Source organism: Neovison vison, chromosome 2 (genome assembly GCF_020171115.1).
Source record: "Neovison vison isolate M4711 chromosome 2, ASM_NN_V1, whole genome shotgun sequence".
NCBI classification, from domain to species: Eukaryota; Metazoa; Chordata; class Mammalia; order Carnivora; family Mustelidae; genus Neogale; species Neogale vison.
This window is the reverse complement of record NC_058092.1, coordinates 18,786,259-18,929,559: the sequence shown is the minus strand read 5'-3', so window position 1 is coordinate 18,929,559 and position 143,301 is coordinate 18,786,259. Positions and strand designations below refer to the sequence as shown.

The 143,301-nt window shown below is 47.9% G+C and overlaps 2 protein-coding genes across 3 annotated transcripts; both read right to left on the bottom strand.

Moving 5' to 3' along the window:
• Positions 1 to 14,344: 14,344 nt before the first annotated feature.
• On the bottom strand, positions 14,345 to 39,452 carry LDLRAP1 (low density lipoprotein receptor adaptor protein 1). 2 transcript variants are annotated; one of them, XM_044237474.1, is made up of 9 exons: positions 39,284 to 39,452; positions 29,106 to 29,248; positions 28,156 to 28,268; positions 26,117 to 26,231; positions 20,676 to 20,748; positions 20,262 to 20,348; positions 19,573 to 19,703; positions 17,962 to 17,996; positions 14,345 to 16,442 (listed from the first exon to the last, which is right to left on the bottom strand). In XM_044237474.1, exons 1-9 carry the CDS (start codon positions 39,369 to 39,371, stop codon positions 16,298 to 16,300), a joined length of 930 nt encoding a protein of 309 aa, XP_044093409.1. In that variant the 5' UTR covers positions 39,372 to 39,452; the 3' UTR covers positions 14,345 to 16,297. The 2 variants fall into 2 exon arrangements, with proteins under 2 accessions (XP_044093409.1, XP_044093410.1); XM_044237475.1 differs by having other exon boundaries at positions 17,962 to 17,993.
• Positions 39,453 to 75,548: 36,096 nt separating this feature from the next.
• On the bottom strand, positions 75,549 to 137,176 carry MACO1 (macoilin 1). The gene is made up of 11 exons (XM_044237473.1): positions 136,968 to 137,176; positions 121,081 to 121,222; positions 119,584 to 119,710; positions 113,978 to 114,101; positions 112,435 to 112,613; positions 110,481 to 110,982; positions 87,328 to 87,486; positions 85,841 to 86,023; positions 83,330 to 83,450; positions 80,167 to 80,341; positions 75,549 to 76,034 (listed from the first exon to the last, which is right to left on the bottom strand). The coding sequence occupies exons 1-11, from the start codon at positions 137,045 to 137,047 to the stop codon at positions 75,832 to 75,834; spliced, it is 1,995 nt and encodes a 664-aa protein (XP_044093408.1). The 5' UTR covers positions 137,048 to 137,176; the 3' UTR covers positions 75,549 to 75,831.
• Between the last annotated feature and the right edge of the window lie 6,125 nt (positions 137,177 to 143,301).

Sequence of the window (143,301 nt, the reverse complement as noted above, 5' to 3'; positions counted from 1 at the left end):
AGCATCTGGGGAGAGGTCATCCACATCAGGATATCCTGGGGAGGACAGATATCCATATCAGGGGACTCTGGAGGCTGGGGAGTCCACAGGACCCCCAAAAAGCACACCCACATGCCCAGCAGAGAGCCAGCATTCAAACCCCTGTCCTGCTGAGGGCACCGGCAGTGGGCAGGCTCAATCCCCAGGGAGGAACCCAGCCACGGTAGACAAGGAGATGTCATCTCGTGAGCCCTGATTCCCTCAGCCTCTACATCTGTATCTTAACAGAGAGGGGGGATGAAGGACCTGCTTCCTTCCACACGGACACACGTCAGAACCACAGCACTGAGTGCAAATAGCCAGACGTACAAGGCACATAATGGATGATTCCGTATACGTGAAATGTCCAGAACAGGCAGACCACAGGTGGAATGTAGACTGGCAGCAGGCTGGGGGGGTGGGGTGCTGTAGTGGAGGGCTTCCAGTGGAGACAGGATTTCTTTTGGGCAGGATGAAAATGTTTGAAAGGGGGATTGTGATGCTGTATGCACAACTCTTGCGACTATACTCAAACCCATTCAGGTGTGCACTTTAAACAACTGAATTGTTATGTGAATTACATCTCAATACTGCTCTTATTTAAAAATGGAGGTGGATTTCTTTGGGGGCGATGATGAAGTTCTGGAGATGGACAGGGGTGACAGCTGCATAACACCGAGTGTGCTTAGTGCCTCAGGCCAGTACTAAAATTACAGATTTTATGTTAGGTGCATTTTACCACAATTTTAAACAAATAACCATTTAAATTTAAATTTGAAAAAAATGGCAAGGGGAGGGAAATATCCCAGAACAAGACTATGTATTCTTGAATACTCCCAAGATACTAGGAACCAGAAAAGAACCCACGCTCTGTGCGCGCACACACAAACACACAGGCACTCCTAGTCCCACAAGTCTGTCATCCGGAGACAAAGGAAAGGAAAGCTTTGACTTGCCCCTGGGATGAGGATCTCGAACAGATGGCCGTGTAATAACAGTGTGACCACAACACCCTGGGATCTGCCACTGAACAGTTGGGGCCCGTAACTGGAGAAAAATGAAACTGTTTCCTGTTAATGCCCCTATAGTCAGGGAGCTCATCAAACTGGCTACAGATGCTCAATGTCAGCCCCCCATGGCGCATAAACTCGTTGAAGGCTGGGACCACTGGGTCTGGCTTGTGCCCGGGGCCCAGCACAAAGCCGGACACATCACAGGTCCTCAATGTCTGGGGAAAGAATCAAGAGCCTCTCCCATTAGACAGAGAAGAAACTGAGGCCCAGGGAGGCCATGGCTCTGCTGAGGGCCACACAACCAGGGAAAAGGGGGCAGCCAGGACCAGAACTCAGACTTCCATCTCCTACAGCCCAGGCCCATGATGGGCAGAGCTGAACTCCACTGACGGCAGAGCCTCCAGCTGTGCACATCTGTTGGCCTTGGTGGAATGAGGCAATCACCCAGGAGGCTGGCCAAGAACTCAAACCTACAGGACAGAACAATAGAAGGCACTTCCAATGGGTGGGGTGGTCAGCGCAGCCCCAAGCCTGGGGCCCCATAGGGCTGCCTCCTCCTGACTGACCCTGGGAGCTGCATTCCTGAGGCCATACCTCATGCTGTCACCCTAATTCCTCCTGGCTGAGAGGCAGGAGCCCTGGGATACTGTCCTGGTCAGCTACTCTCTGGGGGATAAACTCAGCAGGTCCCCGCCCCTCTCTCTCAGTTTCCCCTGGGAGATGATTAGGTTCCATCCAGTTCTGTTAGTTACAGTCTGGCTTTGCTGACACTGACCTCTTAGAACACTCAGCCCTGCCTAGTCTCACAATCCCTGAGAGCTGAAAGAGAAGTCACACAACTCGAAGGATTCCCCAGTCTCAGAAGGGAGAATATCTCAGAGTCAGAAACTCCTAGTCTGATGGGGGAGACCTGGGCCACCAACAGGAGGCCCCTGTGTCAATGCTTGGGCTCTAGCTGGCTTCTATTTTTTTTTTTTTTTTTTGAGGTTGATGGATGGCTAGATTGATTTAGAGTGCAATAGGGGGAGGGGGCAAAGAGAGAGGGAGAGAGAGAATCTCAAGCAGACTCCATGTTGAGCGCAGAGCCCAGTGTGGGGTTCGTTCTTATGACACTGAGATCAGGACCTGAGCTGAAATCAAGAGTCAGAGGCTTAACCAAGTGAGCACCCCAGGCACCCCTCCTCTTCCCACTGATAGGGTTAGGGGCTCAGAAACCAGCATCTCTCTCAGTTTCCACAGCAGTGGGTACCAGCTTCCTGACAGACTCATCCTGAGCTGTGGCCTGGCAGAAAGCACATGCTCCTAATGTACTGTCTGCTTTGGGAGAGAAGTTTTCTGACTCAGCTGTGTCTGTCACAGTCCCTGGGATGGTGTCGCCTTGGTCCGAGACCTGTCCCTGACAAGCCAACAGCAGGAGCATCTAGAATTATGAAGTGCTCAGACTGGATAGGCTCCTTTGGTCTGTGCAAGACCCAGTGACCACAGCTGGCCTAAATCCAGGACAATCCCTCCAGGAGCCTCGCTCGAAAATGTCTGGCATCCATGGTGCACAGCCAGGTCCTCACAGGAAACCCCTCCCCCCAAAAATCTGGGTTTCTTATTGATGAAGAAACTCAGAGCTTGCTTCCCCAGCCACAAAATGAGGTTGATAAAAAGTAACAGCCTTCAAAAGGCAATTGTGAAAGATTCCATGGAGGAAAGGCAGGCAAAAATATCAGCATGGTGCCTAGCCAAGGGTAACATTGGCAGTTTTTAGGTACCCCCCCACCCCTGCAACCCCGCTCAGCATTCAACCCCCTTTCCTGTTTGTGGGACTAGCTAATGGCCTGAACCTTACAGGGAGGCGGCCGTCCTCCCAGGACAGAGCCTGAGCCTTCCCAGGTCAGCCTGGAGCAGGCACGGGACTGGGCTCCGTTAGGCTCCTGCCAGCACTGAATTCAGGGTGCAGAGGACAGTGCAGCCATGCCCAGGACGTGACGTCCAGCGACGGTGGCCTGGGCAGCAGCCTCAGAACCACACATCTCCACGCATCTTGGCCAGCCTCCTTCTACAGCTGCCCTTTCCCTGAGCTGGGCTGGTGTCCTTCCAACAAATTCCTGTCCTGCTTCAATTAGTGAGCGTCAGTCTCCATTGTTTTCCACCGGGGGACTTGACTGGTTTGGAAATTGGTCTGAGGGGTGGGTTTCAGACAACACACCCGCAGGGAAATGGGGGAAATAGTGATCAGGGCTTGCTGGGTCTGAAGGTAGCAAAACTCCAGTTAGTATCCAGGGTTGGGAATCTAGCAGGCTGTGGTATGTAGTGGTGAAACAGCTAATTAAATTAAATTAATGAATTACATTATGGACTGTGGCCATCTGGAAAGAAGTGCCATTGAAGGCAAAGCTTGGAGGGCCTGAATTGCTCCTGCCGTTGAACACATGAATGGCACGAAGATTTTAAAGATCGGGCGGCTGCTTCCATGACACTGGACAATTGAAAGAATAACAGCTTTAATCCCAACGTTCTTGGCTCAAGGCATGGACTGGAGCCTAGGAACTTTTTTACAGCCAGGCTAGAAATGCTCTTATCTTTTACTGCAGCAGGATGAAGTTTTGAGGAAAACCAGACGCAAACGTGATCTCTGCATGGCCAGACTGCAACGGTGGCCGAGCGCTCACGCAGATGGGTCAAGGCTGCTCCTGGGACCGCTTCTCTCCCCGCTCCACGTCCTGCTGCGTGTGGGGTGCATTTGGCCGTGAGTGACTAAACACCCCGGGAAAGGGGAGGCCCGGGGCAGGTGGGCTCCTGGGCATGGCCCAGCTCCCCCTGGCTCCCACCACTGTCAGGGTCGCCCTCTGCTCTTCTCTCCAATCCACCCTCCTCGGGGCTGGATTCATCTGGCCAGGGCTGGAGCGGGTTTATGCAGGCTTGCCGAGCGGATGGCATGCACTCCTTGTCTGTGTTCAGTGACGTCCTGTCACAGCTTGAAAGTGGCCACAGAGTGGATATTTACACCATGGAAATCTGCAAATGCTGCCAGTCAGCACCTTCTTTCTTTAAGGGGGCGAGGTGGTATACCAGCCCACAACTGGCCTCCTGCTAGGTCTGGTGCCCTGAGGTGTGGCAAGGGGGCCACTGGCTTCTTTGTGTTTACACCAAAAAGGGCGAGGAAGGGAGGATCTCTCTCCCCTGACTCGGGAACCAGGTCGATTTTTCAGTCTCATTGAGCACCAGCACCAGGCGGGATGCCATGAACCAACCGACGGATTCTCACCAGATCCTTCTCCGGAGCCCTAGTGTGGGGTCGGCTGCCCTGAAGAGCACGGGCTGTGCTGAGGGCAGATCTTTGAACAAAATGGGTCCTTCGGGGAAGGAGGAAAGATGGAACAGAGAAGACGAGTGGCAGAATGAGGGCCCCCACACCCTCTCAGGGTGCCCAGCTGCGCCCGTGGCTTCCCTGACCACGACCAGAGCTAGTCCCCCGCCCCGCCAGGCTTGGGTAACTGGTCACGACTGGACATCTGCGCTCAGGCGATAAGAACGGCAGTTCTAACAGCTCGAGCACAGAGTGTTGGCCACATCCCAGCGCATCTAACCACAGAAGAGCCGGTATGAGGTGGTGCTGTTGTTGCCCCCATCCACGGATGAGGAAAAGGAGGCTCAGAGAGGGGCATGACTTGCCAGAGGCTACAGTGGTGGTGCTGGGATGGGGAACCAGCTAGCTGGCTCCAGGTCCTGGTGCCAAAACTCCACTCCACCCTGCTCTGCTCCCTCCTCTGCCCCCAACAGGAACCTCAAACTTACTACTTTCTCTCCAAACCTGCTTCAAGCCCTTTCCCCTCCTCATCAACTCCAAGTCAGTGGTCAGGTGTCACTAAAGCATCTCCATTCTAGAAATCTTTTCTAATCCCATACCAGGCTAACGCCCTCTCCTTGGCTGGCCCAACGAGCTCTGCCTCCCCCATCAGAGCCCCGAGCCCCGGGTGCTCTGACTATCTGGCTTTGTGTCTGTTTCCCTGGAAATGGGTGTTATTGCCCCCAACATGCCCAGGGTCCTGAGTGCAGACCTGGAATGCAGGGGCCACCTGCTGAGAGCCCAGACCTGGGCTTCCATACCCTCCCCTCCCCCGCTGCCAGGTCCTGTCCTGTGGGCCCAGCATGAGCCGACCCCTGCCTTACTTTGCAGGCAAATGTCCCAGCAGCCCCTCCACCACTCCACCTCCCCAGCTGGGTCTACTTCACACGCTCAGCACGGATTTCCCCACCTCCGCTCCTCAGCCTCCTTCCTGCTTTACTCTTTTATTAAGATTCTAATTAAATAATTCTAATGAAATGTAATGAGCTGAATCGACAAACTTACTGCAATAAAACAGCATTTGAGACATTCTCTCTCCTGCTCTTTTCTCGGCAATGGAAGCGAGATGGCATGGGGCCTTTCCTGCCAAGGGTTAGGTGGCGATCGGCAGCTGGCACTGAGTGCCCTGCTCATAGGACATCACTGTGGGCCGGAACCACAAGCCTGCCACCCCCAGTCCAGCTGAGGCCTCCCCTGATGGAGTGCCACGCTTAGCACAGAGGTCTGTCTATTCTAAGAGATCAAGCACTGGCCTGGACCTCACCATCCGGCCCTCTTCAGGCCCGTGCCTCCGGCCAGCCTCAAAGCCTCTGCCTGACGGCCCTGCTTTGCCTTCTCCATACCAGGAGGGGCTGCTGAAGGCTCCAGACCTATAACCTGGGGTTTGCTAAGTGCACGGGCATCTGTTGCTGCCCTTCACAGAGGAAGAAAGGCCTGGGCCTGTGTCTGGCTCCATCTCCAGTATGGCCTCAGACACGTTCCATCTCTCCTCTGGGCCCCAGCCCAGTTTCTGCCAAATATCAGGCTTATATGGTCATGAGGGAGCTATTGTGACAGAGAAAGTGCACCGGGGTGTTGAGCTGGCCCTTCCTGCCTCTATGGCCTGGGGCAAGTCGCTTCACCTCCCTGAGCCCGTTTCCTCATCTACAAAATGGGACCAATATCACCTGCTCTGCACAGCCATCATGGAGACATTAAAACAAAAATAAGTGTGACGCTGACATGGTCAGTTGGTTAAGTGTCTGGCTTCTGTTCAGGTCATGATCCTGGAGTCCTGGGACCGAGCCCCATGTCGAGCTCCCTGCTCAGCGAGGAGCCTGCTTCTCCCCCTGCTTGTGCTCAGTCTCTGTCAAATATGAATAAAATCTTTAAAAGAATAAATAAATAGGGGTGCCTGGGTGGCTCAGTGGTTAAAGCCTCTGCCTTCGGCTCGGATCATGATCCCGGGGTCTTGGGATTGAGCTCCGTATTGGGCTCTCTGCTCGGTGGGGAGCCTGCTTCCTCCTCTCTCTGTCTGCGTCTCTGCCTACTTGTGATCTCTGTCTGTCAAATAAATAAATAAATAAAATATTTATAAACAAATAAATAAACAAAAAATAAGGCACAGACTAAGTACTTGATAAATTATGACCACAAATTATCCCAATCCATGTCCCTTTCCCCATGGCAATCCTGGGGACCGAGAGCTGAGGTGGGGGATTTAGAGCTTTCAGAACCTTCCAGACCTGACGCCCCTGCCTTCCCACTCTGGGTTAGACCAAAGCATCAGCCAGTGTAGGGACACAGTGCCCTGGTGGCCTCAGGCTGGACTCTAGAGCCTCACTCATAGGCCCTGCCCAGGCAGCAGGCCCCAGTCACAGCCCTGAGGAGCTTCCTCCCATGCCTGATCTCACCACCTCCCGGCAGGGAAGGCAGAGATCCATTCGTGGTCCCATTTCACAGACAAAGAAACAGGCTCAGAAAGGGGGTGGGGACTTGCTCAAGTCCCAGGCCAGGAAGCCGGAGTCGGGCTCTAATACCTGTAAGCCACGAACTGCCGTCTGGCCCTCCAAGTGCCACACGGCCCAGGCCGTGAGACCCAACAGCCTCGGAGGCAGGCAGGGGTATGGAGGGAGGGGACAGTCCACAGAGCAAAGCCAAAGAGCGGGACCCTGGTTCCTGGGCTGCCCCAGGCTCACCCAGCCTCGGGCTCTGGGGCCGGGCACAGCAATACTGACTTTGGAGTCAGGGAGACCTTGGTTCAAGTCCCGACATTGCACTCACTTGGGTCGGTCATAGGGCCACGGACAGCACCTCTGGGAACCTGGGTCTCTTCACAGGGTGAGTGAGGGCTGGGGGAGGTGTAACCCCGGAAAAAATGGAGGGCATTGTGGGTATCCTGTCACAGCCTGCGTGTTAGCTTCCTGGGGCAGTTGTGGCAACATGGCGTGAGTTCTGCCATCTACAGTTCCGGAGACCAGAAGACTGCGCTCCCTCTGTCCCCTGAAGAGAGGCATTGTGCCTGGCCTCTGTCAGCCCCTGACTGCCCTCGAAGTCCCCACAGTATGGCAGCGTCGCCCGGGTCTCCACATAACACTCCCTGCGTCTCCTCAGCCCTTCCTCGGCACATGTCTGTCCTGTCCAAATTCCCCCTTTTATAAGAACATATGTCACATTCGATTAGCCCACCCAAGTGACCTTGTTTAAACCTGATTACTTCTGTGAAGACCCTATTTCCAAATAAGGCCACATTCTGGGGGCTGGAACTTCCACGTAGCTTTTCAGGAGGACACAAGTCAATTCATAAGAGGATGCAAAGCTCTTCTGTGCTCATCGAATCCTGACAGGAGGGCAGCTCCCCACTCAGGGAAGGGACATGACTGGTACAAGGTCACACAGCGAAGGAGTCTCAGAGCCAGGGTTTGAACTTTGGTTCCCCTGAGTCTGGTGCTTCTCCACCACCCTCTTTATTTAAAGTGAGGAAAGAGAGTCCAAGAGCTGTCCTTCGGGATCAGAAGCCTGATCCTGAATAGCCATTTGGCATCAATAACACTATGAACCAAACACCAACCAGGAGTCAGCCACCTGCTTTCTGTTCACTGTCTCAGGCTCCTGCCTTTGCAGCTGGACTACCTGGCCCAACCCAGGCTCTGTCCATTCCCAGCTGAGTGACGGGGCGAGTAACTTCACCTCCCCGGGTCTCAGTTTCCCCTTCTGTAATAGGAGTACAGTAGCTATTTCAGAGGGTTAGTGTATGGGCCAAATGAGGTGCTCCAGGTAAAGCTGTAGCACAGCACCTGGTGCACGGTGAGTGCTCCCCTCAGCTCCACAGCAATACCAGGAGGCGGTCCCCACTCCGCATGTGAGGAAACTGCAGTCATCCGACCAAGGTTAGGAAGGAGGAAGTGGCAGAAATGGGATTTGAACCCAGGTCCCTCTGATTCCTAGCTGTGTCCTTTCCACAGTACTAAAGACCTGGCTTTTCCAGAAGGTCCTCAGGTTCAGGAATCTGGCTGTTACTTAAGACTGTCAGGGCCCAAACATCAGACAGTCTTCCTAACTGGGTGGAGGGAGCCCTGATCCAACCTGGTTATGAGGGAGGGAGGGGGAGTTCTCCCTACTTCAGCTGTCAGAGGCCCCAGGGGGCAGACCCTCCACCCAAGTCCCCAGGAAGCGCACATCAACTCCACTGGGTCTCAGGGGCCATCAGTTTTGATTCACTATAAAAACTCAGAGCTGAGCTCTGTGGAAGGTCAAGCAAGCAGGGGCTCCAGTGACTAAGCCAAAATCCATGACATTCCCCCATGCTGCCCCCTACAGACGACCAGGGACCCACACATATGTACAAAGGAATACACATGCCTGCTCCCTCCGCCTCCACCCCCTGGAACTCAGATGTTTCCAGGCTCACATTCTGAGATGCACACAGACCCACTGAGCCAACATGCACGCGTTCTACACACCCAAGGCGATGACACGATGTGCCTGGAGATGCTTGTGGCTCCACAGCCTTGTGGCTGGCAGGGACCAAGAGATGCCAGCCCCGCACATTAGGTAAGGATACAAACTCTGGACCCAGCCCCACAGAAACCCACAAGCTCCCTGATGCACAGATTTGGGTCCCTGATCAAGTGCATGGTGTTGTCCTTCGTTGGAAAAGAGAGGGAGGAAAAGTTCCCTTTTCAAGCTTCCGCTGCTCCTTTCCTAGCCACTTGCCTGCTTCCTCTGAGGCCTGCGACCTTGGAATCCCAAAGTCTCTGCATCCATACTTGTGTGCCACCTCTCTGCAATCTTGTCTCTCTCTGCACAGAACCTTCTGATGAGCATCTTACTTGGAAGCCAGCCCAAGGCCCCTGCCACAGCCCAGAAGTCCCAAGTGCCTGACCTGCTCTCAGACCTCATTTCCCAGTTCTCCTCTCCAGTCATACTGATTTGCTCCTGTTGTTTTTCCATTTCTGTCTGCCTCAGGGACTTTGCACTTGCTCCAGTGCTCTTTCCTTCAATAGCCATGTGCTGGCCTCCCTACTTCCTGTGGGGTCTCTGCTCGAGAGTCCCTGCCCACCCTGGGTAAAGCAGAACTACCCACCAGGTAGTTTACCATCTTCCCTTGCTTTTTCTCCTCCATGGGACTGAGCACCCTAGAGGACTGATTCATACTTACAGAGGGTCCAGTTCCCAGAATCACCCACAGCAGAACATCAACTTCACACGGATGGGACTTGTGTCATTTTGTTTCCTGCCATGTTCCAACTACCTGGAATGCCGCCTGGCCTGTGGTGGGTGATCAGTCAATGGGTGTTAAAGGAATGACTCTCTAGATCCCCAAAAGCAGCCAGGGGTAGGCTCATCTCCAGACAGCCCAGGGGTACGTTCCTGGTTCTGTCACCCAGCAGGGCCCTGTCCTCAGCCTTGGCTCTCACAGGGCTGTCCTGAGGATTAAGATATTGTGTGAGGCAGGTGGAGGGTGAGGCAGGGAAGTTTGCTCTGGACCACTGCCCTCCCCCAACCCAAGTGCAGAGGGGGAGAGGTGCCAGGTTTCTGGTGGCTGCTCAGCACTACTTCCCTTCCCTTCTAGTTGCCCTCTTGTACCTCAAGGCTAGATGCCTCTAAACCACTTTCCCACTTCCCTTTTGGGCAGACTCCAAGCAGTCTGCCCGTGAGACCAGATCCCGTGAGAGCCGGAAGCGAAAGGGCCCCAGGATCCCGAGCAGCAAATTCCCTCAGCCTCAGCCTTCCCTGATTCCCTCAGCCTTTGCAGGAGCCTCCTTTTCTCCCCTAGCCCTGCCAGTGATTTTGTGAGCAGAATCTCTTTATTAAGAGATTTCTTTCCTACTTAAAACTGCTGGGGTAGAATGTTTTCCTGACTGAATCCCAAATGGACAAGAAAGGCTCTCAAGTTTTCCCAGAGGGCACATTTCGGTGGTGGGGACAAGCCAATGTGTGCCCTTGAATGGCATCAGAGTAGAAGCTGGTGGGACATTTGCCCCGGGAAAAGGCCAGTGGGCCTCTCCCCTAAGTGGGGACTGGTCCCCAGCCCTGCCTGGCTCGCCCCCAGAGTGGCCTGTGCAGCAACTAGGACAGAGGGACAGCCCCAGCAGATGGTGTTTTCGGCATCTTATAAACAAGAAGTCTTCGTTAACTCATTCTCTCCTCACAACACCCCAACCTGACCCGAAAGGAACCCCAGACCCAGACTATGAAATCATTGACACAGCTAAGAAGTGGCAAAGCTGAGATTCCCGCCCTGGCTGGTGCCCAAGGCGGTGCTCATCACCACTCTCGGTTCTCTCTTAACAGGCTTGTGCCGGCATCTCAGGGCTCGAGAAGGGGGCTGAAGAGACAGATGATGAGTTGACACTCGTTCCATGCCTTGGAATTCACCAGGCCTTTTCTCCAGCCCTTCTTATAATCCTTTCCACTGCCCCACAAAGCCTCAGACCTTGAGCTTGTGGTCCTTTCCAGCAAGTGTGGGGAAGGGACTTCTTTTCTCCCTCTGGGGTGGAGGACTGGGCATGGGCCCCATGGAAAAATCTATGGCTAAAATCGCAGCTCTGCGTAACTGCCCACACAGGCTGGGGGAGTCCTGTCCCTCTATGGGCCTCAGCATCCCAAGTGTAAACAAAGTAGGTAGCCCGGAGGACCATTAGGGGCCCTTTTGGCACTAAATTCTAGAATCCTGCTCTAAAGACATTTTAAAAACCAAGATCTTTAGTCAGAGTGAAGGAGTTTTCCCAAACCAGGTGGGGCTGTGTGAGAGCTAGAACACCAGGCCCAGTGTAACTGGGGGAGCTTGCCATGGGATGGGTTTGCCTCTAGAACAGACAGATACTCTGCAAAGTGGGCCATCATGCCACAGAGGCTGGTCTTGACCCCTCTCTCAGCAGGGTCTCACAGGAAGCCAGACCAGCTGTCTCCCTTTTGGTGAGCTGACTGTGGTCCTTGACGGCCACTGGGTGCCAGGTGCCATGCTGGGCACTGGGGCCACAGGTGTCTCAAACCCATGCCCTGGCTGTCCAGAGCTCGGGGTAACCAAGGCAGTCTCCAACTTTGTACTCTCCTTCAAGGCCTAGCAGGAACACTTCCCTCTTCTAGAAGCCCTTGTTGGCTTCCTAAGCTGACTTCCAATGTCCCCATGGTGCAAGGCGAACCTACCTCATGCCCAGCTCTCCAGGGCCCCGTGACCCACAACCCCTGGACTGCAAAGAGATCAGGTCAGGCCCTGGAAGCCCCATCCCACTCGAGGGCTCAGTAGGTGCAGTCAGAATTGTTGCTTGGCAACCAAGACTTGTGACACAGCTCACATCTGTCCTGGCTGCAAGCATAGGCACCAACCTGATCCAGCACCTGTGTGCTGGGAGCTCTGCTCAGAAGCTCCTAATATGAAAGCAACGTATTGTCCAAATGTTCCAAGTGACCCACAGCCACACCGGGGCAGGAAACACACAGGCTTTGAATCCCAGACCTACCTCTTACCATCTGTGGGAGGCTGGGAGGTCACATAAGCTCTGTGAGCCTCAGTTTCACTGTCTCTAAAACAAGCTTATGATGCCTACTAGCCCAGTCACTGCGCAGCAGCTTCGACTGGCGAATGTGTGGAGGTCCTGCCAGGGTTCCAGAGAGGGGTTCCCCTTCCTGGCGCCTCCGAGGCTGCCATTCCCCACCAGCCACACGCTGAGTCTACCTGCAGAGGAAATCTTCCCCCTCTGAGGGACCACAAAGCTCACTCTGGCCACCCCCTTCCTGCTGGCCCCAGGCTGGGCAATGCCTACTGGGGGCAATATGTGGCAATATGTGGGGTGTGATGAGGCATGACTTGCCAAGTCCTAAGCCACCATGTCTGAGCAGCAGCCCCAGAGCGCCTGCCTCTATCTAGTTAGAGGCAGGAGGGATGTTTGGGCCAGTCTGGGAGATGGATCCCGCTTTAAGTGCCTAGCCTGGCCCAGGCCCCGCTACTCTGCCCATGGAGACACCCACTGGCCAGTGGCTCCCATGTGCCCTGTGGGCGAGGCTGCCCATTTCTGGGCATGGGCAACTCGGCTTTACCCTTCACTCCACAGGGTGGGTAGGGTCACGGAACTAAACAAGCACTGGAGTCAGACAGACTGGGGTCCAAATCCCAGGTCTGCTCCTTACTGGCTGGGACACTTTGGTCAATTGACATGTCTGTCCTCCCTGACCCTCCATTGTCCCATCTTGAAAATGGGACTAGGACCACCCACCTCATAGTGCAGTTGTCAGAATTAGTACCACCGGTGTTAGGAGTGAGGGACCTAACAGGGCTTGGCATATATGAAGCGCTGGAGAAAGGTTCACACCGTAACAGAAAAGCAGGCCACCTGTCGTGATCTGTACAAACGGGGAGGCAGGAGGAGGAAAGCCAGAACTGAGAGCACGCAATCGACCCTGATTCCCTAACTGGGCTTACTGAGAAGTCGTTGGAGAGATTTAACTGGGATGCTGTCTCCTCCTGGGAGACAAGACCTCGACATCCACCCAGTGAAGCCGAAGGTCACATCAAATCTGAAAGGCGACTTTGTTCTTCCTAGCTTCATTTGTTATGCATGAAAGAGTAGACGGCGGGTGCTTGGGAGTCATAATTTGAGACATCCGGAGACTAAAGACATTGGCCAAATTTATACCGAAAGATGAACTTGTTGGGTGTCTTTTCAGATTATGGGAGGAGAAGAAAGGAGAGCATTTCTTAGTCATCTATGATCCACTCAGAATTCAGTGAGTCTGCCTGACATCAGAGGGCTCAGCCTTTGGGTTCTGGACATTTTAAAAATCGCTGTTTAAAAGGGACAAAGAGATACATGTTGGAAACCCCCACTGGAGCCTGCAGAGGGAGTCTTTCTGTGGCCGGCACCGTGGGGCTCACAAGACGCCATGGGCAGCAGGACTCCAGGTGTGGCTCCAGGGAGGTCAGGACGTGGTGGGGTCAACAGTCCACAGATCCGAGTCTCGCCTGTGGCTCTGCAAAGTGCTAGGTGCAAGACAGCCTTCCTCCCTAGCCTTGGTGCCGCAGCAGTAAAAGGAGCTAAAAGCAATGGGCTCAGGAGTTCAAGTTTAGCACAGCCCCAGGCACATGGTAAGAGCTCCGTTAACAGCAGCTGTCTTTATTGTCAAATTTTATTTTGATTTCCTTAGGGTCTGAATGCCTTTTGCTCTGAGATAAACTTTGAGCTATCTCAGTAGCCACCTGTGACAAAATGGCTACTACCTCTGTGAGTCTCACAAAAACCAGGGAAGTGGGAGGGTTTAAACTTGCAGTAGCCTTTTCCTAAATGGGGAAACCGAGGCTTAAGGAAAGAAGTGACCAGGGGCACCTGGGTGGCTCAGTAGGTTAAGCCTCTGCCTTCGGCTCAGATCATGATCTCAGGGTCTTGGGACTGAGCCCTGTGTCTGGCTCTTGCTTATCAGGGAGCTTGCTTACCCCTCTCTGTCTGCCTGCTTGTGATTTCTCTGCGTCAAATAAATAAAACCTTTAAAAAAAAAAAAGAAGTGATCGATCCAGTGTCAGAGCTTCAGTGAGGCCTTGGGTCTCCCACATCACTAAAACTCTTTCCACCATCCCCCACCCCCGTCTCCAGTCACAGCAAAGCCGCCATCTGGAGTCCACTGGGACCCTGTAATGAATGCATGTTGGGGACCCACGTTAAGAATGTGACAGAAACAATGGACATGCTCCCCAAGAAAAACACACATGTGGGTCTACACATAATCACACGCACATTCCATGGGTTCACAGACCCCTGGCCAGGAGGCCCTACCCTAGGTCCCGCTGCTCCAGATCGCTGGTGTGGCCCCAAGCCCTCCAAAATGAGCTAACCGCATGGCCACACCTGCTGGATGAGATGGCTTCCACCTGCTGGGCTTCCACCAGTGGACCACAGACCATTCCCCCCACCACACCTCGGCCTGTGGTCACTGCCACCGCAACCACTGAAGGCAGGAGCTTCATGCTCACCCGGCCATGGGCCACTCCCTCCAAGTGCTCTTTGTGGTTCAAAAAGAGAACCTTTATTACTCCATCTTTTCATCATGGGAACGTCTTTTACAGCAACACAAAGCAAAGCACAAGACTCATCTGCAGACACACGGGGGCACACGGACAGTTTGTCAGCCAGGGACCCACAGGAAGGCCAAATCCCATTCTTGGTCTCTCTCTCTCTCTCTCTCACACACACACACACACACACACACACACACGCACAGCCTCTCAAGGCCAAGTCCTGTTCTCTGTCTCTTTCTCACTCACACACACACAGCACGGCTGGGGCTTCTGGACCCTGGTGCCAGGGACAGCTGGCGTCGGGCCCACCCACTGCTGCCTCAGAACAAACCCACGGGCCCGCACCAAGGTCTGGGGGGGCGGCAAGGTACAGGAGCAGGGCAAGGAAAGGAACAGATTCCAAAGTCTGATAAAGACTCTATGAATCCCCCCCACCCCCGCCAACTCCTCGGCCAGGCACTTCTGGCCGAGTTTAACACTCCAAGTGCTTGGAGAAGCAGATTCTGAGAAATGGTGTGTTTTTTCCCCCGGCTGGCGCAACCTGCAAGCGTCAGTGACTTGAGCTCAGTAAAGCCAAGCCCAGGAGGCACCTCCATGTGGAGATGCAGCTCTGCTGGGAGCCCTGGGGGGGTAAAGTGGGAGGAGAACAGGAGACGGAGGATAGCCAGCCAGCGCCATGCCCCGACCCAGGGGCGAGAGCCAGGAAAGAAGAGCGTGATGCTTCAGAGTGTGGTTTGGTTTCACCCTCCCAATTAGCATCGACACTTCATTTCCACGGAAATCGGCAGCCAGACAGCTAGCAGGGCAGGAGGCTCAAGCCAGTTGTGTGTGGAAAGGCACCAGATGGTTTGTTATGAAACACGTTTTGGTCAGAAAATAGCTGGGGTTTTTGGTTCCTGGGAGGACAACAAAGCCAGAAAGAAGGGAGGTGCGAGCCGGGAAAGGCGAGAGTGAGAGGCAACTTTGGCATCAGATCTACTTCTACTCTGCACTCTACCCCTTCCACAGTCGGGGCCTGTCTCCTCCTCTGTAAAATGGCGACAAAGCCGTCCTGACCAAGTCTCAGTGCTCGGTGCCACACGTTGTCCCCGGAGGCGTGGGGAGTCGGAGCTGAGACCCCCATGCGGACGCAACAGGAAGAGTGGGCACGTGCCCGTCCAACTCGGGGAGAAGAGCACGGCGGGGGACCCCGACGGAGGGCAGTCACAGATGATCCCCACTGTTGCAGTCTCTCTTGGGACCCGTGGGCAGCCAATTACAATGGTTCTGAGCAACGACGGGGCCTACCCGCCGGGACTTCGGGCCTTCTTGCGGCGGGGCAGACAGGAAGCTCCCTGTAGTACAGCACGGTGGAGGAGCCCCTGAGGGCTACACCTGCTGTGTATGCTTTAAAGTGCCAGCTGCGCACCGTCTTTGGTCGGGGGCAGCCCCTCCACTGGGGAGCCTGAGGCGGGGGCGCAGGCCTGCTGGGCCCCAGCCGAAGGCACACTTGAGGACAGGGCTCTCCTGAGGCTGTGGGGCCCTCTTGTGCTCCGTAAGGAGTGGGGGCGCCGCCAGGGAAATCTGGGTCCTTAGAAAGGGAGAAGGGACAACAAAAAATGCTTTGGTCACCGTCCTGACACCCACAGCAGAGAGAGCTGGCTCGAGAGAGGGCAGAAAGCTGGTTAAAATACTGCGCTCGTGCCGGACGCAAAACCGGCTTCTGAGTTGAACCAGGAGTCACTGAATAAATATTCAAGGCATCCTTCAGTTCTTACAGAAAGAGCAGAGCCAAAAAAAAAAAAATGTCCTCCTTCCCCACTGCTTGACTGGAGGCAGCTGTGACTCGCAGGCTGACAGCGCTGCCACCCAGCAGAAGAGGGCCAGGAGTCCCGGCGCCCGCCCCACGCCGCCACAAGTGGCTTTGGTCTGTCACGTGTCCCACCAGCACCAGGGCCCTCAGAAGCTGAAGAGGTCATCCTGCTCTGCACCGCGGCCATCGGGCTTGTCCCAGTCGACAGGTGAGTGGCACTCGGCGTAACGGATGTCCTGCGCTGTCAACCCAGTGTCCAGGACCTGAGGGTTCGTCCGAGAGTGCGCCAGCCTGGAAGGCAGAGCTGTGTGAGCCCAGGGCCCCGAAAGGGGGCTGGCAGGAGCCTGAGCAGTAGTGCCGGGGCAGAAGTGAGAGCACACCAGTGGGAGAAGGCCAGGACACAGGGGCCGGAAGGAAGTCCTAGACATCAGGGCAGGTGGCGCCTCTGACCAGAGTCTACCCTTGAGGACCAAACAGCTGAGAAAACTCTGGGGCAGGCAGGGGCATTCCCGCCACAGAGCCACCCTGACCCTGACTCCACCGGGGACAGGTGGGAAGGGCAGCGCCGGCGCGGACAGCGAGGGACACATGCGGGGTGGAGGCACGGCAACCGGGCGCGGACTAGCGGCGAGAACTCTGTTACGGGAAGGAAGACAGCCCAAGCGTCCAAAGAACAGAGGAGATGTAAGTTAAGGACCTGTACAGCCCAGGTCCTTAGAGGAATGGGAGGCAGTCAATAAATGAGGTGTTTCCAGGGAGTTTTTAACAGGCTGGGGGAATGCTCCTGATTGGTCAGGGTTAAGTGAAAATCAGGATCCCCAAAGCAAATACCATTGTGAGTGATCAACGCAGAAAGAAAAATGTATATGTATAGGATTAGCATGAATTAAACCCAAGTCTGGGCTGTGGGATTACAGGATGGTGTTATTTCCTGTTTAATGCTTTGCTGATTGTTCAAAGTTGTTAGTAAAGGGCATAGGTTCTTAAGTAATCTGGAAAAAGCAAATGGAAGATTTTCTTAAAATGAGGGCCTTGTAGTCAGCTAGAGAAGCAGGAAGATGGTAAAAAGAATCTCTTTGTCTCCATGAAAGAGCCACCCATGCCGACCCCCGATCTGCCCGGGCCAGGCCCAGGGGTTTCTAAGCAGGTTCTGGCAGGGAAGGAGTTGGGGAGGAAGGAGCGGGCTGCAGGCGGCTGCTCAGGGTTCCCAGAAAATCAGGGACGCCTGACTGACCACGCCCAGTGTTCAGAACCCGGAGCTGCCCAGGGCTCTCCTCAGCCCAGCCTTCTCCGTGCCATGTCCCCAAGCTAAGGTAGCCATGGCTACAGGGCTGGCCCCTGTGAAGATGGGGAAAGGCCATCAACCTCGTGCAAGACCAAAATATCTCCCTATAGTGCCTAACATTCCTCCTCTATGTATCGTTCCATGGACTTCATTAAGCATTACCTCCTCCCTGCCCCCTTCCACAACTGCAAAGTCTCTGGAGGGAACAAAGCCTACAAAAAGCCAGGTTTGGAAGATTACACTAGCTGTAGAAAGATGGAATCAACCTGAGCTGCAGAGTATTTAGCTCATCTCAGACTGTGGTAGAGAAGCCACTAGGAATAGTTTTTGATTCAACAGCAAGAGCCTTTTAGCAAACCTGGCCAACCCGACAGTGAGTTCCCCATCCCTGGAGGTATTCGAGTTGAGATTTTACACCCTGGCAAAGGTCAGAGTTCATATTCTCAGATATGGCAAATGACCCCAGAGACCAGCCCACAAGTACCAGGCCCTCTTCCCCAGCACAAGGAGCCCAGCTAATGTTACCTCGAAAATGCTTCATCCAGGCCATCATCCAGCTCCTTGGGGAAAACAAAGAAGGAGATATGAATCCTCAGTGGGGGAGCCCGTGCTCACAGCCAGACCTTAGCCCAGCACTGGGTAAGCTATGGGGACTCGGGACACAAGCGCAGGAGTCTGGTGGGTGCCTGGGGAACAGGCACACACATTTCAACACACAGGCCCAAAAGTGGGGTATAGAACAGGACAAAGAGCACCTGGGGGGTGGGTAGAATTCCCAGCTCTGCCACAACACAAGGGACCCCTTGGCAAGTCCCTGCTCCTCTCTGGGACTCAGCTTTTCCTTCCATAAAATGAGGGGTTGGACAGAATAACGTAGATGACTTTCAAATTCCAAGAGCAAAGAGGGTAGGGAAGAAGGTTTTCTTGCTTTTCTCCACTTCCAGGCTCCTGAGGGAATAACTCACAGCAGGAACCCCACAGCTCTGGTGGGTAAACAATGGGCAGGGCTCCTTGCAGCCTCCCTGAGAGGATGGGTAGGTGCTAAGAGTGGTTCCCAGGCAGCAGAGAACGGGCCTGATACCTACTTGAAGGGGCTGCAAGGAACGGGATTTGTGTCTCTCAAGTCCATCACCATTCCAGATATTTTACAGTTAAAGAAAATGACAAAGTAACATGTGATTCTGCAAGTGATCCGAGAGCAAAAAGGGGACGTGTGGTGGACATGTGACGACTACAGCCTGTGCCTGACCTCATGGCGTCGGATTGATCATGACTTCCATCACTGTAATGTGCTCATGTGAGATGCTGGTATGTGGAGAATTTGGATGAGAGGTGAACGGGAATGCTATGTACTGTTTTTATAACTTTTTTGTTAAGTCTGAAATCATTTTCAAGTGCAAAAAATTTCTGTATTTTTAATTAAAAAAAAAACAAACAGGGGTGCCTGGGTTAAGCCTCTGCCTTCAGGTCAGGTCATGATCTCAGGGTCCTGGGATTGAACCCCGCATCGGGTTCTCTGCTCAGCAGGGAGCCTGCTTTCCCCCCTTCTCTGCCTGCCTCTCTGCCTACTTGTGATGGCTCTCTGTGTCAAATAAATAAATAAAATCTTAAAAAAAAAAAAAAAAACAGTTTTCTCTGGGAAATTCTGCAGGCCGAGGTCATCATCTTTACTGAGGGGATGAAAAACCTGAGACACAGAGAGGTCAGGGGGGCTTGTCTCGAGTCACAGAGCGAGTCAGGGCCCAATTGCTAACCACCGGGCTTCAGGCTCCTCCTTCAGATGGCGAAGCGGGGAGGGGTGTCGGAAGCAAACCGTGCCCACGCCAAGAACAAGGGAGCCTTTGGCTGGTTCTGTGGTGGGCCGAGCCACAGGCGCTCAGACCAAGAGGTTGGGCATTGTGAGAAGACAGCTGTGCTAGGAGCCAAGCCTGCTGGGGATGCAGCCCTGAGTTCAAAGGGGACATTGTTCACCCCCCACCCTGGGCCTGGGCGCTGCTGGGCTGAGTCTGGTCCTCCCATAGGCCTGAAGTCATGGGTGCCAGGGCCTGGGCCCTAGAGAAGCCTCAGGCCTCAACCAGGGATCAGGCAGAGGCTCACTGGATCCCTGTGGAGTCCCCAGGCCACATGACCACTCACCCAGACAACACTGCTATTGTTCAAGCCTTGAGGCCTCGGTGCCTCGTCCATGTTAGTGGTATTAGCGCTGACTGTGGACAGCGGGGCCTTGGCCGTCTCTTCCAAGTCCAGCAGGTTCCCAGTGGCAACCACTACGAGGGGTCGGGTCAGGTGTGTCAGTGGGAGGAGTCTCCTATTTCCAGGCTTCATCTCCCAGCCCCGTCCTAGAGCCTCCCAGGCCATCCTGGTCCTGACCCCATCCTCAGGCATTGCCCTCCCAAGCCTATCAACAAGACTACCCAGAGCCCCACCCCAGCACTTCCCCAAATGGCTGGACAGCTGCCCACAGGGCCCAAATTTCACCCCAACTAATGTTTTAAGCTAAAATTTTCACATTCACAACAGGTGTTGAGTTTTTTAAGAGATCACATAAATAAGATGTTAAATGTACTGAGAGAGGGGTATACACATACTTACATATTTGCATAGACATATTTGGAAGAACATGCATCAGAAAGAGTAACCGTTCCCTTTTATCTGCATTTTCTAATTTATCTATGTTGAGCATGTATTATTTATTTAACAACAAAACAAAAATAAAAAACCAAGGGTTTGCCCCAGCCCTGGAGGGAGTGAGTAGGGCCCTCTGGATGAAGGGCAGCCCCCGATCATGCAGCTGATTCCGGCCCCATCCCCTGCCCAAGACTCACAGCTCTTCAAAGACGGGGTGCTGTCTCGGAGGCCCCCGCCTAGGACGTCCCCGCCCTCTTGGCTGGCTTTCTCCCTCTTCTCCTTCTCTGCGGGACAAAGGCACAGAGGGTTGCAGGCCCCACCCCCAGCAATCACTGGACAGGGGCTCACATCAGGTGTCCCGCAGGGAGAATAGAAACTGTAGATCTGACCCTCATAAGCACCCTGGGGGAGGGAGACAGCTGTTCCTTTCCTTCACAGGGGGACAATGGGACTCAGGGAGGTGAAGGAACCTGTCCAAAGTCACACACCAAGTAGGTGAGGAAGAGGAGAGTTGGGCCTGGGCCTTTAGTACCCACTCCCCACTCCTCTCTCTCTGCCAGCCCTCCCCTGTTCCACTCCCACCCCCTACAGTGTCCCTGAACAAGACTCACCTTCCTTGGACACCTGCCAAAACTCAAAGGCGACTTTGAAGGCCTGGGCGACTGTGAGGGTGACAGCCTGGGCCTGAAAAACAGGAAGCGGGGTGGGGAGGGGTGCCTTGTCAGGCAGGTAACAGCAAGTCTGAAATGCAGGCCTGAGGCTCTGCTCCATCAAGGCCCTGAACTCCCAGATGGGTGAAGGCAGAGTCCCAGCCCCTCCCAGGTCACCAAAATAGCCCTGCGGTGTCACAAAGCCACACCCTCTCCGAGCAGACTGGGCCACATCCTCACCACTGGTAGGTAGCACAGCCAAGGTTCCCACCTGTATTCCAGCCCCAATGTTTGCAATGGCTGAGCACCTCTACTTTTCCCCCTTTCCTTTGGGCTTCTCTACATTCAAATAACTAGGGGCTTACTTCTTCCAAGAAGCCCCCCTAATTACCCGAGAACTTCACACTTAACCCTTGGAATTAAAGAACAGAAAAGCCAGAACTGGAAAGTGCCTAGCCACTGCCTGAATGACCAATTTCTAGAGGCAAGGGTTAAACTCCGGGCAGCCCTGCGCCGGGTGGGAAGGGAGTGCAACTGGATCCACAATTCAGTGCGTGCCCATGGCAGAGGACCAAAACCATTCAGCGCCATAACGCACCTGGAAGAGGGAGCCACACCTTGGCTCTTCACCTCTGAGGAACTCCCATGCACCCCGCCAATTCTCTCAGGTCACCGGGACTGGGGCCCCACAGGCCCACCAACATCTCTCTGGCATCATGTCTATCAAAGTGGCACCCGCTCACATGCCTGTGTCTCCCTATCTGGGTGCTTCCTTAAAGCAAGAACCCAGTCTAAACACCTTGATCCCCAGAGCAGGCCAAGCCCTCCAGAGCTGCAACACTGCATTAGCCCAAGGGGCAGGCCTCCTGAGGCCTCACTCAGCCAGGACCTACCCCCAGCCCACATTCATGGCAGCCTCTTCCTCTCTCTGCTTCCAGTTCAGGGTTAATCACAGCTCAGCTGCAGGGAGTGGGAGTCCCAGAGCTCAGCTGTAGCCGGAAGCGACATCCAGCTTCCTTCTGACAGCTCGAGCCTAGAGAAGAAAGCACCAGATTCCTTCAAGTGCACAAGTTCAGGCCTACTCAGCCTTGCTCGGACCCATTCCCTTTCCCTCCACCACACAACCTGATTTAATTGAGAAATGAATCTGCGGCTACTGCCTTTAAAACTCTTTTTTCTAAAATTTAAAATCCTTAAACAAGCTGACTGATCCATGCCAATTAAACTTCACGAAGTATAAAATCTCATTTGAATGTCTCCGTCATTTACATTTTTGATGGAAGTACGGGCGCTTTATGGCAAAACTTAAATATGGTAATTAAGTATGAAACTCTTCACAGCTGTTTACAATTTAAGCTGTCACGTCTGAATCAAGTTTAATAGACCCAGTTACCATTGAGAATGCCCATGAACTAAAAATATGGGCTGATTACCAGCCGGAGTCAGCTCACTACATACCCAAGACGCGGCTGGTCACCTAGTGTGGCAGGGAGATGGAAACACCATTATTTTTGCTTCCGGGATATCTGGGGCCATGAACCTGATACTGGTTTTGCATCAATCCATTCATTCATTTGCATACATTCCTGCCCTTTCGCCCTGAAATCCCAAGCTACAAGAAAACCAAACATAACCCAAGATGCACGTGTGTGCAGGTGGCTGCAAGTCCAGGCCGGGCTGGGGCTTGGGCGGGCCCTGATCTCTGGGGCAGCTGCCGGAATCTGGGCAGCATTACAAGAAAGGACTGCTCGAGCCTGCCCAGGGGGAGGTCTTCCGTCCCTGATCCCGCAGGCTAAATGCTTCTCTCTTCTAGGAGTGCCTTTGGCCTGTGAGTCCCTCAGCACCTGAACCGGGTTCTACTTCATCCAGTTTTTCTTGTCTCTGGCTTGTTCCTGTAACCAGACTGTGAATTCCTTCAAGGGACCAGGTCTAGCTCAGGACACCCAGGATCCCAGACCCCAACCTAGTACTCAGACCAAGTACGGCCATGGGTCCCTTAAGGCCCTGCTGGCCCAGAAGGATTACCTGAGGAATGCCAACGGCCACGTACAGCAGAACAGCTCTGCCCCAGCCTGCCCGGGATAGAATCTGTTGGGGGGGGGGGGTGCGGAGCCACTTTGTTTACTGTCAGTCCACCTGCACTACAACCCTGGGCCACATCAAAGCCACAACCCCACCTTCACTTCCGAATCCCGAGGCTGCAGGGCTGGCGGAGGCCTCACAGTTGGGCAGACAGAAGCATTTCTTTCTGGGGGAACTCATCTTGGCCATGCCAAAAAGGAATCACCAGGGGAGGGAGGCCGGGTGGCTGTGCTGCCCGAGCTGAGTTGAACAGGGGGGTGAACCAGAAAGGAACCCCTTCCCGCCACCCTGGGTGGTCACAGACTTCTAGCCCAGAGAAAGTGTAGGGATACATGGAGACTGTGGGCCCCCAGCCAAAAGCAACAGGCGCTATGTCGGCATGCAAATTCAAGTTTCCCCCACAGGCTGACTCTACCCACTCACCCCAGCTCCAGTCACATCTGAGTCCTCCACCACCAATCATACCATTTAATTCTGCACCTGCATCTTTGCACATGCCGATTCCTGTGCACTCCCTCTCTTACCCCCCCACCCCCTTTCTCTTGGCCAGCAAACTCTTAACTCATTACTCAGCCTTCAAAGCTCAAAATCAAAATGTGTCCTTCTCTGGGAAATCCTACTGACCTCTGGTGAGACTTAATGACCTCCACCCTAGAACTGAGCCCCCTGGGTTCCAGTTACCAAGTCCTGGCCCTTCTGCCCCACCACCTTGTTGGTATCTCCACAGCCGATTCCCTGGGTCCCCAGGTCCTAACACAGTGCTCAACCCAGGACAGGCAGCAGTGGACAACTGGGGAGGCACCTGACCACTGGGGGGCTACAGAACCTGAGACCCCCATTTCAGCCTCTGCCTCCTTCTCAGAAAGGTCCACTAAGCCCTGAGAAGCTCAGGATTTCCAACATGGCCAGGTTACTAGCAACCTGGGCTTAGCGGTGGCCTGGGGAAGGCGTGAGACCACCACCCTCATGTCGGGTGGCCTGTTTACGTGCCCTGCCCTGGGCTGTCTGAAGGCAGAAAGCCGGCTAAGGAAGGGCGGATAAGCTATAATTGAGCCAGTCAGCTCCTGACACAGAGCAAAGTGTGTGAGGAAAAGTGACGAGCCTGGGCCCAGGTGTCCAGCAGGAGCCACCCCCTCTGCCAGGCCAGGGTTCGGCTGTCAGCGCCAAGCTGCAGGCAGGTTGTTTTCCTCAATAACTGACCTCTTGGCCTGGGGCAAGCTGATTTTGTTCAAGCCTGTCCAAAGTCCTCTGGCCCCAGACCAGGCCTCCCTTCAGCCACTGGGCTGGCATCCGCTTTCTTTTACCCCCAGCACCCCTTCCCAGAGGAAGCCTCTGGAGCTTGGCGCCCCTCCTGCCCAGGGTCCACACTCTGCAGCAGTGGCTATGGGCCAGCTGCCCTTGCCCAGTGCCTGCTCTGGTCGGTGGGGAGGAAGAGACAAACAATGGGGACATAATGAGCCTGTATTTTTAAGTCTCTGTGGCCTCCTAAGAGACAAAGCCAGGAGACACTGTCTGTGAGAACAAAGCTGTCATGGGAGAAGCTACTGCAGTTCGGGGACCTGGGGCATCACGAGGCCTTGGGTGAGTGGCTGGCGACACTGAGTCTGCAGGAAAGAAACAAGGTACACAGAAGAAAGGGGCCTTTCAGAATAATCCTAGAGGTCACTGAGGTGACCTCCTCATTCTGCTGATGGGCAAGCAGCCCAGAGAAGGGCAGGGTCTTATCCACAGTCACACAGCACAGCAGCCAGAATTACACCCCTAATCTGTCTCATCCTGCAGTGTTCCCTCCAAAAGCCCTTGGTAGGCTGAATCATGGCTCCCAAAGATGTCCACATCCTAATCCCTAGAACCTGTGAGGGTTAGCTGGCATGGCAAAAGGGACTTCAAAGGTGTGATTAAGTTAAGGATTTTGAGGTGGGGGTTATCCTGGATTACCTACGGCGCCCAATCACAAGGAGCCTTCTAAGAGCCAGGCAGGAGGTTCAGAGATAGTGACAATGGATTGACAAGGGAAGCAAAGTGACAACGGAAGCAGGAGGAAGACTGGGAGGTGCTGAACTGCTGGCCCTCGGGTTGAAGAAGGGGCCAGGAACCAAGGAACGGTGGTCTCTAGAAAGTTTAAAAAGGGCAAGAAAATGTATTCTCCCCTAGAGCCTCTGAAAGGATTCCCAACTCTGCTGACCCACTTCAGACTGCTGACGTCCAGAACCAAAAGAGAATAAATTTGGGTTGTTTTAAACCACTACTAAGTCTGCGGTAATTTCTTATAGCAGCTATAGAAAACTAACACCATATCTCGAGCAGGCCCTGATGGGTAGCAGGAAGCCTGGGGGGTCACGTAAAGACTGTGATGTCCTTGACGTGTCTGTGATGAGAGGGGTAGGGGAGATGATCTTGTCTCCTTGGTTCCAAGGACCACAGGATCTGGGGAGGGCTCTGGGCTCCGTACAAGGTTAACAGAGGCCAACACTAAACCAATAAACGTCAGAGTCTCCTCACAGAGCAGATGCTCACACCTCCAGGCCTCCGACCAAACAAAGCCTCAACACCAAAGGTGAACTCACTCTGCCTGCTTGTCGCAAAGTTCAAGACAAAGCCCAGAGACCACAGGGGTCTCCACTCGTCTCAGCTGGAAGTGGCCAGAGGTAGCCTGGAAATGGGGCAAGGAGCTCAGGGCTCCTTGCAGTCATGCAGCGGGAGAAGCAGCATGGGCTGAACCCTTGCTCTGCCCAGCTGGCTGTGTCATCTTCAGCAAGACAGCTGACCTCTGTGAATCTGCTTCCTTGTTAAAAATAAAAATAGCGAAGCTAGTAGCAGCTGTCACCCCACAGAGCTATGAGGACTAAACAGAAGATCCCTCAAAGCCCACCACTGACAGAGGCGCATGGTAGGTGCCAAAAAATGGCCATTTCCCTCCCCACTCTGGCTATAGAGAGCCAGGTCCCCTAGCCTTTCCCATGAGCCCTCAGATCATCAGTCTCCAAGGACTAATTCCTAAAAGGCCCTGAACCCCCAGACCGTACTGACAGGAAAGCCCCCCCTTCAAATCCAATCAATCATGTTAAAGAGGAAGGGACTAGGGCACTTACTGGGGACATGGCCTTGTCACCACCCACAGGCCAGGATGGCCACTGAGGGCAGCTCACAGTGAGGCTGCCTACTAACCGCAGCCTTACTCAGTGCTCTTAGCATCCATGTGAGGGTCCCAGGAATTTCATTCCTCCTATTAAGTGATATCACCTCTGGCTCTTGCCTCCCCCCTAGGGCAGGGCTGCCAAGGCCAGAGCCTGCTTGGGCCCCAGCCTCTCCCCACTGACCACTTTCCGCTTGGTGCAGAGGAAGGCATGGCACTCAAGATTCTCGTTGTGCTGGCTCTGTGCAATGTAGGCAAACACTTTGTCGTGCATCTTGTCTGCTGTGCAATAGGAGATCCTGAAAGGCAAGCGGGAAGTGTCACCAAACCCAGCGCAAGGGCCTGCCCACATATGGGTTGCCCCACAGGGCATCTCCCCTGATTCCCCAAGAGCTGACTATGCTACTCCACCAGGGGGAGACTAGAGAGACAGCTTTGGCCTCTGGACCTGGCATTCTGGGCCATCAATGGGGGGCAAACAGGCTAGGCAGGAAGGAGTGGAGGGGACTTCCCCCCTCTACTGAGCCATACTCCAGAATGGTAATAGCTACGCCTTTCCTGCATCCCAGGCCAACGTTCTAGATATGACTTCACTTAATGCTCAGAGCTGCCCTGAGAAGGGTTCTATTATTATCCCCACTTTTCAGATGAGAAACTGAAGCTAAGTCTTGGATCTCCTGAGGATTCCAGAGGTTGTAATCACTGCCATGCTTCCCTTAAGGCTCTGTGCTGTCCAGATGGCCCTGACCAGACAGGGGAAGCAGGACACTGCCCCAGCCGCCCATGCCCCTCACCAGGCCTTCCCTCCCAGCCCTCCAGTCATGCCCCTGCCCAGAGGTCATAGGAGTTCCAGGCCCTCTCTCTCAGGATGACTGAGACTGCTGGCAAATTCTCCTAGAGCTGTGGTCAGAGGTCAAGGAGCTGGGAGTTGGGTGAGGGAGTGTGAGGATGACCAGACCCGGAGCCCCAGCGGGTCCAGGAGGAATACACAGCAGCTCCCTCCTCCTGGAACACTTGGCCCAACCCCTCTTGTCTGCTCCCTCCCTGCCAGCTGCTCGGCCTGGGAATGTCAATCAGCAGAGGAACTGGCAGCCCCAGATGGGACTGGAGCTCAGCAGACTCCTTCCCCTAGTGCGGCCCCAGCTTCCTTCACAGCCACTGACACAGCCATCGGCACCACTTAGAACCCACAAGCCAACAGCTACCTCTTCTCCATCCCAGCAGATCCAGCCTCCTGCCACCTTCCTGGGGAGGCCTTGTAAGGTCAGACAAGCCCCTCCTTCTCTGCTCTCTTGGGAAATACTTATACTCTCTCTCCTATTGCTTTCCCTACACGCCCTCCTTGGTGACAGGGGCTGGGTCAAAAGGCTCCCCTAGTTAAAGGAGACAGGAAGAATCAGGAAGGTGAGAGGAGGACACCAGCCAGAAACTAAAACCAACCTCCCTCTTTCCCCAACCCAGTACTGGCCTGTGCTCCAGCGGGGTGAGCCACATGCTTGGAGACAAAGCAAGAGGGCGGAGGAATGCCCAGCAGTTGAGTGCCTGCTGGGCAGAACTCCAGCCTCTATGCCCTGGTCCCAGCCCAGCTACTACCTCACTGTGGGGCCTCAGGCAACTCCCTGGGCCTCAGCTTCTCCATCTGTAAAATGGACTGTCCCTTCCAGCACTAAAATCCTACAACCAACCAGCCAAGAGAGGGAACAGGGAGAGCTTGAGGTTTCAAGGGCTGTGCTCTGCCTCCTTGAGAACAGTGTCACCCCCATCCCCCCATACCATCTACACTCTGGCCTCAGACTCTTGCCTTGAGGCCTCCCTGAATGCCTGGCCAGATGTCCAGAGCTGCTGCATTCACAGTGGAAGGAAAAGGCAGTGACTCCACACCTCTCGGCTCCAAGCCTGCCTCAGCAGCATGCCTGGGGAGGGGCGGTGGGGAGAGGGTCCCAGTCCTCACTAGGCCTCAGCTGCCTACTGCAACTAGGAGTAATGACAGCAGCAACTGCCCTTTAACTGAGCACCCACTATGACCAGGTGCTGTGCACTCAGCACTTCTAACAGCGCCGTGAGGCAGTGTCTGTTTCCATCCCCCACCCCCAAACACACACATAGGAGGAAACTGAGGCTCCAAGCTCACCCAGACAGAAAGTGGTGGAACCTAGGTTCAGAAAGGGCACCCCCCTCAATTAACCCAAGCAGCAGAGTGAATGTGGGGGATGCTGAGCATACCTGTAAATGGACACGTTCTCGATGAGCTGGTTGGTGATGTTGTCGGTCAGGATAATCCCCCGTGGCGACACCTTGAGGGTCACTTTCTGCAGCTTCTTCCCGCTGGCCTTGGCCTTGGGGTAGATGTGGGTGAGAGAACCTGCCTGCCCCACTTGGGACCTACTCTCATGGGCTACACCTAGTTGGTCTAAGCCCTAGACTCGAGGCCCCCGTGAGGCCTCAGCGTAGAGACATCAGACACGCTGGGGAAGACAGCAGTCAGCACTCTCCTGTGATAAACACAGGACAACCCCGGCTCATGAAGCACCTGCTGTCTGCCAGGCACTGGACCTCGAGTCGTCCTCAGAGGCAACAGAGCTTCTTCTGAGGAGGAAACAGCTCAGAGGTTAAGGGAGCTGCCCCAGAACACACTGCTAAGAGGGCCCACAGACTCTGAGCACGGAGTGGGCTATCACAACCCAGCAGGATCACTCCTGGGGACTCTCCACTCCACCCACTAGACCTAAGAGTGTCTGAGCTGAAGGGTCCAAGGCCACCAAGGAGGTGCATTTAGAGGGCCATCCTTACTCAGGACGGGGAGCTGGGGAGGGGATAGATCTGTCTCTGGTGCATTTTCCCATCTCTCAGGTCAGAGGGCAAGTGCTTGCGTGACCGCAACCTCCCCACTACTCCTTGGCACTAAGTCACCAACCCTGAGGTAAGGGACCTGAGTTGGGGGAGGGGGAGCCTGGGAGAGGCCAAGGCCAAAACAGCTGGAGAGGAGGACATGGACCCTGACCCTACAAGCCCAGTGGCTCTCCTCTACCAGAGTCCCTAAGCCAGATGCAAGGGGAGTCAAGGATGGGAACAACTGAGATGCATCCCATCAGGGTAGTAAGCAGGGGATGAGCAGTACCCCAAGAAGCAGCCGGCCCTTGGCTCATGGCTCCCCCACCCTGACTGGGGCTCACCGTGGCCACAATCCTCTTGACAGCTGCAGCTGACAGCTCCTCGCCCTTGGGCTGCTCCACCAGTGTCATGCCCAGGTACTTGAGGCTGAAGAGCATTCCCTCTAGCAGTGTCTCCCGAGTGTCTGTCCAGTTCTCCGGCAGCTCTGTGCAGAAGGACAGTCCCTTAGACCCTGTCCTCCCTGCACCCATTTCCTAGGAAGACCTAGCAAAGGATATTGGGGTTGTCCATCTACCATTATTTTTACTTATAATAAAGGACTAACATTTTCCAGTACCTACCAAGCACCTTGGTAAGAAGCCTTCCATAAAATATTCTCAAACCTATGACAGCCTATGAGACAGACACTTTCATCGCTTACCCACTTACAAAGACACTGAAGCCCGGGAGGTGAAATCACACAACCACGTCCACAGAGCCAGCAAGTATAAGAGCCAAGATCTGAGCCCATATTTTCAAGTTCAAAACCCAAACTCTATACTTCAATACTTGCTGAGAGCAAACCATGCTATTTTCTTACTGAATTTTCTACATGATCCTGGGAGGTGGATGCTATCCTCACTTTACAGATTAGAAAACTGAGGCTCAGAGAAGCAAAGTCATCAAAAGGCCACCTACAGTGAATAAAGAGTTGGGAGTCAGAACTCAAACCTGGGTGGTTCCCAGAGCCCTAGCCTACTCTTACTGGCCTCCATCTCCACAGCCATGAAGAGGAAGAGGCAGGGGTGGAGGACCAGGAGAGAGGTGGGGGCAGGGGCAGGAAAGGGAGAGGTGAGTGCTCAAATGACATCTTATGAAGGCTGCTGGAATACAGCAGACCTGGGTTCAAGTCCCAGCTCTGCTTCCCACCACCTCCATGTGTTGGGAAAGTCCCCTCTCCCCTCTAAGCCTAGTAATGCTGAGGCCAGGGTACAGAGCAGGGCACACAGAAGGGTCCTCTGAAAACTCTGCCCGAGACTGAGGTCAGGAAGGTTGGGAGATGGGAGCTATGAAAACTTAACAGAGAGAGAGCTGGAAAGCCCCCACCTCACCCCACCCATGTGAGAGAGGGCCCCAAGCAAGCAGAGAGGCAGGAGGGCAAGTGTGGTCTTCATCAGTGGTTTGAACAATCCCCAGGGTTTCTCCCCAGATCACTCAGCTGGAAGCAATGAAGCCAGCAGTGAAGGATGGTCTCTGGGGATCCTTCCAAGCAGATCACCAAGACAAATGAAAACCCCACACTCCTGCATGTCAGGGCCCTTTGCCTGTCCATTATCACCCCTTCTCTGACAATGCAGTGTAGGAGGTATGATGATTGTAGCCACTTTAAAGCGGAGGAAACAGCTCTTCAGCTTCACCCACGATCTTGGATAGGGCAGGATCCACAGAGGAATCAGTTTCCAGAGGCCACCATTGGAGGCAGGCAGGGCCAGCTTCCCTGGACCACTTTCTGGGAGAGGAGCTGGGAGAATCCTGTACTCTCCTTGCTTATCCAGGAGCCCTCAGTGTCTCTAATGGAAGAGCCACAGAAAGAAAGCTTCGAACTGGGCATCAATGGTGCCAGGGCAGCTGAGGCCGGGTAGGGCTGCAGGCCCCGCCTACAAGGCACAGGCTGGCTCAGGGGTTCCTGCGCTACTGGACCTAGGTGGCAGTACTGGGCCCTCTACCCTGTCTGGCCCATGCTGCCCCTCCCAGCAACTGTCCTGAAGTTCTCCTCCTCCAGGGGTTCTACCTTCTTTTCCACCAGCCATAAGAAGCCTTGCATACCCACACCTCTTTGGTTTTGACTTGAGCAAGCCATTGTCTCTCTCTCTGACTGCTTCCTCATCTGAAAAAGAATGCATGGGTATTGGGGGGGAAGGGCTCCTTACAAGAACTTACAGGTGTACCCGGTCCCCCTGTTTGAGGTCCAGGTGAGCAGGGACTTGTTGGCTGGTCATCCAGAGCCTGGCATGCAGCTGGCACTCAGTATTTGCTGAGTGAAGAAATGACCTGGACAACTCCAAGGCTTCTTTCAGGTCTGTAATGTCTCAAAACCATCTTCAGCTGCGAGCCCCAGCCCACTGCCTTCCAGCCCTTGCACTTGGGCCACCACCCCAACAGGAGGCCCAGTCCCCCCTGAGAAGACCCCCAAGGAATCCTATCCTCTGCTGTATCAATCACAAGCCTGTTCCATTTGATCCTCCAAAAAGAATCAGAAAATCCCAGAGGTGACCCAGTCCTGGGTTGGGTGATGGAAGCCCCAGGGCAACTCAGACCTGAGCCTCAGCCTCAGAGAAACCAAGACCACCCCCACCAAGACCACCATCACATCATCAGTTCAAGACTGAGCTATCAAGTAACAAAGACAAGAGTAATAACAAAGCAGCTCTGACCACTACTTCTAACATTCACAGCTACCTTCCAGCCAGGCATTCTTTCATTCCCCTTTCAAAGGAGGGAAGGGAGGCTCAAAGGACATGTGATTTGTCACATTAGTCATCTACCTAACTCTAAAGCCCAAGTTCCTGATCAGTAGCCCATCCTATTGATGAGGGAAGAGAAGGCTGGCTAAGGACAAAGCAAAAGGCTGACACCTTGCAACCTCCTCCCCCGCCCCCCACTCCTGGGTGGAACGGGTGTGACATTCTTTAAAAAATCTCCAACCCATCTTAATGTTAATACCTTGCTAGAGGGCAAAACAACCTTGGCAATGGCAAGGCCTCTGGTATCTGGTATCTTATAGGTCCTCTTTAGCATATGAAAGTTCTACTGAAACCTCCCTTTTCCTTACCTCCACCCCAAGTCCATGGTACAAAACCTGCCGGCCCTCTTCACATCCCCCGGGAAGCCGCAGCTGTTCCTGCCCACAGGTCCTGTTCCCATGCTTTAATAAACCACCATTTTAAACCAAAATGTCTCAAGAATTCTTTCTTGGTCATTGGTTCCGGACCTCACCCCACTGAACCTCACCTATATTCTAGAACTTCATCACTATCTTCTCATGAGGCAAATCACCTTGATTTTATCAAAAGGTCAGGAAGAAGTGTCTAGAGCCAGAGATATTTCCTCCCACAATTCCTAATTCCTGAGGATCCCCCCTAAGTAGGTATTCAGACTACTGCTTTCAACCCAAGATGCATCTAAGCAAGGATGGCCAACTACATGCTGCCCCATCACTAGCTTCCTTGGCAGACACTGCTAATCAATTGCAGCTCTATTCTCTGATTACAGGCTTTGGACTGTTTCTCAATATAAGGCTCCAGGCAGGAAACACCAATCAGGGGTTGGTGTTGGGGGGCCAATCACGGATGGCCTCGTTCATCTCACTATCCATCCCTGTCTACAGCAAACATCCTTCCTCCCCACCATTTTCATGTCCCCACTATCCCATTTCCTTCAGCTCAGCCTTTCCTGGCTCCTCTCCAAAGCCACTTCCGCCCCTTCCATTCCAAAGGGCCAAAGCTTGCCAAGGTCACAGATGACCTTTTTGCTGTCAAAACATTCCCCAGTCCTCCCCGACCTCTGAAATGCTTGGCATATTCTGCATTCTTCCTTCCCAGGCCTGACCCTTCTATTCCATGGCCTCCTTCATGAGGGCCCTGGTAGACCAGTTGCCACTCATCAGCCATGGAGACCCTCTGCCCAAATTCTTCATGTAATAGATGATGAAACTGAGGCCCAGAGAGCAATGGGACTTGTGCAAGACCACACAGCAAGTCAGAGCTTTACCCTGCCCCGCCTCCCCAGCTCCCAATCCACTACAGGCCAAGTCCCACAATGACTTGTGGGGAGTCACAGGTGTCCCAGTGCCCACTCCCACAATATCCCTGCATCCACACACTCATTCCCATGCACATGTACACACAACGGACACTGCATCCATGCAGAGCTTCTTCCTCGTGATGTTTAACATTTTCTTTCCCACTTCTATGGTTTGGCTCAGGGAGTTGCTTCTACTCAAGGAGTTCCTTCTATCAGAAATGCCCTTCCCTTTATTTGGTTGAAACCCCTTGTGTCCACCCTCATCCAGGAAGCCTTTTTGACGGCAGGATAGCCAGCTGTTAAGAGCAAAGGCCTGAATCCTAGAACCCCAGGTCTGACATTGAGTGATGTTGAGCAAATTAATTACCTTCCCAGAGTCACAGTTTTTTCATCCATAAAATGGGGAAAATAACAGTCCCCGGCTCACAGGGCTACTGTTTTGACCCTTTGATGAGATAATTAAATTAGATAATGAGATAATAAAACATAATGTGCTTAGCACAGGACCCAGCCCATGGTCACACCCGCTGATGGGGCATCTTCCCTCTGTGAGCTGGCCTCCCGTTTCTTTCTTGAGCCTGTGCCTCTCTTGAGCATGGATTTCCCTTTCTTCCTTCCTCCTTCCAGCCACATCACTCACACTCAGCAGCTGTCTACCATGTGTCTTCCTCTTGAAGGACTTCTGGTCATGTGTGTCTCCCCCAGGAACTGAAGAAGGTGCACTCTTGTCCAAAGCTGCAGCTGTGCTTCGTCTTCTTCCCCCTTCCCACTACCTCATCCTCCCAGGCTCAGCAAGATCCTCCTTCCCCTCAAGGAAGGGAATCCTACCTCTGCTCCTATACCGTCCTTCTGGGCATGACTCTTCTCTTCAATGAGGTGGAAGGTCTCTCATGCTCCACACCCTCCCTGAAGAAACCCACCCCTAAGAGCACTCAGTAAGACAAACGCATTCACACCGCCTGCCCACCAGCCTGCCATCTAGGGCCACATGCTCCTAGGGGAGGAGTCCAGGGCTTCAGAAAGAGCTCCCAGAGGTCCTCAGGCAAATACAGGCCTCAGTCCACAGCCCTGTTCCGGTCCTGGTTATTTTCAGCCCTGTGGTGGAATAATGACTGCGCTATTTTAACTTAGCAATTTTACAAATGACCTGCTGTCAGAGTTAGCTGGGGACGGACCATATGCCCAGTTTAACTTGCGGCTGCAAACGTGTGCCCTTTCCTCATTAAGGCCCCTTGCCCAGGACTCAGAGCTGGGCAAGGGGCCCCTGTGCCCCTCTTGGAGAAGGGGAGAACCAGCCTGGCTCGTGTCTGGAAAATCAGAGCAACAGCCAAACCCATGGGCCAGGGGGAACCTCCAAGCGCCCTGGCCTCCAGCCTCTTCCAGTCTGGTGGGGAGATGGCCTCAGAAGCCAAAGGGAAACATCTCAAAAGGCAACTCGAGCTCTACCATGACCCAGAATGTAGCTGCTTTTCTAAGGCCACAGTCTCTTTATCTGACAAACGGGTTCAGTTCCTCAAGAGCATCATCAGAAACAGGTTCAGCATGTAAAAAGTGCCAGGTAAATTTCAGAAGTTGTTAAGATTATCAAAAGAAAATAATTTAAAAATTACTATCGCATAAGCTCTCATTTCCTGGGTACCTAAACTCTGTGAAAGAAAAACGAGGGGTCAAGGTTAAAACCCTGGGGTTTGGAGATGGGCTGTGGGTTTAGTCACTCCACCTCCCTGGTCCTCAGTTTCCTCACTTACAAACTGGGACAACCCCATAGTGTTGCTGTGGGAATGCAGAGAGTTTACACATCAGGTAGGCTCAGAACCATGCCCGGCACACTGAAGTGTGAGCTACTGTCATTACCAAGGGTTGAGGGCTAAGGGCTTGAATGGGCACACAGCCATTTTCTGTATTTTGTGAGGAGAGGCAAGGATATATTAGGATTCTCACTTTATGGATAAAAGAGACTCAGAGGAGTCTGGCCATGACTCATAATTAACAATGCTGCTCTTTACGGGACGCCTGGGTGGCTCAGTTGGTTGGACGACTGCCTTCGGCTCAGGGCGTGATCCTGGAGTCCCGGGATCGAGTCCCGCATCGGGCTCCCAGCTCCATGGGGAGTCTGCTTCGCTCTCTGACCTTCTCCTCGCTCGTGCTCTCTCTCACTGTCTCTCTCTCTCTCAAATAAATAAATAAAATCTTTAAAAAAAAAAAAAAAAGAAAAAAAAAAGAAAAAACAATGCTGCTCTTTGCCTCCCACAGCCCATGCTGTTCACCCACACCGGCAGCCCACCAAGCCCCTTTTCATGTGAGCCAGGGGTCAGGTCCAGGATGACCCAGAGGGGTGGGTGTCCTATCCTGCAGGGCTGCCTGAACAGAGTGCCGCTCCGTGAGCATGGAATGACCTGACTCCTTTAAGGTACCTATGCCTCCCTCAGTCAGCAGACCTGGGAGAAGCAGGGCCCCAGCCTCCAGTTAAACGTCCCCTGCACCTGCTGTTCCCTCTGACTGGAAAGCTGTTCCCAGTTTCCTCCCTCCTATATTCTCACATGTGTTCCAAGTCACCTTCTTGGAAAGGCCTGACTGCCTGCACTGACACTAGCAGTGCCCCCCACCTCGATCCCCTCAAGTGGACATAATTTCCACACACACACCCTTACTAGCCACCTCTCTGCCTGCAGCTCTCTATGGCTACCAGAAGGGCCGATGTCCATGCAGACTGGGGCATTCAGGGCTCCTATCCCTGAATCCACCACTGCCAGGAACTGCCCCTCAAACAGAGTAACTGAAGAGCACATTCTCCACTGCTTCCCAAAGCTCCCCACGGGATGGCGCTCAAGTCACCCACACTGGCGACTGGCTTCATATTGTCCATGTTCTGGACTCTCTTCCCTTCTCACTTCTCCTAAAGATATTTCCTACGGTCTGTTCCCAGATAGATAACTCGCACTCAGATCATTCTCTCAGCATCTGCTTTCTAGAAGAATCCAAAGGGAAATACTACTCTAAGGAAGTGGTCCCCGCCATTTCCTCACAGACCACTTTATCCTTCTTCACAGGGTCACCACTACTCGCCTGCACCCTGGTCATCCTGCTTCCTCCACCAGACCTTGAGCACTGCTGGCAGACAGACAGACTTGTTCACCAGACTCTCCAGCACCTATCAGTACATGGCACATATTCTGTGATCAATAAGTATTATGACTTGGGGGTTTATTTATAATATCTTCTATTGTAAATATTTTAAGTAAGTACAAATAGATCCTCTGTTCCCCACAAACCACCGTACTCTAACTTTCCTGGAACCTGTGCCCTGTATTTCTTTACCAGCTGAGTCCTCGGAGAGCCTGGAAGGAGCCTAACGATCAAAGGGGACCCCTCTTGGAAAGAAGGGTACTGAGGGGCCAGAGTGAGCCTCCTTTCAAGCCGCTGGAAGAAAAGAAAATCCCTGGCTAGGGACTGAGATAAAATATTATGGCTCCTGAAGAGATGGGAAAAAGACCGTGTGTGGGAGAGGGAGGTAGTTCTTCAGACTCAGGACCAGCTGGAAGACAGGGCCATCAGGTTCAGTGCAAAACAGCCTGGGGTTATCTAGCTTGCTATGTGACCTCAGGCAAGCTGCCTCCCTTCTTTGGGTTTCAGTTTCTCCACAAATAAAACAATGATCATGCTAATCCCAGCTGAGGATCTTGAGCGGTTTGGGGAGGAGCAAGTCATGGCTGATAGCAGGTTTCAAGTCTAACTCCACAGGCTTCATTTTGGCCCCCAAAAGTCAACCACGGGGCTCCATTCCAGATCACCGGAATAACTCATCAGGCCAAGCTACCCCAGACATACCCACAGCTTCCCTCTCTACCTTGTGGCCACTACTGTCAGCCCAACCTGGGATGGGGTCTACTCCAGCTCCTCCCATGGCCAGAGTCATGGTGCCTCGTAAGAGGCATGGTGATGAGACCCCTGGGCTGGGGATTTGGAATGTTACCTCTATAAAGCTGTGTGGGCGCCTGAACCTCCAGTCTTTTATCTCTGACAGGGTCTGATAAGAATCCCTGCTCTGGGGCCACCTGGGTGGCTCAGTGGATTAAAGCCTCTGCCTTTGGGTCAGGTCATGATCTCGGGGTCCTGGGGTCCAGCCCTGCATCAGGCTCTCTGCTCAACAGGGAGCCTGCTTCCCCTCTCTCTCTCAGCCTGCCTCTCTACCTACTTGTGATCTGTCTGTCAAATAAAACAAATAAAATCTTTAAAAAAAAAATATGTGCTATGGTGAGTGCTGTGAAATGTGTAAACCTGGTGATTCACAGACCTGTACCCCTGGGGATAAAAATACATTATATGTTTATAAAAAATTTTTAAAAATTAATTTTAAAAATCTATTAAAAAAAAAGAATCCCTGCTCTGTCACCTCACAGGAGCAAATGAAACAACAGAAGCAAAAACTGCGTAAAACATAGAGTGACAAAAGCAGTAGTTACTTTTTATTGATTGCCTTTGCTATTTCAGGCAAAACACTATTTCATTTAATACACACACACAAACACACACACACATACGCGCACACACACAAATCTGAGCTGGGTACGACCATTATTTACAATTTACAGATAAGAAAACTGACAATAATGAAGGACAGTGAAGATTCCACCCAGATCACTCTGGGTCCAGAAGGCTCAGGACAGCATTCTGGGCTTTCTGGGGGTCTGCAGGGGAGAGGGGGGTTCTCCTCTCCTTTTCTCTGCAGGTGTAGATAGGCTTTGAGCCCTCAAAACTTGTTTCATCACAGTAATAGTCACATTGAAGTTCCACATGACAGGAGGGGGGAGAGGGACAGAAGGAAACCACCAATGAGATGCCAGTAGGAAGCATTAATCAATAAGTTTCTCAACACCCCTGTCAGGTTAGAAGTTTTATCCCATTTTTCTGGTGAGGAAACTGAGAGCCGGAAAGGAAAACAACTTGCTCAAGATGAGAGCAGCATGAGAAACTCTTTCCCACCATCTAAGGTGGCCTCCTCTCCCCGTTCCCCAGAATCAGAGGCTTTTAAAGCTTTCTTCCCTTACCTAGCACCCCTCTTCCTCCCCCTTCCCAGGAGAACTGCAGGGTTCCACCACTGGAACAAATCATTATTCTCAGAAGTCCCAGTCAAATCCCTGAAGTATTTAAAGGGGCTATATTTAGGGGCCAATAAGTGTGGGAGATGGTGCATCCCTGGCCTGGCGCTGATCAGCCCTAATGGGTCTCTGACCCCACCCCCACCAGCAGGCCACGGCCCGTGTTCCCAGTGCCAGTCTTGGTTTAGGAGGTGGCCACAGCTGGAACAGTGGAGTGGGGCAAGAGGGAGGGGCAGGGCGGGCTTTCTAGGCCCAGACACGCTGGCACTGGGAACTCGGGCTCCCCTGGCGGAGCCCTGAAAAGAAGGACGGGGGTGGTGGCGTGTGACTGTACTGTCAGTGGTTTCTAGCGGGGGGGGGGGGGGTAGAGGGGGAGGGGAGAAGCTGGAGTCCCAGGTATTTGATAGGAGGGTGGGCGTGTACCGAAGTCCAGGCTCCGGCTCCACAACTACCAGGAAGGCCAGTGTGACCCCAGGCAATCCACTCCCTTTCTCTTGGAGAAAAAAGAGGGACTTACGCCGGGTATCTCAGGCCTCAGGGGAAGGTGCCAGGTGACAGGTTCCCTGAGAGTAATTAGAGCCGGGGAGGGGGGGGCTCTCCCGGCCTCCCAGACGCCCCCGGGAGAGGGGAGAGGTGGCGACAAGTCTGCCATTCGCCTGGGCGCCCTGGGACTTCGGAAGCCCGAGGGGGAAAGTGCGAGAGAAAACAGGTTTCAAAATTAGCCCGAACGCCAGTCAAGAGGAGGGGCCGCAGGGGTCTGGATGACTCGGGGTGTGAAACCTCTTGAGACCCCAGGCTTGAGCCTTGCCCCCAACCTCAAGTAGGTACCCAAGAAGCCTGCTCACCCCTGAGCCTGTTTCTGGGCGTCTGGGAGCCCAAAGACGACCTCCAGGGCTGGCGGAGGGGGTGGCAGGAGCGGGGGGAGCCAAATGGGCTCCCACCGGCCGCGGACCTCGTAGCTAGGGCGCAGGGCTACAGGAATCTCCCCAAACCCGGCGCTCACCCCTCCTCCCCCAGCACTGTCTCCCCTCAGCCGCCCAGCGCCGCGAAGTGGCCAGGTGCCGGGCTTCGCGCACGTCTCTTCCCCTCACCTGTGGCCCCTCCGACTGCCGCCTGCACCTGGGGACCCCGAGCTCCGCACTCTCCCCCAGCTTCTGCCCCTCCTACCCAGCCGCACAGAGCGGGGACAGGAGTGGGAGCGCGACTTGACCCCCGGCGACCCCCAAACCCCCGCAGGACCCGGCAGGGCCGCAGGGCACCGGGCAGACCGCGCCTCTGCCCCCGGCGCCCGCGGGAAGCCGGTCCCTTTGGCCTGGACCCCCGCACGGCCCCGGCCCGGCGGACGCGCACACACTCACTCCGATGCCGGCCGCCGCCCCCCCAGCTCTGCTTGGCGAGGCTGGGGCTCCGGATCAGCGCCCGCCCCGCGGACTTGAGCGCGTCCATGGCCGCTCCGGCCGCCACAGCCAAAACTCCGTCAGGGAAAACTTTCCGCCGGGGCCGCGCGGCGCGCGGGCTCCGCGCTCCTCCCCCCGCGGCGCGAGCTCCGCGCCGACGTCCGACGGGGCGGGGTGATGGCCGGCCAGGCCCCGCCCCCTGTTCCGCCCCCGACCGCCCTGCCTCGCCCCGCCCAGCCCGGGCTCCTGCTCTTGCTCCCCAGGGAGTCCACACAACGGGCACCCCAACGAACGTAGAGGGCCCAAAGCCCGAATGGCCCCTTCTTTTCCCCCCTCTCCCAATCCCCTTGTTCCTAGGATTTCTAGGCAGCCCAGCTATAAGATACTTGGGGACCATTTTACAGATGGTTAGACCTAGGGTCGGAGAGAAGGGTCTTGCCCTAGAGGAGGGTAATGCCGAGGGCAATGGGAGGCTTAGAAGGAGAGGTGGGAGTAGTCGGACTTTGCTGGGAACTGGGCAGGACTATTAAAGTTTTCCTTAGTAAGACCACCTCGGCATTTTATTCACCCAGCAGCACGCAGGCTGCTCTCTGGCACGATCAGGGCTCCAGGGCTGCCCCACCCCCCACTCCATTCCCCATGTGGTGATATGGCCTGGGTATTAGGGTCTAACACTGACTTGCTCTGTTACCTGAGGCAATTCCTTACCCCCCTCTAGGTCTTAATCTTTATCTGTCAAAGGAGATGGGATCCTATTTCTAGTGATCCTTCCAATCTGCCAAGGTCAGGTGCTGCATGACCTGGACCCAGATCCTGCCATGCTTAGTAGGAGGCATTTTGCCGGCAGTCTGGATTCTAGAATTCCTCCAGCACAGATGTGTGAAGTCCAAGATTTAGAGTTCTCTCTAGGATCCTATACTCATCTGTTGGGCTTTGCAGTCAAAAGAGCACATGTCTCCATGCCACAGTCTGGCTTCTTCTAGATGGGGAACTTCGGCAAAGGTGAACTTCAGCTTCTAAGATTGCTGCTAGCTCAGAAGACAGGAGTCCTGTTCCTGTGCTGGGAGAAAGATGGGGCTGAGCTGTCCCCAGCTGGATGGTGAGGCCCCGCTGACATTTAAACTAAGTGCTTTTTCCACCATCTGTCCTTTGCTCCTCCAAAACCCTGCAGCCAGCAATATACCCACTTTATAGATAAGATTTCAAAGTCTGGGAGAGAAGCACTCAAGAAAGGTCTCTACAAGTCAGAGGTTGGGATCAAACTCAAACCCAGGCTTGTAGTCCAGAGTGGAATGCTGGGGATTTGAACCTGTCTCCTTCTTTGGTAGTTGTGAACTTACCTTTCTGAGCCTCACCTGTAAAAGCAGCAACAACACCTATGCCACAGGGCTGTCTGTAAGAATTAAGAACATGAGTTCATGAGTTGGAAAGGCAGAGATCTGTCCTTGAAAGCTCACCTCCAGAAAGCCTTCCCTGACTGCCACCCATCTGTTAGGCTTCTGCCTTTTGAGATCCCACAGACCTGAGCTCTCACCATTGAGAGTGTTGTTGCTGCCTGTTTCTACTCTGATTGCCTCCACCAGACTTTGGGTCCTTCAAGGCCAATAAGTTTTTCTGATTCATTTTCTGAACTCCTAGCAAGGGGTCCAGATGAGCTGGAATACAGGCAATGTTCCTTTCTTTCCTCTCTTCTTCCCTCCTTCCCTCTCTCCCTCTCTTTAGCTTTTTACCATATGAGGCTATCTTCTCCCTAAAAAGTGCTGTGGCAATGGGTACGTAGGTTCTCGGGGCGGAGCCCCCCAGCTCTCTTTCCCTGAGCCTTCTGGGTCCTGGGGCAGTAGAGAGAGCATTCTGGAGCCTGGAGGAAAAGCAATCACCCAGGGCTGGCAGGTGAAGGGCAGCTGGTGGTGTCCGGCTGGCAGGGGGCAACATATGGGCCTAGGGAGCAGGCAGGCCTGGGAACGCTGAGCCTGCACTGAAAGCTGTTTCCAGGCCTATCACATCGTCCCGGAGGTGACTTGCTGGGAGCTGTCAGCCATGCGTCCCCCGCAGAGGGGCAGTCTGCCTGTGCCTCTTCTGCCAATCCAGGAACAGAAGCAGAAACAGAAGGTCAGAGCTGCAAGGGGCCTCCTCTGAGGTCACCATGCCCAAAACCTCCTTTCAAAGGTGAGGAGCCTGAGACCTAGGGAAGGGCAGGGACTTGCCCAAGGTCACACAGGGAGGCAGGACTGGAAGCCAGATCTCTTGCTTCCTGTCTTGGATGCCTATAAAAACAGAGGGAGCAGAGAAATCTTGAAAATACACCAGTATTCAAGGAAGAGTTTTAAGGTGTTTTTTTTTTCTTTATCTTTTTTTCTCATTTGCTCTAACTTTGTAAAAAAAATTTTGCCACGATCAAATAGCCTTTTGTAATCAGAAAGAAAAATAAATAAATAAAAGAGAGGGAGAAGCTATCCTTAGTTATAACTGGCTTTTGTCTTTAGGAAAATGGTGCCAGAATTGTAATCTTACTGTTTTCTCCCCCACGGGGCCCTCATGGAACCCCAGGAAGATAGTGGGTGCGTGCCAGTTGCGAGGGCTCCCGGCTTCTCTCCAGCTATCATTTGGACTTGCAGTGGGGCAAGGATAGAAGCCTAGCCTAGGACCTGGAGCCCTGATTTCCTCAAGCGATCTGTCCTCCCTACTTGCCTGAGCCAGTCCCTTTACCTGGCTTGGACTTAGAGTTTCCATCTGTAATACAGTAGTTCTTACAACAGATTATGTTTTCTTGCCCCCCACCAGCAGAGCACAGTGCTTAAACACGTGGATACTGGAGCCCGAGATCCTGTCTCCCCCATACATTTACTTCATGATCTTAGGTGGGTCACTTAAATCCCATGGACCTCAGTTTCCTCATCTATAAAATGGGGATTATGCATCATGGATCGTTGCAAGAATTAAAAGAGTTAACGTCTGGAACGTGTTTAGGATTATGCTTGGCCTATAATAAGTGCTATATACATAGGTTGCATATTTTAATAAAACGAGAATCACTTTTCTGACTGGATGAGCAGTAAAAGTGGAATGGCTATTATTATCATAATTCTTTACTGGCCCCCAGGGAAGGGAGCTCTTTTGCAATTGGAACCAGCCTGGCCCAGTCTGAGCTCCCCCAGAGTCCTCCCCTCGGCCCCACTGCCCCACTCCTGACTGCTAAGCCCTCTCACAGGGATTCAGAGGAAACTTGGGATACTGATGAGTCAGGAGCCCAGGAATTACTGCTTAGACTTGGCTCTGACCTTTCACCTGACCCATGGGACCTCTCCTGCCTAGTGTTCCACTGATCCAGCCGCTCCAACCAGTTGCTTCTGAACCCTTCCCTCCTCAGAGCCTTCCCATGATCTTTCCTCTTCCAGAAACATCCAGTCAGAATGCCTCCTCAACTCTCCCAGACTACCCACCTTTGCCCCAAAGATCTAGCTGGTTTCCTCCCTGATACCCAGTCACAGCTACCCACACACTTGTCTTCCCTGGCAAACGGCGATAACTCTTTGACCTTTGCGTTCTACAGAGCTGGGCCCTAAAACCAAATCCTCCGTCTCTATAAATGCAATCTCAGCCAACCGGGCTTCAGTTTCCCCATCTGTGAAGTAGGCATAATACCTGCTGTAGAGGACTTTGTAAGGCTTCTGTTGGATAATACGGGGGAAACGCTTGGCCTACTGCCTGCCAGGGGCCAAGTGCTCTGTCAGTGGTAAGTCAGGTGACCATTCATGTTTTACAGTTCCTGGTGAACCTGTTTACCTCCTCCATCAGCTGAACATACCCCAAGCATGTGGGCTGGGAATCATCCTTTACCCCAGGGGTCCCTGGAGCAGCTGACCAGGGCCTGGCACCAAGGAGATGCCCAGTATACATCCAAGGACTCCACTTATATTCTGTCCTCTGGTTCTCAGCATTTGCCCAGCAAGGGGTGGGGTGGGGGGGAACCCTCTGCAGTTGGAGAAGCAGCAGCACCTAAAGGGGATGGGGAATGTGCTCCTGAGGGGCTCCTACCCACCCAGACTGCCCACCTGGGTAGGACCACCAACTATCTCCTGCTTCTGTGAACAGCTCTTTGCTTAGGGAGCTGCTGAGCTAATTGAGAATGACAAAGCACTGGTTAAGTGTCAGGAATTGATGAGTCTCCTGCCTCTTCCTGCCCCTCCTTCTCTTTGCCCATCTTGGCACCGTCTGGCCTGGAGGCCAGGCCTACAGGCAGACGGAGTGGTGAAACTGAGCACAGACTAGTATCAGATCTGAGGGCTGGCTGCTTCCGCCACCCTCTTGCGTGGGACTCTGGGCTCCATTCCGTTGGATCCATTTCCCCATCCTCAGGGCTCTTAACCTTGTGTTAAGAGCTGGGACAAGGCTGCGGGGCCAGGCCAAAGGGCTCTGCCCGAGGGACTGGGCAGGAGCTGCCAGGTGGGTTGAGATAGACAGTCTCAATAAGGCAGACAGCCCTGGGTTTACGTCCTAGCCCCGCCTCTCACCTGCTGTGTGATCCTGGGCAGGCTGCTTACCTTCTCTGAACAACATCACCAAAATGGGATTTGTTTGACAGCACTTAGCTCTTACTGGGAGAACCCTTATTTGTCCTAGATGTGTGTCTGTAACAGAGACTCCCTGGACAAGAGCATCTCTATCAAAAAGAACACAGAAATTAAAGGTGAAAACTTGTAGTGCAATTTGATAGCACGATAGTATGTCTTGAATGTTATAGTTAAAAAAAAAAAGGCTTGTTTTTTTAATTCATTTTATTTTTCAAGTAATTCATTTTCCTTGCATTTCATAAAAGTATTAGTCTGTAACAGATTAGAAATTTTTTTTAAGATTTTATTTATTTATTTGACAGAGAAAGATCACAAGTAGAGGGAGGGGCAGGCAGAGAGAGAGAGAGAGAGAGAGAGAGAGAAGCAGACTCCCTGCTGAGCAGAGAGCCCGATGTGGGACTCGCTCCCAGGACCCTGAGATCATGACCTGAGCTGAAGGCAGCGGCTTAACCCACTGAGCCACCCAGGCGCACCCCGATTAGAAATTTTAAAAAATGGTGCTTCTCCACAGATGGCTTGAGAAGCACTGCTTTAGAGCACCTTGTAAAACAGACGTGGTAGCAATCTTGTCACAACATCTACACAGTTCTAGAGTGTGATTTCCAGGGACCTTCCGCTTCTGTGGCTCCCAAGCCTTCAGGATCAAGACCAAATCTCTTAGCCTGGCTTTTAAAGTCCTCCTTATAAAGTCCCAACCTACTTTCTCATCTGGCCTTCTTCCCCATGACACAACCTTGTAATACAATCCTGTGCTCTCCCCCTGCCTCCCTCCCATGCCTTCTCACTCATTCATGCCTTTTCCTATGCTTCTCCTTCCATTTGGAATGCCCTTCTTCATTTTTCCCTGAGACTGGCAAACTCCTATACATCCTTCAAGGCCCACACCAAATGTCCCCACTCTTGGGAAGCCTTTCTCAGTGCCACCCCTGCACCTGCCCTGGGCTCTGTAGTACAACATGCTACTGAGAGACAGGATATTGTAGCGGTCAAGTCTACATACAAGCTCAAAAGTCAGAACAATGTGGAATGTGGACCTGACATTGCCGGTTGTGTGATCCTAGGCAGGTGCCTTTGTACCGTTGAGTTTCATTTTTCCCATCTATACAGTGGCATCTGCTGTGAGGAGTAGAGATGATGTGTGAAAAGTTCCCAGCACCGTGACCCATGGGAGAGACCCGAGATATGACAACTGTTGTTAACATTATTTCTCTGGTTGATTTCCCAGGTTGTTTTTTCTGTCTCCCAACAGACTGGTTGCTCCTTAAGAGCAGGGACACTTGGTGAGAGTGTCTGATGTATCTAGCTAGATGTTTCCCAGGCTCTGTGAAGGGCTTTTGCACAGAGGGTGTGTTTTGGGTAAGGGAAGACCTGAGTGTTCAAAGCCCATGGTCAAGAAACAATTCTTGAGACGTCTTTGGTGCAAGGAGGTGGTTTTATCAAAGCACAGGGATGGGACCTGTGGGCAGAAAGAGCTGCACCGGGTCCAGAGGAGTGACCCAGTGTATGCTTTCAAGTTGGGAGGGGTTTAGGGATAGCGTAAGCCTCTAAGGAATGTAGAAGCAAGGTTTCTGGGACCTTGAGGGGGCTAGCTGTTGTTGGGGAAAGGTCATTTATTACTGTCTAATAAAACCTGAGTCCTGAGACTCTTCCGATGTGTATCAGTGTGCCATATGCTTGGGGGATGACTGCCAACATTTATCTTGGGGGAGGGGGGCGGCAGGTAGAAATAAAGGAAGTTTCCAAAGGAATTCTTCCATTAAAGTAGACTTACAGGATCCTGGACAAGAGGGGCGGGGGAAGACTAAGATTGCCTTTTGCCCTTAGCAAAGTATTAACTTCAAGGCAGCTGAGTTCCTAGAGGAATGTCACTCTGCCTGTTTCAAGGATTTGTCAGTGGGATATAGGTGATAAGGAAACATAAATTTTCTTTTGCCTTTTTTCCCCACATCACTAGTGCCTGTGGCTCCCTTGTCCAGAGGAGGGCTGATTAACTAGCTCTATGGATTAAAAAAAAAATCCTTGATTTTTTATTTTATTTTATTTTATTTTTTTGCTGGTTTCCATGCAGTAAAAATACCCACCAAGGCCGCCAAGTTACCAAAAGTTTAACAACCCGCTTACAAAGTTCCTGAATATTTTCCTTTTAAGATTTTATTTATTTATTTATTTATTTGACAGAGAGAGAGAGACAAAGATCACAAGCAGGCAGAGAGAGGCAGGCAGAGGCAGAGAGAGAAGCAGGCTCCGCACTGAGCAGAAGGCAGTGGCTTAACCCACTGAGCCACCCAGGTGCCCCAAGTTCCTGAATATTTTAACAGTCTACTCCTGTGAACCACCCAGCTCCAGCACCCCCAGCTCCAGCACCCAGTTCCAGCACCCCTCTGGGTGTGACTACTCTGAGCCAAACGACAGCCGGAAAGGCTGAGACCCATAGCTGAAAGACAGGCTGCTTCCCGTGCCCTCTGCCCCGGCAACCCATTGAGGGCCACTCAGGGAAGGGCCATTAAGGTCGACAGGCTCCATACAGAGGTCCTCACTCATCCCCTCCCCCAAGCCTCCAGCCCCTTTGTTCTCTGTGAAATCTCCCATCCTTCTCCTCCCTCCACAGGAAGAACAGCAGGTGGGCCAGTGGGCCCAGATGATCCATCAATGACTCCTGGGCACCTGGGCAAAGGGGGACGACCTGGGCAGCCAACAGGGGCCTCTTTGCAATAATGCTGTCCCTACAGCTGCTGCAGATAACCCTGGTCACCTTGTCCCTTGGTCACAGTGGGGAGCAAAGAAAACTTGTGCACAACCTCCCCACCCTCCTCCTCTCCTCTGGTCGTGCCCTGCCTCCGGGTCTTTGCCTCTGCACTTCCCTCTGTTTGGAATGCCCTCTCCCTCTGCCCCGCCCCTACTTTCTGCCCAGTTCAATGCCCAGCTGCAACAGTCCTTCAAGAGGTTATTCACCGGCAGAAGTCTCCAGACCCCCTCTGCAGGTGCAGTTGGTGTCCCTTTTCCCTGCTACTTTGCCCAGCTGCCCTGCCCCTCCCCCTGCAGCAGTGGTTCCCCTTGGGATGCTTTTTTAAAATGCAAAGATCTGGCAACACCCTCTAAGGTGCGAATCTGGGCCCTAGGACATTTAAATATAGAGGACTGAGAACCTGACCCTATCTTAACTCACCAGGACGGTGGCTGATTCACCCCAAGGCTTCTAACCCCTCACCAGGACCACTGCTCAGTCTGCCTCCGTGGGATGGAATCCAGTGTCCACTGCTGAGGTCTCCCAGTCTGGAGGGCCCATCCTCCAGGCCCAGGGAAGGGTTACTCTGTACGAAGGGGAGGGGGGCTGAGCACCACATCCCCCGCAGGTGAGCTTTGGACTGAATTGTGTCTCCGCATCCCCCCAACAATTCATATGTTGAAGCTCCCCAGTGTGGTTATATGTGGACGTGGGGCTCTCCGGAGATAATGAGGGTTAAGTGAAGTCACGAGTGTGGGGACCTAATCTGATAGGGTTGGTGACCTCCGTAAGGACAGGAAAGAAAGAGACGAATTGCGGGCGCTGTGGCAAGGCTAGGTGAAGACCATAACAAAAGAGGTGCCTGTCTGTAAGTCAGGAAGAGAGCTCTTACCAGGAACTGAATTGACGGGCACCTTGATCTTGGACTTCTCAGCCTTCCAATCTGTGAAAAAAAAAAAAAAAAAAAAAAAAAACCACCACAGTTTCATTTCAGCCAGCCAGTCTGCAAGCTTCTGTTCTGGCAGCCTGGGCCGAATGAGGCCCATGCTGTGTCCTGTGCTTGGAAGGATTTTCCCCTGATCTCATGGTGGCTCCTTATGTCTCTCAGATTTCAGCTGAAATGACATGTTGAAGGGGCCCTGCTCCCACCTCACCAGAAGCTGGAATCTAGGGTCTCCTGCTTAACTCCCTGAGCCTTGAACCCTAGGTGGCATCCTGGGGCCTGAACTCTATGAGTTGTTTTTAAATATCCAGAATCTGACCACGCATCCTTCCAGGCTGGTCCACGCCACCATCACCCGTCTCCCCGACAACTACAGTGGCCCCCTGTTTGTCTGCCTGCCTCCTATGGTCTCCTCAGGACCCTGCAGGAGCCCCCCTAAGTCTGACTATGTCATATCTCTATTGAAACCTCTTCCTTGGCTCCCGCTTTCTCTCAGACCAAAAGCCGTCATCCCTAAACTGTCCCCCAGGGCCTTGCAGAACTGGCCCCTTCTCCAACCTCTCCATCCACATGTCCTCCTGGCCGCCCCGTGGATGCATCAGGCACGCGCCCAAGCCAGGGCCTCTGTACACGTGGTTCCCTCTCCCCATAACACCCTTCCCTCGGAAATCTGCGTGGTTCGTTCCTTCTCATTCTTCATCTTTGCTCAAACATCATGTTCTCACCAAGGCCTTCTCTGAACATTTGTTGGGAATGACCCCCTTTCCTAAACCCTCCAGGGCTGGCTTCTGGGAGCACCACCAGCCCACAAGCATAGGACCCTGTGCTCAGAAGGGCCCCATGCTTCCCACTTTATGTTCCACCAGCACTGTCTTGAGATTCTTGATAATTTTATCTTCGGATCTGTGTGTTGTAAGTGAAATCTGATGGGACAAGGGAGTGTGCACCAGGAACTTGGCCTCAGCTCACACACAGGCTGCCTGCTCCCCGCCCATTCATACCTCTGGCCCCAGTCAGCCTCCTCTCTCTGGCCCCACCCAATGATTGTGGCTGTCTTGGGTGCCTGGCAGGACCCAGATCACAGGCACCGGACAGGGGCGGGGAAGGTCAAGGGCATGCACCCCACAGGGTCTTGGGCCAGGGCATGGCCATTCCTACCCTTCACTGGCAGCGTCACAGCACATCTGGTAGGTGATTGGCCAGAAGCCACATCTCAATGGGGGTAAGACCCTGATCCAGTTACTGAGCACATTCTAGAATGGAAGTTTAAAGACCCTTGGGTGTTAACCATCTGCCAACCGTTGCAGCAGTAGACCCATGGGAAGAAGTTCAGATCCACGGGCCCCACCTTCATCTGGGGTGATACGCATCAGTCCTGAATCTGGTGGAAGGGATGGTTTGGTAGGGGGAGCTTGGTGGCCGTCAGGCTCTGGAGAGTGGACGTGTCCCTTATAGTGGGGTAGGGTTCCTGGGAACCCAGAGACCTGAGGTCTCTCTGTGCCCAGGAGAGCTCCCTTACTCTGGCTGGGTGGCTAGGCAGATCAGCTCTTCCTCTTTCCAGTCCTATTTGGCCTCTTCTGGTAGGTTTGGGCCACCCTTGGGGACAAGCCATGAAATAGAAATTGTGTAACTTCTGTCATTCCACATACGAGTTGAATGCTCTAATATTTTCATTTCAAAGCTGGCATTGCACAATAGAAAAAGGTAAAACCCATGCTGATAATTTAAATTTAAGGTATTTTTTTAATCTTTTTTTTTTTATTTTAAGATTTTATTTATTTGACAGAGATCACAAGTAGGCAAAGACGCAGACAGAGAGAGGAGGAAGCAGGCTCCCCGCTGAGTAGAGAGCCCGATGCAAGGCTCCATCCCAGGACCCTGAGATCATGACCTGAGCCGAAGGCAGAGGCTTTAACCCACTGAGCCACCCAGGTGCCTCTGAATTTAAGTTTTTTTCTTTACCTTGCATGACATTAAATAGCAAGTAGAAAACAGTGACAAGTCGAGAGACAAGAGAGAGATGGGCGCCTGGGTGCCTGCCTTAGGCTCAGGTCATGATCCCCGGATCCTGGGACTGAACCTTTGCTCCTTGCTTCACACGGAAATTGCTCCCTCTCCCATTCCCCCTGCTTGTGTTCCCTCTCTTGCTCTCTCTCTCTCTCTCAAATAAATAAGTAAAATCTTTAAAAAAAGAGAGAGAGGGGCGCCTGGGTGGCTCAGTGGGTTAAGCCGCTGCCTTCGGCTCAGGTCATGATCTCAGGGTCCTGGGATCGAGTCCCGCATCGGGCTCTCTGCTCAGCAGGGGCCTGCTTCCCTTCCCCTCTCTCTGCCTGCCTCTCTGCCTACTGTGATCTCTCTCTGTCAAATAAATAAATAAAATCTTTAAATAAATAAATAAATAAATAAAGAGAGAGAGAGAGAGAGAAGCGAGACTGCAGAAAGAAGGGAAAAAAATCTCCTGCGTACATGTAACAGCTTGTTTCCTCTGCTTTTAGAACAAGCCCCACGTTCTCAGTTTGCACGGGGCTCCACAGCTTATGGAGTCAGCCTCATCTCGGGCACTCCTGGTCCTGTTGTGTTGTCTTATTTTTACAACACTCGCTGTATCTTGGCACTACAGAACTGACTTTTTTTTTTTAATTTTATTTATTTATTTGACAGACAGAGATTACAAGTAGGCAGAGAGGCAGGCAGAGACAGGGGAAGCAGGCTCCCTGCTGAGCAGAGAGCCCGATGCGGGGCTCGATCCCAGGACCCTGGGATCATGACCTGAGCCGAAGGCAGAGGCTTAAACCCACTGAGCCACCCAGGCGCCCCAGAACGGACTTATTTTTTGTGGTTATCTTTTCTGGTCTGCTTCCCCACCAGCATGTGGGGCCCCTGGAAGGTGGCATTTTTTTCTGTTTGGTTCATGGCTGGATCCCGAGGTTACCGAGGTGACCAGGACACCATAGGAACTGCAGAAATGTTCAGGGAATGTTGAACGAAACGATGCTACCTGGCAAGACTGAGGCCCATCGGGTCCCTCCCCTCCCGAGCTCCTCCCCAAGGCCTGTTTTGTCTATTTTGGCCAAGACAGTTCCTATTAGAACTTTGTGGTTCCAGCATTTCCTTTCCAGAGCTTTCGTGTCTCCTGCCAGCCCCAGCTCTGTCGGTGCGAATGGTGGCAGCTCTGCAGGCTGCGAGGAACCCACCAGGTGCCGGACCAGAGGCTTCTCTCCTTCCTGGAATTCCTTAGGTCATTTCCATCCATTGTCTTTGGCTATAGCTTCTTGAATTAGTCTTTCCACCTTGGGAGGGCTCCCTTGCTGGTTTCCCCATCTGCATCCAGGTCCAAATCCTTTTTGGCTCCAAATCCTTTCTTGGGGTTTCCTTGGCCCTTCCGCCTCTAAGGGCCAGGGTGACCTTGGGCAAACGTCCAGCTTTCCTCTGGGGAGGCCCTTGTGAGATGAAGGGGGGCTGCTCTTGCCTTCCCCCCAGGGAAAGGCGGCGGGGCCAGAGTCCTTCGGAAGAACAATGGTGGAGAAAATGGCAGTTGCTTCTGTTGCCTGTGAGTGTCTGTCGGCACTGAACCCGGATGCCAGGTGACCCCATTCCTTCCCCTTTAGTTACACAAGAAACCATCCTGCTTCACTGCTGCTATGAGCAACCCCGGCGATTCAGTCATTCTGCAAACGTGTGATGGGACAGAGCTCATCGTGTAGGAGTCCCAGACTCTGCTCCCCCTTTCTCCTAAAGAGCATTCGGGTTGTGACTACTCAGCAGGCCTCTCCCCTTTCCCACCTCTCTTATTTATCGTAGGACTCAACTGCTCTTTGCTGAGGCAAAGAAACCCCCAAACAAAGCAGCGTGAAGAGGACAGGAGTGTATGCCCCTAGAGAGACCTGCTCCCTTCCCCGGAGACTTCTGCCCCAGGCTCTGTGGGCCCCACCCCGGGTAGTTACCCTGTGGGCCCCCAGCCATCAGGGAGGAAGAGGAGGGGACACAGAGACCCAAGGCCTAGGGCTGAAAGTGACTTCCACCCCTGCAGTGACATTCTGGTGGCTGGGACGTGGTCCCAGGGCCACTCCTGGGAGGGAGGGAGGCGGGGAATCAGCAGGTCTAGCAGAGCAGCCCTGTTGCCCGGAGGAGGAGGGGCCCAGGACTGGGAGGACAGCCCGCTGATGCTGATCCGCAACACCTCCTTTCTCCCCATAAGGTGACTCTGGCTTTTGGACAATCTGGTTTCCAGGTTTTGTGTCATGGAGTGGAAAAGAGAGGAAAAGGGACAGAAATGCAGTGGGAAGAGGATTTTAAGGGTATTAGAGAGACACAAGTCACAGCTGGAATTATTTTTAAATTACTTTTGCTTAATGGTCTGTGTCTTATTAAGTGCTCTGGCCTCCTGGTGCAGGGACTGGGCCCCCAGGGGTCCCTGGAAATGTGGGTTACACGTGCCCAGTGCACTTGTAATCTCCCAGGCCCTGTGCTGAGACTGAGGCCACAGGACACGCTTTCTGCCCTCCAGGAATCCACAGTCCAATGGGGAAGACAGATGCAGGATTAGAGGCAAGTCCAAGCTGCTGAAAAGACGCTGAGGGAATTAACTCGGGCTTGGCAGGGTGGGGGAGGGGTGGGCAAGAAAGGACTTAAAAGGGACATCATGTGCTAGGTTTACCTCTGCCTGTGGGAAACACTCCATTTTCTAACACATTGTGCTCAAGAGATGGAAAGCAAAGGGAAGAAGATGAAGTCAAGATTGCAGAAACTCAGGTCGTGGCCCGGCTGTTGTGCATCCTAGGGCAAGTCCCTGTCCCTCTCTAATCACCTTTGTTCCATGCCATGTGCTGGGCCACTGTTGCATGGTCTGCACTCTTGGAGGAAGTAGTGAAAGGCTCAGTTGCCGACAGACAAAATACAGGAAGGTGACCCCTTCTCCAGGCTGATGTGGACCCCACGCTCGGACACACAGGATGGAGATGGGTAGATTTCAGCCACACTTCCCCCCTGGCTTCCCACCCTTGTTCAGTGCACAGCCCACACAGCTGTGTGTAGGCAGCAGCTTTGCAAATCAGCTCCCAAGGTGCTGTGTGATCCCAAGGGGGTAACTTCTGTGGGGTTCCCCAGAACCCCAATAATCCCTGGAACACCCTTCTCACCAGCAGGTTTCCTTTTTCCTGGGCTCTGCAACAGGTGCAGAGCTCACATGGGGCAAGCCAGGCACCTAGGGCACATGGTTAAGGAGATAGTCATGGTCGCGGTGACCATTGACAATGGGTGCCTCCTTAAATTTTGCACACAGGGCACCTCACCTGCCTCACCTTAGTCCTAGCCCCATTCTATTGGGTTCCCACAGATCTGGGCAGGTGGTGGTAGCTTTTCAAAGGAAGGTGCTGGAAAACTACCTGAGACCTGCTAAGGGAGGCTTCTCTCAGCAGTGGGGAGCCATGGAGGGGACTGCTCCCAGAAGAGGAGACACAGGGCAGGTGGACCATGGTCCGGGGAAATGGGGTGGGGTGCCAGGAGAGGCTCTGTGCCCGAGAACCTCGACTTTAGCTAGAACAGTAGGGGGAGACGGGGAGGGCCAAGTAACCAGGCCCCTTGCTGGTGATTTGAGAGGTCTGAGAGAAGACGATGCTTCTGGGCCCTGAGGAGGCAGCCTCCAAGGGTGGCCTCCACTGAGCTGTCCACCTTCGGGACCTCCAAGGCCCACCCCAGGGTGGCTCTGGAGGCAGCGAACTTGACACCCAATGCTCTGTGAATTCCAGACTCAGGCCATCTCGAGTCAGTTAGGACATGTCCAGGCCGTGGTCCCTCCAGCAGGGGAAGCCAGGACGAAGTCAGCCTCGCCTCCCAGACCTGGGGAAAACCTCTGACTGCCTCTTGAACTTCCCGAATATCCAAACCCACTTTCCCTTCTGCCTGGGCTGATAGCTGCTGAGTGTTTTTAGAAAAATCAACTCATCGTCACTTAAATAATTTATCTTCAAAGGAAACTATGTAAACGGGAAACTTGCAGGATGGCCATAAATAGAAGCTTTGCAATTGCACGAGGACAATGTTAATCGAGTCGTGTCCTGAAATTCTGGCTGGGTTCTGGTGCCCCGAGTGTTCTGAATTCGAGGGCCAGTCTTTGTGTTCAAAAGGAGGTTAGCAAAGGTCAAAAACATCAGAAAGAAGGATGGTATCCACCTGAGACTCCCCTTTCATGTCAGGAATGGAACCATATTCTCCCACTGTGAGTCTGAGTCCTTTAATGTGGCATTCGTGCCCGTCTACCCCATTTCACAAATGTGTCCCCTCCCTTTTAAAAAAACGGCTCCCAGGAAGTCCTGAACATAGGACAAGAGCTACCCTTCAGAGTTGGGGTGGGAGTTGCTGGGGCCTCTGGTTCTGGGAATGGGCTGGGCCCTGAGCTACACCCCAGCCTCAGCCTGGTTACTCCTGTCTCAAGCGAGTCTTGGACAGGCTGGTCTCGATACCCTTTAACCTCAGTCGTGTAGGAGCGGACACAATAGTAGGTGCTCAATAAATGCATGAACTCAGAGCTCTTGGAAGAGAGATGGGTCAGACCTCAGGAGCGTCTGGGGGCCTGGCTATGGTGGGGGCTCCCAGAGAGGCTGGTTCATCTCAGGGTCCAGCCTCAGCCCTGACAGGGGGAACCCCAGTTCAGTTGCCTGGAGTGAGAGGGTTGGGGCAGACATGGTCCCAGAGAGAGGCCACTGGGAGGGATGGGTGTGTGCACAAGAGAAGCTTGTGGGTTTGGCGCTACAGTTTTGTGGTGACAACTGTTTCCCACGACTAAAGCGGTGATAAAAACAGGAAGTATCAAGCAGCGGAGACCTTCCTCGATCCTACCAGCCCTCTGTCTCCTCCACATCCTCACACACCAGGCTGGTAACCTGTCTGGTGTGAGGCGTTCTGAGAAGTCCCAAGAATCTCTGAGCATTTGACGCGCCTTGCTGCCCACTGTCTCAGGCACCACGACCACGGGGGGGCACCGGCTCTGCTGGGGGGCGGGGGTGGTGCCTGGCTTTCTGGTCCAGCTCTGCCATCCTCTCACTGAGTGACATTGGGCAAATTTCCAACACCCCCCACCCTCCGCCTCAGCCCTGGACCTGGATTTCCTCATTACTGAATGGAAAGGGCTGGATATCTGACTGCCAAGGGCTCTTCCTTCCCAGGCATCCCGCAGGATCCTGGGGGCAGCAGGAGAAGTGACTGGGGAGACTGGAGAGGAGAGGTTGTCCCTGTGGCAGGAACAAACATGAGCCCAGTTCCCTGCAGACTCCAGATCCAGGGCACACGCACCCATACTCACACACACTCCCACACAGACACCCCTCCCCCAACACATACACACGGCATGGGCACAGCTCCATCAGTGAAAGTGAGAGAAAGCACAAGTCATATAGCTGACAATGCCGGCTGGGATCAGGGGCCACAGAGAAGGACGAAAGAGCCGGGCCCCACCATGCCCTTGGAGGGCCCCTGGGCCAGGGAGACAGACCAGCTTGCAGGAACAACAGCACAGAGAAAGGCATTATAACAGGGACTGGTGGTTTTGGGGTGGAAGAGAACAACTCTGCAGGGGCTGGGGGGGAGTACTTGACCATTATTTACCCATTGTTTATGTATTATTTATCATCATTATTATTTATTTTAATTTTTTATAATATTGAGATAGAATTCATAGTACATAAATTTCACCATTTTAAAGTACGCAATTCAGTAGGTTTTTAGCGTGGTCACAATGTTGTGCAACGTCCCCACTAATTCCAGAACATTTCCGTCACCCCAGAATGAAACACGGTACCGCTCAGTAGTCGCTCTTGGTTCTTTCCTCCCCGCTGCCCCTGGCAGCCGCCAGTCTACGTTCTGTCTCTCTGGATTTGCCTATTCCGGACAGTTCATGGAAGAGGAACCCTGGCGCCGGAGACCTTTTATGACTGGCTTTTTCCCTTGGCATAAGTGTTTTCCGGTTCATCCATGATCACGGATCAGTACTTCACTCGTTTTCACGGCTGACTAGTGCCCCGTCGTATGTCTATACCACGAGTTGTTGAGCCATTGGTCCACTGATGGATATTCGGGTGGTTTCCACTTTTGGGCTATTATAATGCATCATGTATCAAGTTCTTTCTCCCAGGCACCGTTTCAAGAGTTCCTCAGCAGCGTCCCACGTAGCCCTTCGCTCCAGTCCTTTGAGGGGAGTACCCTCTTAATCCCCTTTACGCAGACAGGATTTGCCTCCGTGTGGCGCTGTGTGCATGGGGACTCTGTGAGGACGCGACTCCCTTCCAAGCCACAGCACTTTATTGTGAAAGCGAGACCCTCCAGGGCCCCGTCGAGTTGACTGAATGGATTGAGTCGGGAGATGCTCCTCCGGCCTGTGTGTCCAAGTGCTGGCCTGGGGCAGAGCTCCCACCAAGCCACGAAGGACACGGGCAGTGCCTGGGAAAGCAGCCTTTGCTGTTGGAAGCCACTGAGACTGGGGCTCGTTTGTTACTGCCGCAGTGCCCAGCCTTCCCTGACGGCCATGGTGCTTCCATGGGCTGGGACCCCGGTCTCCTCTGTGCATGGAAGCAATGTCCAGGCTTGCAGATGGCGCACACAACAGAGCTTGAGGTCAGGCGGAGGGCAGGCAGTGTGGCTTGAATTTCCAAAGACTTGGCGAGTGCATTTTGGGAGCTGATTTTCATGAAGGTTCTGTCACACAGTGGCCAAAACTTTACCCAGATAAGACTCGCGGTTGTGGATCAGGCTCCCCCTGGAGGTTGTTTCCAGATGCCCCTTTGCACTCCTTGAGAACAACCACTCACCTTGGCAGATAATCAGAACCAAAGTAAGTACCGATGAAGAATCTACCAGATACATCATGGAGCACTTTTCATATTTGTTTATATGTTAACCTCCTGGCCACTCTCTGGGACAGCTACCGTTATCACCCCCAATTTCCAGATGAGGAAAGTGAGACTCAGAGAAGTAAAGAGACTCGCCCAAGGTCCCCAAATAGGTGGGAAAGGTAGAGTTTGAACCTAGGTCTGCCTACTTCTAGAGCTCACGTTCAACTCACTATCTTTTGACCACGAAGGTCGTCTTGCTGACCTTTGAGCAACTCGGCATCTACCAGTGTCTTATGCTGGAATTGACCATTAGGTCTTCCAGGGAAATGACACCATAGCATATAGACTGAGCCCACGGTTAAAGGTCAAGAGCCTTGGGTTCAAGTTTTTCTTTTCTTTTCTTCTTTTTTTTTTTTTAAAGATTGTATTTATTTATTTGACAGTCAGAGGTCACAAGTAGGCAGAGAGGTAGACAGAGAGAGGGGGGCAGGAAGCAATCTCTCTGCTGAGCAGAGAGCTGGATGCGGGGCTCCATCCCAGGACCCTGAGATCATGACCTGAGCTGAAGGCAGAGGCTTAACCCACTGAGGCACCCAGGTGCCCCTGGGTTCAAGTTTCTGATCCTGCTTTAACTTACCCCACAGCTTAGGGCAAATTCCTCCCCCTCCCTGGGCCTCAGTGTTCACATCCATGAAATGGGATATTTTGACTAGATCAGCGGTTCCCATGTTAGCTGGACATCCAAAGCTGCTTAAAAAATACTGATTGATGGTCCCTTCCCCAGATCTGCATTATCAGGTCTGGGGATCCCAAATCTGTAAGTGATTCACACCCCAAGCAAGGCCTGGGAACCCTGCTACTAGGGACCTTCCCTAGCTCAGCCTATGAGTTTATGGAAGCAGAAGAAACCAACCCAGTAACCATGTTGGAGAGTCTGAGTCAAAGACCAAATGCAACACTTTCTGGACAGTGTGTTGTGGAAGAATTCAGAAGGAAGTCGGTTGGACTGTGAACGTTGGGGTGGGAGGAAGGTAGAAGCAGAAGCTGGCTTTAGTCCGTTTTCATGGTTTCATTTTCTCTGCGGAAGAAAATCACATTTCCAGTGAAATGACCTTTCCTGGCCTCTTTGCAGTTAGAAGGGGTGGTCCTGGCTAATGAAGGAGGTAGAAGTGATGAGTGTCAGCTCCAGGCCTGGCCCTAAAACTCATGCATGCTCCCTTCCCATTCTGTGGTGAACTTGGACATGAAGCGCGGGGCTCCAGGGAGATGAGAAGCACCCCCAGCCCACCACTGCGTGGATGGCTGGATGAGGCCGCAATGAGCTCAGACTGTGTTGAAGGATAGAGATGATGGGACTGCTTGTTGTAGCAGCTGGTGGTACTCAGCCTACTACAGCCTGGAGGAGGAAGTGGGACCAGAGCAGGCTCTGAGAAGGCAAGTAAGGTTTGGACACACGGACATTCCAGAGGGAAGGAACAGAGGGAAGTTCCGGAAGCAAGCGGGTGGGAGCAAGACCAGGCTAGAGAGAGATTTGGTGTGATTGGTGTGGAGGGCCACACCGGTGTGCTGGAGTCAGCTCACACCCGCGCTGGAGAGCCAGCCTTAGCAACCTTTCCCAGCTCTGTGCTCAGTGAAAGCCCTCACTTTAGTAGCATGAAATTGGTCATGGTGGGAGTATTTACACCATGGCAACCAGCAAATGCTATAAGCCAAGGCTTTTATTCTCCTATGGTTATACAGTTATCAGCGTGCTACTGGTTGTACCCACATGCAAATGGGTCCTTCCCATCTGAGAGGCAGTGGGAGGACCAGAGCCCCTGCCGCCGGGTCTAATTCTTGCCCTGCTGAGCTGAGTGGCTTGGGACAACTGAACGTCACCTTTGAGTCTCAGATTCCTCATCTGCAGAATGAGACTACTAACCGTACGCCCTTCACGAGGCTGCTTGTGGACAATGAATGAGATCATGTATGTGGAGCCTACCTGCTCTCAGGACCACCATTCCCATGCACAGGACAGCCTCTTAGAAGTACCTGCAGCTCTCTGGAAGCTTCCTCTGGCCAGAGAGCATGTTCACCAAGCCAGGGCCAGTTTGCCAACATTCAGCAGGCTGGGGAGTGCTGGGACCTTGAAGTCTTTGGAAACAGTCCTCAGCCAAGGGTGGGTGGGAGCTGGTGGACAAAGAGTCCAGCCCTCTCACTTCTTCATTAGGACAGATCTGAGGCCCACCCTGTCTCCTGGAAGTCTCCAGAGGGGCTGAGCCTCGCCTATCCCTAGCCTGACATGGATTCTTTCTTCCCTGCCTCAGTTTCCTTCTTCCTTACCGGTGCTTCTTGGGATCACTGCCCAAAGGAACTTCTCCCCATCCTTATCTCAGGGTCTGCTGCTGGGGGAACCCAACCCAGAGAGCAGCCAAGATGATCAATAATCAGAATCACCTCTTTTTGTGCCAGGAGATTTACATGGTGAGATCCCATCTGAAGTTGGCTTGTCCTTACAGAAACCCGACGAGGCAAACAAGGGATTATCCAGTCCATTTTGCAGAGGGAGACACTGAGGCTCAGAGAAGAGCAGTGATTTGCTCAAAGACGTACCACCATCAAGGAGAAGGGCTAAAACGAGGGTGTCCGTGTTCCAAGTTTCTAGCTTTGAGTTGCTCTGGGCTCCTGGAGGGCCCTGAGCTGGCTGGGAGGGTGGTCTCTACCCCTCGGACTCTTCTCCCCTGAGGGTGAGGCTACCTCTGGTCCCTACATGGGCCTGGGACTGTGAAGGGCAAATGGGCTGGTGGGAGGAATGGCCAGTTATTAAATCCATCTATCACTCTGCAGGTCTGACCTCATTCTGTCCTGGGAAAGCTAGTTCTGCCCGAGGTGGCTGTGAGGGTAGGATGGGGCGGGATGCTGACCCAGCAGGAAAGGGTAGGTGGGGGCCTGCGAGGCCAGACTGGCTAGGGTAGGATGAGGTCAGAGACAGCTCCTGGCTCTCTGTGTCCAGACAGTGTGAGAGCAGCCAGGGGCCCAGGGACAGGCAGAGCCATTGTAATGCAGTTGACCACGGACACCTCCCTGGGACAATGGCCTAAAGAGGGAGCCCTCTTCGGTATCCCTGCCTCTAATTGACTCCCCATCACTGCCTGAGCCCTCCAGACCCAGGATGCCAAACCCAAGAAGATAGGGGTCAAGGGCAATATAGTGGCCATGACATAAACTTGGCTGTGCTCATGGAGGCCTACCACTCTACTATCTAGTGAGCACCAGCTGTGGGCAACACATGACCCATTTCATCCTCAGGCCACGTGAGGAAGGGTTAGGGTTGACTTCTGGAGCCTGAGGGACTCGGGTCAGAATGCAGGTCCCACCCCGTGGGCATCTGTGCACCACCTTCCCTGGCTAACCTTAGCCCCCACATGGGTGAAATGTGGCTAATAATAACCCTCATATCGTTGGAGGAACGTGGTGAGGATTCGATGGTAGATCTGTGTGACTTGCTCAACTCAGAGCCGGGCACACGGACACTTGGTAAGTGACAGCAACAGCGATGACATTAGCACCTGGGCTGCACAGGGTGCTGTCCTGAGCCCTTTCCATGGTTGTCAGCCACACTGAGGGGGCGGGACTGTTGTTAAGCCTCCTCTCACAGGTGAGGGAGCCAGAGCTCGAAGGGGTGAAGTCACCGGCCCAAGGTCACACCGCTGGCTGCCGGGTGGCGGAGGTAGGACTTGAATTCAAGTCTCTGTGCCTTGAGGGTCCGACTAGCAAAACCCCCACCCTCCTTCGTACCCCACTCCCAGTAAGTGAGGCTAAAAACCCACTGGCTCATCTCTTCGGTCCTTTAAGAGATGCTGCTGTGCGAAGCTTTGCCAGAGGTTCACAGAGGTCAAGGCATCAGCCCTGGGCTGCAGACAAGACTGGACAAGAGCCGGGACTGGGACTGCCACCAGGGCCTCTGTCTCTCTGGCCAGGCCTCGTGTGGAGCCCTGGATGTCATCCGCAGCTCTGCTCTGGCCTCGCAAGGCAGGGTGTCTTATCCGCAGGCCCTGCCCCCACCTCACCCGCTCCTGTGGAAAGGAGGGAGCCCCCGCCGGATTCCCAGGCCACTGAAGTGTGGGATTGAGGCCCCATTCTTTTCTCTACCACTAGAAGGTAATTTGCCTGGAACACGTTGAGCACTTAAAATATTTGGTCACATTGCCACCGTCTAGGTTACCATGGTGACCTCTCTTTGAATTTGCTTCCTAGGGGGAGTGCATAATAATTAATACAGCACTTAGCACTGCTGCCCACAGAGAATGTGGGGGGCATCCCAGACTTGCCCTGGGACTGACTTCCCCTCGAAGCAGGGTCTTGGGGTTCCCCAAGGAGTCACCTGTCACCCTGTCCACCCTTTCAGTGGCCCTGGCAGCCAGGTCATGGGAGCTGGAGTAGATTAGAGAGCCTTCTTTTACCAACGGGGGACTCGAAGCTCACGAGAGTAAGTGACTCACTCATTCAAGGCCATAGGACAGGATCCAGGCAGCCTTAGCATCAGGCCGGAAGGCTGGTTTCCTAAGCTGCAGGACAGGCTCTCAGGGAAGCCCAGCCCTGAATCTCTTCCCTTCCTAAGTGCACTTGAGGCGTGTGAGAGGGTGAAACATTGCCCTCTCTGGACGCCAAGGAGGGGGCCAATGGCCTGTGCTCAGTCATCGCCCGTTCAGACCCAAGCAGATTATGAGATGAGGCAGGGTGTCAGGAACCAAGCTTGTGGGGAGGCTGGAGGAGCAAGCGGATGGACTACGATGGGAGAGGAGCCTGGGAGGGAGCTCCGGGCAATGAGGGCTTGGCCATTTCTGGAGAGGGACCCCAAGAGGGGGAAGGGCAATGCGGGGGCATTCTGCCCCTGTGCTCCTCTCCACCCGCTCCTCCCCTTCATTTCTTGGTCTCTGCTCACTCCAGCTCATGATGAGAAATGGAAAGACATAGAGTAGGGGCACCTGGGTGGCTCAGTGGGTTAAGTCTCTGCCTTTGGCTCAGGTCATGATCCCATGGTCTTCGCATCGAGCCCCGCATGGGGCTCTCTGCTCAGAAGGGAGCCTGCTTCCCCCTCTCTCTCTGCCTGCCTCTCTCCTACTTGTGATCTCTCTCTCTCTCTCTATCAAATAAATAATTAAAATCTTTAAAAAAGAAAGAAAGACAGGGCGCCTTGGTGGCTCAGTGGGTTAAAGCCTCTGCTTTCGGCTCAGGTCATGATCCCAGGGTCCTGGGATCGAACCCCACATCGGGCTCTCTGCTCAGCGGGGAGCCTGCTTCCCCCTCTCTCTCTGCCTGCCTCTCCACCTACTTGTGATCTCTCTCTGTCAAATAAATAAATAAAAAATCTTTAAAAAAAAAAAAGAAAGACAGACAGACATAGAGTAGAAAGAATAAGAAGTCTCTTGAATCCAGATTCCATCCCTTTTCTCTGATGAGGAAACTGAGGCTCAGAGAGGCCTTAGAGAGGTCCACAGACCCATAAGCAGCACGCGATCAGCAGGAATTTGAACGCACATCAGTCTGTAGCACCTGAACTCCTAACCGTTACCCTTGGGCTGGGTTCTTTCTCTGTTCCCACATTCCCCTTGGGGGTGGGGCTGAGGGCTTGGGGAGATGTTAGCATTGATAGAGAATGGAAGGGAATATGGGTGGGCTTGAGGCTGCCCAGGGCTGATGAAGAGCAGGACACAGGGAGGAGGAGAAGGTCGACTTCTTTGTTGGGAAACTGGAGGAGGCACAGCTCAGGCAAAAACCTGGGAGCTTAGGAGCTTCAGCTCTGGAGGTTGGGTTATAGCAAAAGGGAAGGGAGAAGAGGAGAGTAGGGAATGGCTTTGCTATCTCCAGCCACGGTCAAAAATTAAACTTGCATGAACATCGCCAAAGGCAAGGGAAGCAAAGGCAAAAATGAACTTTTGGGATTTCATCAAAATCAAAAGCTTTTGCACAGCAAAGGAAACAGTTAACAAAACCAAAAGACAACTGACAGAATGGGAGAAGATATTTGCAAACGACATATCAGATAAAGGACTAGTGTCCAAAATCTATAAAGAACTTAACAAACTCAACACCCAAAGAACAAATAATCCAATCAAGAAATGGGCAGAGGACATGAACAGACGTTTCTGCCAAGAAGACATCCAGATGGCCAACAGACACATGAAAAAGTGCTCCATATCACTCGGCATCAGGGAAATACAAATCAAAACCACAATGAGATATCACCTCACACCAGTCAGAATGGCTAAAATCAACAAGTCAGGAAATGACAGATGCTGGCGAGGATGCGGAGAAAGGGGAACCCTCCTACACTGTTGGTGGGAATGCAAGCTGGTGCAACCACTCTGGAAAACAGCATGGAGGTTCCTCAAAATGTTGAAAATAGAACTGCCCTATGACCCAGCAATTGCACTACTGGGAATATACCCTAAAGATACAAACGTAGTGATCCAAAGGGGCACGTGCACCCGAATGTTTATAGCAGCAATGTCCACAATAGCCAAACTATGGAAAGAACCTAGATGTCCATCAACAGATGAATGGATCAAGAAGATGTGGTATATATACACAATGGAATACTATGCAGCCATCAAAAGAAACGAAATCTTGCCATTTGCGACAACATGGATGGAACTAGAGCGTATCATGCTTAGCGAAATAAGTCAAGCGGAGAAAGACAACTATCATATGATCTCCCTGATATGAGGAAGTGGTGATGCAACATGGGGGCTTAAGTGGGTAGGAGAAGAATCCATGAAACAAGATGGGATAGGGAGGGAGACAAACCATAAGTGACTCTTAATCTCACGAAACAAACTGTGGGTTGCTGGGGGGAGGGGGGTTGGGAGAAGGGGGGTAGGATTATGGACATTGGGGAGGGTATGTGCTTTTGGGTAAATTGGAAGGGGAGATGAACCATGAGAGACTATGGACTCTGAAAAACAATCTGAGGGGTTTGAAGTGGCGGGGGGGGTGGGAGGTTGGGGTACCAGGTGGTGGGTATTATAGAGGGCACAGCTTGCATGGAGCACTGGGTGTGGTGAAAGAATAATGAATACTGTTTTTCTGAAAATAAATAAATTGGGAAAAAAAATTAAACTTGCAGTGTTTTGTTCATTGTGAACAAACCTGGGACTTTAATATGCTGCCACCAGGTGGCGGTGTAACTTGGCTGCTCACAACATTAACATCCATTAAAATAGAAATTTCAGTCATTTTTCAAAAAAGATAAAAATCTAAAGAATTAGATTTATACATTTTGTCATATAATTTTTAAAAATGAAGATATTTTATGAGGAAAGCATCTGAATATAAGTCGGTTCTTTCTTCCTTGACCTTTAATTTTTATCTATCTACCTAACTCTAAAACTTCTGCCTGACTTGGGTCAACAACTACAGCCCATTGCTACTGTTTTTATGCCAACTCAGCATACTGGAAAGATCAGAGGAAGTGGAGTCAGCTTCATCCCTCACTTCAATTAACCCAACTCCAGAGGTAGCTGCTTACCAAGCCCCAGGTCATTCTGTACAGCAGACTTTCCATACACCGCGGCTCTCCTCTCACTGGGTTTTAACTCTTTTTTTTTTTTTTTTAAGATTTTATTTATTTATTTGACAGAGATCACAAGTGGAGAGAGGCAGGTAGAGAGAGAGAGGGAAGAAGCAGGCTCCCTGCTGAGCAGAGAGCCTGATGCGGAGCTTGATCCCAGGAGCCTGAGATCATGACCTGAGCCAAAGGCAGAGGCTTAACCCACTGAGCCACCCAGGCACCCCTGGGTTTTAACTCCTGACTCCCTGCCACATCAGAAGGTGAATTCCTCCAGGCAGAGACTGTGGCCCATGCATCTCTGTACTTGCCCTAGATCTTAACTGTAATACCTGGCACATGGATAATGACCAGCAGTTTGTTGAATGAATAAAGGAATTCCCATTTCACAGATGAGGAAACTGAAGCCCCAGAGGGGAAATGATGATGATGATGATGATGATGATGATAACTGGTATCTGTTATGTATCTACTATGTGCCAGATATGTGTTAATTCATTTAGTTTCCACAATAATTCTAGGAGGTAGATACTAGTATTACACTTATATGTTAGGGAACTGGGGCTTAGAGACATCTGGCATGGAGAGATGAGAGCAGCCATCATCCATCCATCCATCCATCCAGTTAGGTGGGGGGTGGGTTGTGTGCAGGCTGGTGGGACATTCGAAGGACTTTATCCTTTGCTCCGAGGTGGATATAGAACCACTAGCGGGCTCCATCCATCCATTTATTTAGGAAAATTTTGCTACAGCTAGATGCTGGATGTCTATGGGATCCCTGGTCCATGCTAGGCCCTGTGGTCAGTGAGCACCAGGAAAGCACTGCCCTATGTTCCCTCTTTACTCTGGCCAGCCCTAGCATGAGGCTCTTCACCCAATGCCTGGTATACAACCTGTGGGACGCCCACCGAAATTGGCTCCTGCCATCTTGAATCTCCCACCCAACCAGTGGCAGGTTGGGTGGGAGAGAGAGGAAGCGCTCTTTCGCAGGAGATGCGTAATGTTTCTTCGCCTACCTTTGGCCCTGGTTGAGTTGCGATTCCATCCCTGAACCAGTCAGGGAGGACTGAAGGATGGCTTTGGTAGATGACTCCGCCCCGGAAGTGGGCAGGTGTTCATTCCAGGCCTGGGTGCAGTGAAGAGGGTGAGAGAGGCAGACTCCCTAAACAAAAGGCAGGGTCCGGGTGGGAGAAGGCAGGTAGATGCCGGGAGGTGGCCACACCTGCCACTCGCTCCTGTTGCTGGAAGCTGAGAACTTGCAGACAGATCCCTGCCTCCCTCCAGCCCCTCCAGGTCAGGGAAAGCAGCCTCCCCTGCCTGCTCCTCCTCTTGTTGGCTGTGGGTGCTCGAGCTCAGACCTGGCCTCAGTGTGCTCACCTGCTCAGGGCTGTGGGGAAGGTCCAGCGGAGGCGAGGCCCAGGAAGGCACCTTGCCCCCTAGACCCATCCTTGCACATGCTTGGTGTTCTGAGAGGGTTGAGTCACAGCCCCTCTGCAAATCTGTGCACAAGACCCTCGTTCTGACTGCAGGAAGGGTGCTCAGGGAGCCTGGGAAATTGGGGGCCAAACACTTCTCCACTCTTGCTTGTGTGATCCTACCTCCCTGAGCCTCAGGGCTTTCCTCAAGCCTTTCCTCGCCCATGAGAACCAGCATCCCCAGATTGTTGTGAGAGTAAAATAAGCAGATACGGATGTGGGGCCTGGCTCAAGGGAGTCTCTCAGAGAGATTTTCTCTACTTGTTGGGAGGATGTGCAGAGTCAGGATGGAAGAGAATCAGGAGGCTCCCAGTCAGATTCTAGTGCTCATTCTTTGGATGACCAGCAAATATTTATTGAGCACCTACTATGTGCCAAGCATGATACGGAGCCCGAGGGATACAGCAGTAAACAGAGCAGACAAAAATCCCTGCCTTCCTGGAACTGGCATTTCTGTCAGGAGGGACGAACCACAAAATCAGTTTAAAAATTTAAATATGATAGGTAACAATAAATACTGAGAAGAATAAAGCAGAGAAGACAGAGACTATTGGTTAGCTGGTCAGGGAAGGGCTCTTACAAGGTCATATTTGAGTAAAGATAAGAAGGAGGTAAGAAAATAAGTCTAGAACATTCTAGAAAGAAAAAAATAGAACTGTTACAGGCAAGAGGAGTCCAAAGAGACTTACATTTATAACGACTAAATGTAATGTGATATGCTGGATGGGATCCTGGAACAGAAAAGGGACATTGGGTAAAAACTAAGGAAATCTGAACTAAGTATAGACTTGGTTAATAATAATGTATCAATATTGGCTCATTATTTATAACTCATGTACTGTATTAATGTAAGATGTTAATGATAGGGAAACTACATGGGGAGTATACAAGAACTTCTGTACTATGAGTTTTTCTGTACTTCTAAAACTATCCCAAAATAAAACATTGGTCAAAAAGGGGGTCAGCATGGGACGCCTGGGTGGCTCATTGTGTTAAGCCTCTGCTTCAGCTCAGGTCATGATCTCAGGGTCCTGGGATCAAGCCCCGCATTGGACTCTCTGCTCAGCAAGGAGCCTGTTTCCCCCTCTCTCTATGCCTGCCTCTCTGCCTACTTGTGATCTCTCTGTCAAATAAATAAATAAAAATCTTTTTAAAAAGGGGGGGGCAGCAAGTACAAAGGTCCTGAGGCAGGAGTGTGCCTGGTGGGATTAGCAAGGAGGCATTGCTTAAGGGAGAGTGGAAAGGTAAGGAGGTCAGACAGTTAGGTGGGGGGTGGGTTGTGTGCAGGCTGGTGGGACATTCGAAGGACTTTATCCTTTGCTCCGAGGTGGATATAGAACCACTAGCGGGCTCTGACATCTTTGGACTTGTGTTCCAACAGCATCCTTCCAGCTGCTCTGTTCAAAGTGGACCATGCGGGGCAGAAGTTGAAGCAGAAAGACCAGTGAGGTGGTTCCTGCAGAAATCCAGGTTGGAAAAGATGGTGGGTGGAGGAGGCGAGAATGGGTTGGGTTCTGGAAAGATTTTGTAGGATGTAGAACTGACCGGATGTCAGATGTGGGGTGTGAGAGAAAGAGAGGAGTCAAGGGGGATCCCAGGACAGCCTGAGCTACTGGAAGGATGGAGGGAGACAGATTTGGGTCAAGTTAGGAGCTCAGTTTAAACAGAGTGAGTCAGAGGTGCCATGAGACATCCCAGAGATGTCAACAGGCATCTGGAAATACATGTCTGGAGCTGCGGAGGGAGGTCTAAGTGGCAGATTATGAATGTGGGAGTCATCAGCAAGGAAACAGAAGGGAAAGCTCTGGAAGCCAGGGTGGGGAGATCCCCTGGGGCGAGGCAGGGTGAATGCTGGCACTGCACATGCGCACATGGTTACTTAACACACATGGCTGCTGTCATCCTTGCAGCCACCTCCCCAAACCACTTCTTGAATGTTCCTCCTGCCTCAGTGGGGAGGTCAAGGGCTACCTAGCGTGGCGTCTGGCAGGGGCGGGCCCTCCACACTCCCCCACCAACCTTGTAACCTGGGAGCCTTTGTCATCACTCCATTTGACAGACAAGGAGAGTGAGGCACAGAGAGTTTAGGGAACATGGCCCCCACTTTCCAGCAGAAAGCATCTTGGAGGTATTCGGGGTCACATTGAACCCCTCAGTTCTCATAAGGAATTCAGTTGATTCAAAGTCAGGGCTGATCAGTGGGCAGAGCATCCTCACCCACAGGGCCTCCCCAAAGAGGGCTGCCCACAACCGCTGTGCCAGCCTGCGCGGTGCCCGAAATGCCCCTGCGGGTCCTGCAGTGTTTTGAGACATCTGTGGCTTCCCGTGGCAGCAGCTGGAGGGACACGCTGTCCGCAGAGGGAGCGGTTTAGGTTGCTGATAGTACCCAGGGCCCAGATATCCAGAGGCCCAGAAGCCGCTGCATGCGTTCCCGAAGCCAGCTCCGGTAGAAAGGCTGCCCGGGTGCCTGGAGGGATTGATTTCTCCTGCTTTGGGGCTCCCCTCGAACTGCTCTGGGCAGTGGCATTCTGAGCTAACACAACGCTGGGAGTAACGAATTAATACATGTGGTTACTTTTGCTTGGGGCGGGGGCCCCTTCACACATGGAGCTCACAGGAGAGGAAGGCATCAAAGGGACCAGGGCAGAAGGCAGGCTAGGACTTGCTGCCTCGGGCTTTGGCTCGAGCCCGCAGCTCGCTTGGTATCTCCTCGGTAACAACCTGTTTCTGGTGCAGTCTGTGGTGGTCACAAGCTCCGTCTCCACGGGGAGCTGAGGGCCCAGCAGCACGTCCTTCCCCAGGCTCTTGCTCTCCATCCCGGGGCTTGGCCCAAGGGGAGGGCCTAGAACCCAACCTTGGACTCTTTCTCTGGATTGGTCAGCAGCTGCTCTGGTCATAGCCTCCAAATCTCAGGGTTTTGTTTGTTTCTTTGTTTGTTTTAAGATTTATTTGAAAGAAAGAGAGAGAGCACCAGCATGAGCAAGAGGAGGGGCAAAGGGAGAGGAAGAGAATCTCAAGCAGATAATCCACAAAGGATGAAGCCTGATAAGGGGCTCGATCCCCGGACCCCAATATCATGACCTGAGCTGAAATCAGGAGTCAGCCGCTTAACCGACCGAGCCATCCGCATACCCCCTTTTTTATTTTGTTTTGTTCTTGGCTCGTAGGCACGAAGGTTGGCTTCGACCCTGCTCACCTCTCAGCCAGGCATGGCCCGTGTCTGGGAAATACTGTACTGGCAGAAAGAACGAGAAGCTAACCTGAACCACTCAGGCGCATTTAAAACTTCTGTTCAGATCGGGCCCGTGTGATGTCCACTCACATTCCATGAGCCAATTCGGACACCCGGGAGGGTGGATGGATCATTCTCTCAGTGGGGATGGAGTGGATCACTGGGAACGATGATACAAGTCTTCCGCAGTCTCCTGACTCTTGCTCAAGACAGACTGGGTCATGGACTCGTTCACCCCAGGGCCAGGGCCCCCGCCCGCTGAGCAGCTTCTGCCTCCGAGGGCCCAAGCTGGCAGCCGGCTCTCTTTCCCAGCTGCCTTCTCAGCTTCGAGACAACCCCGTATGTGCTCGCCTCCCTTTCCTCTCAGTTCCCTTTCGGATTTACACCGGCCACAATCTGTTCGTATGATTCGCAATATAAAATACCTCAGATAAGAAAAGAACACATAATAACAAACTTGAAATGAAGCTAGCAGGATTTTTTTCTTGGAAACCCGAGGGTCAACAATTTAAGTTGGTAAAGTTCAGTGGGATCAATGTGGTTGGCGAGGGGAATCAGGACAAGAGCCTGCAGGGAAACCCAGGGGTCACAAGGAGGAAGAAAGCTGACAAGGGTCTCCACAGGGAAGGTGGGAAGACTCCCCCCCTTCCCTCACCTCTCAACCTGGCCAGCCCAACGCCTTAAGTCCTGGTCCACGGGTGCTCTGTGAGGCCCCACATCCCAGCCAGGACAGAAGCTTCCACTTATTACCCTCCAGTTCCTAGTCTCTTAACCTTGGCTGGTTAGACATCTCTTGGGAGTTAAACAACAACAACCACAACGACAAAGCTGTTGCTCCCCAGCCCCATTAATTCAGGCTCCTTGGGGGCCAGGCCTGGAGATGGGCATTTTTAAAGAGCTCCCCAAGTGACTATAATGAATAACCAGGGTTGAGACCTGAGGCCTACTTCCCCCAAGCTCCGCAGAGCATGGAGAGGGACACCAGCCTTAGGATTTCAGATCTACCAATATTTGCTCAGAAAACAAAACAAAACAAATCTGGATAATTCTCCCAGTTTTTAAGTGTTAGCTCAAACTTCTTCAATTCTATGCAGGCCCAACCAAATGTATCTGCAAACCACTGCATAGGAACATCTGGTCCATAAAGTCTCTAAGTTTTAACATCTCTGGCCTGCTCCCATCTGCTCAGCCCCGGGGGAAGGCCCAGAGTCTGAGAACACAGCAGCACGGACTGGGACTCGGGGCTGTGCTTGGGCTGGGTGTCAGGCCACAAGCTTGGGCATCAGGGGACTACAGAGAGGACAGAGCCCTCACAGGTCATCATCCCTTGGTCCCAGCTGGACCCCCCCTGAGCACGTGGCCTACTGGGTTCCACACCCCCGCCCTGCCCCCAGCAGACACCTGGGCAGAACCAACCATGAGGAGAGGGGGACATGTCCCATTTGGGGTTTCTCTTTACCTTAAGCTACTCACCCAAGATCCCCTTTGGGCTGTTGTTGGCTTTTTTGAGTTGTTTTTTTGGGTTTTCATTACATTTAAAATGTGTTTTTAAAACAAGTATTGCCTTTTATTATAAAAGTAATATTTAACTTATTACAGAAAATTCAGAATATAAAGCATGAAGAAGAAAATGAAAATCACCTATAATCTTAACTGTCCCTTGGATTCTGAGTATGGAACGATTTCAGGGTGTTCTGAAAGCAAGCCCCTCATGCGTGTGCTGAGAAGGGTCCTCTCTTAGGGGTACAGAGTTCCATTTCTCGAAAACTGGGAGATTCGACACCTTCAAAAGGCTTATTCGCCAGACCGTTGATACTTGTCAGAGACCGATTTTGAGAGCCTATCTCGTGTTTTGGATCAACACTTCTCTTTCTTGATCCATAACAACAAAGATTACAATTAGAAAGAAATCTTTAGGGGAGAGCCTCTGCGGTCCAGCGGTTCCGCCACTGGAGGACTGAGAAGACCCCTGGCTAAGGCCGCAGGTGCCCTCTGGTGGCAGCTGGAGGGGATGGCTTCAGGCAGGGCTGGGCCGCAGGGCAGTGGTTCCCAGAGTGGGGTCCCAGGATCCGGCCTCACTGGGGAACCTGTAAGAAACACACTTTCCCGGGTGTCATCCTAGACTTCTTGAATAAGAACACTGGGGGTGGGACCCGGCAATTTAGATTTTAACAAGCCATTCCGGTGGTTCTCATGAATCCTGAAGTTTGAGAACCATTGTTCTAGGTAAGTACAGGCCTGGTCCCAGATAGCGTATTGCAACTGCATAGGACAACAGGGAGGCCAGACACATCTCATAAAGGTCACTGGCACGCTGTCTGGCCTCCCTCTCAACCCGAAAGCGCGCCTGGCGCTGCAGAGGCAGGAAAGACAGGTAGGCTGGGCTGTCTCCAGGCAAAACAAACCCTTCTTGGATTTCTCGGGTGGGGCTTAAAGGCCACAGCGCCTTGTGTGAAGCTAAGCCTGGGATTCTTAGGACAGAGGTCAGAGCTACACTGGCAGGGTGATTCCAGAACCCTATGATGCCCATCCTGAGGGGATGTAAGATGTGAACCTCGGGCAAAGGCAGAGGAGCGAAAAGCAAGCCCTGAGACAGGAATGAGGCAGGAACAGAGTAAGCCCAAGGAAGAATGGAGGCAAGAAGAGAAGGGAGGCCTCTGTAGTCAGATGGAAAGAGATCTTCGAGACATTCATTTAACCTTCCTGGAGGAAATGCTTTACAATTCGATTACTGTCAAAATGAAAAATCCCCACACTGACTCAAGAGGCACTGGGGCCAGCACTTGGGGAAGTCAAGTCTGAGACTCCAGCTGGGTGATGGATGGATGGATGGACGGGCCCAGCAGGTTCCCTGCGGCGAGGTTTCCCTGACAGGGAAGCGAGTATTCTCCGCGCATCCAGCTGTTTAGGAAATCTCTGCACCTGGTGAAGTCAGGCAGGCGTTTGTAGAGAAAAAAATCTGACACGAAAACAAAGTTTCGGCAGAAACCAGAGACAGGCAGATGGAAGATTTCATGAAAATATGCCACTTCAAATTTTCCCGTCTCCTTCGAGAAACAGTTCTGTGTACGCCGTCATTCTAACAGTACTGCTCCAGAGGCGCTCTGTTAAGACATAGTCGTTCAGATTACATGTCTAACCTATTCACCTGTTCCCTCGGTAAAGGTTTCCTGAGCACTTAACTACGTAGAGTCACTGTCCTGGTTTCCAGGGTTCCAGCAAGTAAGTAAACAGACACCCCTATTCTCACAAAGCTCACACGCCCATGAGGGAGGGGGAACAATACACAAAATCAGCAAAATGGGTAAAGCCTAGGGCTCTTCGTCTCCAGCTTGCCCTCATCTTCCAAACTCTTAGCTCTGATTTTTCAAAGCCCAAGTGTTGGCTTTTCCAATCCAGAAGAGAGGGAGGGACAGTGTTTAATCTTCAGGTTGGGGAAGTCAGCTCAGGATGGGGCTTCTAGCCCATAAACACTGCAAAGCAACTGGAATCCTCTGGGGATCTTGCAGATTTTAATGCATTTTATTTTAATGCATTTTATTTTAATGCATTTTAATGGAGATTCAGATTGGGGGCGCTGCTGGGGAGAGCTCTCCAGGGAGTCAGGTTGTGGGGGAGGGAACTAGCCCCAGGAATAGGAATTCAGCCTGCTCCCTGCCCAGCCATGACTCCTTGCTACAGTTCTGGACTTGCAGCTGGGAGGCCCTGGATAGTTCGAGGCAGGCTCTTATGTGTCACCTAGTTCCCACAGCAACTCCTTCCAGGAGGCAGGGTAGCAAGGAACTACGCTCCTTAAAGGTGAGGGCACCACACCCACCCAGAGAGGTTAAAGGAGGTCACGGAGCTGGTAGCTTTGAAGCTGGGAGCAGACTCCCATCTGTGTTTAGAGGGCTTGGCTAAGCCACCAGGCTTTGGAGCAGCCTGGAGCCCTTAGAGCAAGGAAGCCAGCTCAGAGGGGTAGGCACTGAGAGAAACAAGGCCAGGCATTTAACCGGCTGGGCCTAGTCGCCACAGCCCAAGCCGCCTGACCACACTTTCCAAGATGGGCTTCACGGAATGGGCTTCTGGGTAGGCTTCAGGTCTCCTGCTTTGGCTCCCTCTAGTGCGATGTGAGTTGGCCAAGAAGCCATCGGACAGCAGCCTTGAGAACATTCGGCAGTCCCGGGTGGCTGCCATGGCCCCCTGAACAGAGCTGGGTGAGCAGGGCGAGTTGGGATGGTTAGGAGAGGACTAGTCCCTTCCTTCAGGCCTGGAGCCAGGAGGAATTGTTTGTTTCCACTTTATAGGAAAGATTATCACAGAGAATGGACGCACGACAGCTATTTCCTTGTCAAGCTGGGGGACTGTCAATAAAGAGAGGTTATTCAGCCCGTGAAAACACACCCAGCCCGCTCCTTCTGTAAACATTTAACCATACAGAATGGCAAACACGGCTTTAAGGCAAGTCACCAATTACAGTGTACTAAGAAGTGAAACCCCTTCGCCATGGGCCTAAACAACAAAGAAAACAACTAGAGATTTTCTTGGGGGAAAAGAACGTGCCAGTGAGAATGCTGTAGGCAGACACGTCCCTCCATTCCTCCGGGGAAGGTGAAGGCAAAAAAGCCAAGCCAAGGTGCTTCCCTGGGGTGGGAGTGGGGGGTGGGGAGCCCTGCTCATGGCATTAAGTGTGGCGTGTCTGCAAGAACTGAAGTGGCTGAGACTCAGGAAGGCCATCCAGCAGCAGGGACGGAGGGTGAGGTGCCAAGAGCAGAATTTTCCAAAACCGGAGCCAAGATCAATTGTAACAATAGCCAAGAGAGGAAAGCAGGGACCAAGAGAGGCAGCTGGCTTCTCAGAAGATGAAAACAGACAAAGCCTCTAGAAACACAGGAGGACTTAGAAGTGGCTATCTCAGAGGTCAGTTCAGGATCCAGAGCAGATAGGAAACCCAACAGGCTACTGGTCACCAAGTGGCCCCAAAGATTCTAGAAAATGGGAAGGAAATTTGTTCTCAAAAGATTTTCTTGCCAACTACCTTCCAACCCCACCCCTTAACTTGCTTTTTTCAGGAAAGGAGGGTTGTACCAGAAAACAAGTTAGCCGTGTGGTTCAAACCATATGTGAGGGAGAAAGAAATTCCAGGGGTGGGGGGTGCGGGCTGGGAGGAGAGAAGGATGGAGGGAGGGAGGGGAGGAGAGGGGAGAGCATGAGGGAGAGAGAATGAGAATGTGTATGTCTTAAGCTGGACTAGAACTAAAACCAACTTGAGACCATGCATGGATTCTTCCCACATCCTGTTTCTGCCCCTGCATGGGCCACTGCCCCCGACAGGGCGCCGAGATGAGGAGAGAGCAAGAGTGACCACCGAGGGCCCATTCAGAACAATCTACCTTGTCGTCCCTCCTGCGAAGTTTAAAAAGGCAGGAAACTAGTTTTATCTGTAAGAAAATGTTTATTCTTTTGAACCCCACAGGGGGCAAAAAAAAAAAAAGAATGCAGCCAAGACCACATGTTTAACGAAATAGTGTCCCAAAAGGCAGCAAAACGGGGGGAACCTCAACACAAAGTCAGGGACAATTTTCCATGTTTTTGCACAAAGATGAAAAAAAAAAAAACCTATGACAATTCTGAGTAACACTTCCATGGCGACAATTACACAAGATGATTCAAAAATGCAAAATGGCAGCAACATGCACACTTGGCTAAAGCTAGAAGTTTTTTTAACCCCAAAATAAGATCTGTGATTAAAAGGATGATTCTTTTTAATACTTCTATTCTCCTGACTCACTTGTCCTACTTAATCTGCTTTAAATATGACACATGCCAATTAACAGGAAATTTGAGAAGAACTATGTCCTTCCAGAATCCATGGCAAGGAAGCAAAACCCATCTATTTGGTTTCTTAAATTTTCCTCAGTTTCCCAATACAATTTTGCTTTGCCCCTCCCTCTCCCAGCCCCTCCCCCCTCCCCACCCTGGTTCTTAAACACTTCCAAAAGTTGCCAAAACACTTTTCTTTAAGTGTCTAATATACACTTGAAACTGAGATCTTTGTGCAGAGTTTTGAGTTTAAAACTCTTAAAAAAAAACACAAAAAACAAAAAACAAAAAAGAACTCCTTGGCACAAGAGCTGAGGAATAGTCAAGTTTCTTTTAAATCATCAAACACAAGATGATGAAGAGAGGAAAGCACAGTTAAATGAAATGAAATTTTTTTTTAAAAAACCAACCCAAACCTAGAACAGCAGCTTTTTGTTCGCTGTCCTTGCAGTCTCTGGCACACAAACACCGCCTGGCTCCCTGTCCCAAGGTGTTGGCCTCGAGACGAGTCCAGAACACCGTGGTGCTTTCTCTGAAAGGACATGAAAGGTGCTTTCTCTGAAAGGCAGAGGTCATGAGCCCCCGCTCCCTGCCAGTTTCCAGCAGGATCCGCAGTGAGCTCGACACAGAAGACAGATGATGGTAAAGGGGGCAAATAGTTTAAAATCGTCAAGTTTCCTCTTGAAATGTCTTTTCCCAAGGCACTGCTAGCAGTTTTCTAGGACTGAACACCCGAGGGGAATAGGAACGTTTCAGACACAACCCCGGGGACACGCTCATAGCTAGTCTCATTGCCTCACTCCCCTCGGCTTAAACGACACTCCCGGAATTTGTTTGGTCCTTGGAGGGGTAATCAGCTTTTGTTTTCTGTAATATCAAGAATCATCTTCTGGAATGCAGCTATACAATCAAAGCCGTGTGAGGTTATTAACCCTTCCACTCTAGAAAGTAAACGGTTTCATTAGCATCCCATGTGAATCCAAAAGGCAGGTTTTGCTTGCTTATTTAAGAACAAAACCAAAAGAAAGGATGGAGAAGCAAAAACCTTGCTTTTTTTTTTTTTCTTCTTCAAGAGGAAACTGTAAGAATACATAAAAGGCAAAATTGGCTATTTGAAATCCAAGAGTGGTTTTAATGTATTGGCCGAGAAAAATAAACTGCAAAGTTCTGTGAGGTCTTCTAAAAATTTACAAGAAAAACTGATGGGCAGTTCTAATCAGACTCGGATGTTATCTTCCCCCCCTTTTTAAAAACGACAACATATACAGTCCCACAAAATACAATATAAACTTTTTTTTTTTTTTTTTTTTTTATCTTGACTGCCAGAGATGCTCCTTTGTGATGCCTTCTGGTAACCAAATGGTTGGGCAAAACCCACAGCTGGTCTTCATTTCTTCAGGGGCTGGTAAACAGAGGCATTGGGATCGAGTCCAGAGGGGCTGGTCTCCACAAATTTGGAAGAGTAGTGGGGGGAAACGGGGCTCAGGGGGCTGGTGGCGGCACTGTATGTTATGCTGGGCATGACGGCCATGACTTCAGCTATCTTCTGTTTAAGGTCCTTGATTTCCTGGTCTTTCTGAAGAATTTGTCCTGGAAGATCAAAGACCCACCATTAGTGAGAAAGGAGGGCGCCTAACACAGTGCCCTTGTCTCGGGCCCATCCCAAGTGCATTTCGCTCCAACTCTGACTGGCTTTCACAGTCTGTAAGAGTAGGAACTTTTCTCTTAAGGGCCAAATAGTAAATATTTAAGGCAATGTGAGCCACAGACTGTCTTTGTCATTTTCTTTTCTTTCTTCTTTCTTTCTTTTTTTTTAAAGCCTGGAGAAATATAAAGAACATTCTTAGGCCACACGTGGTGCAAGGACAGGCAGCAGGCCACATCTGGTCTGTGGGCCATGGTTTTGCAGGTTTCTGGAAGGGGACTCTGTGTAGGTGCAACAAGCAAAGAGATCACTTTAGGAGCCACGTTCTGAACATGGCGGTGGCCATGGCAGCCAGAGGCGTTGCGGGTTTTACACTAAGGCCGCACCTCTTGAGCTGGACTGTTTTCCTGGGAGGCGGGTCTCTGGGTGTCAGCCCCAGGCACACAGGACAACTGAGGCCGCAGTGTCAGTCCCCGCACCTCCACCCCCAAGGGCTCTGCCGGCAGATACAGGCAGACACACCAAGCTCTGCAGCAGCTGCCCCCGGGGGGCTCCTATGTGGCTGCCCCTGGGGGGGCTCCTATGTGACTCAGCGTGCTCACCCCTCCCTCTTGGCCTCATGCCCCTCAGCCTGCTGGCCCGCTCTGCCCCTGGCCGGATGCTCTCACAACATGGTAGCACATCCCACCCTCGCTCACCTGGCTTAGCTTCTAGATCCCATCAACCCTTGCCTGCCTTGGACCACTTCCCTTTCCATGCTTTTCCTGCACTGTGTTCACTCTGAGGTTTCCCTTCCTCACAAGGCTTTCCCTGACCCTCCCTTCTAAATCAGACCCGACCCTGCCCCCCAATTCCTAGATTCTCAACACACCCTACACTCGCCTTTTTGTCACTTTCTTCTAAAATAAGGATAGTAAGTACAGCGGATAACGCACATGTGCCAGGCACCATTCTAAGTACTTAGACTCATTTATTTAGCACAACGACCCTACGACATGGGAATTATCATCATCATCTTCATGTGTTTTACAGATGAGGAAACTGAGGCAGAGAGAGGCTGAATGACAGAGCCAGGATCCAGGTCTATGCAGTCTTGCTCCAGAATCTTTACTCCTACGGCCTTCTTCCGTGTCTTGTAACTATTCATGTGGGGATGACTGGCGTCCATCATCTCTCTGGTGGCCTATGAGCTCCATGAGGGCGGGAACTGTGTTTACATCTTTACTCCCAGCTAGATCCCTAGTGCCCAGCCTAGTAGAAAGCTGAGGCTCTGCAAGTTCCATATCTTGCCAAGAGTCAGTTATTAAGAGGCAGAGCAAGATTTAAATCCCGCACCAGTATTCCAAAGCCCGTGTAATTTCCACCACACTTTGAAGTTCCCTGGTCTATTCGGGGAAGAACACTTAGGAGTAGCCCCTCAGAAATTTAAATGCTTAAAAAAAAAAGAGAGAGAGGTTGCATTTGAGATGCACTCATTTTGAGTCCTACGGAGGATGGCAACGGATCTGAAATGGTAAGAGAGCACGGTGGCATGTTTTTAAAAAGGATGTAGGGGAGATGAAAGTCATTTTGGAACTGGGGTGAAGCAAATGATATTGAAGGGAGGAAGCAGAAAAGCAACAAGGGGTTTGATTTGAATTACAAAGTTGGGTCCTTATTAGAATATTCTGAGCTTGACAGTGGAGGGAAGTAGTGGGGGAGGCAGCAGAGCCCCAGAAAGCAGCTGCTCCCTCTGAGGCCCTTCATGTCCCCTCGGCTTCAAGTTCGCATCAGACAGCCTCTCTCCCTTTGAACAAAATAAGCCTCAGATGAATAAAATACCTAATAGCATCTGATACGTGATTACGTGAACCACTCTATCTTTTTTTTTTTCCAGGCAGATTTAAGTTTGGTTTTTTAAAATCAGCAACATACAAACATTTCCAGAGCTTTTGGAAAAGGCAATTCTCTTTGCTTTTTTGTCGCTTTACAGAATTCCTGGGCTGACAAGGAAGCTCAGGCTGTGCTGGTGAGCCGGACTCCCGGTGGCTAGGAAGGAGACCAGGTGCTCCTTCCCTCCAGGGCCCAGCTCCCGGAGAGGACAAAGCCAAGTCAGAGAGGGGTGGCTACTTCACAGCAAGCTGAGCCAGGAGGGCAAAAAAGCCAGTGTATGGTCAGAAGTTCAGCTTGAAAGCAGAATTCCCAGACACCTTCTTTTAAAATGCTTCTTCTAGAATGCTTTCTCTGCCAGACCCTCAGCCTGCTTTCTTCTTGCTCTACCCCCTGCACAGTCCCAAGCCACTCCTACAGCTTTGCTTCTCACAACTTCTATATTCCTCCCCCCTTCCTGGGGTTTGGGCCTCTCTCTGGGGTTTAGTATCTTCTATTGAGCCAGAAATTAAAGAGGTCTGCTCAATGTAAAATAATGCCATTTTTCTCAAAGTTTTTTTTGGTTTTAGAAAATAGCTATTTTTTATAAAAATATGTTAACAAGTTATATGTTTATTATGTTATTTTAAAGATAAATTAATACTCGTTTTAAAGTTTCAATTTCTAATAGGTAACTACTGATAGATATAACCCACTTGAAAAAAAATCTCCTTAGGGCACTCGATAACTTTAAGAGTAAAGGGATCCCTAAGAACAAAAAGTTTGAGCACCACTGCCCTAGTAGATCCTTCCACTAGACCGCGTCTTGTTCATCTTTGTCTCCCCTTTAGCTTCTAGTACAATGCTTCAAATGCTCTTTTTTAAAAAATTTTTTTAGATTTTATTTATTCATTTGACAAACAGAGATCACAAGTAGGCAGAGAGGCAGGCAGAGAGAGAGGAAGGGAAGCAGGCTCCCCACTGACCAGAGAGCCTGATGCAGGGCTCGATCCCAAGACCCTGGGATCATGACCTGAGCCGAAGGCAGAGCCTTAACCCACTGAGCCACCTAGGCGCTCCTCAAATGCTCTTTAAGTACCTTCTGAAATATTCTTTTCCTAAGTCCAATTGTTCGAATACCTGTTTCAGTAATTTATTGCTGGCTAATCAATTTCTTGGACAAAATTGAAATTGCTTTTCACCAGACTCTGTCATGCCTCTATTCAGAAACTTTCCAAAGCTTTCTGTGCCACTCAGAGTAAAGTCCAAAGTTCCTCCCATGGGTTACAAAGTCTGGCGGAACGTGGTTCTTGCCAGTCTTGGCTTGTTGACTCCAACAACTCCGCCCATCCCTCCGGCTGCAGCCCCACTGGCTGCCACCCCTGCTCTTTCCCCCTGCAGACTGACCGGGCTCACGCACTGTTGCTTTGAGCCTCTGCTCAGATGCTCCCTATTCAAAGGATCTTCCATGACCACCATCTGGAACCCGCATCCCCACGGGGACACACTCGCGCATCCTGCCTGACACCGCTTCGCTTCCTTCCCTGCCTGCACCAGCATCTGCTCCGCTCCGTGCTTGCTTGTGGCTGCCTGCCTCTCAGGGAGCCTTAGGGTGCCTGGCATACAGGAGGCCTCAGGAAATACCCGATGAGTGAACAGCCAGCTCCCCAGAAGCTGCTGCCACCGCTCCCTGCTTTGTAACCATGTAGAACCCGCTGCCGCTCAAACACATCAGGCCCTTCTGGCTTCCCTGGCCTGGTCCAAGCCGTTTCATCTGTCTCCATGGTTCTCTGCCCCTCACTCCTCTACACTGCATCTTCACTGGCCTGACCCCTGCTCATCAGTCAAAACCCGGCTCAGACATCGGTTTCGCTGGGAAGCAGCAGGGGAAAGCACCCAGGCTCAACCCCTGCCTCCCTGTTCCCACAGCCTTACACCTACCACCGCATCAGCATCTTTCGGTGGCTCTGCAGCTCTCTGTCTCTTCAACGGCACCGTGAGCTCCTTGAGCTCATACTGCTCTCTGAATGCCCCACACCTGACATATTCTCACCTCAAAATATGTCTGCAGAATGAATTAATGTGATGATTCCTAGACGTCAATGTTGGGCACCTCTCAAACCACTCAAGAAGAAAACTGAATGCCCCCAAGCTCTAAGGGACCTCTGCTCTCTGCGTCCCTGTGTGTGCGCAGCCGTCCCACTTCACCGGGGCCCGGGGCTCTCCTACCTTGCGCGATCTCGAGCTGTCGCTTCGCGTCCCCCAGTGCAGAGAACAGGTCCAGCTTGATTCTCGTCTCTGCACTCAGACTGTTCTCCAGGTGTTGTGTTTTATCTTGCATGGCCGAGAGGGCTGACATTAACACCTCAGTATCCTTCTCGTTTTCCTTGTACTTCCGAAGCTCCTATCAACATCATCAAAGCAGCAAGATGTTACAAGACAGTTTTGGCATCGAGGTCTACAAATTAGCCTGAAATCACAAATAAAATCCCGCTATTACTGAACTGGCCCCTAGAATACAGAATCCTGGTGTTTCACGGGTTAAGACCTCACCACTTGGAGTGCAAGATGTATTTATATGATGATATGACATATGAAAATATTTTAGTAGATAAATTGGACTGTTTCTAATAATGACAGACTGTCTCCAAATGAAATACCTTCTTATAAGCCTAACAGAAGAACCACAAAGAACTTTCTCCTTGCTGCCAGTTGCAAATGTTGCTGTAGTGCTGCAATCCAATTTGCCAAAACTCTACTCTCAACCTGCACTAAAAATTATAAAAGTGTTCATTATTTTGACAGGACATACTGCAGAATAAGCCCACTTAAAACATCTGGTAATATAGCCCATACACACACACACACACACACACACACGTGTGTGTGTGTGATCCAATATATATATATATATTTATATATATATATTATATATTAATGTATATTTTATATATATTTTGTATATTTAGTTCATATATATTATATATAACAGCTATATATTATATATTTACTAAGTAATGTATTTAATAATATTTAATATAGAATATGTATTTTAATATATAACAAAATTAATATATATTAAAATAATGTGTATCTATATAGGTATTTTAATTTTTTCATTTTAAGACAGAAATCCAAACATACTACAGAGAATTTAGAAATATACTAAAGTTCAAGGAAGAAAATGAAAATCACTTTCACAATGTGAAAAACTTGGTATTTATTTCCCTTTTGTATTTTATAAGCATAGTGTATCTATTAGCATAAATGAAATCATACTATATGTAGTTTTGTATACAGTTTTAAAAAAACTTTCTCAACTCTTCTTTGGAAATTTAATTTTTTTTTTTTTTTTAAATTTGAGAGAGAGGCAGTGAGAGAGAGCATGAGCAGGGAGAAGGTCAGAGGGAGAAGCAGACTCCCCGTGGAGCTGGAGCCGGGTGCGGGACTTGATCCTGGGACTCTGGGATCATAACCTGAGCCGAAGGCAGTCATCCAACCAACTGAGCCACGCAGGTATCCCTGGAAATGTAATTTTTAATGATTGTATAATATTCCTACTTATATATATAATAATTTCTGAAACAAATCTCCCTTTGTTAAGGTTGGATTTTTTTCACTTACATACCACTATGATGAACATCTTTGTATATCAATCATTGATGAGATTTTTAAATATTTATCTTAAGCAGGAGTTGTGAAACAGGAAACACTTAAAAAGTTTATGAACTTTTCCAGAAAGTTATACCTCCTCCAGCGATTAGGAGGCCGGTTTCATTCATCCTCACCCAGGCTGATATTATTATTTAAAAAGTCTTTGCTAATTTCACAAAAGATAAGGGAAACAAAAGCAAAAGAAGCTAAGGGGGCAACACCAAAATAAAAATGCTTTTGCAAAACAGAAAGGTAACCTACTGAATGGGAGAAGATATTTGCAAATGATATATTCTGCAAGGGGTTAATATCCAAAATATATAAAGAACTTCTACAACCCAACACCAAAAAAATCAAATAATCTTCTTAAAAATGGGCAGAGGATCTGAACATTTTCCCAAAGAAGACATAAAATGGCCAACACATGAAAAGATATTCAATAACAATAATCCAGAAAAATGCAAATCAAAACCACAAAATCATCTCACTCCTGTTAGGATAGCAATTATCAAAAAGACAAGAAAAAAAAAGACAAGAAATAACAAGTGTTGGCGAGGATGTGGAGGAAAGGGAAACCTTGTGTACTACTGGTGGTGCAGCCATGGAGGCTCCTCAAAAAATTAAAAGTAGAAATACTGTATGATCCAGTAATTCCACTACTGGGTATTTTCCCAAAGAAAACAAAAACACTAATTCCAAAAGAGATATGCTCCCCTATGTTTACTGCAACATTATTTACCATAACTGAGATACGGAAGCAACCTAAGTGCCCACTGAGAGATGAATGGATAAAGAAGATGCGCGCACGCACACACACAAAGAATATTACTCAGCCATAAAAGAGTAAGATCTTGCCATTTGTGACAACATGGAAGGACCTGGAAGATACTATGCTAACTGAAATAAGCCAGACAGAGAAAAACAAATACCTGATTTCACTGATATGAGGAATCTACAAAACAAAACAAAGGAACAAACAAAAGCAGAAACAGACCCATAGATAAGAGAACTGGTGCGGTGGGTGAAGTGGGTGAGGGGCTGTGGGAGGTACAGGCTTCCAGTTAGGGAATAAGTAAGTCAAGGGAATACAAGGTAGGGCACAGAGTCAATGGTGCTGTAACATCATAGTGGTGACAGATGGCAGCTAGTAGCTACATTTGCATGGGGCACGGCATGACATACAGAGTTGTGGAATTACTATGTCTTACGCTTGCAACTAACGTAACATTGTGTGCCAAATATATTGCGATTAAAAAAGAGGAAACAGGGGCGCCTGGGTGGCTCAGTGGGTTAAGCCGCTGCCTTCGGCTCAGGTCATGATCTCAGGGTCCTGGGATCGAGTCCCGCATCGGGCTTTCTGCTCAGCAGGGAGCCTGCTTCCTCCTCTCTCTCTCTGCCTGCCTCTCTGCCTATTTGTGATCTCTCTCTGTCAAATAAATAAATAAAATCTTTAAAAAAAAAAAAAAAGAGGAAACAGGGGCGCCTGGGTGGCTCAGTGGGTTAGGCCGCTGCCTTCGACTCAAGTCATGATCTCAGGGTCCTGGGATCGAGCCCCACGTCTGGCTCCCTGCTCAGCAGGGAGTCTGCTTCTCCCTCTCCCTCCAGCACTCATGCTCACTCTCAAATAAGTAAAATAAAATCTTTAAAAAACAAAAAGGCACCATCTCCACATTGCAACACTGGGTACACAAATAACAGGAGAACCCAAGTAGGAGAAAGTCTTTCGTGCTCCCCATACCTGAACTTTCAGTTCTAGTTCTCTGATCTGGTCTTCTTTCACCTTCATGTCCATTGTGAGCTTCTTGCCCTCTGCTTCTAATTCTCTGATCCGATTCCGTAAGGTTTCGGTGCACTCCCCCCTTTTAGAAAAGAAGAGAAGAAAGGGATTTAAAAGACTAGTGGTTTACTTATGCTGCAAGAGTGATATTTCTCTTATACTCCAGAGTCTGTCAGGTTTTAGGTTTTGGCTCAGTCTGCTCATTCTCTATTCTTTGAGAATTTCAATAATGATCTAAAATAATTAACTGATATCTACTACGAACCAGGCACCAAATGAAGCACTTTACCATTTCTGCCTTCTTTGCAAGTGTAGGATGTATTGTCCCATTTTCCAGATAAGAAAACTAAGAGCACACATTTATAACACCAGTCCAACCTCACCTCGCTGCTAGGTCACAGCACTCCAGGGATAAGAACTGAGGCTTTCCAGCTTCCCAATGCAAGAAGCTTTCCCCCAGGCTAGATGACCTGAGACAGTGCCCCCTGAGGCGAGCAGGCGAGAACTGGATGTGGACTATCTCCAGCAGGGGGCAGTGAGCTAAAATAATTCTCCCCTTCAAGGGTCTATGCCTTGAAAAGTTCCATTCATGAAGTTGCCAGAGCATTGGCTTGCTTCTCAGGGCTGTAGGAAGAACAAACTAAAAAATGTGATGGCAACAGCCAGTCCAGAGCAGACTAACCACTTAGGTTTCAGCAACAGCCAGAGGGAGAAAGGAGGTTTCCTCCGCCTACCAAAAAGGAAGGTCCAGTGAGAGACTTACACCTTGAGATTTGCTTGAGAATAAAAACAGCCTCTACCTAAGTGAAGGTAAACCAGGACCAACGACGGGTAAGACCAAAGCAAGTAAGCCTGACTGGAAGCGAAAGGGAGTCAGGGAAGAGATTGAAACCCATGTACTGATGATCAGGCGTAAAATACTGAACAATACAATTGTCATAACCTCCTCAGTGGACTTTTTGTCAGGGTAGGAGGTGCTGGATGAATGAAGGACAGTACAGGCCATATCAGATGACTGTTCAGAAAAATCTCCTGCAAGTGTAAGTGCTTCAGAAACATCTGCTTTGTGCAGAGGCCTGCGCTTACGAACAAACCAAACCCCCACATCCTAGGCAGGCCAGTGGCGTGTCCTGTGAGTATGTCTGGATGCTGATTGACCAAGTGAGCTCAGCCATGTGCACTACAGAGTTGGCGGGGATAGCAGGAGCATAGGGGAGGAAAGGGTTCTTTCTGGCTGTTCTCTCCTTAAATGTGAAATGACAATACATCGGTTCTTCTACAAATGCCAGAACCCAAAAGAAGGCTTTTAACACGCCACATACAAAAAAGGAAAACTTAAGGAAGAATTACAGTATAATTTTATTGATACAAATTATGATAAAAATTTAAAATGAGGGGCACTTGGGTGGCTCAGTGGGTTAAGCCTCTGCCTTCAGCTCAGGTCATGATCTCAGGGTCCTGCGATCAAGCCCTGCATCGGGCTCTCTGCTTAGCCAGGAGCCTGCTTCCCCCTCTTTCTCTGCCTGCCTCTCTGTCTACTTGTGATCTCTCTCTTTCTGTGTCAAATAAATGAATAAAATCTTTTTTACAAAATGAGATCAATAATAATGTACCCTCACTCGCCAACTGTAAGCCCATAACTGACCCCCCACCACACAGGTGGACTTCACTAGTCAAAAAAAAAAGAAAAAAATCCCTAAAGTGAAATACAAGCACCCCTCCCCCCAACAATGCCAAAAGGCTCTTAAGGATCTTCCCTCCTTGCTGGAATTCAGTTTCTGGAAATACTTGCATACTTTTCAATAGAACAGAAGTAATGCCCAATTCCCAACACTCCACAAATTCAATGGCATCTAACAGTGACTTATGTTTTGGGTTTTTTCCCCATCTTTTCCAGCTCATGTGACAGTTTGCTGATACCCAACCAAGATGGGAGCAGTCAGTCAGTAAAAAGGACTTAGGCAACCAAGATTTTCCTTTCTTCTATTTTAAGATAAAAACTTCAGAAACACATACACCTGAGAGTAGAGAGTAACGACACAGAAAGGGAATGACAATCCAGACTGGAGTCTCTCCCAGTGTTTAGAAGTTGATGGCCACGCAGAAAGTGACCTGAAACCCTTTGATGAGCAGCACTTTGCCTCCTGGGTGTGAGAGGCATGGTGCCGCCCTCATCCCGCTTCCTAGATGAGGTCGCTGAGGGATGAAGCTGTTACAAGACCACGCAAGTTGCACAGATGGGGCTTAGCTAGTCAGGAAATAACACTTGGCGGCAACCTCTCATTGCCTGATGGTTCTATTTCAACCCTGCCTGAGGCTTCATACTCTCATGCCGGTCTTGGTGCAAGGCAGATGCAGAACACCTCATCCACCTCCAATGAGAGCAGGGAGGTGAGGGGGGTTAAGGGGTGTTGGTTGTGGAGGGAGCGGGGATGAAGGGTGGGGGTGGGGAGGGGGGCATCATGGACATACCTAGACGCGGCAGCAAATGCAACGGCCCGGGCAGCAGTAGCTTCTTCCAACTTCTTCCTTTTTTTCTCCTCCATTAATTGCTTTTCTACAAAACTTCGGGCTTCCTGCTCAGCTTTTAGCTTTTTCTCCAACTGGCTGATATTTTGTTTGTCTTTTTGCTTCATTTGCACAGCGTTATGTAATCTATATGGAAACAATTATCATACAGAGTTTCATCGTTAGAAATGCCCACTAGAAACTCTGGGGAAACGTGGCTCCTCTTTTGAACAGCAAATCATAAAAGTTAGCTTCCAGAGTGCCCGGGGAAAAACATACTGTCGTTATTCTTCAACAAGAGCAGCCTAACAAGATACAGAATAAGACCCAGCCTTTGCCCTACTATGGGAAGCGATCTACAGAAGGCAATCCAGAAAAAGGGATAAAACAAGTTTCTATCAGAGGGAAAGACAGCTGTACCACTAATTCTAGTTGTGCCCCAAAGCACCTTGAGAGAATTTTCATTGATCAAAGAACTACCAATGGAACCAGCCCCATGAAAGCCGAGGTAAAGGGTGGAAGAGGGAAGGTTTTTTTTCTTTTTTTTTTGGCCTGAATCTAGTTATGCTGCGGCCCTGCTGCAGCCTCTCCTTTTCCAGCTGTGAGCTGTCTTCTCCAAGTATCCCAAAACAGACCCTGGAGTTAGTCAGAGGGTGCTTAATTTCACCAAGAGATTTCAGCCGTACTCCCTTCCCTGCCTACTCCCACTCCCAGCATTCCGCATCAGTACAGGGTGAGTTCATCTCAGTGTATCAGCGTCAGGCGAGAGCCTTCACGTATATGGGTCAGAAGCAATGGAGAAGTTACGTGCTTATAAGCCTCTGGCTTTGAGTTATGTTCCTCCAGAATGTCGAAGGACTCCTCTTTCAATGGAGGAAGCCCAGAGCCTATGATAGTAATCATTACCCCAGGCACACACTGCTGAGAGATTTAAAAAAAAGGCGAAGGGGGGGTACAGATCAATACTGAGTCAAGAAGTAATTCCAGAATGAATCAATGGGAAGTATAAACAAATTCACACAGAAGAGCTGGTTTTTTGCTTGCCTCTTCAAATAAAATAAAAATTCAGGGTCATTTTTTGGGTTCCAGATATCAAAGTAAATAGAGTCTGTTCCTCTGGAAACTTCCATTCAAAGGAGCAGGATTTTCAAATCATGGCAGAACAACTTCTGTCAATTTTACTTATAGTATCACAAAAGCTCAATGACTATTTTAAACTAAGAGAAGAACTTATTAAATGAAAAGAAAGAACAGTAACATTAGTAAACTGTGCTGTTGGAATGAAACAAGTTTTCGTAGGTTTTGTAACATGCTAAGTATCTGGTACTACATTAAATATTTTAAACATTTCATTTAACACCCCTGCGACCAGGTCCTCTTCTCATCACACCTCTTTTACTCCGACCCCTGGAACCACAGGAACAGTGAGGCCGCCTGGCGGGTGCACGTACTTGTTCTGCAGCAGCTCGTTCTCCTGCCGGAGCTGGCCCATTTCGGAGCGGATCCCCCGCTCAGTGCTGGACAGGGAACTGATCTGACTGCGGAGCTCCTGTTCCACTTGTCTGCTGGCCTGCAGGTCAGCCTTTAACTTTTTAATGTCTTGTTCCAGCCTAGGAGAAGGAGAAATGTGGCATTTTCATCAGGGAAAGGGCACCCACAGGGCTCTGCGGGAGACCCTGGGTGACATCCCAGACTTCCTGGGATTGGGTTGGGGGGTGGCGGGCAGCGGCAGTAGACCCCCCCGGGCAGCTCCTGCCAACGGCCAGACTCCTGTCTGCAACTGGCTTTTCACTGCGTGCTTCCTTCTGCCCGGGCCCCCACCCCTTCCCACGGCCAGAGAGTAGCCTGTTTCCTCTGCATGCTGGGAGCACGGACACCCAGGTGCTTGTGAATTCCTGAGCTGCCAATAAAGGAGGAAGGGAAGGCAGAAAGAGGGTGGCTAAAGGCTTGGGTCCCCCAACACACACACACACACACACACACACAGAGTGAATTTCCTATGCCCCCCTGCACCCCCCAATCCCCGGAAGGGAGATGTATCAGTAACGGTCAGCTCATGCCCCACCGGCTCTGAGATGATTCTGATACACCAGAATTTACCCTCTCAGATTCCCTTCCACCTTGGGCCCAGAGAAGTGTCTCAGGCAACCTCTGAAATTGCTAGCATCCTTGCTACATGATGTTCACACTTCCAGTGACCGTGACAGAGGAGCTCATTCAACTCAACAACAGTGTGAACAGGAACCAATGATGCGCTCTGAGAATCGTAAGACAATTCCACCTGTGAGCTGAAGCCCATCTTTTCTCTCCAGCTCCTTAACCTCTGTTCCATCTGTTTTCTCTTAGTATAGTAACAGCTTTATTTTAAGTGACACGTTCTGGGGAGCTATCACATGCGCAGGTGGGCCTGAAGAGCGTCAACAGAAAGTATAAAACCCAGACTCTCTTCATCAGAGGGCTTTGTAATGTCACTAGAGGCCAACAAGTGACGATTTTTAGTGGTGAGACAGCAGCCCAAGGAAGCTGGATTAAATACACATGAGAAAGAGTAACAACTGGTACTTAATGAGAACTTAGGTGCTACACATTGTTTGTTCCACAAGCTTTACTGGTATGAACTCATTTAGTCAGCACAACCGTAGGCTAAAAGTTTGTTATTCCCACTCTTACAGATGAAGAGGTCTAGACTGGGGAAAGGCTCCAGCCCTAGGTGACACGGGCCCCAGAGCCCACCCTCTTCTCCAGCAGGCTGAGCTGTGGCCATGTCCTCCATAGCCGGGGATGGATGAGAAGTGCCACAGGAGTTCTGACAAGAGAAGGTGGGAATTAGGTTGGGCCTGGAAGGCTGGGCAGGATTTGAAGAAGAAGGGGAGGAGGGGTCACTCTAAACAAGGGGAAAACATGCTCAAAAGCTCAAAAGCCATAGATATTTGGGGACGGAACAATCAGTCTGGCCTCTGAGGAAACCGTGTACTCTGGGAACAGAGTGAGAAAGGGTAGAATGGGTCTGGAGATGGGACTGTGGGGAACACTGAAGGTCAGGCCAAGGATGGAAGCTGGTGGCCTGAGGAGCTATGCTTTCTGACAAACGAAAACGCAGGCAAAAGTCAGTTTGCTCTGAAGAGACCCTTATGCATGTCGCGAATCCAACATACCAACAGAACTGAGATTTCTGGCGGGCAGTGTGACCTCTCCTTGGAACTGCCAGCACCACAGACTTAAGCCCTTACAGACATGTTTTATTAAGCACCAAGTCCCCAGGGCCCACCACAGTGAACGACACTTACTAAATATATGTTGCCTGGCCTCCCTTGGGAAACCAAAGAGCAGCTTTATTTACCCATCTACCTTTAGTCAACTGAAACAAAATCTCAAAAACAGAAAGTCATAACACATTGATGGTCCTTTCCCAGGCATCGTAGCCTGTCCCCTTGTCCAATGTACAGGAACAGATGAGAGACCTGGTTTTCCAGAAGTACGGCCTCGTCTCCTGACATAGCTCACTCCCCAGGGAAGGGTCCCAAGTCAACATCACGCCACACTTTCCCTTTAGCCAGGGTTATCCCAGTTGAATGTGCTCCCAGAAGTGCTCTGAACAATTACAGACTGGCATTTATATCATCCCCACCCCATCCCTCATTCACCCGGAGTAACCCAAGGGTAGCTTCCAAAACAGGTCGATGCTGTCAGGTTATCCCCATTAAGAAGATGGGTTGAAAAACGTGTTAGGTTATTTGTCTTTCTGGAGAAGTCGGTTTCAGTCTGAGGATTGCATTTCTAGTAGAAAGGGTGAGTTTCAAATAGAGAATAAGGGCTTAGCATGGGGTTTAGGACCAGGATTCTAGATTCAGTTCCGATGCCAAGTCCATGACCCTGGGCAAGGCATGTAACCTTCCAGGACTCAGTTTCCCCATTGTCGGCTAATGACCTCTAGAGTTCCTCCCGGCTCAGGCTAGGGTTTCTAGGCCTGACACACTTACGGCCAGCTGCTGATCTGCTTCTTCAGATTAGCAACCTAAGCTGTATCATATGCAGAGGCCCAGGAATCAAGTTCCACACAACCAGCCGACTGGGGCAAAGCACTGCCGCAGATGGGAATGAGATCTGCAGAGGCTGGATGGCAATAATTTTGCAGTTATTATTTTGCACCTTTAATCTCTAAGGGCCCATTTTCCTACCCTGAACTAAGGATAATGACAATATTCTGAATGAAAATTTAGAGCTCCTTGAAAAAGGTAAAAACTCAAAGACTTAATGCACTTACGAGAACAACAACAAAAAAAAATACAAAATACTTTGAGTGTAACTTCTGGAGACCACAGAACCCTAAACAAAAATATATTTTCTGGGGTGCCTGGGTGGCTCAGTGGGTTAAAGCCTCTGCCTTCAGCTCAGGTCATGATCCCAGAGTCCTGGGATCAAGCTCCACATGGGGCTCTCTGCTCCGGGGGGAGCCTGCTTCCTCCTCTCTCTGCCTGCCTCTCTGCCTACTTGTAATCTCTGTCTGTCAAATAAATAAACAAAAATTTAAAATATATATATATATTTTCTTATGTAGAATTGTGAGATTTTGTCAAAGACAATACAGCAAAAATGGAACGACGTGGTTACCAGGGTTACGAAAATTCCCAAGGTTTGTGCCTTTTGGTGAATGTGTGTTATATTTCAACAAAAAGTTTATTTTTAAAAGAAAATAACTTAATTTCACAAAACAGAGAAGTAAAATCAAATTGCTTCAGGATTTTCAAAACTGCCACCAATTTTGTAAGACTCAGAATTACTGTTCTCCAAACAGCTGCGGCAGACCTGTGAGCGAACGCCAGCATTCTCAGTTGAAGAGACTGGGGGAAACACCGCTTGGTGACACACAAGGTAACTTTTGAGTGCTAAATGGAAAACTCTCAGGAATTTTTAAAACATATAAGGGGCCATTATATATGGTCTCTCAGAAAAAGCGTTAATTTAACCCAGCAGACTACATTTTAAATCTTAACTGAGGTAGGTGGTAAAATGATTTATAATCCCTTATTAGATCTATTTTTTTTAAAGACTTTATTTATTTATTTGACACACAGAGAGAGAGAGAGAGATCACAAGCAGAGAGAGAGGCAGGCAGAGAGAGAAGGGGAAACAGGCTCCCTGCTGAGCAGAGAGCCCAATGCGGGGCTCGATCCCAGGACCCTGAGAACATGACCTGAGCTGAAGGCAGAGGCTTAACCAACTGAGCCACCCAGGCGCCCCTAGATCTATTCTTCATTGCAAAAGTGACACGGAGTCCAGGTTAAACACTGCATACAACAATAGAAAAGTAAAAATACAGAATAAAAATGTCAGCAATTCTTAATCCTCTCAACCAGACAGAAGCACTCACTTCACCTTTGGTATGCTTCTGTCCTGCACGTGTCTTCTTTCTCTTTCTTCATACATGTCAATATTTTTTAATATTGATGTGACAGTACCATATATGCAGTCTGCATCTCATCCGCACCGTTCCACATCATCAGAAATTATTCTGTTCTGTTTTTTGTTTTGTTTTGTTTTTTTTTAAGTCTGGCAAAGATTGTTTTGTTTTGTTTTCTTAAGTAGGCTCCATGCCCAATGTGGGGCTTGAACTCAGGACTCAGATCAAGAGCCGCTTGCTCTACTACTGACTGAGCCAACCAGGCGCCCCCAGAAATTTTTCATAAGCGATTTAATTGCTGCATAATAGTCCACTGTATGGATGCACTATACAATCCTATTGTCTAAGATATATTTCAATTTTTGCATATGCTCAACAGAAAAATGTACGCAAGTTTTAAAAAAGAATTATGTGAATTAGGAACTTGAACTGAACCAAGACAAAGTGCCAGGGACATTTATTAGACCAATAACTACTACTTGTCTTAATGGTATACTTAACCCTTTGGTGCTGAAGGTCAATACTTCCTAGATAAAATGCAGCTATATAATTTATTGGTGTGAAGCACCAAGAAGTACTGATTAAATGGTGTTAGAGGTTAATGCAAAATCTTCAAATGTATTCATGTGATATTATTAAAATGTCAATAGCTGTAATCTGAATGAGAAGCAAGTGGTCAGGAAGAAAATGAGGCAGACGTGTAACAGTTTATAACCCTTAGAACCGATTTCTGTAAATAAAAAAGGAAGGGGGAGAGCAAACGCATCCACAAGCTCAGACCATTTTTATCAGACCTAAATCCTACTCTCTTCCCTACACAAAAGATTAAGATATAAAAGGGAACTTTACTCCAGAAGAAGTGCAATCTCATCCCCAAAAAAAGAAAAGGAAAGAAAAGAAACTGGGCCAGAGAGATCTTAACAAACTTTGGTAAGGCTCAGGCAGGAAGTCAATGCACGTCCTGCTTGCCCAACTCCCGTGGCCCCAGCTTGCACCTTTGCAAAGTTTGCCCAATGCTGTTACCACTTGGGATGCAGACAGGGCCCCTGGCAAAGCTGGAGTCCCAGTGCCTAACAAACATGCCCACTGGTGCCTAATTAGACAACCCAAGGTTCTAACCAACTCAAAATGTTACCTATTAGGTCCAGACACCTTTCCAAGCCACTTTTATTAATAATTTTAAAAGACAGCACCCAGGAGCACCTGGGTGGCTCAGTGGGTTAAAGCCTCTGTCTTCGGCTCAGCTCATGATCTCAGGGTCCTGGGATCAAGCCCTGCATCAGGCTCTCTGTTCAGCAGGGAGCCTGTTTCCTCCTCTCTCTCTGCCTGCCTCTCTACCTACTTGTGATCTCTGTCATATAAATAAATAAAATCTTAAAAAAAAAAAAAAGAAAAAAGACAGCACCCAACTTGTAACCTGTGAAGCGACCTCTGACCCCCAGACTGGCTCACTCACAGCAGGAGGTGGGCTCAGTTGGAGCAGCCCTTACTCAGGCAGGCAGCCTTCAAAGCCCAATTACCGGCCAAGGTGAGGCCAAGGTGAGGATCCCTCTTAACTGCTCCAAACCCAAACCCTAGCTCACCTTCTCCCTCATCTCACTCAAAGAGGGTACATTGTCATATGACTGTCTGATAATTATTTTACATTTACATTACTTTACATTTTAATAAGGGGTGATCTCCTAGGTGACCAGAAGAATGAGGCTCAAACAGTAGCCTTCCACGCGGGCTAAGGAGGAAAAATATCTCTGAGTATCTTGAAGTACATATGCCTGGTAGTAAAACAAAGTACAGTATTCAAGTGTCAGTTTTTAGTTGAAAGGGGTATTGTTTTAAGTATCTGAAAAGGTAGGGAGATATTTGTGTCTAAATGTCTGTAATCCTTATCTTCTGTGAATTACTGGAATTATAGCCCACGGTACAGTGACTTCACTGAAGGTGTAAAAGTCTCCAATGGGTATTGCCAATAACTTCAGGGTTTTAGAAATCCTGAGGCTTTATGAGCTCAGAGAACTATAAGGCTTTGGGGGCAGTAAATTTCCCTAGGAAGTAAGTCCTGCAGAAAAGGAGAGCTTTTTTTCAGCCAGGACTTCACCTAGGGATGACTAGGTTCCCCAGATCCGCAATGAATCACACTCTATACCCACTCCAGAAAACCACCGAAGTGTAGTTTCTAGGGCTGCTGGTCTGACCCCATCAGAAAGGCGAGGAGCCTCCGCTCTGCTGGTTATCTCTGAACCCTAAAGAGCTAGTGACAGAGAGGCTATGGCTCTCTTCCACAGAACTGGAGGTAACAAGCATCAGCAAGGACGTGGAGAACAGGGAACGCTTAGGCACTGTGGCTGGGAGCGTGAACTGGTGCAGCCACTCCGGAAAACAGGATGGAGGCTCCTCAAAACACTAACCACAGAAGTACCATAGGATCCAGTAATTCCACTTCGAGTATTTATCCGAACAAAACGAAAACACTAATTTGAAAAGACATATGCACCCTATGTTTACTGCAGTGCTATTTAAAATAGCCGAGATATGGAAGCAACCTAAATATCTACCGAGAGATAAAACGTAAAGGTATACGGTGTATATATACACAATGGAACACCAACCGGCCATTTAAAAAAAAAAAAAAGGGCGCCTGGGTGGCTCAGTGGGTTAGGCCACTGCCTTCGGTTCAGGTCGTGATCTCAGGGTCCTGGGATCGAGTCCCGCATCGGGCTCTCTGCTCAGCAGGGAGCCTGCTTTCTCCTTTCTCTCTCTCTCTGCCTGCCTCTCTGCCTACTTGTGATCTCTGTCTGTCAAGTGAATAAATAAAATCTTTAAAAAAAAAAAAAAAAAGAATGAAATCTTGCCATTCGCAACAACATGGATAGACCATGTTATTGGTCTAATACCAATAATACTGGTCTAATTTCACGCTAAGTGAAATAAGCCGGACAAAGACAAATACTATATGATTGCACTTATATGTGGAATCTAAAAAAAACGAACAAACAAAACAGAGAGAAACAGACTCTTAATATAGAGAACAAACTGGTGGTTGCCAAAGGGGAGAGGGAGGGTGAAATAGGTGAAGGGGATTAAGAGGTATATGCTTCCAGTCATAAAATAAATAAGTCCGGGGGATAAAAAGTATAGCATAAGGGATAGAGTCAATAATATCACAATATACTTACCACAGTCAGCATTTCATAATGTATGTAACTGTTGAATCACTATGTAATACATAGTGATTCAGCTCTACTTCAATTAAAAAAAAAAAAATACAACCTGGGACACCTGGGTGGTTCAGTTGGTTAAGTGTCTGCCTTTGGCTCAGGTCAAGATCCCAGGGTCCTGGGAGAGAGTTCTATATCGGGCTCTCTGCTCAGCGATGAGTCGGCTTCTCCCTCTTACTCTTCCTCTGTTCTCTCTCTCTCTCGCTCTCAAATAAGTAAATAAATAAAATCTTGAAAAAAAAAATACAACTTATAACCCTGCGTGCTCTGTAAGAAAAGGGGCTTCGGAGATCATCTCCAAATTATACAGCCAAATAACTGAAAGATGGATGTTTCTAACAAACCCGTCGCACCAGCCAAAATTACCTACTCCTTGTTTCCAGACATCTTCTGCCTTTAATTAGACCACCCTGTGGGGGAAGAATGGCCTCCAATTTTCGAACTACACTCTTCAAGGCCCAGTTAAAAAAGAAAAACAAAAACTAGGGACGCCTGGGTGGCTCAGTTGGTTGGACGACTGCCTTCGGCTCAGGGCGTGATCCTGGAGTCCCAGGATCGAGTCCCACATCGGGCTCCCAGCTCCATGGGGAGTCTGCTTCGCTCTCTGACCTTCTCCTCGCTCATGCTCTCTCTCACTGTCTCTCTCTCTCAAATAAATAAATAAAATCTTTAAAAAAAAAAAAAAAAAAAAAAAGAAAAACAAAAACTAAACAAACTCTCCACCATCAGGTGCTGATTTCCAGGGCTCAAAGTTTTGTCTCCCTCTGAAATTTGAAAGTCCTTACTGTTGGTGCTTCTTGTTTGGCACTAAACCACTGCCCTGGGCTGTTTTTAAATTTGTTTTGGTTTTTAATCTTTTCCTGTGTATGTATCTTATTTTTACAAACACTATACATTCTTTGAAGCCAAGGACTTACTGTGCTACAAAATTAGAAGCTGGAACTGTACTTCTGAAGTTTCTTCCAATCCTTACAGGCCTCTGTCTCTAACCCTCACTCTTTGTCCATCTCCCCAGTGCTAAGAACAGGGTCAGGTCTACCTACAGCAGACCACCAGATTCTTAGTTTAATAGTGGCTACAGGAGACAGGGGCAAATGGATGTCTGCTTTTCAAGAAGGCAGGTGAACATGAAAAGAATGAATGAAGAGCAACTGTTTCATCTTGGTAAGGACCTAATTCCATTAGGAGATCCCCGGTATACATTAATTATACAAGACAAGACTTGTTTAGGACCACACAGTTGTCTATGCAGAACACTGAGCTCATGCATTAAAGCTCTGTCCCCAGAAGAAATAGTATTTATCCTCTCCACCAACTCCCTCCCCTCCCCTTTCCAGGGCATTCTCACTGGCAGGAAGGACATGCACATAAAAATCCAAATGCATTTCATCTCCAATAAGGTGTACACTAACCTGAAGCTGTTCCAGCATGTTCTACAGACCACATCTTTGGAAACAGTGAAACAAAGCTGCCTCAGGTCTCACTGTGGTCACTACAATTGCTTACTAGGCACAAATATCAAAAAATAAGCAAAAGCTTTATGATTACTAAGTAAAACCATATGACAGGGGCACCTGGGTGGCTCAGTGGGTTAAGCCTCTGCCTTGGGCTCAGGTCATGATCCCAGGGTCCTGGGATCGAGCCCCGCATTGGGCTCTCTGCTTGGCAGGGAGCCTGCTTCCCCCTCCCTCTCTGCCTGCCTCTCTGCCTACTTGTGACCTCTCTCTCTGTGTCAAATAAATAAAATCTTTAAAAAAAACAAAACAAAACCATATGACAAAGTAACTTATCTCTCTGCTCCCTAACCTGTCAAACACAAATGGTAAACACATTTCATCAAGAATGCAACAAGAGAAAAGGAATCCTAGAGGCATTCACATATGGTCATATAGGGAAAATGACTTCTTCAAATCCTTCAAAAATAAAGCTGTGAGTGCTAGGACTAATATTTTTTCTTTTTAAAGATTTTATTTATTTATTTGTCAGAGAGAGAGAACGAGAGCGAGCACAGGCAGACAGAGTGGCAGGCAGAGTCAGAGGGAGAAGCAGGCTCCCTGCGGAGCAAGGAGCCCAATGTGGGACTCGATCCCAGGACGCTGGGATCATGACCTGAGCTGAAGGCAGCTGCTTAACCAACTGATCCACCCAGGCATCCCCTAGGACTAATATTTTTAATAAGGTCCTTAAAGGATGTGGTCAGATTTGATCATTTGTATCAAAAGTCTTTAAAATATTTTTATCTGTTGATGCAGTGTCCCACTCCCTGACACTCATTAGGGACCTGGAGACACACACACAAAGTCTTATGTAACAGTGTGCTTGTTGCTGCATTATTTCTAATAAGAAAGAAATCAGAGACACTTAAATATTCAACAGAAGACAGGCTAATTGTATATTCATGTGTCTGACTGACAGACACCGTTAAGAAACCAATAAGGAAGAATATTTGATGACATAGGAGAATACTCATGATCAGTCAGTGAAAAAGACAAGTTACAAAACATTATGGATAAAAAAATGTGTGTGTGTGTGTGTGTGTGTGTGTATATATATAATGGAATACTACACAGCCATCAAAAAATGAAATCTTGCCATTTGCAACGACATGGAAGGAACTAGAGGGTATAACACTGAGGGAAATAAGTCAATCAGAGAAAGACAATTATCATATGCTCTCTCTGATATGAGGAATTTGAGAGGCACGGCAGGGGGTCGTGGGAGCAAGGTAAGGGAAAAAAATGAAACAAGATGGGACCAGGGAGGGAGACAAACTGTAAGAGACTCTTTTTTTTTTTTTTTAAAGATTTTATTTATTTATTTGACAGATAGAGATCACAAGCAGGCAGAGAGAGAGAGAGGAGGAAGCAGGCTCCCTGCCGAGCAGAGAGCCCGATGCGGGGCTCGATCCCAGGACCCTGGGATCATGACCTGAGCCGAAGGCAGAAGCTTTAACCCACTGAGCCACCCAGGCGCCCCAGAGACTCTTAACCTTAGGAAACGAACAGGGTTGCTGGGAGGTGGGGGAGGAAGGATAGGCTGGTTGGGTGATGTACATTGGGGAGGGTATGTACTATGGGGTGAGTGGTATGAACTGTGTAAGACTAATGATTCACAGACCTGTACCTCTAAAGCAAATAATATATGTTAATAAATTTAAAATAAATAAATAAATAAAACATTATACATAGTATGAGCTCCATCTGTAAAAAGACTGTGCAAGAGAAAAAAGACTGGCAGGATATATAATAAGATAGTGACTATCTCTTCTTGATCTTCAAAATTGGATATAATCCTTCTCCTAATACCCTCCATGTTAGGAGAAGGAAAGGAAAAGTGAATGGGGGTAAATCAGAGGGGGAGACAAACTATGAGAGACTGTGGACTCTGAGAAACAAAGTGAGGGTTATGGAGAGGAGGAGGGGACTGGGGGTTGGGTGAGCCTGGTGGTGGGTATTAAGGAGGGCGCGTATTTCATGGGTGTGGTGCATAAACAATGAATCTTGGAACAATGAAAAGAATAAAATTAAGATGTTAAAAATTGGATATTATCAACATATAGAAAATTTTTTAAACATTTTATTATTTTATAATTGGGAGAAAAGTTATTTTAAAAGATGAGGCTATAATGACATATCACCTCCTACCTATAAGAATGGCTAAAATCAACAATACAAGAAACAAGCAGCAGTTGGCAAGGAGGTAGAGAAAGGAGAACCCTCTTGCACTGTTGGTGGGAAGACAAACTGGTGTAGCCACTCTGGAGAACAGTATGGAAGTTCTCAAAAGTTAAATTTGGAACTACTCTATGACCCAGCAACTGCACTACTAGGTATTCACCCAAAGAACAAAAAAATACTAATTCAAAGGGATACACGCATCCTGATGTTTACAGCAGCATCATCTACAATAGCCAAATTATGGAAACACCCCATGTGTCCACCGATTGATGAATGGATTGATGAATGTGATTATAATATCCCCAATGGAATATTACTCAGCCACAAAAAGAATGAAATCTTGCCATCTGCAACCACATGGAGTAAAAAAATACCATGCTAAGCAAAATAAATCAGAGGACATATACCAAATGATTTCACTCATATGCGGAATTTAAGAAACAAAACAAATGAGCAAAGTTGGGGGATGAGAAAGGGACAAACCAAGAATCAGACTCTTAACTAAAGAGAACTGCTGGTTACCAGGGGGAAGGGGGTTGGGGGGATGGGCTGAATAGGTGATGGCGACAAGGAGTGCACTAGTCATGATGAGTACCGGGTCCTGCGTGGATGTGTTTAATCGCTTTGCTGTACACCTGAAACTAATACTATACTGTATGTTAACTAACTGGAATTTAAATAAAAACTTTCAAAAAAAAAAAAAAAGCAAAAGAAGAGGCTGTTAATCTGCTTTCTATGGCTTTTCAATGTTCAGTTACTCTTGGATTTGTCCATGTCATTGGTCAGTTTCAGAATAACCTGAAAGCCTTAGGGAAAGTCCAACTCTTTTACTTTATAAACTTTTTAGGTCACTCCAGAAAAGGGGGAATTTAACCTTCTGGAATAGAGAATGCCTCACTTCCTGAATCTATATCAACTACTTCCTATTCATCAGTTCCTATCAAAATAATAGTTTTTCAGGGTGCTTGGGTGGCTCAGTGGATTAAGCCTCTGCCTTCGGCTCGGGTCATGATCTCAGGGTCCTGGGATCAAGCCCTGCATCAGGCTCTCTGCTCAGCGGGGAGCCTGCTTCCCCCTCTCTCTCTGCCTGCCTCTCTGCCTACTTGTGATCTCTGTCTGTCAAATAAAAAAAATAAAATCTTTAAAAAAAAAAAGTTTTTCTAAATCTAGACTCCAGAGCTACAATTTATTGCCCTGGTTCGGCTCCCTCTGCAAAGGGGAGAGCAGGCATCGTTCTGACATCAGGCTTCATGGCATATACACATCATAAGGGATGGTGCTGGGAGGTCAGATTCTAAACCAGCTGGCCTGTGAAGTCGGAAAAACCAGCATCTAGGTCCCGAACTTTGGTGTATTTTATGCTCCAAGAACACAGCAGAGGAACATCTTGGTGTGGAAGAAGTCACCAGTCCTAGGCACAGGAGGGCTAAGCTGCTCTCCATACTGTACGGCTTGAGGAATACCAGACACCCCAACCACCCTTCTCCTCACACGGCTTCCTGTCCTTTCTCCTTGTATGTGCTCTGAAAGCCTCACAGTCAGGTGTGTGCATTCAACTAGATAGGCAGTGGTCTCTGACCAGGGTAGGGGACATCATCCACAGGTGCATGTTTTCCAGGAATGCCATGAACTGAAGGAAAGGAGAAGGCAAAAAGGTCCCATTAATAATACACAGCAGATTAGTTCATGGGATTTACCAGATATTTCCTAATAGAAAAGTCCTTCTTCTAGGAGTCAAGTTTTGATTGGTGGGGCCAAGGGGTAGGAGGGAACAAAATACAAGAATAACAGGAAGGGTCAGGTGCAGAGCTTCCAAACTGGTCAGTCAGTCTGGCCCAGAAACATGTTTTGTTTGACCCTCCTCGACTTTATAACTGGAAGATTTGACATAGATATCTATCTTTGGCATCTCTTCAAAATCTCAGAAGACTTAGCACCACTAGGCCAGCCATTCTCCATGGTGGCGACTGGCTGTCCCACTGGAAGGGTATGTGCTCCCAGACTCCCAGGGGCCACGTGCAGAAGTGACTGGAAATGATGGCACCCCTGGCCTGCCTGCCTCATGCCTGTGTCCTGTCCTGCTCCTGCAGGAGTTAGTCTCTAACACCAGCTCTAGGGTGGGGGTTGAGAGGAGGGAGTAGTAAGGGCAACAGTCTTTTCCAGTTCATTATTCTGTGTTTCTTTGTCCAACCTGTTAACAACACGCCACCCAGAGAGGCGACATGTACCTTAGGAGACAGAAGAGCTGTCATTCTTCCCATAAAAGAGAAACTAAAACTTGTTCTAGTCCTGAGAGTCCTGGTTGGCTAAGAAAAAGGTCTCAGAGATTTGCAAAGACTGAATGCCCACGCTAGCTGTCAAAGGATCCAAATGGCTGGTTTCGAAATGATAGCGTGAGTTAACATTTAAAGAATATAGTTCCTTTCCTCGGAGCACATCCCCTTCAGGGAATCCACCCCTAATCCCCTTAGCTGGAAATCTCAATTCATCATGTGCCAGCAGGGGCACTGACTCAGAATCTGACACAGAGTTTTACAGTAGTTCCTTCTAAATTCTAGGGAGGAAACTTTCCAACTGCCCAACTAGAAATCCCTGTTTTGTTAGAATAAACGCTCAGTACTCAACATAAAAATGTTCCTAACGTGGACTCCCTGCCCCAAATAATTTGTGTACTTTATAATTTATCCGTACAATATAATTATCTTCTTTGATCACCTGGATATGAAGATATTAGGTAAACCACTGCCTTAAATTCATTGATACCTTGTTTCTCAAAAACTGGTTTTCAAGTCACAAACTTGACCCCAAGTCAACATGGTTTTCAAGTCACAACCTAGCCTGGTTTAAGTATAAAATTATCATGCTTCTATTACCACATTTATATCTCAGAATATTATAGTTTTAAATCACTGTAATGGTTAATATAAACTCAGACTATATTATGAATTAACATAAACAAAGCTAACCAAGTAAAACCTACAGGTTCCGTAAATACTGGAAGCGTGGCAGAAATGGTGATAAATCATGCCTGCTTGGAGGCAATGCTACACAAACATGAATCAAAAACATTTTCCCACAGAGACAGAAAACAAACACGCTAAACTTACTAAATAGAACGATGGCTCTACCACTTCTTTTTTCCACTTAATAACTTCCAGATAATTTGACAGCAGCTATTTCCAACATGTTTAATTTAGTTAGAACCTCTCACTGTCCAGTTTTCATAATCTGCACTCTAAAATTTCAGCTCAGAGTAAGACCACTCCCTGTCAGTTTCTCCGTGCACCTGCAGCAGCCCGGCAGCCAGCACTCGCTGGGGAAGCGGCCAGGGTAAACCCCCAAAGCCTGATCCCTGGCCCCCAAGATCAGATTTTCTCATGCAAACTATTCCTGACACCCAGCAAACTGTATTCAAAGGCAAAAGAGGACAATCAAATGGACCATTCTCCCTCTCGCACCAGAAATGATACATAAGCAGTCAACACCCTTTCTAACCTGGGGACTGCCTTGGAGCAGAACTGTGGGATCTGAGCTTCCTCTCCAACTACCACGGGGACAAGGAGAATGGCCAGGGCTGCGGGGTGGGAAGAGAGAGGGCGAGACTCACCAGGAGAGATGAGTAAGACAAGCAAACTGAGATGTTGTCCTCCAAGTTCTTGGCCGAGGTGTGTGTTGTGCTAAGATTCCCTGGCCCCGAAGCACAATCAACCCAATGCCAGAGCAAATGGCTTTTTTCTGAGAGCAGTTCCTTGAAGGAGTTTTCTCACTTTGTCCCTTGTAAGTTCTAGACATTCTTGGACCTCCTGCACAGCCTTAGAAAATGGTAGTGGGTGCCTGGGTGGCTCAGTTGGGTAAGAGTCTGACTCTTGATTTTGGCTCAGATCATGATCTCAGAGCCTGTCTGTGTAGGGCTCTGTGGTCAGTGGGGAGCCTGCTTGAGATTCCCGCTCTCGCTCTCCTTCTGCCCTCCCAACATCCCCCCCATAATAAAACACTCAAAAATAATAAAAAATAAGTTTTTAAAAAAGAGAAGAGTACTGATAGAGTACTAAATTTCAAAACTTCCTAGGAAATACCAAGGAAAGGGGCTTAGAGTAGAAAGCATTCTGTTTTTTAGAAATAAGACTGTTAACAACCTAGTCCAGAACAACAAATAGTGGGACACTGTTTGCTTGTGCTTGACCTGGTCTGATGGAACATTTAGCTTTTCTCACGTCAAAAGCCTCTCTGAGCGCACGGCAACTCCACTTTGAACCACACTGCACTGTACTTACTGACGCTCATCGTTTTCTCCCCCTCTTTCTAATATTTTCCCTGCACAAAGCTAATACTCACTCAACAAGTATTTATTGACTATCTGCTCTGTCTACCATGGTAGGTAAGAGAAAAGGAGGTCCCTGACCTCACTGAGCTTACACTCCATTATGGATATAACAAGCCTGTGTAAAAATTCACACTACATAGAAATGGACCGTATAGGAAGTAAATATCCCCTACAATCAACTACAACTGACCATCTGGTACATACTATTTCAAATAAATTTCTGTCCACCCGTATTTTGTAATATATAATGTTTTGCTACTTAATCCCCTTTAATAATCAATCTTGGAGTCTTTCCATTATCTTCTTTTAAGATGGGTTTCCATCTTTCAAGAGAATCCTTTGTACACTTTCCCCTCCACACCAATGTGATTCCCCACTTAGGACTCTTCAGGGCTTGGGGGAGGGCTGGAATAGTCCATAAAAATGCCATTTCCCCTGGGGTACCTGTCCCATAGACTGCTCATAGGTTCTACCTCCGGAACTGACTGCTCTGTCTTGTTTCTTCCCCACAGTCGGGTTGGCCTGTATTCTCGCTTTGTGCCAACAATCTCGGGTTCCATGTACTGAATCTCTTCCCCGCCTTCTGCTTCAGCTTGGCATCAGCAAGTTCCTTGCCCTTCTTTGCCCCTGGAGCTAGGAGCCAGCCCTGCTTACTCCTAACCCTGAGATGGGCAAGTACCTGCAAAGCTTCCTGCAAGGGACAGGAAAGATGGACAGCTGTAAGAACTGAGGTCTCTTTGTTCTTCTGGTGTATAGCATCTGCCCCTAATTTTCCTTATTGCTTTGAAAAGCTTTTCTAAGATGAAAAAATATGAGTTTCCTGGATTCTCTCTTTACATGGGTCTTTTTTAGTTATTTACACCAAGTCCTAGTAAACCCACGGACTTTATATTAAATATCAGTATCCAAAAATATGGCCCTTTCTTTTCAAAGGATATATAATTTTTAGTTGTGCATGGACATCCTGAAATGTGGGGAAATGAAAAATAAGAAGTACTGTACATTGTCTCTTACTGTCAGTGCACCTGGGTGGCTCAGTTGGTTAAGCCCCTGCCTTGGGCTCAGGTCATGATCCCAGAATCCTGGGATTGAGTCTCGAGTTGACGTCCCTGCTTGCTGGGGAGTCTGCCTCTCACTCTGCCCCTCTCTGCCCATTCCTGCTCTCTCTATCTCTCAAACAAATAAAATCTTAAAAAAAAAAAAACAAAAAAACTGTTTTCTGTTGTTTTTCCCCAAAGAGCAAGACCACGCCCCAGAGGTTTATATAAGTCAGAGGCTATACAACAATCTCAAATGATAGTATTGGGAAGAGAAGATTAAATTCAGAAATACAAAAGACCGTGAACTGCTAGCTATACCACACTCGCGCAGTCTGTGCCACCAGCAAGTCTAGTCAAAGGGGAAAACTGGCTGTTTTCAGCTTTGGCTACTTTTGTCTCCTTTTTTAAGCTAAACCTAAAAATCGTAAATGCAAACAGAAGGTTTCTTTGGGCTAGAAAGTGGAATGAAGAGCACTGACATTGTGCTCACCCACCGGCTTAAACTAGACAGGAGTCACAAACACATGACAGCCTGCTAAAACACAATACTAATCAATACACTCATTGATGGCCTAGCACATTATATAGCCCATTTAATAAAATATGTGTCATCAATATACAGGCTCCAAAAAGATTTCTCTAAGATCCAGATATGGTAATATAAGTTAGTCCCTGGGCATGAATGTTCAATGCTCCTCAGTGTAAGTGTTTCTGTATCCCTCTGAGGCAGGGCCACCACTGGCTGAGAGATTATCTAAAAAATCCTGATAAACATTTTCTCCTCTATCTCCCTATTTCAAGTCTCCAAATAAGCAGAATTATACAAACAAACTAAGATATAAATGACTATATTTTGGTGTGCTTAAAATAACCAAATACAGGGACGCCTGGGTGGCTCAGTGGGTTGAAGCCTCTGCCTTCTGCTCGGGTCGTGGTCCCGGGGTCCTGGGATCGAACCCCACATCGGGCTCTCTGCTCAGTGGGGAGCCTGCTTCCCTTCCTCTCTCTGCCTGCCTCTCTGCCTACTTGTGATCTCTGTCTGTCAAATAAATAAATAAATAATCTTAAAAAAAAAAAATACATTTAGAGGAATGAAAGAGTGAGTATCCAATACAGTATAGCTTTCGCCAGATTTCCATGTTTCCCTGAAGAAAGGGCTCTCCCCAGCATTCTTGCTTCAGACTTTCTCCAGAACTTACTGTCATGGCAACGTCCAAACCCCAGGATCCCAGGCCTTCTAAGCTGTCACTGATGACCTCTCCTCAGGGGAAGCTGACGGTTATATCCCTGGTCTCAAATCTTCTAGTTCAGAGCTCTCAGGTCTGCAGGTGACAGTTAGCCTACTCCAGAATAATCCCTCCCAAAAGGGCAAATTCCATGCTGGGTAGGTCCCAGCTGTCTGAACCAGAGTAACTCCCAAGCTAGCCCTAATCAGAACTGAGTTCTCAGAGACTCTGTAAGCATTCAAGGGTATGAGTGGATGGCCCCTTTATGTTCTGAGATTAAATACGCCCTTGTGTCTTTGGGTAAGAGCGGAGAATTTTAACAACACTTAGAACAGCATCTCTATAAAAAAGGAAATGAATGAAATCTGAATAATTCATGAATTAACAATATATGAATTCTGAAGTTCTAAGCATTTCTTCTATAGATCTTAGCCATGAGAACTTAAAATCTAGGTCTGGTGCCAATCCTTGAGCCAGCTTTAGTTGTATGTACACTTAAACAAAAACACAAAAACAAAAATATAAAGTAGAAAAATAAAGCAGGTTGATAAACCTCTTTAAAGCAGCATGGTTAGAACAAAGGTGGAAGTCAAGAAGACACTCCAGTCTGGTCCCAGCACTCCGACCACAGCTTGGTCACCTGGACTAGCCATTTAAACTTCCAGGGCTCATTAACTTCATTGATACAAAGACAGGGTTGAGGACGCTGGTCTAGATGCCTCTGATAACTCTTTCAGCTCCAAAAAATTAATCACCATTCTAAATTACACCAGTTTTGTTAAATGCATCTCCACTAGGCAAACTGTGGATACTTTTCCTTTGTGAATCTTCATACCAAATACTATTCAACTATATTAAAGTCAGAGGTGATCTCTTATTAAGAACAAGCACTAAAAATAAAAAAGATGAATCTTCTGTCTTGGGTACCAGAAAAAAAAAGGGGGGGGGAGACTAGAATCAAGAACCAAAAAGAGACTTTTGTTTCAACATTTCTACAGAATATGGATCACTTTACATCTTGTAGTCCATTTTAAATTCTCTTCCTTGACTAGAAAAGTGAAACAAGTAACAGTCAGCAAGAAGAATCCCTCCAAGGGACGCCTGGGTGGCTCAGTGGGTTAATCCTCTGCCTTCAGCTCAGGTCATGATCTCAGGGTCCTGGGATCGAGCCCTATATCAGGCTCTCCGCTCAGCGGGAAGCCTGCTTCCCCCTCTCTCTCTCTGCCTGTGTCTCTGCCTACTTGTGATGTCTGTCTGTCAAATAAATAAATAAAATCTTAAAAAAACAACAAAAAAAGAATCCCTCCAATCTTGGGCTGTATTTCAGAGGGAGCTTAATGCCAAGTGCACACAAAACTGTCATCTCTTTTGCTTGCGGGCCCTGAAACTGCAGGAAAGTGGCTCAGGTGACACCCTGACCCAGCCCATCTTCAAGTGACTGCTGAAGGATCTCACAGACCTGCCATGGAATATTCCACATCAAGGGAAAAGAGGGTGATACTAAGTTGGCAAAATGAGCTTGATATAATTTTTTTAAGATTTTATTTATTTCTGGGACGCCCGGGTGGCTCAGTCGGTTAAGCGTCTGCCTTCGGCTCAGGTCATGGTCCCGGGGTCCTGGTATGGAGACCTGCATCGGACTCCTTGCTCAGCGTGGAGCCTGTTTCTCCCTCTGCCTGCTGCTCTCCCTGCTACTTGTACTCTCTCTCTCTGACAAATGAATAAATTAAAATCTTTAAAAAGAAAAAAGATTTTATTTCTTTGAGAGAGAGCGTGCGAGCAGGGAGGGGCTGGGGGGAAGGGAGAAAAGAATTTGAAGCAGACGCCACCATGAGCACAGAACTTGACTCCTGCAAATTCAGACCTGATCCCAAACCAACAGTCAGATGCGTAACCAACTGTGCCATGCAGGCACCCCTCAAATATAATTTCAGTGAAAAAAGTTGGATACAAAAACTATACAAATGCTATGGCCTCTGCTATATATGTTTAGTTGATGAAAAGAACATACAGTGATTCGTGTCATGTGGTAGGACCACTCCCCCTTTTCTCTGCCTAAATTTTCCGTAATTTTTTTGATATTTAAAATGTTTTAAAATTGACCACTGAAGAGAAAAATGTAAACAAATCTCATTCTAATTTACATTATTCCCAGCACTTAGTAAAATAAGAGAACTTCTTCATTGCTTTTTCTGTTTTTATCTAGAATTTTTCTCAAGTCAGAATTAAAAATATTTTGGCTACCCACATTACACATCTGTTTCTAAACATCTTGGGTAAAGAGCTCAAAAATCAAGCTGGCAGAAATCAGGTCATTTTGTAAGATGTATTTTTCAAACAAAAAGGGGACTTTGGACTGGCTTTCACAGGTTCCCAATCTCTTCCTGGGCAGGATCCAAAAGAAAACACTTACTCCCAATGTCCCACCTTCTCCCACCATCCCTAACCTTAGCAGGCTACCAGCATCCTTTTCCCGTGCAGGGCTAGACAGTGACTATCTTCACCTTTATGGGCCATACCGACTCTGTGGCTGCCACTCAACAGCCACTGTAACACAAAAGCAGCCACAGATGTGGTGCTCCTGGTGTGGGGGGTAAGCCTCCACCTCTTGGTTTCAGCTCAGGTCATGCTCTCAGCATCAGGAGATCCAGCCCCACTCCGGGCTCGTAGCTCAGTGGGGAGTCGGCTTGACATTCTCTCTCTCCCGCTCCCACTGCAACTCCCCACCCTGCCCTGCACGCATGTGTTTTCTCTCTTTCAAATAAATAAATAAATCTTTAAAAAAAACAAAAAAAAAAGGCAGCCACAGATGCTACATAAATGAATGAGCATGGCTGTATTCCAGTAAAACTATTTTTTATAAAAACAGGCAGTGAGCCAGATTTGGCCTATGAGCAGTAGCGTGCCAGCCTGTGGTCTACACACCCTGGAGAGCACCGATGGGGCTCAGAGGGATGGAGAAAAGACCTGAAGGTCTACTTGCTCCTCCTAAGGAATGGCTGTCAAACCTTTGTACAGCCACACTGATCTAAAAGAATTCTCTTTGAAAGTGTTGCTGATTAATTTTTCCACCAGAAGTCACAGAATGTAGCAGTTCCCAGCCACGTTACCCGTAGAATGATACCTACAGAATGTTTTGCAATTAATTTACTATTAATAATACAGGACTGGTTTTTCAAATGATTTTTTTAAAAAACATTTATAAAACAAGAAGCAGTAGATCAGTCTTCTCCCAACAGCCAGCCTGGCCAGCACACAATCCTGGGCGTGTCTGCGGCAGCAAAGGGCTCACGTACGCACTGTATGTTTGCATCAGGAGCCTTCCGGGGCGCTGCATCCAGACCCTCTCCATCTTAAAATAACAACCCCTTTCTCTAGCTAACAACTCAACATGTCAGGTTTGGATCAGTTATAGTCTTACTAGTATCCATCAAAGCACGCATGAAGTCAAACAGGAGGAAATGGGCGATAGCCAAGAAGGGCAAGAGGAACTGGTAAGGCCTCCTACAACCACGCTGAATAATTTGCTCACATCCTCTTCTTTTTATAAACATGCACTGCCGTTCATCTTAGAAAAACTGGAAAATGCATGGAAGTAAAAAGAAAAATTAAAGCCCCAATACTATCATGAGGCAATAACTATTGTTATCATTTTAGTTCCATTCCCTCCAAGTTATTTTTCTGTGTCTATGAGGGGAAAAAAAAGATGTTTTTGATAAAATTGCTTTCTATTTTCTTCATTATTACGTCATGAGTCCTTCTCTGTATTTTCAATATGGCTCAATAATGTGATTTGGTAATGTCTATATTAAAAGTCCATCAAATGGATGGACTATATTTTATTTAAAATTTTGCCCTGTTGTCAGATATTTATATCATCTCTCTATTTTTCTGGAATACGTTAGAAATTGAATATAATCCTATGCAAGCCATAAAACTATTTAAATATAATTATTTTCTATTTATGTATTTGACAGCAAGTATTCCCTAAAACAGAGTAATTTCTGGGGTCCTCCAGATCAAGGCACATCAGAGTGCACGTTAGTGACCACAAGAAGAGGCCTACAACTCAGAATGAGCATGGGGGCACTTGACCCATGCATGGGAAAACTGGCCACCTGGGTCCTTGAACTTCTTTACTAAAGGCAGATCGGGTAGAGTCAACCAACGTTGCAACTGTGGCCCACGTGAGATGCTGTCACAAGACTGAGCCTCGTCTGCTCTCTCTGCAAAACCCAACAGAGGAAAACTGTTTTGCCTTGACTGCTATTATTAAAACTGTGTAGGAGAAAGGATGTTAAAAAGCTTGGGGCACATGTTTTGTTTATAGTATATAGTAAATTTGTGGGATATTTCCTTTGAAATAGAAGGTCAACTAATTGGTCTTTCTCCCATGGGTGTCTGGAGAGGGTCCTCTGCTGAGTGTTTTTTCTGCAGGGCATCATGCGCAGAATGTCATAATGAACACATGTGGATGTTAGCCTGGCAGCATCAACAGCATGGGACGCTTCTGCAAGTGGCTGGGGGCCCAGAAGCCTCCAGAGCCTTTAGTGGTAGAATCTAAATATATTTCCCTTAATCTAGCTGCCAGTCAGAAAATTAAGACAAATTAATAATCTAGTTCATATAATTTATAATGCTGGAAACCTTGCCTCCTAGAATAAATTGTCTGCTCTTAATTAAGCCAAAGGAAAAGGGATATAAGATAACTTAGCAGAGGGAGGGAGTTATAATTGTCCTCTTGAATTACACATAAAAAAAGTTCCAGTTCATATTCCAGTCTCCAGATTGAAAGATACAAAGTAAAAGGAACATATGTGTATTTTAGAAAATATAAAAAACAGAAAAATTAAGGCTGAGCCAGTCAGGTAATACAACAATGTTATTCTTTTACTTAAAGATGGGAAAGGAACATATCTGATTAAAATTTAAGTCTAATATTTTATTTACCTCCTGGATTTTTAGAAATTACTTTTTTTTTTTTTTAAAGATTTTATTTATTTATTTGACAGAGAGAGATCACAAGTAGGCAGAGAGGCAGGCAGAGAGAGAGAGGAGGAAGCAGGCTCCCCGCTGAGCAGAGAGCCCAATGCGGGACTCGATCCCAGGACCCTGAGATCATGACCTGAGCCAAAGGCAGCAGCTTAACCCACTGAGCCACCCAGGTGCCTCTAGAAATTACTTTTTAAACCTAATTTTCCCACAGTTACCTGGGGGATAATTCACAGTTTAAGTGGAGTTAACAAAAACCAAGCACAAGGTGGTAAGGACAACTTTCGCCACACACCCCCACCCCACCTTCTGTACCTTTCTGACAAAGAGCCGTGCATGCACGGGACATGGACTCTTTGCTGTGTGTCCGTGCCACAAGAACTTTGGATATGCAAACAGAAAAGGACCAGGACTACAGGTATGTCTCTCAACACCACAGGAGGTATCAAGTTACATGTAAATTGGTCCAACATGCAAAGAAATCACTGTCACCTCTTACTTCCAACACTGAAAAGAGCTGGAGTCAGCGCCTCAGGACAGTGGCACTAGGGGACCAACAAAGTCATGTGAAATGAACATGAAACGAACACTAAAAAGTCCAATCCCAGAGTTAACAATCACAGTATCTGATCACAAATAAGGCCTACAGGCCTGTATGGAAGTATCTATTTTTCAAGACCTAATTCAGCTTTACTGGAAAGTGGCAGTAAAGACACAGCACACACTTACCTTACCAGTGCATCTGGTTTGCTTAGCTGGTTATTAGGAATACAGTTTTCCATTAAGTCCTTGTGTGTACTTGGGCTCTTGCTCGTGCATTTTTGCTTCTTCTCGTTTTTACTAGATGAGGAAGGAATGCTCCCGTTTGTGGCGCTATGACTGCGAGGTGATGAGTTCACAACTCCGCTGGCATTTTTGTAATTTTTTGAGGAAGCAGTGCATGAGTCCTCTTTCAAGAGATTTTCTGTACTTCCCACAAGATCATTATTCAATCTTTTACTATTGATATGGTTTTCCATATACTCAATTTCTTGTATTTTCGAGTCTACAGGTTGTAGAATATTGTTGTTATTTATTCCAAGGTTGTGTTTTTTGGCATCCTTGTCCTTTTCTTTCCCTTTTTCTCGGTATTCTATCTCTGGCAAAGTTGTGGAGAGTTTTTTGTTGGCTGGGATACCCCCGTTGTGGTGTATAAGGATCGAGGAATCCATATCAGGCAATCCTTTGGCTGCTACAATACCAAAAACAAACCAACAAACAAAAAACCCACACCGGAATATTTAGTTGTATAAAACCACAGCACAGACTGAGTCAAGAAACTGCATTACTTATGGTTAGAAACTCACTATATCAATTTGCAAACTCATTGAGAAGCAATAACCACACCACATCTCGCTAACTTCAAGAAGCAAATCCAGATAAATTTGAGAAGCTGCACATTCAGAAAATTACCACCGTTTATAAACACCAAGCTGTTACAGTTCTGGCCTTGAAAAGAAGATGAGGATTTTATAATTAAATCATACTTATCAGTCAGATCCAACTTGCCTATCACTGGAAAGAAGAGGACACAGGCCAGTCAGACTCTTACGAGGCCTTATTTTAAGAGATGCTCACCAAACTGTTAATAACTTTACTGAAAAGACAGCGATTACATAAAAGAAGAGGTGTGCTGTTAGGATATAGGGCATTATCCTTTTCTTTTCTTTTTTAAGATTTTATTTATTTATCAGAGAGAGAGAGGGGGAGAGAGCGAGCACAGGCAGACGGAATGGCAGGCAGAGGCAGAGGGAGAAGCAGGCTCCCTGCCGAGCAAGGAGCCCGATGTGGGACTCAATCCTAGGACGCTGGGATCATGACCTGAGCCGGAGGCAGCTGCTTAACCAACTGAGCCACCCAGGCGTCCTGGGCATTATCCTTTTCTTGATCGAGCATCAAGGTAATAAGAAGTCTGTGTCATTTATTAGACCACTCGACAAGAATTTTCTGTATGAGGTCTACATACTCTAGTTTGTCCAAGTCTACCTGAAGAGATATTTTTGCACCATTCAGAGAATAAGAGTTTGGTATATATCAACTAAAAACATGACTCTAAACTTCCAACCCTCAAATCAGAGAAAACTGATCCTGCTGTCAATCCATCTGCTGAACTGGATCTATGCCCTTAGAGAGATCCTGTTAGAAAAAGCTCTCTTTAAGATTCATATGAACTTGCATCATATGAACCACTTAGAATGGGACCTACCCACCTCTGCTCCATTCAGAAGAATTTTAACTTATAAAACAATTGTTTCTACCTCTCGATCTTGCTTCTACTTTGGTTCTTGGCCTGCCTCAATTACAAGCTCACAGAGTATTACATATACATTGCTACCGCGAATAAATATTTTTAAATATTTATAACAGATAAAATATTAAAACAGAAAATAAGCTATAAAAATAAAATAAAATAAACATAGTACAAGCACATGGTCATCGTCGGGCACTAGGCAGTTAACCCCCACACCCTGTTACTTCATGACCAAACAAAGCAATGGCCCTGAAAGGGAACACTAGAAAACAGGAAAATCCTTGGTCATTTTCCAAAGTCCTACCAACTTTGCCAGGGGAAAAAAAAATTCTACTGATAGACAAAATAATGACTCATCTACTGAGCCAACACAACTTCAGGGTAAAGACCTACCTTCCTCCGCCTCTTTTTCCTGCTTCTGTAGCATCTGTTGCTCTGGAGGGAGAGCTTGTTGAAGAAGCTGCATGTAAAATTCGTTCTCTTTTTGCACTTCCTTCTGCTTCCTTAATCGCATTTTGTAGCTTACATAACTTTTGAAGCCAAAGCCCAAAGTCACCACAGGGTACCCAATACTAGAAAGAAGAAAGTGCAGCCAGTTATCGCCAGTAAAAAACAAACAACACATGCATCAAGCACATGAGGACACCTCGGACGGAAATAAAGAACTAAATTCTAGATGACGATGGTATTAGAGCACTTAGTAAACACAGACATATATGGGATGTCTGCTGTGGAAATGAGAGGCAGCTGGCACACAGAACACACCCGCGGGGAGCAGAAGGACTGCTAGACCAGTAGAGGCTGTCCACCAGACTCTGGCATTCTTCAAACCAGCTCAAGAACTTAACCCAGTGATTGCTGGATAGAGTGGCTAATGCCTTTGATTAACAGCAAACTCCATTGTGCATTATTAGAACTTGGGATCTGTATGCTTTTAAGAACAGGGCAGAGATTTTATGATTGGGCATAAGTGAACACTGTAAGTTTTAGAAAATCAAAAGGGACACGTATTCATTTTTAATACCACAGCCAGGGTCAAATTCAGGTGCCTACTTTATTCTTGCTGCCTGAGGGGTATTGTCAACTAGCTGTTCCTGAAAAATCGGTTCATAAATCCTGTCATACATAAATTCAAGAGCTATTTAAATAAGTATTGATATTATCAGTGCCAATATTTGTTTTCTACTCCCAAGTTAAACCAGCTGCACTTGTAACTCTAACCTCTGGGATAAAAAGTTGAAATATTTTCATTCAACTCATCAGTCTCTCTAATACCATTTCAAAGCCTCTGCAACCCTGTCAAAACTCATAGTAAGCTTCGGTAACATTCAGACTTATAAATTATAATTAGCCCAAATGTGATCCCACTACAAATTTAAAGTGACAAGTTTTATTGACCAAGTTATTTAATTCACTTGCCTGTGAAAAGACTTTAAAATAATAGAAACTGTATCTTTTTAGTTGATTCTGTTTATTTTGGTTTCTGCCATAGATATTAGCAAAAATTAAGTCAGTTCATTTAAGTATCATGAAATAGCCATACATTTCATGGAGGCATTTTAGAATCATTATCTGATTATAATAAAAATAGATAACATTATCAGACACCTTTGTGCTTGAAATTAAGTTACATATTTTACATATATGCCCTCATTTCCTCTTTCCCATGACACCACAAGACAGGTTCCTAATACGAGGGTGAGAGAGCTAAGGCTTAGAGAGGGTGACAGGTCTGAGGCAACAATGCTTTAGGGGAAGGAGCTGGGGTTCAAACACTCTATCTGCCTGAATAGAGGGCTCACGGCTCTTTACCACTATGTTATGTTGTCTTCTGGGTTCTTGTAAAAGCTCTAAGAAAAAACTTATAATTGAACTTACCATTCTACACTGAATACACTGAACTGACTTACAGATTAAGAACACACATAATACTCACCAGTGAGCAGCAAATGGACGACAAAGGTCTACATGAAAATTTTTGAGATCTTTAAATCTAATCGCTGCTTCAATATAAACAAAGAGTATCCAGAGGGACACTGTGGGCAAACACACTCCCCTTTCTGTGGGAAAGCAGTAGAGAGACAAGCATCAGTGATACATTAAACTAACATAACAGATGGGTTGTTTCGGATACAAGTTCAACTATGGTAGCTTTCTTATTTTTTGAGTATAGTTGACACACGATGTTACATCAGTTACATGTGTACAACATAGTGATTCAACTTCTCTATATGTTATGTTGTGCTCACCACAAGTGTACTTACCATCTGTCATCACACAAGTCTATTACAATATCATTGGCTATATTCCCTATGCTGTGCCTTCTACTCCTGCAACATTCATTCCATCACTGGAATCCTGTACCTCCCACTTCCCTTCACCCATCTTGCCCCTCCCCCTATGCTCCTTCCCTCTGTCAACCATCACTTTGTTCTCTCAACTACAGTAACTTTCATTAAGACTTTCGAACTAATTAAAAAACAGTATGATCCAGGGGCACCTGGGTGGCTCAGTCAGTTAAGTATCCGATGCTGAGTTTGGCTCAGGTCATGATCTCAGGGCGAGAGATCAAACCCTATGTTGGGCTCTGCGCTCAGCACAGAGTCTGGTTGAGATTGTCTCTCCCTCTCCCTCTACCCTACTCCCCACCCTCTAGCTCATTCTCCAAAAATAAATAAACATATCTTAAAAAAAAAAAGGAATATGATCCAAACTGAAAACTTCTATCTGACAAAAGAAGCGATGGAGGGGCGCCTGGGTGGCTTAGTGGGTTAAGCTTCTGCCTTCAGCTCAGGTCATGATCTCAGGGTCCTAGGACTGAGCCCCGCATTGGGCTCTCTGCTCAGCAGGGAGTCTGCTTCTCCCTCTCTCTCTCTGCCTGCTTCTCTGCCTACTTGTGATCTCTGTCTGTCAAATAAATAAATAAAATCTTTAAAGAAATTAAAAAAATAAGTAAAATTAAAATTAAAAAAAAAAAAGAAGTGATGGAATCACAGACAAAAATAAAAGACAAACATCTGGCAAAAAATATTCACAATATGTAAAAGAAAGGAGTCATAGCCCAACCATACAAAGAGAATTTGCAAATTATAAAAGAAAAATATAGATGGCTAAAAACATGAAAAGATGTCCAACTTCACTACTGATTAGGGAGATACAAATGTTTCAAAAAAGAGATTCCATTTTTTTAGCCTATCAGATAAAGCAAAAATTTAAAAGACAGATAACATAGGGAGGGTAAGGCAAAGGGCTCATTCTCATACTTGGCAAAAATATAAAGTAGGGCAACATTTTTTTTTTAAGATTTTATTTATTTGTCAGAGAGAGAGAGAGAGAGAGAGTGTGTGCGCGCAAGCACAGGCAGACAGAATGGCAGGCAGAGGCAGAGGGAGAAGCAGGCTCCCTGCCGAGCAAGGAGCCCGATGTGGGACTTGATCCCAGAATGCTGGGATCGTGACCTGAGCCGAAGGCAGCTGCTTAACCAACTGAGCCACCCAGGCGTCCCAGTAGGGCAACATTTTTAAGAAGACAGTTTGGGGGTGCCTGGGTAGCTCAGTGGGTTAAAGAAGACAGTTTGTCAGTAAAATTAAATTTAAAATCTTATACATTTGACCCAGAAATTCCAATTCTGGGAATCTACTCTACAGAAAAGAAAAAAAAGCCCTGGAATAAATGTATAAGAATACTCACTATATTATTATTTCTAATAGCAAAAAATGTGGAATCATTTTAAATGTGTATCAACAGAGAACTGTTTATGATAAGTCTGTATACTGAAATATGATGCAGCTTTTCAAAGAATGATCTGTACTAACACGATATATAAAAAAAATAAATTCTGGAGAATGAGTTACTGCACAAAGAAATGTTTCTGTCATTTAATTTCTGTTCTACTTTTTTAAAAAAAGATTTTATTTATTCATTTGAGTGAGAGAGAGAGAGCACAAGCAGAGAGAGAGGCAGAGGGAGAAGGAGAAGCAGCCTCCCCACCGAGCTGGGAGCCAGACAGATGGACAGACAGGGGCTCAATGCCAGGACCTGGAGATCATGACCAGAGCCAAAGGCAGATGCTTAACCATCTGAGCTACCCAGGCACCTCGTTCTAGAAATTTTTTATTCTTAACTATAAGCTTACATTTCTTTTATAATTAAAAACAATTTTTGTGAGTGCCTAGGTGGCTTAGTCGATTAAGTGTCTGCCTTCGGCTCAGGTCATGACCTCAGGGTCCTGGGATCCAGCCCTCCATCAGGCTCCAGGCTCATCAAGGAGCCTGCTTCTCTCTCTGCCTGCCACTCCCCCTGCTTGTGCATGTTCTCTGTCTCTTTCTCTCTGACAAATAAATAAAATCTTTAAAAAATAAAAATAAAAACAATTTTCAAGAGAGGAAAAATCAACTTGCAATATAGAATAAATAAGATAAAAATAATGAGGTAATTTCCATTAATTTTTAGAATCAAAATCTGTAGGCTAGGTCTATCTGTGTCAGGACATGATTAATAATGGGATTTTTTCTTTTTTTTTAAATGAAGATGGACTACATAAGCATGAGGTCCAGTAACTGTGGAAAGAGATCCTCTGAGACTATTTAAGGCAAGCAAGTTATAGAAGAGAGAACAGGGAGTTAGGGGAGGAAAATCAGTAATCTGAAGAACTAAAAATCTTTGGGATGAAACAAAAGAAAAACCATAGTATCTTGGAACTACAAAGAAGAACTTTGGTCCAACCTCCTTATCATAGTGAAGAGTAAAGTAAGACTCAGAGTATATGCAAATTGGGTCCAAGTTCACAGAGATAATACTGGGTCTGCTCCTAAGGAGAACTTAAGTCCCCTTGGGCCTAATCCCTGCAGTACAGAAAATGGTAAAAGCTCTGTGAAGGCAGCAAATGGCCTCAACCATTCTTACAGATTTAACACACAAAAAAAGGGGCATTTTCACAGTGTACAAAGACAAACAGCAACCCCTAGGATAAGACATTTTCAAATTCATTTCAAAATGCATTTTTAAAAATTTATATTCTCTAACTCCCTATATTAATTTCTAAAGTTATCATATACATAATAAGCACATTACAGAAAAAAATTTTAGACAAAATACCTGTATTTCTACATTTATCAAATAATCAAATCACGTTGAAAATATTTTTAAGTAAGTGAATCATGTTGTACATACGGTTTCGTATTCTGTTTTTTACCCTCTTCATAGCAAGGAAGTTTATGATTAATCATTCTTTCGTTGTAATAAATAATTTCATCAGCAATTCCTAATTAACTTATGAATTTTAAATTTTAACAAGCGGTAAGAGAAATTAATACCAAGTTATATAAAATGTACTTATATCTTTCTGACCCAATAAGAACACAAAGTTTGCTTTGTTTTGTTTATTTGAGCACTAATCATTTATTTGAGCACTAATCATTCCAAATTAAAACATACTTCACAACTTAGCTATTCCAACATTTCTGAGCCTAGGGCTAAAGAGAGGCCAGTATCGCTCGTGATACCAGCTTCACTGCTGCCCTGTGGGTCACCCATTGCACTCGTTCCCAATAGGTTCTGTTCATAGTTATAGGAATTGTTTTTTCCAAACACTAAGACATTATTAAAGTAATTTAGGAAATCATTATAGTTCATCAGAGTCATGGATTGTTGAGCTGGAAGGTTCCCCTAGACATTATCTAGATTATTCCACCTTCCTATGACAAAGAAGAAACTGATGGGGTGCCTGTGTGGCTTAGAAGGTTAGGTAGTGACTCTCGATTTGGGCTCAGGTCATAATCTCAGGGTCGAGTCTCCTAGAGATTCTTTCTCTCCCTTTTGCCCCCCTTCCCAATAAATAAATAAATCTTAAAGAAGAAGAAGAAACTGAGACCTAAACAGAATGACAAATGTAGATGGCAACTCACTTGAAACTAAGACCCAGGACAAGAAAATACAAGGAAAAACTAAAGTATGAAAAAAATCACTTTAATTAGAGGAAAGCAGACTTAGAAACTGTTGTGTTAGCTTATAAATCAAGTCAGATATGAGAGCTTGCTAAGAGGGAGAAACCCATGCTCACAGTGGGTACTTCAAATAACAGAGCTGACCTGTGCCTTCTACATGGGCCAACATCAGCCTCTCAACACCTTTGAGAAGAGAAGGAATGCTGCTCCAGAGAGCTTTTATGAGCTGGTACTCCCTCGGTGGTCAATCCTACAGGCTGCATCCGGGCCTAAGCATCAAGTTTCATGCAGCTTTGCAAAGAAGTGTAACACTCTGAGAGCCAGTCCGTACGTCCCCATGCGTCTCACTCAGGCTTTCACAGTGGACTGGAGCTATGGAAACATCTCCTCTCATCTTGGTTTGAGACAGTAGAAGTACAGCTTTACAAAGAATGGAGAGGACTGTGTGGCTCCACTTCAGTCAGAACATACCAGAAACAGTGCATTTGGTGAAGAGAACCATTAAGAACTAGGGAGATCAGGATGGTGAAAGTCTTTCAAATAACATACAAGTCAAAGCTGATGAAATAGAGATGTTGTGCTTACAGACAAGAGGGCCTGAGAGGATAGGACAGTGCTTTAAATCTCTACAGAAATGTTAACCATGGATGGGAAACCACACTCCTTTGGTGTGGCTCTAATGTAGGGATGCAGTGTTGGAGCTTGAGGAGATGATCTGGAGACCCCTCGAATCTGAAGGAAAAGTTCTGTATATTTCCCTATACTTGTGGGGAAAAGCCTCCTTACATCCTCTACGAGATAAACAAGCCCCCCCAAAACAGTCAAGAGGTACTGGGTCAAAAGTGTTAAGGAGGAAAATTCTGGCTCAGTATGAGGAAGAACTTTCTATTACAGCGACCCCGAAAACTGAGTTCCCTGTCACTGTAGCCTTTCAATCAGAAACTAAAGCACTATGTGTCAGGGATGCTGTGGGGATTCTTATACCAAATAAGGGTTCAAATAAAAGACCTCAAGCATTCCTTTCAAAGCTGAAACTCCAGGAACATTTTTTTCTATGTGGAACATGGCTGTCTCGGAGTCTACCTAAATAGAAATCACTTCAACTTAAAAAAAAAAAAAGAGTATTTTCATAATGAGAATTGGTTATTGAAATGTCTACAATCGAGATGTCAAATCATAAAGGCTTAAACTTTTCATTCAATAATGAAAAAAATATAAAATATATTTTAGAGGCATCATCTATTAGGAAAAGGCCACTTAAAAATGTCCACATGGTCACCTGGGTGGCTCAGTCAGTTAAGCATCTGCCTTCAGCTCAGGTCATGATCCCAGGGTCCTGGGATCAAGTCCTGCATTGGGCTCCCTGCTCAGCGGGGAGCCTGCTTCTCCCTTAGTCCCTTCCACGGTCCACTGCGCACATGCACTTTCTCTCTCTCTCTCTCTCTCGTGCACACACATACAAAAATAAATAAATAAATAAATCTTAAAAAAAAAGGCCACATTAAACTCAACTCTAAATAATGTATTCAATGAAATCACTACATTAAAAAAGTTGAATCTAAGATTTCTATCTATCTGAGAAGCCATTAAGACTTACCTGTGTGCCATACGTACTGAACCCATACATATGTGCTAGCAGCAAAAAAAAGCCATTGTATGGGGATGAACAGCAGACATATTATATTTGACGTGAATGCTACACAAACAAAAAATACTGAGAAAGCCTAAAGGAAAAAAACAAAACAAAATTAAAAACACATCTTAGAATTTGTTATTTCAAACAGATTATTAAAAGCATGTTGGACAAAATCTCTGAAATTGCCATGCAAGAACTATAGAGCAAGTTTAAACATTTAAAAGCCACCATGTAAAAAATAGAGGTTAATTCAATATTAAAAAGTAATCCTATTTATGTCTTCAGTCATGAAGAACTGGACCAGGATAGGCTGAGGCTGGGTCACAGTGAGTTCATTTGGACTCCCCAGGTGGGTTACCTAGGACAACTAGAACTTTAATACAGAAAAACCTCCTCCTCCTAAAACATTCCTAAAGAGCCTCATTCTTAAAGAACAGGCTGTTGGAGCACAAGTGAATCATGATAGTAAGAATTAGGCTAATGTTAAGGATTTTCATAATCCAGCCTTTCTCTGGACACACCACTGGGTATTCCCCAAGAGGCCATAAGCCCAAAGCTATCTTTTTGAGGCTCTGGATTTCTAAGTAGAAGAGTTCCGGGTTTAAGGTGTAGCCATGGAATATAAGAGAACTGCAGGTCAACCAGGGAAACAAGCCTAGGTCTGTGCCCTTACTCTAACCCACTAGTTCTCAAAACATAGTCTGGGGATCCCCAGGGGCAGGAGGGGAGTCTCTGAGATCCTTTCAGTGGATCTTCCAGGTCAACACCATTTTCATAACAATATTAAGATGTTATATGCCTTTTTCATGTTCATTCACTCAGGAGTAAGATGGCTTTTTCGAGAAGCTACATGATATGTGATTTTCAGTCCACCAAGTTCAGAGGCAGATATGAAAATGCAGCTGCCTTCCATTAAGCCAGCCATTAAAGACATTTGCAAAAATGTGGTCAAATCTTCTAATTTTTTTGTTTTGAAAAACACAGTTATTTTTCATAAAAATGTAATTTTCATTAACATACAATAGGCTTATTATTTTTAAGTGAATTAATAAACATTTAAATGTTTTCAGTTTTGATTTCTAATATAGTTAATATGGAGAGATCTAACCCAGATAAATAAAAGCTCCTTGAAATCCTCAGTAGTTTTTAAGACTTTAACAGGGCTCCGAGACCACAAAGTTTGAGAACCACTGCTCTAACTCTAACCCAATCACTGACAGAGTGATAAGGCTCCAGAAATACTTCAGTGTAGGACTGGGTAATTATTGCTTCCTTCACTACTCTGTTTCCCTCCCAAGGTCTTTGGCCCTCCCCTTCTTTTCACTGGAATGGTAGAGATGGGGAGGAGGTGTATAATGATCTGATCACAGTTTGTTTTCTACTTTTAATCATCAGTTACTGAAGATTTTCTTAGAAAATTAAACCCTTTATACTTGAAAAATGTATTAATAAACGTACCAGTCCCTGGTATCTGAAGGAATCATAGACGCTCCTGATGAAAAGCCAAAATGGCCACAGGTATTCAAATCTGAACTCCAGGACAAAATCTGCCAGGAGGACAAGCGCCCACACTACCAGGAATTTCAGGTATAAAAATGTACTGCAAAGCATAAAAATAAAGAATTAATTCAAGGTCACTGGCGAAGGACTAGAAAAAGAAAACGCACTGTTTTCGTTGAGACCAAAAATAGCTTCATATACCATGAAAACAGATAGAGATGTTTCCGTAAGCCACCTAAATTTTAGAGGCTCTGGCTTTCACTCTGAGACCCACAACTATCAAAGTAAGATGATGACCACAAATGCTTAATTCTATTTAAGATGGAAAGAAATTTTACATTTCACCACTATTTTAAAATGTACTAAGTGTCTGATTTAAAATACTGCAACACTCTCAAAATTACAGCTTTCCAGCTCTTCTTCATTAGAAGAAAATGTCATGGTTGAAAAGCTTCGTATTTGCTGTTTCCCTCCCCCCTACATCTGTGTGAAGAGTCTTTGAAATTCTTGATGCACATCCCTACATGCTTGAAGGGTTCTGGTTTTGTTTTTTTTTTCCTCTTTTCTCCTCTTGCCTTTCCATGTAGTATTCACCTGCATTAACCAAACAAAAACCAAATGACTTCCGCAAACAGAAACTAATTTAGGGAGCAGTTGCCCATTACTACCATGGGTTGTGAGAACACAAAATGTACATTAAAGGAAACAATCCTAAGTACCCCAGCCTTGCTCTAGCTAAGATGTAAATGTGTGCTTCCAGCTCCCTCTGGATTTACGTTAAGTAGAAGCAGACTTTGATACGACAAGCAGGTAGCTCAAAACAAGGTAAGGACATGGATTAAAATCTCAAGGCCCATATTTCAATTTCTTGAGTTATACAACAGATAAATAGAAGCCTTCAGATTAATAAGCCCCTTACTAATAAGCCCCTAATTCTATGTCCTTAACCCAGTCAATTCTGGAGCAGATTAAGTTTAGGCATTAAAAAATTAAAAAATGTTTTCTTAGGGGCGCCTGGGTGGCTCAGTGGGTTAAAGCCTCTGCCTTTGGCTCAGGTCATGATCTCAGGGTTCTGGGATAGAGCCCCGCATCGGGCTCTCTGCTCGGCAGGAAGCCTGCTTCCCCCTCTCTCTCTGCCTGCCTCTCTGCCTACCTGTGATCTCTGTCTGTCAAATAAATAAATAAAATCTTAAAAAAAAAAAAGTTTTCTTAGATATAGATTGGAAATACCTAAAATTCACTTTGATTTGGGCCAGAGCCTTGTATGCTTTTTTGTAATACAAACAATCCAATACTGATGTGATTATATTAGCTGTTTGAATATACACCACCGACAACAAAATCAAGGCTTTAATAAACCATAGTGAAGTATATTAAAATAAGCTACAAAAAAAATTGATAAACTTGGTGGGTGGCAGACAACAAAAGCAAGACCCAGCACTGAGGTTTCTTTCTTTGCCCTCTAGAGCCACAAGGGTAAAAAGATATCAAGAACAGACCAGTATGACCCTCAATGATATAGTAGCATAATGAGACATTCTTTGCAATTAGGGGCAGTTTCTAATACTAACTCTTTTTTTTTTTTAAAGATTCCATTCACTTATTCAACAGAGAGAGAAAGATCACAAGTAGGCAGAAAGGCAGGCAGAGAGAGAGGGGGAAGCAGGCTCCCTGCAGAGCACAGAGCCCAATCTGGGGCCCGATCCCATGACCCCGAGACCATGACCTGAGCCAAAGGCAGAGGCCCAACCTACTGAGCCATCCAGGCGACCCTCTAATACTAACTCTTGATAGAACTTCTTAGGGCTTGATAGTAAGTTTCGATTAAGAGGTTTGCTATACAATCAAGGCACCCAAGGCAAACCAGAAGAAAACAGGCTTGCATTCCAAGTCCCACCTCACTAGACTCATTAGTCAGACAAAGACGGAGCCCTCATTCTCCCCCATTAAGAATCCATCACTGATCCAGTGGAGAGCAAGGTGTATCTCACTAGAAGGAAAACTGAGTCACACAGGCATTCAGGAACACAAATCTAATTTCAAACTAGATTTCCAAGCTGCTTAGCTTTCAAACTGAGAGATTTGTCCTTGTCTCTAGAACTGTTTCTAGGTTTTAAAGAAGTGATAATAGCCTCTAATCCCTGTTTCTGAGGCATTTAATAAATGGCACACATGGAAATGTTTTTACCTCTCCAACTGAACACTTTTTCCCACAGGGCTGCCCCTGAGGAGGTAACTGAGATGCACTGAGGACATCATCTTGTGTGGTCATCCCCACTCCCCAGGTGGACAAAGGAGAGTACTACCAACTGTTCCCAACGCTCCCAAGGCACAGCAGGATCCCAGTCTCGCAGGCAACATTCCGTTGCACTGTTTAGAGAGCATTATCCAAAGAATGACAGCCTATTGAATACTTTTCAGTAACCCGGTCATTTAAACTGAAGGCAATACAGAAATGATCATCTTTGTAACAATTACTATTCTTTTTCAAGTATGTGAGACTTCAAGAGAGTTCCTTTTTCTGTATTTCATTTCTTTAAAAAAAAAAAAGAAAAAAACTGCTTTCATACCTTCATGTTCCTTGACACCCAGATCTTACTGAGTCACAGTTTAGAAGCACAGATATCTAAGGAAACTTGACCTTTCACAACCATATGCCATAGTCTCAACTTTCCTCAGACTCCCCTTTTAGGTGGGCCTGCCTCTAAAAATCAAGAGGCAATCTAATGAACAAATTAGATTTTACAATTTTCCAAAAAGAGTTCTAGAGCTTAGCTGCACAATCATGTGAATATACATATTATTACTAAATTGTACACTTAAAAGTGGTTAAGACACTGAATTTTACATTATGTGTTTCACCACTTTTAAATATATATAAAACAAATAATTCTTTACTCACGTTTAAAAAAAGTTGATTTTACTTTAGGACTAGTACTGAATTCTACTGATTCATTTCTGCCTTCAAGGTTTTAGAAAGTTTAAGACAGTTGCCTGGGGGCTCCTGGGTGGCTCAGTGGGTTAAAGCCTCTGCCTTTGGCTCAGGTCATGATCCCGGGGTCCTGGGATCGAGCCCTGCTTTAGGATCGATCCTGGCGTCCTAGGATCGAGCGCTGCTTCCTCTTCTCTCTCTCTGCCTGCCTCTCTGCCTACTTGTGATCTCTGTCTGTCACATAAAATTAAAAAAAAAAAAAAAAAAAAGACAGTTGCCTAATTCTGTATTCACTTAGTCCCCTGCATCAGTAAATTATGCTTATTATCCTTCTATAGGTACATGCAAAAAAAAGTTAAAAGACAAGTAATCTAAAATGATTGCTTAACAGTGTAAAAACCTAATTCCTTTCCTTCCATGTTCTGATGGTCATAAGATTTAACCAAATCCAAAGAGATGACATTCTAGCAGGAAGAGAAAGTTAGGTTTTAAGCCATTATAGCATTCTAAAATACTTCTTTTGAACCATGAAGAGAATGTGATTAAATATAAAGTATTTTTAGACATACCGTTCACAACATGGTTCATAACTTGATGTTACTTTCTTTAACCCAAATGCATTTATGAATAACTATAAAATATCTTGAACAAAAACTTAAAGCATAACTACAATGAAAAGATATTTTCCATAATAATATAATGAAACAAGGGCAGACCAATAATGTCTCTTGATGGTCTTACAAGATTCTGTTTTGGATGCCGGTGAAATTAAGGAGACACATGCAATGATTAGTCTTAATGGTGGTGATTCTTTCAAAGTGGTTATTAACTATAAGATTCTTTCCCCTCCCTCATTCTATTCCTACCCTTGCCATTTACAACCACTTTTAACCTGAATCTATTTGGCAATGTTCTTCAGCTATGGATTAATCATCTACGATTAATGAGAAGTAGTACTGAACATTTTTCTTTCTCTGAGTAAAGTGCACCTTCTCTCTAGTACCACTAGCTGCTGTCATTTAGATCATTTTCTGGAGCCCACATAATTACCATGGTGTGGCCATCAATCCTCAGTACCTGACCTTTTCCCTAGGCAGACTAATGGCCATTTAGTTCACTTGGTCCTCACCACAGAAATGACTCTGTAGAAGATTTCACTGGCTGTGCTGGTGGCCATCTATCTCAATCACCAGCTTTCCTGTCTTCTCTGTAAGAGCAACTGTGAATTGCTTTTGGCTTTCAGTATGTAGCATGATACTTCTCACACCAAACTGCTGTCTTCTCTGTTATCAAATACCTCTCCCTACTCCACCCCACTTCTAGAATATTCATCCAGCTTCTTGTCCAGCCAATATTCTTACTGAAATCTGATTATGCGTAATCATCGTCCTGCTACTCCAAGTGTGGTCCACGGACCAGCATCATCAGCGTCACTGCCAGCTTTTCGGAACAACAACAGCTATTTCAGGACCCATCCCAGACCTATTTCATCTAAGCCTCCATTTTCACCAGACCCCTAGACCATTTGTGTGTACTTTAAAACTTGAGAAGTATTGGCTTCTCATTGTCATGGACCTTCCACTGAATTCCACAATGTCTCAGAAAGAAAACAACCATCTACTTAGATAATCAGTACTTATCTCCAAACCCTCAGCGCTCCTTCCCTCAACTGAGATCACTATTCAGGGTTGATTCTTCCATTTTCTTACTTTTCTTTCTGAGTCACAGACAAGATGACAAGATCCCCACCCAAGTACAATTTAACCAAACGAAGCACTTTTACTGCACTCATCCTTCAGCACACAACACCCAAACATGACTTCATTTAAAAAAGCCTCCCTGAGTAAAGACTGATTCGTAAAGACTGTTACCCATTATATGCTCATAACATCCTGTACCGTAAGAACATTTAATCACAGTTACAAATAAATAGTATTTTATTTAATTAACTGTTTAAATGTAGAGTCCACAAGAACAAAAGAGCTGCCTACTTTGTTCCCTGCTTTATCCTCAGTGCCCAGCAGAATACCCTGCACGCTACAAAAACTCAACAAATATTTGTTGAATGACTGACCTGCAATGCACAAGAGTGTTTAGGATTGACAGCAAGGCCTTTCCCAAAGTACACACTTGAAATGAAGGTAGACGAAGAGAACATGCACAGATGACTGGGAAGGGTATCTGAACAATGCAACAATGACAAAGGAAACAAACACAGGTTCTGCTCCAGAGATCACCATGAACCTTCTCCCAGTCTGTTCTGGTCCTCCGTAAGAAGAAATGAATCTAATCAGCCCGGCTCTGCCCACCAAACTATCACTCCGTTTGGCCTGCCTGCCACTGGCTCGGCCTACAGTGAGGGTTCTCGAAGTATCTTCTAGTAAGCCTAACATTAAAGAAATGTGCAAAAATGGAAAGCCACACTACTCTTCTCATGAATTTATTATTTTTATATCAACTTGTAATTATTTAAAATGTGTCCACCTTAACTTTGAGTACAGCAAATATTGATAGGTATAACCCATATAAACCAAGAGTGGAAAGAGGTCGAGACAAAACTAACTTGAAAGATGGCGGACTAGAGAAGGCTGGGCACAGCAGCGAGGTAAAATGGCCTTATCCTGCTGCACCTGCCTCCCGGTGTGCAATCCAGACAGGAGGATGCCTGAGAAGACCCAAGCTACACCTTATTTCTCTTTTTTGTTCTAGCCCCTTACAGACTGCCAAGAGAACCTTTTGAGTGTTAATTACACAAGCAAGCGCGCGCGCACACACACACACACACACACACACACACTCCACCACAGCAATGACAAATCTAGTGTAAAAAATGCCCAATTTAGAAAGAATAAAGAAAACCTAGAATAGAAATCTCTTAAAAAAGCTTTTAAGAATTGTGTGGTGGGGTGCCTGGGTGGTGCAGTTGGTGGAGCGAATGACCCGTGCTTTTCGCAGGGGTTGTGAGCTGGCAGTTGTGAGATCGAGCCTCTTGTTGGTCTCAGTGCGAAGACTGTTTGGGATTCTCTCTCCCTCTAACCTTCCCAACCATCCCCTCTCCCACGCGCATGCTCTCTCTCTAACATAAATAAATAGGGACGCCTGGGTGGCTCAATGGGTTAAGCCTCTGCCTTCTGCTGGAGTCAGGATCTCAGGGTTCTAGGATGGAGCCCTGAATATGGCTCTCTGCTCTGCAGGGAACCTGTTTCCCCCTCCCTCTCTGCGTGCTTCTCTGACTCCTTGTGATCTCTCTCTGTCAAATAAATAAATAAAATATTTTAAAAATAAATAAAAATAAAACATAAATAAATAAATATTATAAAAAAGAATTATGTGCTTTAGTGTTTTTGCAAAGGACTAGACAGGCTGCAGACAAACCAAGGACAGGTACTGTAACTTAACACAATTGAAGAGCTTCAGAGTTTTAGAAATTCTGCTTCAAAAACACTTCCATCTAAAAAAAAGAAAAAAAAAAAAAAAACCAAGGGGCGCCTGGGTGGCTCAGTAGGTTAAGCCTCTGCCTTCACCTCAGGTCATGATCTCAGGGTCCTGGGATTGAGCCCCGCATCGGGCTCTCTGCTCATTGGGGAGCCTGCTTCCCTCTCTCTCTCTGCCTGCCTCTCTGCCTACTTGTGATCTCTGTCTCTGTCAAATAAATAAATAAAAATCTTTAAAATATTTTTAAAATATTAAAAAAAAATAAAAACCATACCACTTTTGACAGTATGGACTCTGTGAGGTTCAGAGGCTAGTGCTGGAAGCACGTGAGGAGAGAGGGAACAACCCACAGGATTACACCTCCTACCTTCAGCAGTAGTAATCATCTACCTAATCACACCTTATGCTTACATCACATGTGTAATTTTCCCAAATGCTTTCATATTCATTATCTCATTTTAGTCTTACAACTGTGAAATAGGCAGGGTAGTTATTACCCTTTCATAAGAAAGAAACCTGAGGAACCAGGAACTGAGAGGCTGCGGGGCACTGTTGAAAGAACACAGGAACAGGAGTCTGGAGACCACAAAGAAGTGAATTCTACTGGAATGCTGTGCTGCTGCTAAAAAATATAAATGAATATATTTCCATGGGAAAAAAAGGAAAAAAGATTAAGTGAGGAGAAAAGCCAAGAAACTTGTATATGAAATGGAACCCTATTTTTGTTAAGAAATACATGTTTGCTTATATAGAAAAAAAAATGATACCTAAAAATTATATAACAGTCATCACCCCAGAGCAGGAGTACTAAGGTCTGTGTTGCATTACGTGCTAATATACTATCATGTTAATTTGTTCATAACAAGTATGTGTTACTTTTATTTTTTTTAACTCTTCATTTTGAAATAACTTTGGACTTAAAAGTTGCAGGAGTAGTACAAAGGGTTCCTTTATAGGTTCCAGAATACACGAATGATAAAACATTTTACCATGTTCTTATTATCATTATCCCCCTATATATGTTTTATTGGTTTTTTTAATCGGTCAGGAAATTAACATTGATATGTTACTATTATCTGATCTAGACACCTTATTCAAATTTCAGTAATTATTTCACTAATGTCCTTTTTTTTTTTTTTAAGATTTATTTATTTTAAGAAAAGGAAGGGCAAAAAAAAAAAAGAAAGGGAAGGGCAGGGAGGAAAGAGAGAGAGACTCTCAAGCAGACTCCCCACTGAGCGTGGAGACTGACACAGGGCTTGATCCCATTACTGCGAGATCATGACCTGAGCCGAAACCAAGAGTCAGACATTCAAATGACTGAGCCACCGGGGCGCCCCTCACTAATGTCCGTTAAAGCAGGAGATAAATAGCGCTCGATCAATCAATAAATCCTGGTTCTATCACATTTTGCACTGCTGTCATAGCCATACTGTGTGTTATTTTTTTTTTTTTAATTTATTTAAGAGAGTTTCTCTTTTTTGAGAAAGAAAAAAGGTTCCTGGTACCTGTTGCTTCGCCTGGAAAATGAAGATAATGACTCTTGCTCTCCATGTAGCAGAGTCTGAGAGTATCATATGAATTCTTACACCTAAATTCTTACACCACTCAGAAACAATTAAGTGGCACAATACTGTACAACAGAAATGGGACAGACTTTGAATTTAGACAGATATGGGCCTCTATCAAGTAACTAAACCTGGGGCGATCATGGTCTCCTCACATATGAAACAAGCTAATACCCTTACTGGAACAAAATAAGACAACGAAGAAAAAACAACAGTAGTAGTAACAGCAAATAACATTATGAGCAATTATCCGTGTCAGGCATGATGTTAAGTTTTTTACGTGACTTATCTCAATTATCCTTCTAGCAGTCCTCTAAAGTAGGTGGTATTATTTACCATCCTCATTTTACAGATGAGAAAACTGAGGGCTAAAGCAAGTAAGTGACTTGTTCAGGGTCACACAACTAGTGTCAGGGACATTCTTTGAAGTCAAGTTCAAATGACTTTGAAGCCCCTATGTTTATTCATCACACTGGACTTTCTTATCTCATATTAGATGTTCAATAAATATTATTTTCCTTCTTTATATACTTTCCTATATATACATTCAACTTATATAATTCTTTATTTCCCCAAAAGAAACAAGTTTTTGAAAATGAGATGTACTTTATAAATAAATAAACCCTTAGTATCTCATTCATAAACTATGAATTTATAAAAACTTCATTTATAAACACATTATAAAGCTCTGCAGAAAAAAAAATTTTTAAGCAAATATTTTTTTTTTTTTTTAAGATTTTATTTACTTGAGAGAGAGAAAGAGACAGAGGAGCGGAGTACTAGGGAAAGGTAGAAGGAGAAGCAGACTTGACCCAGGACCCTGGGATCATGACCTGAACTAAAGGCAGAAGCTTAACAAACTGAGCCACCCAGATATCCCCTAAAGTCAAATATTCTTTAAAGTAATAACTACTGCACAAAAGATGGGATAACTCAAGAGTGCTTTCTAGCGAAACTGTAATGATCATTGTACTAGACGATCACTGTAATAGAGAAACATGCTCATTGTAATAGAGAATCATCCTTGTAATAGAGAAACATGTAATTCAAAAATAAGAAGATAATTCATTTTTTTAGAAGTCATAATTACCATAAACCATGAGGTATAGCTTGTCAAGCCTAGAGCAAGAGAAGAAAATAATGCTTATTACATCTGAGAAAGAAGACTCTAGCCTTAGTATTTCTCTCATCTGAGACAGAACTTTTTGTTTGACTATCAACAAGGCACTCACTCTCTCTATAACTCAAGTACCCTCACTACAAGATAGGCCAAATACTGACTTTAGTACTGAGCAATTATTTGGTTTTTAGAAGTGTTTTAAAGATGAATGAAGTAATAATGTAATTTAAAAACAGAGCTAGACTGTTTCTAGCCACCTCCTCTGTGCTAGGTAAGGAAAGAGATCCCAAACAGTATAAATGCATTAGTGAGGTCTACAGATACCCCTCAAGTGGACTAGCTGCACTATCTCAATCCACTAAATGCAAGGCCTCTAAAAAAGAAAACACAACAGAGGAGATGGATGAGGGAAAATTATTTCTGATGTCACAATCCCATCACTCAATGTGAGTACACTGTCCTTAAAACCAGCAGAGGAAAACAAAGGAATGAAGGTTGGTGCTATGAAGGGGCTTCAAAGTCTGGGGATGGTAGGCATTGTGGAAAGTTGATGAGCCAAGGCCAATTTGGTATCAGTTAAGTAAAATGTCGAAGTGAAGATATAAAGACTCAAAGAATAATTCAAACAGCTGATTATGTTTTTTAAAGTTTCCATTACCAAGATCCATGTGCCTAAAGGTGAGAGACCTTGAGGAAATGGTCAGTCCTTGGGTATTTCAAGAAATTCATGATGGGGAAAAAAAAAAATCTAGCAAAGGATATCTGTTTCTACTGTTGGTCTGTATGATTATACTCACATAGCTTGTTGAGCAAAAAACTTTATTCTTCTGGGCCTATTCCTTGAAAATGATCCAAGTAAAATAATTACATCCAAATCTAGTAAGCCTAGAGAATAAAAGTAATCAGTATCTTTTTGAAGAGCACACTAAATTTCATCAAGAAAAGTAACCCAGGAGCATCTGGTGGGCTCAGCTGGTACAGCATGTGACTCTTGATCTCAGGGTTATGAGTTCGAGCCCCTTGACAGGAAGGAAAGGAAGGGAGGAAGGAAGGAATTAAAGAAAGTAACCTAATTACAGTATTTCACTTCGAGGTCTTAACCATATTGAAAATTTCTATCTGACCCTCCAGACTCCACAAGGTATATGCTGTATTTTATTATTTCCCCTTCAGTATCACCTGGATGGTAGCCTAGAACATGACAAAACACATATATTTACACACACAAACCCCCAAAGGGTTAATATCAGCGGGAAGATCTGGGAGAAATGGCCAAAGAAAAAGACCCTGGAAACATAAGTGCCTAAAGAACAGGAACTGGCTCCAGAATATTTGGCAAATAACTAAGAAGAAAGTGAAAATAGTAAGTTACTAAGTCTACCATTAAAATCAATCTCCAGATCTAGTGACGTTCAAGAAAGGCCACGAGGAATCAAAGAAAAAGGAGAATGTCACTAATAAAACAGGAAGCTTTAAAGCAAATAATGTGAACTAGAGCATGTTCCCTGCTTCCCCTGCCTCAACTGGTAGCAGAAATTGAAAGGGATTTTCAAAACATCTAATGAAACGAAACTGCCAAAAGTACTCAGATGAGAAGACTCAGATGAAAAGTGGAGGAAAGTACCTTTCTTTTAAGGTAATACACTACTGGTAAAAACTAAGTACAAAACTCCAGGGTGGCAGATTTCTTTAAATGCACTCCACGGAAACTGCCAATACAAGGATTAGGTAAACAGCTCCCTGGGAAGGTTATTCAAAACTTACCCCCCCTCCCCAACACCCCACTAAAACAATACAGAATCTATCACTTTCCTGTCGGGTCCAGTGTGGCTGAAGTCAAAGCCTCCCAAGATTACCAAAGTGCTTTTAGGCTGTGAGGTTGCAACACTGGCGTGTGGGGTTTCGGTGGCAAGAACACGAGTACCATCAAGGCAGCCAAGGGTCATGCCAGCCTCTAGTGGCTTTAAGAAGCATAGCCCAGAGGAGGCTAAAACGAGGCTTAGGAAACAGCATTAATTAAAGAGGCAGGAAAAGCCGGCAAGTGAAATCTCTGGAGGTGAGATTAGCTAGACTAGGGTCTGAAAAAGGAAATTAGGAAGCTGAGAGGGATACAAACTTTGATCACTTCAGAAGTCAAAGGCCAGGAAACGCTCTCCTAAAACAAAGATGGGACAAGGTATTCCATCTGTCAGGGATGTCCTGAGTCCTCAGCTCTAGGGGGAAGGCGTGAAGTTGTCAGAAGCCAAGAGTCGGGGGCCAGCCCCACACCCCCTAAGCCGCAGGTGGCAGGCAGAACACCCCCCCACCCACACACACACACACACACACACACACACGGAGACAGGAAGTATTTGTAAATTCATGAGTGAAGGGGCGCTTCCTTCAACCACCTAAAACAAAGATATAAAATAGTTTCCTGAAGCTTAACACATGTGCCTTACTTAAAATGCTTACTGTGCCTAGTTAGGCAAGAAACAATTTTAACTGCAGAGGCTTTCAACATAAACATCTCTGCCCCGTCTTCTACTTACCACACCTCATCTCCTCATCTTCCCATTATAAAGTCAGTAATTCTCAGGGGGAAGGAAGTGGGGGAACACTTGTTCCAGTGTTCCAAAGTGACAGATGGGTAAACCACAGAGGATCCCCTTAAGGCTTTTAAAAACTACACAGCACTCCAACCCCACTTCACCTGGAGAATCACTGCTTGTAATTAGACGTTACTGTTGGGAGTGTCTGGTTCATGTGTGAAGGCAGAGATCTGGACAGAGAATTACTGCCATAAAACCCGAGGACCTCAGAAATGTCACAGTTAAGTGCAGTTATTTATTTTACTTTCTCTTATTAATAACTGTCCCTTATCGGGGCGCCTGGGTTGCTCAGTGGGTTAAAGCCTCTGCCTTCAGCTCAGGACATGATCCCAGGGTCCTGGGATCAAGCCCCACATGGGGCTCTGCTCAGCGGGGAGCCTGCTTCCTCCTCTCTCTGCCTGCCTCTCTGCCTACTTGTGATCTCTGTCAAATAAATAAATAAAATCTTTAAAAAATTTAATAAATAACTGTTCCTCATCATTTCCAAAGTACTTTCACATCTATCTTATTCCTCACTTAGTGGCGACTGTCTACTTCATCATAAAATAACACAGGGCAAAATAAAGTTGTTAATGCCTCAGGCGAAAAACTAAAACAGCCAGCTAAAATGTAATTCGACAAACATACTTTTCCTTAAACAGAACGCAAAGTTTTCTGGAACCTCAAAAGCACTGTATAAGTTTAAGAGGGCATTATGATGATCGACTAGACTGTAAACTCCTTGAAGACAAGAAATCATATCCTATCCTGTATCCTTCACAATTCCCTGAACAATGGAGGTTCTTAACCAAGTAGGAGGAATTCGCTTATATTCATTTATTTATTAACTCACACACACAGCATTTATTGAATACTGAATTCCCACTCCAGATCTATGCCGGCGTGGATGATTTTTAAATGTGCTTCGAATTTTAGTCCTTAATAACATAAAAGACAATCATCACCATTCCTGTTTCTCCTCTCTTATTCTTGATTATTAATTTGACAGAATAAGATATCTGTACCTTTCAGTTTTCAAACAATGGGCACACATATAAACGTAGATAATGCCGATATGTCTAAAATCCATTTTCCTTCTACCTTGCCCCAAAAACGATTCTATCACAGTGATTATACTGACAATAACCATATCATTTGACAATCACCTCAGTCACAGTTGCTGGATTGGAGCCTATGCTGAGCGTCTCAGCAATAGGATTTTTTCCAGCAAGACCAAGAAGCAACTGACCCTTTGTTTTGACTACTCAACTTCTGTTTATAGCTGTAGCAAATCTCATAGTCTCTCTTGCCTCCTTAAAGAATAAACCAAACCATGTTAAACTGTGATAACAACAACATAGTAAATAATATTTGTATAGCCCTCTAGAATTTATAGAGTTTCGCAAACTGAACACCAGCTCCTTAGACCTCAAGACTCATCTGACAGATGAGAGAATGGGGCTTAAAGTGGCAGAGCTGGGATTCTGAGTCCGAACCCAGGTCTCCTGATGCCCGAGGTCCAATGCTCTCTTCATCACAGCTGCCTCCTTGCTATGCCCAGACTCAAAAAGTTGTGCAGACTGAGAACATGGAAATAACATTCATGAAACGTTATGCTGTGAAACAGTAGATAGTGGTTATCAAAACTGTCAACAGGGTCTCAGGAAAAAAACCAAGCTCTCTGTTTAATGAGACCAAAATTGGCCAGATGTTGAAAAACAAAATGGGCAATAGATGGTATGAAGAACAATTTAATACAGAGTTAAATTCAAAGATCACAGAAATTCGATATTCACAAATCCTCAAACACCATAATTTATAACTAGCCCACTCGTTCTGTTTGCTTTAGAAATAAAGGAAAAATTTCTAAACATTTTTTCAAAACAGAATTTGAAAAAAACAAAACTATGATCTTGTACTTTAGTCCAATACTCCATATTATAAACTAAGAAACAGGTATGTGAATTAAAACATTCATTTGATATATGATGCTCCAAAAGGAAAGACAGCTAGAAATGTATGTAGGTCTTTGATTAATATCTAGCTTAAAGAATGCCAAACAGAGAAGGGTAAACAGAGTTGAGAGCTGTTGGGTTTTAATATTTTACAGCAAGGGGTGCCTGGGTGGCTCAGTTCTTAAGCATCTGCCTTCAGCTCAGGTCATGATCCCAGGGTCCTGGGATTGAGCCCCAAATCAGACTCCCTCCCCAGCAGGAAGCCTGCTTCTCCCTCTCCCATTCTCCCCGCTTGTGTTTCCTCTCTCGCTGAGTCTCTCTGTCAAATAAATAAATAAAATCTTTAAAAAATAAAATAAAATATTACAACAAAACTCTGAATAACTTGTATAGCATATTTACTTTAGAGTAAGAACATCTGAATTCCAAAAGTTCATCACTGAAATAACAGACCTTCACTAGACAATGAATTCACATTGTTCATGTTGATTGAGTGGTTACTCTCAAGCAGGTATTAAATTGGGCATCATTTGTTCAAATATAAAAGATGTCAAAATATAACACATGTAAACAATATGGGCTCCCCAGTCTTCTTTGTATAAAAGTATATCATCATATGTTACTGTGACTAGCAGCCATTCAAAGTCCTTGGTGTACAATTCTGTTTAATATGCTTTTTCTATTCTTGTGTCACTAGTAAGTTGTTCAAATCATTTTCAAGGGGCAGAAAAAAATCCTTCCTACAGGATCATAGTGTCTTCAATTTGAAGAGACATTCCCCCCTCCTCATTAAATCTGTAGGAAAATGGTTTTTTGCTTTTTCACTTTTAGTTTAAATGGTCAGGTTTGATTGATTCAGCATGGACTTTGGCCTGTTTTACTGACTGCTGTACCCTCAGAGCTAGAACAGAGCCTGGCACATAGCATATACATTTGTTGAACGAATGAATGAATGGTTCCTATGATCTATGGCTCATTACCTAAGAATTTACTTATACAGAAGGATAAATATACATAAGGAACTTTATACTTTGACTTCTTAATGCTTCTGAACTTGAAATAAAGGAACCCCTGATGTTTACATCACTCGGCTTCTTTGTGAAAAGCAATCTTCCATATATGTAAACAAGAGCATGTGCAAGGTATACAGTTATGCTAAGATTTGGTCATTAGCTTGGTGACAACTTGGGTTTTATCAACTACCTCACATTTTTCTCTAAATCGTACAGCTCTAAGAGCTAAACTGTAAAATACCACGAAGGCTCAATTAAGCCAAAATGCACATGCTGAGAATTCTCCTTTGTAAATTAATTATTTCTCCACCGAAATCATTTATCAAGGCAAGTCCCATTCAGAATGAACATTCTAAGAAGAACCAGAAAATAACAGGTCGTACACAAGTTCTGCTTAGGAAGCTGTGATTGTCAACTAAATTGCCCCATGAACCTGTTGTCCTTCTCCCCCTCAGAGCAGTGAATTCAGTTTCTATTTAAAGGGACGCTGTCTTTTTTTTTTTTTTTTTCCCGGAAGAAAAAGAAAATTTTGATTTTGGAAAAAAATCCCTTTTAAAGGGTTCAATGAAAACTATCTGCTTAGAATGGTCAAAATAATGTTTGCTGAGAAAATGATCATCCGCTCCTTCTGAGTCTGGAGCGGGTCCACAGGGCATGATTAGGAGGTATCGGCTTCAGCCCGCGGTGCCAAGCCTGAGATCCCGCAAGAGAAGTAGAGGGCGAAAGAAGGGGCAACGTGGCCACCTGCCCAGTCCGCCGGGGACCGTGGGGCCACTGTCTGCTCCCAACTTTGTCAGCCTTTCCTCCTAGTGCATATGGTCCACGCGCCTCCCGACTCAGGCCGGCGACTCTCAGGCCAGAGCGGAACTGGGGTCCAGCGGAGGCCCGGCGTTCCCGGGAGCGGCCCTCGGGGGCCCGGCGGCGCGGGCCAGGGTTGCGGGAGGGGAGGGGGCTCGCCGCCCCTCCCCCCGCCAGCCCCGGCGGGGCCAGGGAGCGCCCAACGGCGGCTCGGCTGCTTCCTCGGCCAGCGCCCGCCGCGCCCTCCCCGCCCAGCCGGCGGCCCTCGCCACGCCCCGCGCCCCCGGAGCGCACCCCTGCGGGCCGGCCGGAGCCCCCCGTGCTGCGCTCCTCCGGAGAGCCCCCGGCGCGGGCGTGCGGCCTAGTCGGGGTTACATAACGGGGCTGGGCCCCTCCGGAGCCGACCGGGGGCCGCGGGGCCCGCGCGGGCGGAGGCGGGGGAGCCGCAGCTCACCTGCCGTAGATGCCCTCGGTGATCCGATTCCGCTTTAGGGGGCGGCGGAGCTTACTGCAGTCGGCGTTCCGCCGCTTCATCCTCCCGCTGGGGGCCGGGTGCCCGCGCCGCCTCCGCTGCCGTCTCTCACCTCGGCCGCCGCCGCCGCCGGCCCGCCCCGCGTCGGGCCTGGACTCTACCCCTGGGGCCGGTCACACAGACATGGAGCCAGCACCCGGGGGGAGGGGGTGGGACGGGGAGGGGGGGCTCAGAGCCTCCTCCGCCTTCGGAAACAAAGAAATGACAATTCCGGGGCCCGCCCGCCCCAGCACCAGCCAGCCGCCTGCCCGCCTCCTCGGCTCCGACGGACGGCCCCCGGGGCCAATGGAAGGCGCCGCTACGCCGCTGCCGGCCAATCCAAGGGCCCGCTGAGGCAAAACGGACTCGAGAACCCGCCTCTTTGAAGGACAGAAGAATGCGCCAATCATTATAGTGTCTGTGTGCGTGCCTGGGCCTATCAGAAAAGATTTAAATAGAGGCTTATAAATAGGCCCTATAAATATAACATCCTATATTATGCCTTATTGCGAAGGTACACTTCATGACTGTTGAATTGCGTTTCATTGTATGATAATCCATGCTAGAGCATACCGTGCTATATTCAGTGCCCGCTATCACTAGCACCGTATGAAATAGGGAGGCCTGGGTTTGCGGCATGTGCTGTTTCTGCGCTGACATGTGCTCCAGTCAGTCGCGTCATTATGTAAGGGGCTCGCAGCATCCTCCCCCTCCGGGAGCCTCCGGGGTCAGCGCCGGGGGCCCTTCCTGCGGATCCTGGAGCGTTTGCCAGGCCGGCCCCGTCAGCGCGCGACGGGGGTACGAATGACAAAGCAAACCCCCCCCACACATAGACACACACACACACCCTGCCAGCTCCCCGCGACGTGGTGACAGGGCGGCCGCCAATCGGAGGAGGTGCGAGGCGGGGCTGCTGCGGTCCCGCCCCCTAGACTTCGCGTCACAGGGGGCGGGGCCGTGGGTGCGCGCGACGTCGCGCTGGGCTGCCCGGTGTGTGGGGGGCGGTGCGACCCTCGCTCCACGTCCGCAGGGCGGGCTGCGTGGCTGGCTCCGCTGGCACAGTGCCTGCTGGACACGGCGAGCGTCAGCGTCGGGGACGTGTCTGTGCCGCGCGAGGGGCCCATGCCGCGGGGACTAAGAGCGGCTGCTCCGCGGCGTGGGCGGGGCTTCTCAGATGTTGGGACATTGGCCAGCGACCCCCTCACCCGACCTTCTTGGAGCTCTGATTTTGTGCCAGGCACCGTGCTAAGTGCTTTACATATACTTACTCATTTACTCCTCATTATTCCCTTGCAACGTAGGTATGAAAAAAAATCACATTAGAAAATACAGCAAAGATTCTTTTAAAAAGAATGTCATTAAAGAGAACTGGGCCGCTGTCAAAAAGTAGCTGAAGGGAGAAGAAACACTCATGGATCTCATCACCTTATCACGACCACATCAGCATTCTAAATTTTTTCTTTTTTTCCTATTTGCCCCCATGGGTGATATTCTTTTTCCTATTGCTGCTATTATTACTGAACAGAGCAGTGATCATACTAGATATTCAACTTTGTGTTCTGTTCTCTGTGTGTGTGTGTTGTGTGTAGATCAAAAGAAGTTTATTAAGTGAACATACAGAAAAAGCTCTCAAAAGTGCGAGGGGTCACAGGGTTGCCACTGAGGGCCTTTAAGGTCCATCTTTTTGTATTCTGTCCCTTAATGTAAACATTGTCCCATGTTACTATGCATTCTCCCTAAATATTTCTGATGGCTGCTGAATCTCCCATCAAGTGGCTGTACCAACTTAACCACACACCAGCAGTGGGACTGTTAGGTGGTCTTCCAGCACATTTTAAAAACTTCCAGGAAGTAGATGGTATCTGGTTTTGTCCTGAGGTGGGTGGACCTCTTCCTACCCTATAATTACCCCCAAGGAGGAACTTGTAATTTGTATCAAATTCGTCATTCTCATCTGCTGTTCTTTGTTATTTTACTCTGCTCACAAATCTTTAAAGATCCCCCAAACCTGAAAACCATTCTCTTTGTTACGGCATCCAGAGCCGTCACAAGGGAGACCCAGTCTCCTTTTCCAGCAAGCCTTATCTACTCACTGTCCTCAAAGCCATTGAAGCTTTATCTTCCCTTCTTCCTGCCTTTGCTCCCACACAGAGCATCTCCCCAGTGCTGCTCCTAAGTCAGTTTCCTGGGTAGGCTTGTTCATCCACCAAGGACAAAAGCTTCTTGGGAGATTGGATCCATATTCTGAAGAGACGGAATTTTGAAAAATCGCAAGAGTACCTGCCTTTTCAGACCAGCTTAGCCACTTACTAGCTTGGGCACATCACAGAATCTTAGAACCTCTCTTTCCACTTGGGCATGCAATAGGTGACAGCAAACTATTACTATTAATAGTATACTTGTTTTTCATCCCTCACTTCTCTCCAGCATGTTGATAAAATGGCCCTGCGTGGCCAAGGATAACAAACTCTGTGAGTTCCAACTTCCACCAAGGCTGCCCATCATTGTAAAAGGGTCTGAATGGAACGTTCTGCTTGGAGCAGCAGGAAAAGGCTTCAGCTGCCAAGGTGAATTTGTTCACGGAGGAGGATACAGACAGGACCTAAAAATCAATATGCTGGTGGCTTGAATGCATTAGGAAGTTTTCATGGTAAGATCCTGGCTCCAGACTCCATGGGACCCTAGATCTGAATAGCCATCAGCTCCAGAACCTCAAGGCTTCAGATTACCCGGGCCAGACACAAACAGCCAACTCAGTAAGCCAACTCCGTTATAACAGGGCCATATCCATGGTCTTTTCCACTTCCCCCTTATGTCCCTGTTATCTAGGACAGTGCCATGACACACTGTGAAATGAAGAGGTGAGTAATCCTGGAAAAGATGACAGAGGCGCTGAAGCTCACCGTCTAGCCTGCCATCCTGATAAGGACATTCCATGCCATGGGAGAAGCGTGGAGTGACTGGGAGTTACTCTCAAGCATGGGAGAAAGAGAGAACAGAGAAAATCTGGAGTTCTGGGTTCCAGTCTTAACTCCCTGGTGTTGAGTTACCTGCATACAGCTGTGCCAAGATCCACTCTGGAGACACTTCAAGCCCTATGTTTAGAAGCAGGTCATATTAGCTCCATTTTGCAGATGAGAAAACTGAGGCTCAGAGAAAATAAAATTCTGCAGTTGGCTTGGTAGAGCAGTTTAGCTCAAGGAACAGCTGAGTGAGATCAAGCTGTGATGCTATAGGTTGTGTCTGGTGTTGGTCGGGTGATTGGCTTGAGTGGGATGATGAGAATGGTCCTCTTGCCAAGAGCCCACAGGACAACCGCCCTTCTCCATTTTGTTCTCTCTCACTCCTTCTGCCCCAGCCAGACCATCTCTTTTTCTGGCCCACCCTAGCCCACACCCCCTTTGGCTCCAATCAAGTGCCAGCCTTTCCCCTCTGAGCCCTCAAATGGCTCTTTGGGATCCTAAGGGCACAGACCTGGGCAGAGATGAGGCAGACCTCCCGCCTGCCACAGAGCACCACCAACTCCCCATAGCTCTACTACCAGGGGAAATCAGTGGCCATTTTACAGATGAGTAAGACAGGGAAGGGAAATCCTTTGTTCTCATTCAAAAGACCAAGACCCAGTCAAGAATTCAGGGCTGTCCCTCCTCTTCTCCTGGGACGTTTGATGAGCAAGGGATTGAGATTTGCACTTGAGCTTCACCTGAACTCAGAATGGCTCAGAATAGCCTGGAGAGTGATCATCACACCCTGTTTCACAAACAAGAAAACTACATTCCCCCCCTTTCAGTAGCTTCAGTTCTCTCAAGCCCACCAAGCAGGGCTGGCCCAGCTGCCTCGAACTTGGTTCCCATGCCTCAGGAATCACAGAAAAATCCAGACATTAGGATGGCCACCTCTCATACATGTATCTGTCCCCTAGAGAGCACTGTTAATGGAGAATATTCATTGTAGTGTTTAGAACAGGAACAGTTTAGAAATAGCCCAGATAATCCCACAAAGGGGGCTAGTCAAACAGGGTCACACATTCTTACCACAAAAGTCCTGTGGCATGGAGAATGGTGACACACAGCACTTACCACATACAGTCACTGCTCTAAGCACTTTGATCTCATCCTTACAACAACCCCACGAGGTAGGGATGATTACTGATGCCATATTACGGAGAAAACTGGCACAGAGCAAGTCAGTTCTTTGCCTAAGGTCACACAATAAGTGACAGAGCCCAGATTCAAACTCAGAAATTCTGGCATCAGAGCCTGGGTTCTTGGCCACCCTGATGAACTGTAGTAGAAAGATTGTCCTGGCTTGGAAATGATTTATTATATACTGTTCATGGAAAAAGCAATTACCCAACAGTATGTGCTGTATAATCCCATTTTTTTTTAAAAGATTTTATTTATTTATTTGAGAGAGAGAGACAGTGAGAGAGAGCATGAGCGAGGAGAAGGTCAGAGAGCGAAGCAGACTCCCCATGGAGCTGGGAGCCCGATGTGGGACTCGATCCCGGGACTCCAGGATCACGCCCTGAGCCGAAGGCAGTCGTCCAACCAACTGCGCCACCCAGGCGTCCCTGTATAATCCCATTTTTGTAGGGGAGAAAACAAGGTGTAAATTCACATGAATAGGAAAAAAAAATCTGAAAAATATACAAAAAGAAGTAGAACTGGTTTTTGGAGTTGTTGAAATCATGGATGCTTTATGTAAACTTTTTGCCATGTCTGCATTTTCAGAGTTTTCTACAGTAAATATGCCAACTCTGTGCAATTATAGTAATTACGAATATTTATGGAAGATTTGCTACACATCTGACACTTAACGCACTCTTCCTCATATACTCTTCATGACTGGGGTTCCCTGGGTGGCTCAGCCGGTTGGGTGTCCGGCTCTTGGATTCAGCTCAGATCATGATCTTGTGGGTCATGGGATCAAGCCCCACGTTAGGCTCTACACCTGTGAGGAGTCTACTTGAAGATTCTCCCTGTCCGCCCCTCCCCCCATCACATGCACGCACTCTCTCTCAAATAAACAAACCTTTAAAAAAAAATCTTCACAACCACCCTATGAGGTTGACACTGATTTTCTCTACTTTAAAGATGAGGAAACGGCACCTGGGTGGCTCAGTGGGTTAAGCCTCTACCTTCGGCTCAGGTCATGATCTCAGGGTCCTGGGATGGAGGCCGGCATTGGGCTCTCTGCTCAGCGGGGAGCCTGCTTCTGCCTCTCTCTCTCTGCTGCCTCTCTGCCTACTTGTGATCTCTGTCAAATAAATAAATAAAATCTTTAAAAAAAAAAAAATGAGGAAACAGAGATATTGATCATCCCGCCCAAGTTCACACAGCTAATAATTTGTGGAGTCAGGTTTTGAACGCAAATTGCCTGACTCCGAAGCTCACGTTCAGTGAAGGAACGATTGACTAAGCCCCACTTTAACCAGGCAGACCCAGAGCAGGATCACACACCCTAATGGAGGACCTCCCTACGTGCTTGCTCACTGCCCATGACCGAGCTTTACAATGCTTGACTCAGATGAGGATGACATGGTGAGTATGATGATGGAGTCCTGTTTTTAAAGAAAATGCATGATTACATGTGAATTCCGCAGTCTCTCGGACTTGATTCGTCCTACCTGGAGGAAACCTGGTCACTTAGATCAGAAGGCCACAGGCATGCTACCACTTGCCCCCCTTCCTTTCTATAACCCAGCTGCCACTCAGGCTTACTCTTCCCAGGTTTGTGAGAACTCTGTGAGGAAAGTAGAGCAGGTCACCTTACTTGACTCATAAGGAAATTGAGACTGTGAGTGGTTTACTAAATGGAAGGCAGAACTGCAAAGTAGTTGACAGCATAAGCGGTTGGCATAGATGGAGGTGGTTGGGTCCCACCCCTAGCATTTATGAGCTGTGTGACGTTGAGCACTCACATCACCTCTCTGAGCAGCAGCTTCCTCATCTGTAAGACGGGATGACTGTGCCTGTTCTCACAGGCTTGAGGGGAAAAGTAGATGGAATAATGTATGCAAAATACTTGGTCCAGTGCTTGGCATTCCGAAAATGGCAGTTGTTATTTATTCAACAAATATTTAGGGGAGTCTGGGTGGCTCCATTAGTTAAGCATCTGCCTTGGGCTCAGGTCATGATCTCATGGGTCCTGGGTTCGAGCCCTGCCTCAGGCTCTGGCTCAAGTGGGGCGTCTGCTTCTTCCTCTCCCTCTATGTGCTTTCTCTCTCTCTCTCTCTCAAATAAATAAAGAAAATCTTTCTAAAAACCAAATATTT

What these genes read in the sequence shown, in the direction of transcription:
- LDLRAP1 (XM_044237474.1), bottom strand. Translation starts at nt 39,371, where the DNA reads ATGGACGCGCTCAAGTCCGCGGGGCGGGCGCTGATCCGGAGCCCCAGC. An exon ending in TTGGCAGGTGTCCAAGGAAG is followed by an intron (nt 20,349 to 20,675) that starts GTGAGTCTTGTT and finishes TTTGTCCCGCAG; the next exon opens with AGAAGGAGAAGAGGGAGAAA. An exon ending in CACCCCGTCTTTGAAGAGCT is followed by an intron (nt 19,704 to 20,261) that starts GTGAGTCTTGGG and finishes GACCCCTCGTAG; the next exon opens with TGGTTGCCACTGGGAACCTG.
- MACO1 (XM_044237473.1), bottom strand. Translation starts at nt 137,047, where the DNA reads ATGAAGCGGCGGAACGCCGACTGCAGTAAGCTCCGCCGCCCCCTAAAG. An exon ending in AAACCAGATGCACTGGTAAG is followed by an intron (nt 87,487 to 110,480) that starts GTAAGTGTGTGC and finishes TCCTTCTCCTAG; the next exon opens with GCTGGAACAAGACATTAAAA. An exon ending in ACAGCTCGAGATCGCGCAAG is followed by an intron (nt 76,035 to 80,166) that starts GTAGGAGAGCCC and finishes TTGATCTTCCAG; the next exon opens with GACAAATTCTTCAGAAAGAC.